The following is a 144,179-nucleotide window of genomic DNA, read 5'->3' as shown; positions in this document are numbered from 1 at the left end:
CTCTGTAGAAACTTCTGTTGGGGTTTTGGGAGTCCAATGAAAGATGTGGGAGGTTTTTTGAGCTAAACCCATACTAGGGATTAAAAGTCTACATTTGCCAGCCTCTGCTGCTTCAATGTTTTTTTTCTCTTGCAAGTTCTTCAACTTTAAGGCCGTGCAATACTAGATAGCTATAGGCCCTTTTTCTTAACATCCATTCTGACTGTCATAGCAGCGGGCAAAACAGGTGTGATTGATATTGGTATTTCTGGTCCCATTCTATTTATCGTGTCGCAGCCATTCCAGTGAGCAGCATCAAAATAACAGCTTTATGGAACAGAGCCAGAATTGATTTTATTAAAGGTGCTAAATTTGATATTCACAGCAATAATTTAACAGCAAACAACTATTATTTGTGTAAATATGTATATATGTATGTAAACATATAGTGGAGTAATGGCTATCTGAGCAGAGAATGAAGTCTCTCTTCCTCTGTGTGTTGTAAACATTGCTTTGTTGACATAGCCCGGCTGGCTGCGCATGATTTTAGTGCATATGAGTGCATCTGTGCACGCCACAGTGGTTACCTCACTGCTGCCGCTCTGTTCTGCTCTCATACGACAGTTACAGCTGATAACACCGTCATGGTCCATTTAGAGTCAAATGGACCATAAAGCAGAGTATGCTTTACGGCGGGGCTACTGTGATTGACAGGTCTCTACCAGAGACTTATACGGTGTCTCTACATCACTCCTCCACATTCCAAATATGGTCGCTTCTACAACATGGCGTCGGTGAAATCGAACTCAACGCTTCAAAACTGAAGTCCACAAACCAATGGATGATGTCACAATGACTACGTCCACTTCTGATATACAATTTCTAGTCTAGAAGGTGTTTCTATAAGCGGTTCTCAAGAACCACAGGCCATGTATTCAGACCATTCTGAACAGGCAGGTTTTGAAATGGGCACTGCACTCGTTATTGTCAACGTGCTGAGTCATGGCAACAAATTCTCACACCGATGCTTCAAATAAGGCAACTTTTTCACTAAACCTCTAACTGAAGCTCTACGTACCCCACTAGCATCATCAGTGACGGCGTGTATGCGTGTTACATACTTTATTTCTTTTCAAAATAAACTTCCATCTCTTAGGAAGTTTAGGATAAGAGTTTTGAGAATTTGATTAACGTCTCACGTGACTAGAGACTCGCATGACTAGCAACTCAATGGATTACTGAGTGACTAGTGACTCACGTGACCACCGAGTCACTATGGAGTGACTAAGGACTGATGTGACTAGTGACCAGGAACTCACGTGACTAACAACTCTGTTAACTAACGATTGACATGAGAAAATGTCCACTTTACTTTAATTGTTGCATGGGACATGGACAGCGTCCTGTGTTTGTTTGTCCAGCCCGCCTGCCCTGTGTGGACTATCACGCGGTTTACCCTATGTCTGTTAATCTGCCAGTAATGCAGGTGTCTGCGTGACCTACACACACTAAACGTGCGTCTGTGGTAGATGCTGAGGAGCACTGACCAAGCTGTTGGGAGACAACGGGTTGGTCATGAACATCTTAACTGTTCTTTGTAACTTAACTGTACGCTGCAACTCAAGCACTAAATTCCTATTAAGCCACGTTGAATTTAACATAGGTGGCTGGTGTTTAGGGGTTAATGGATTGAAAATGTAATGAGAAAACCAAACATTAAAAAGATAGAGACAGAGAACATATGTAGCTAAAAGTTTCCGACAGCACCCTGACGGGATGCACATTTTCTCCAGAACAAACAGAAATGTGTTCAGGTGAGTCTGTCACTTTGAAATATGTTTTTCTTTTTATTCATCCAGACATTCACTTGCAACATCCAGGTTGGGCTCTCCTTCCCCATCTGTTGGTATCCATGGCAACATTGGACCAGGGATCCTCTGACTGACAGCTAGCATCCGTAAACCTTAACTTCACCCTCTGCTCTTCAACATCACTGTTAACCACTGTCACCGAACCTCCCTCAGTCCAGTCTGACGGTACTCAAGACACACGCCAATAACCTCCGCTGACTGGGACGTTAAGTCATATGCTGAATTCATCATTTGTGTTTTCACTCTGTAGTTATTTATATAGATTATTTTGTTCCTGGATTAAATATGAACAATCAAAGATATTTAATTTTTTAAGGATTTTGTAAGTATTTGATTATATTTGGTTTATTTATTCCTGGAGTTCTCTTACAAGCTGTAAAAGAGGTTTGATTGTGTTTTTAAGTTATTGGTAAAGCCGTCCAAAGTCAGTCGAGGAGATGCTGGTCGGTGGAGCTATGACACTCACTGAACAAGGCACCTGATTGGATGTTGTCAACACAACAGAGGTCCGTAGTAAACATACCACGATGCAAAAGTCCAGTCTAAACCACAGCCGGACACCTGCACTAAATGTTGGGCCCAATTGATGTCATTGAGGGGACTGTTTGTTTTAATGTTTTATGCAGAAAGCACTTTGGAGTTCACTCCACTAGGGGGACCAGTGAGGCCCATAAAGCATGTATCCATGGTAACAAATCCACACACGCACACCAAAATGCCCTTATCCTGGAACAGCACGTCTATTTCATTTGTGCCATCCATATGTTGTGTGTATTTTATATATTGGTACGGTGAAATTTAACGTAAGTTGTTTTCAATTACAGGCGGTTGTTCACATTGTACCAAAAACAGGTTTTGGAGTATGTTTTATTCTTATAAAATGTTTGGATTAAAACAAAAAGTGTGTTTAATCTCAGGGCTGGATCTCAGATATTCTAATGATTTGAATAATGTTTTGTGACTTGGCTTTTGGGCTGGTTATGTTAACCCAACGTTGACTGGAGCCATGATACGTGTATCAGGATGTGCTTATCTGCTCAGATGCACACCTCATCACATTCCAACCCCTCAGTGTGTCTGTCAGTGCTCTGGTGACATAAGGGTCTAACATGGGACTTGGACTGCCAACTCATGGCACTTTTTTTATGGTCTTTATTTTATGCTATCTTTTTGTACCGTTTTGCTCACCTCTGGGAGCATCAGAGGTCATGTCACTGTCAAAAATAAATATTTTGTTCAATGTTGTGGTTTTCTGTAACAGATTTGTGTTTTGGGGGACTGGTGGAAATCTCTTATTTTACAAATCATTACAAAATAAATGTTCTGATAATGAACTCCAAACTGACCAATGTTGATTAGAAAGGAATAAATACAAATTAAAGACTAGTTGTACACATTTTAGAACTAATTGTTAAAAATCGCACAGTTTTAAAAACTAATAAGTAATTCATATTTAGAGCTGCACTAGTTCTTATTAAGTATGAACTAGTGCAGCTCTAACACTTCATGTTCACAGCGGACATTGGGATTCAGCTGTTTCTAATATTAACACCAGCTCTGCTCTGTTCAGGTGTTCCAGGACACTGAAACGGAAGCAGCTAAATTAAATAGCAATCATTTGTTATACCCCTTGGCTTGCACTACATGTCAAAATGTTTCACATTTAAATTTCATACCAACACCAAACTGGGCGGTTCCCCTCGGTTCTATAGGGCCCTTTAGCCTTTTAGGCTCATTGTTTGATGCTACTGCCCACAACCTACCAAATAGCAAAGTTGGAGATAGTTGAGCACATAGCAGCTAACTGATCACATGACACTTTAAACATTTGGGAGCAACCAAGAGAAGGTCTTTCCACTGAATTCCTGTCTTTGTCTGAGGAACATCTTGAGAATGAACCAGGTAGCTGCTGCTTCTAACACTGGCTTCTTCAATTAGATGCTCAGTAATAATCCAAGCTCAATAGCCAAGTGGGCTGAAGTTAGCTGTGGTGTCTGTGCATTGGTTCAGTCCTGAGGCATTGTGGTTGCTCTCTCTAACAGGAGCTGGCAGACGTTGAACAGGCTGGGGACAACACCAATTAAAAATGCTGTTAAGAAATAAAGTGCATCAAAAGAACATTTCTAAAAAATTCTAGTATTAAGTAGTCATATGACTCATAATGTCTTATTTGTTTAAATATTCATCTTTTAAACATTACATTTATATTAAATTTAGCTTTCTTTACTTTTTTTCTGAGGAATAAAGAATATACAATATTAGCTATCCAATTTCCGTAGGGGTCTGATGTGGACATGCAATATATTGTAATATATTCCTCATCTCCTGGGATGCGACAAACTTAAACACTGTACTGTACATATAAACTATTAATCAATTGCATCTATGTCCTGATACATCCTAATGCGTCACAGAGGACTTCTGGGGAAAACAACCCAATACCAAAGGTCACTGCAACAAGAATTCTCATTTTATTGACTAAATCTCAGTTTACAGGAAGACAGTTGTATTGCAAAGACAGAACCGGTTACGAGTTCTAGTGCTGTGGTCATCTACTCACTAAAACTCCACCAAAAACAGGATGCTTTGAAATAAGTCACTGTACAGAAAGACACTGAAACTCCATTACAACACATTACGTTATGGATGAGGTGAGGAGGCAGCAGCTACTGATGGAAGAAAAGGGAAAGTGACTGGCAGAAGAAGCATAGTTCTCTTAATGTCTCATCCTCTCTCAGGTCAGCTGCAGCAGACCCTGGAGCAGTAACAGGAGTAAGATGTGTTTCATCCCAACACACCACCGTACCAGAATATTCATTCTCTCATTCTGTTGTCTTATTGTTGCATCATGCAAGAATCCACTTATATACTGAAAATCAACTTGTTTCTTTAGTTTTAAGTATAAAGTGAACTTGTTTGCCTCTTTGTAACCTCTTGGCCATTGTGTCAGAAATATTTCAAGCAAATAAATCAGCATTGCAACAAGTGCAATTATCTCCCCCAGATTTTTGAGTGATGGAACAGTTTTCATTCGTTAACTGTGGCACAGAAACTTTTCTGTGTGGCAGAATCCTCACCATGTTGGATCATTCTCTTTCCCTCACTCAGACATCAGTCACTGCTCAAGAGTCCACATTTAAATACAGTGCCAACGCCAACATCTTATGCCTTGTCTTAAGGCTATTCCACTGAAATTCAGTGGCAGTAGCCTTGTTCCCACAACATGTGTGTTTTTTTTATATAAAAGAACTCCACAGGGCACCCTTTAATATGACTCTTACACAGCATATGAAGAAGTTGGCTAGCTAACTTAGCAATTTGCAGGAAAAGTCCCGCAAAAGAACAAAACCAAAGGATGATTAGAAAAGTGACGGCCAATTGGGAGATCAGGCTTTAGTTTCTATTCTGTTCACTAGGGCTGCTAACTATTAACTGTTACCATTTGACCACGACCAAATAAATCATTTTCAATACGTAATGAATTGACTGAATTCAAAATTCTCTGTGTAATAGTGCAAAAGGAAGAAATACACTCACTGATTTATTGCCTGTCCTGTTTTCTTATCAGTAAACCACACAGCTGTTGTTGTCTATGCTAACGCTAAATTGAGGAAACTAGGGCTGTGCTCAAAGGATAAGCATGACGGCAAACAAATGGCAGAAGTCGTGTGGAAAGAATTTGTATTTGACACCATAAATGGAAAAATCATATATTTAGGTGAAGCTGTTTACTGAAAAAACAGTGAACAGAATGTCAATTTTGCTGTGTACTTTTATCATTCAACCAATTGGATTGTGTTCCATGTCATTTGAATTAACAAATTACGTGTTGATTCTCTTTTTCTTTTCAAAAGGTGGCAGCCCTAGAGGCCATCACTGCCCCCCCTTGGCTCAGTCACAACCAGATTCACAGGATGTTTCACCTCTAAGGAGACTTAATGGTTAAGATGGCCGTTCGATTCACTGAAGCTTCATTTACGGAAGAGCTGAGGAGGAGCAGGAGGCTGGTTTCAGGGTGAAAACAAGAGTGGCATGATGAGGTAATGTTCAAGCCTGAGTCCTCTCTTCATACAGTCATGTGATGTGCTGGAGCTCACACATAAACGCTGCAGAGCCACTGCTGCTCACAGCTAGCTGATGGAGAGCAACCGGCATCGGCAACCGGCATCGGCAACCAGCACGGCTCCAGTGTCCGTATCAGGACTGTCCTTTGTTCTGAGTCAGAGGGCTGCCAATGAGGTCAGAGATTGTCACAAAATGTAGTAATTTGCATACTGGCTCGCTGATCCGGGAGCAGCTTTGATGAACATTATCCAAAGTGATTCTGTAAGGGTTGAATGGAGTTTAGCTGATCCTCAGCCAGGTATGTCCCAGCTGAGGCTGCTGACTCTCACGAGATGAAGGAACATATTATTTGCAGCTATTTCTCTAGGGAGTACTACAGCTTGTGACAGGAGAAACACTGAGCGGGTTTTCACAACAGAGCTTAAGCACATACAAGTTCATGCAGAGTTATGTCTGGAGAGCTACAAACAAGGCGCCCATTCCTATGCATGATCCCAGGCTTTTTTTTTCTTCAAACAGTTTGGATAATATTGAGTCCAAGAAAGAAATGGATTTGGTTTTTTTCTGTTCATTTTGAAAAAAAACCACTGCCACACTACTTCACTAAAGGTGGTAATTAAGAAGCAAAAATGAAATGATGTAATTCCTGTGGTTTAAATTCAAGCCTCTCGCTCTTTGTCCTCATGCTTTGCTTCCTTTCCGTTCCTTGAGGTGGTGAGATGAACACGCCATTAATAGCAATACAAATACAATACACTGTTAGAAACTAATTGTTGTTCCGATTTTTTAGTCCTTGGAAGACTCAGGAGATCATATGACTCAGGAACATAATGCAAGAAATTGTGCTACAGCAAAAATTCCATTTGACTTTTCTTTTTATCCTTTTTTACCGTATATTTTTGTAAAGCCGATTTCAATTCTTTTTTAAGAGAATTTGAGCTACTCATGCAATAAAAAAAAGGGTGACTCTTTAACATTTCTGTGATTTTTTTCTTCTTCAGATTGGACTGAAAATGTTGAGGGATTTTTTTTGTCTTTTCTTTTCACAATACATTTTGCTAAAAGTTTTGAAGAAAACATAAGCTGTACAAACTGAATTTAGAGAGTGAGAAGGAAATCGTCTTCCACAAGTGAAGTAGATAAGTTTGACATAAAGAACAGAGACATCATAAGCCTTCTCTCAGTCTAGTCCGTCGCTCATGGACATACTGGTTTTCTGAGAATAGTGGTCAAACCTCATACATGATATACAACTATTCATACCAACATGTACAGCCGTGGATTTGGCACAGCTACGCAAGAACACCAAAACACAATGTGAAGTCGAAGGATAACCAAGAAAGCTGCTTTTCCAAAAAAACGAGAAAAAATAAAGTGTACTCTTTTTTTGATTCAAATAAATAATACAAATCTTAAAAGCAACATAAATACACCTCTTTAGGATTACACAGAACACACAGTACTACACACAACAAACACAATCACACTGTCACATTTTTGTGACGCAACTAACACAACCACCGCTCGCTCGTTTGTGTCTTACAAGGTATCACCTTGAGCTCTGTTAAGTCTTCTTCAAAAATACAAATCCTTTGTCCTTTGTCTTCACTCAGAAATTACACCTGGTCACGTCCTGAAGAGATCACACAGCACTCTGCCACTTTTGTGTCTCCATTTGCTTTTTTTGCTGGAAGTATTGCTTTAAGAAATATATTTTGGTCTTTTGGTTAGTTTAAATGACAGCATCTCTATTGGAAGCAATTTTCCCTTCTGGTTTTCATGAAGCTGTATTTGCACGTCATTCAAATCAAAGTGTAAATTGGGCTTCTCACTTTGACCAAAAATCCTACCTCATGAGGAATGTATGCATTGTACAAATACTCTATTGTGTGTGCGCTTCCTCTCCGAAGACATTTAGAGCAGGGTACGCCTTAGTACTCATTGTCTGTTTTTGTTTCTTTTTCCGTGCATACACATCTACGTGGTTGAACGAGAGGTATAACGCAGTAACGTTATGACCAACTCAGACGCAGATCTCAATGGGCGTGGTCACCAACATGCGGCCCCCTGGAGAACTGTTCTCTCGCGGTATTCGATCGTAACTGTTGGTGGACGACACGGAGCTGTTGGTGGAGACGGACACGAAATGGTGGCCGCTGCCTGGTTCCATCATCCCGCCCTTAGCACCGCCCCCACTCCCCCTCTCCACGGCCACCAGAGACATGGGAGAGAGAGGCGAAAGCGGGGAGAGAGGAGATAAAGTCTGCTGCTTCATCCTCTCTACAAGGAGCTCCTCGTCTTCCTCCCCGGATGAAGATGATGAGATAGTGCCGTCCACCTCTCCCCGTGCCCCCCCTCCTCCAACACCAACCCTCTCTCCACCACATCCACCATTGCCGTTGCCATTGCCGTTGTTGTTGTTGTTCTCTGTGTCCAGCATCCAGGAGTGTCTGAAGTAACCGGAGACCTCTTTGACAGAGCAGCGGCGGTCCTGTTCCACAGAGAGCAGCCGGCGGAACATGCAAAGGGCTTGGTCTGTGAAGCGTCTCCATTGGGACGGCACCGTGTTCGTCCTCCTCTTCTGCCAGCGAATGAACTCCTGGTAGAAGGAGTCCGAGGGCAGCGCCTTCTCCCAGGGGAAGTTTCCGGTCAGCATGCAGAAAAGCAGCACGCCGAAGGCCCAAACGTCAGTGCTGTAGTCCACGAAGAACCCCTCGTGGCGGGTCACGTCGCAGAGCTCCGGGGCCGTGTAGGGGATGGTGCCACTCACCTGCAGGAAAAACTCCAAAGATCAACTCCGCAGTCCAAACCACACGCAGAGATTAGACGTCATAAACAGACATGGTACTCACTCTTTTCACAGGTGAGCCAGCTCGGCGAGTCATACCGAAATCTGACAGTTTGACCTTGCGGCACTCTCTGTCAAAAATGAGGATGTTTTCAGGCTTGATGTCCCTGTGGACCAGCTTCTTACAGTGCAGGTAGTCCAGAGCAATGGCTACCTGGTGCACACAGCGCTTTGCCAACGCTTCAGGAAGACCGACCTAAAGGGACAGACAGAGGGACATCAGAGTGTAACTTACATACGATATATTTACAAATGCAATATGCATCACTGTGCAGGCTGATCTTGGATTAAAACAAATCCACTGATCTAATTTACACTCAACTGTGTGTTAACCTCTTAAGAACTTGTCAAAACAGTATTTTAAGTCCTATACCCAAAAACCATGATGCAAAGGAGCAACAACCAGAATAGAGTAGGATGGAGCAGCACCTGTGGAGGAATGATATCGAATAGGTCCCCTGCCAGAGCGTACTCCTGTGCAAACACATAGTAGTCGTCTGTCTCGAAGGCAATACCGAACATGTTGATGATGAAAGGACAGGGGGACAGGTAGAGTGAGATGCTGTACTCTCGGAGGAACGATTTCAGCTTGGTTGTCTTCTTCTTCAGGAACTTCAGTGCCATTTTTGTACCTTATGGGTGAAATGCAAGAAAAATCACAGCATAGACGTTTGTGTAGTTTCTTTTCTGCCTATTTAGAGCAGCAGGATATTGTTTGTGAGTACATGTGTGTGTGTAAATGTCCCCTCACCTCTGATCTTGTGGATGACCAGGTCCACCTTGCCGTAGGTGCCCTTGCCTAGCTCCCTGATCACCTCGTAGTACTTGTTGACTTCCAGCCTCTCCAGGTTCTGGGCTGCGATCAGCTGCAGCTCGTCCAGGAGGTCCATGTTGGCTCGAGACACCAGTGGAGAGGAACTCATGTTGGGGACTGTTTAAGGGGACGGACCAGATTAAAGAGCTGGGGAATTGATGCTCAGGTGGGACGAGAACAGCAGCAGCTAACAGCTGGTGTCACTGTACACAAAACGAGAGAGGAAACACATTTTTGAATTGGTTTATAAAGGAAATTGTATTCTAATCCTTATTTGTAATATTATTATCAAATTTGTTTATTATTTTATTATTATTATTAATAGTATTATTGTTGATTTTGTTGTTTTAGAATTTCGGTGGATTAGATTAATTTTTAATAAATTACAGATCAATATATATCTTCATGTCATGTTTATGCAGAAACCTACAATGACATTATACATTAACACATTATAATAACACAATATCATTATAAATAATCATAATTTTCATCATAATTATTAACAATGCTGTAATCATCACACAGGTTGCAATATTAAAAGATGAATACAATGCTACTAACTAAATAAATACAATTACATTTATATATGAAACAGATTTCATGTGATTGTTCAGATTAATCATGTGGAACACCATGTTACAAACGAACATTTTGCCCATGAAATAAAAATATACATAATTAGAAATGTATTATTATCAAAAAAATGAAAACAAGTGATGAGATTACAGGTGTGTTTGTCAAGATGACAGTACCAGGTTTTCCTTATTAGACACATTCACTGGCACTGTGTCCAGTTGTGTGGAGGGCAGGCAGTTCCATTCCAAAAAATATGTTTGTGATGGACAGACACATGGAAGAATCATACAATTTACACAAGAGCTGTTCTGGGAAGGGTGTGTTTGAAATACTGCTGATGGTTCTCAAGGTCAGCGATGGACAGCAAGGCTTCCATGTTACAGCTCACAGTCTGGAAATACTAATTATCTGCAGTGAGGGCGTAAGTTATTCTAAATGCTACTCGCCAAGGGCAATGCCAGATCTGAGCTGTGAGCTGAATCACACGTATACACACACACACACGCACACACACACACAGCCAATAACAGTCCTTTCTAGCGAATCCATTCCTTGCTGCAGTGTGATTATTCTTAGGGATTGCTTTCTTCTTTTCTTCCTGAGCAGCTTTACCTGCCGTCACTCTATAGATCCAAGCACATGAACAAAAATTACGTATGCACACACCCAAACAAACACACAAAGGCATTATATAACGTGAATTGCTTGATGCAGCCCCTCTCCATCCCTAAGCAGACTTGTGAATCTGCCTTCCCGTCACTCTGAGGAAAACCAGCAACACTTGGACTGCTGTCATATTTAAAGCACCTTCTTTATCATCAACATTATACATCTCTATACATCATTAATATTTATTTGATATTCTTCCCAACTCCTTCGTCAAGTTCTCTCTTTCCACCGTCTAGTTTTAGGACACAAAATAATTTGTATATGTGCTGAGCAGCTGTCATAACCTGCTTCATTACGTTAAAGCACCAGCCATGTGACTCAATACACACACACACACACAGACACACACACACTAGTGAAAGCAGCTTGGCCTCCCCTCCACAGGCATCTGTGTTCCTCTGTGTTCCTCTGTGGGAGTGTGACATTTGTTGTGTGAAGCGGATTTGAAGAGCAGTTGACATCAGCAGGTGAGGAGGGATGAGTCAGTTGGGGTGATAAGCAGCTAGTGATAAACAGCTAGTAATAATCGTAACAGCTGAAGAGGTACTGACAGGGACGAACACATTGAAAAATATACTATGACATATTTCACTCAGCCTGTTAGCTGTGTTGTATATTGTATATATATACAGATACAGGAGGGGGGGCCAGGAGCCGTAAATGCATAACGCCATTTGTTTCTGTCCCGGATCAGGAATGCTCCTGTGGCACTGCAGGATTCATGCAGCATATGTGACTGTGTGTGTGTGTGTTTGTGTGAGTATGTATGTGTGTGCGTGTGTGTTGGTCCTGCAGAGAAAACCATAAAATGACCATCTGAGCATCTTGTTGGACTTCATGATCATGTTTGCTGTGAACTGTCTAGTAGCTTCCAGGGCAGTCCTGTCACAAGAATTTTATTACCTAGTTTCATTTTTATGATCATCTGCGCAGACGACAAATATCCTGTGATCACGGCTTTAGTCGGCATGTTTAGATGCACACACATCACAGTACTGTTTCTGTGGACTGTTTATGCTATAGCGACTGCTAGCCACAGAACCTGCACATGTGACTGCTCTAACTATGGAAATAGCACTTGGAGAAGTGTGATTGATCAACTTGAGCTTCTATGAGCTTCTAGTGCTGCTGGGGATTATTAATACAGCAAGTGGAGATGTTCTTGTTTTCAGCAACACAACTCTGCCTGCTGTGATTGTCGCTCCCTATCACGGATCACAGATTACTTTGGCTTGTAAAGGTTTTTCAATCAATAGTCTCCTGTTCAGTAGCAATACATTGGACAAGGCAAACCTTCCCATGGATATCACAAAGTGACGTTAAGAAAATAACTTTAGTTAAATGATTTCCTAAACCAGAGATACACACTATAATAGAGGTCAGATTCTAGAGTAGAGGTTCTATGTGAAACTTTTTACACAACCTTTTTTCATTACAACAATGACACCTTCCCAACTGTCTTAGGTGCCTAATAAAGCCTGTGGACTGATTCATGTGAAGGACTCGGGATGTGTGTGTGTGTGTCTGTGCTTGAGTGTCGTTCTAGAACAGACACTCCCAGCAGACATCACACACTCATTCTATGTGTTATCCAGTCAGAACTTCTATGTGTGTGTGTGTCATCCAGTGTGAGTGTGTTTACCACAAAGAAAGCTGCCTCTCTGTTGATATAGAAGCCGCATTGGACTCATAGCTGAATGAGTCATCGGGTCAGGACAAATGTCTGCATGTGGAGAGGAAGTCTGCCATCCCACTCTGTGAGTGTGTGTGTGTGTGTGTGTGTGTGTGTGTGTGTGTGTGTGTGTGTGTGTGTGTGTTGTGTGTGTGTGTGTGTTTGTGTCACATAGGCTCAGTGTTACCAATAGCAGTCACACACAAGTTATACACAACTAGCTGCATTTTACATCCCCACAGTCAGACGATGTTCCAAAAGAAAGTAGGGGTAAGGAGTGAACCTACTGTATATGATTTTACTCGAAATATGACAGATATTTCTCTTCATCATGATTGTAGGTGGCGTTTCATTATATTTTAAAAACCTAGTTTGCAAAACATTACTTTATGGCATGGCTCCAAAACCAACGATTAATGACTCATTTTACTAAATTTGAAAACTCACAAACTGATGAAGTCACAGTGGAGAGAGAAAGACAGACAGACAGACATACATACAGTCAGACAGACAGACAGACCGACAGAACGACAGACAGATAGACATAAAGACAGACATACAGGAAGATAGACAGACAGAACGACAGACAGACAGACAGACAGACAGACAGACAGACAGACAGACAGACAGACAGACAGACAGACAGACAGACAGACAGACAGACAGACAGACAGACAGAACGACAGACAGATAGACATAAAGACAGACAGACAGACAGACAGACAGACAGACAGACAGAACGAGAGACTGCATAAACTGTATCTGAAAATTGTGTGTGAGTCAAGTGAAACGCTATTAACATACAGATGTGGAACAAGTACTCAGATCTCTACTTAAGTAAAAGTAGCAATATTACAGTGTAATAATACTCTGAATCTGTAACTACAGTTATTAAATAAATGTAGTGGAGTAGAGAGTTCACTATTTCCCTTTGAGATGTAGTGGAGTAAAAGTATAAAGTAGCATAAAATGGAAATCCTAGTACTTGAGTTAATGTACTTAGTTACATTCCACCACTGTCAATATAAATACATTTAATAACTCAAGTCAATAAATCAATTGCATGTGTAAGGTATTCTGTTTGTACTGGTGACTAATAACAACTAATCCTTTTAACATCATAATTCATCCTTAAATTAGAAAGTAAACAACCCAATGAGTCCCCTGTGTGTTAAGATAAGATAAGATAATCCTTTATTAGTCAGCCTCTTCCTGTTTGGTGCCTTAAAGCTGAACTCAACAGTATTTTCATATACAATTAGCAAATGACTGAACAGCTAGCAGCTGAAGAGTTGAAGAAGGTTGGTGGAGTCCAAAACAGAGCTAACTGGAGAGTAACTTTTGTTCTATTTGACTATCAATGACACTGTCGAAGAGCCAACCACATTTTCCATGACAACTTTAAAAGGTGATAATATGTTATTGTTAACTTTCTGCTTAGAGGGCCCCTGCCCCAAGGGGGCAAATAATAAATAAATAATAAATAATTGTGACGCACACAAAATGTATGGTCACATTTTTGTTTATTTGATTAATATTTGATATGATGTAATGTACTTTAATATCATTTGATGATTTTTTTTGTTATTTGGAAATTTCAAGAGCTGTCAAATGTACTGTTAGTTAAAATATTCAATGAAATAGAATAATCTATTATACTAACTTCCTCAGAAGTATATTTCAACCTATGGCCAATAGGTGGCAGTGCAGCGCTGTGGTTTAGTCTCGCGACTCTGGAGTTGTATGTGCGCGCGCAACGTCTTCCCATAGCCCGGGAAAACTTTCAATGAAGACGGCACAGAACTGCCTGCGTCCTCATTTATTCCTGTTTACACAGGTTAGTAATATATGTAAATACAAAATAAACACGATTTAAATAGAGACCAATGTTTATAGAACAATTGTTAAAATTTGTGTTTCATTTATTTGTTTAGAAGCAACGTGAGTTTGGTATTAAGACTGACTGTCGGATGCTAACGTTAGCTTAGCTGAATGATAGAATAGCAGTACATTCCCCTGGGTTTTCTGGCTCCTGCACATCATAATATTTGTAAATAATGAAGTGATATAAATCTGTATGTTCAATGAGTTGTGTCACACTGAGTATGTTGGTTAAATGTGACCGAAATATGTATATTAGTGTTGTGCCTGTTTGTTAGCCTGTGTTAGCGCTCGTTCGTCGTATTGTTAGAGCGGCGCCGCCATTGTTAAAGATCCTTGTCATCACCTACGCCACAGTAGCTGTAGGTCCATTTTTGCTGTTGTGGAACGGTTAGAGAGGGTTTTATGCCCAGTTGTCCCAGTTATATTGATTGGATGGAGTGATTAAGTGGGATAGTGAATATAGAGTGTGAATGTTGCTTATTTAAGTTGTTGTACATTTATGTGATTTTGTGAAAGACAATGCACTTGGAAAAAATATGTAATAAACGATAGCCCGGGAAAACTTTCAATGAAGACGCCACAGAACTGCCTGCTTCCTCATTTATTCCTGTTTTCACAGGCACACATCATCTGTATTCAGGCTCTCTAGCACTGAGACCTGTAACATAATGTAGCTTTAAAGCAATGCAGCGGATTGCCCTCAATACCAAAAGGTAAAGAGCACTGTTGAGGCTTCCAGTTTGTTTGTGATAGACTCATTTGTAATCATTAAATAGACTGTACACTTTTCTAGTCTTCCGACCACTCAAAGCACTTTAACACAACGTGTCATCATTCACCCATTCATACACATTAATACACTGATGATAGGTGCTACCATGCAAGGTGCCACCTGTCCATCAGCACTCTAACTAACCATTCATACCATTCATACATTCCTGCAGGAGCAATTTGGGGTTAAGTGTCTTGCGCAAAGACACATAGACATGGACTAGCCGAGCCGGGTATCGAACCGTCGATACTCTGATTGAAGGACCACCTTGCTCTACCACTGACTATCAGTCACCCCGCATCATTAGTGCTGAAGCAATTATATGATTGAGAGAAAATTGATTTAAAAAAAACTGATAATCAAATAAAAATAATAATAATTATGTTGCTGCTTCAAAGAGGGACGTTTTTCTGACTATTGGGTTGTTTTGAAAAATGCCTATTACATACCACTGAATGAAAATGCTATATGCAGTATGTACTATATACTGCATACTGTATTCATCAGTAATACGCAGTATGAAACTGTCAAATTGACTTATTATATATGTGATAGGCCAGGCTTAGCCTTTACAAAAGCTCTTAAGGCACTGGACAGAAAAGAAAACTTATACCATCCATCCATCCATCCATTTCATCCGCTTATCCGGGGCCGGGTGATTCTGAGGTCCCCAGGCTGTGCCTTGAAATCCTGTCCATGAAAATCACAAACAGGATTGGTGACAATGGGCAGCACACTGGAAACAAGCTCGACTTTGTGCCGAGTATCCGGACACAGCTCTCACTTTGGTCATACAAGGACCGAATGGCTCGTAGTAACGAGCCAGGTACCCCATATTCCCGCAGTACCCCCCACAGGACTCCCCGAGGGACACGGTCGAAGGCCTTCTCCAAGTCCACAAAACACATGTAGACTGGATGAGCAAACTCCCATGCCCCCTCCAACAGACCTGCAAGGGTAAAGAGCTGGTCCAATGTTCCACGGCCAGGACGGAATCCGCATTGCTCCTCCTGAATCCGAAGTTCGACAATCGGCCGGAGCCTCCTTTCTAGCACCCTGGAGTAAACTTTCCCAGGGAGGCTGAACAGTGTGATGCCCCTATAATTGGAGCACACTCTCCGGTCCCCCTTTTTGAAAATGGGAACCACCACCCCGGTCTGCCACTCCACAGCCACTGTACCCGACTTCCACGCCAAGACAGCCCAACAATGTCCAGAGCCTTTAGCATCTCCGGTCGAATCTCATCCACTCCTGGCGCTTTGCCGCTGAAGAGCTTTTTAACTACTTCAACGACCTCCGCCAGGCATATGGACGAGTCTTCCCCTGAGTCTTCAGACTCTGCCTCTTCCACAGAGGACGTGTTGGTCGGGTTCAGGAGTTCCTCAAAGTGTTCTTTCCACCGCTCGACAATATCCCCAGTCCGGGTCTGCAGTTCTCCCCCCCTGCTGAGCACAGCCTGAGAAAAGCCCTGCTTCCCCTTTCTGAGTCGTCTCACGGTTTGCCAGAACTTCCTTGAGGCCATTCGAAAGTCCTTCTCCATGGCCTCCCCGAACTCCTCCCACACCGGGGTTTTTGCCTCAGCAACTGCCGCAGCTGCAGCCCTTCTGGCCAACCGGTACCTGCCTGCTGATTCAGGAGACCCTCGGCCAACCAAGCCCGAAAGGCCTCCTTCTTCAGCTTGACGGCCTCCTTCACCGCTGGTGTCCACCAGCGGGTTCTCGGATTGCCGGCACGACAGGCACCGATCGCCTTCCGGCCACAACTTCTAGCAGCAGCTTCCACAATAGAGGATCTGAACATGCCCACTCGGATTCCATGTCCCCAGCCTCCCCCGGGATGCACGAGAAATTATTCCGGAGGTGGGAGTTGAAGACCTTGCGGACAGGATCCTCAGCCAGACGTTCCCAGTTCACCCTCACTACATGTTTGGGTTTACCGGGTCTGTCTGGCAGCCTCCCCCGCCACCTGATCCAACTCACCACCAGGTGGTGATCAGTTGACAGCTCTGCTCCTCTCTTCACCCGAGTGTCCAAGACATACGGCCGCAGGTCTGATGACACAACTACAAAGTCGATCATAGACCTTTGGCCTAGGGTGTTCTGGTACCAAGTACACTTATGAACCTCCCTATGCTCAAACATGGTGTTTGTTATGGACAGTCCATGACTAGCACAGAAGTCCAACAACAAAGCACCACTCGGGTTCAGATCGGGCAGGCCGTTCCTCCCAATCACACCCCTCCAGGTTTCTCCATCGTTACCCACATGAGCGTTGAAGTCTCCCAGAAGAACTATGGAGTCCCCAGTCGGCGCCCTTTCCAGAACACCACCCAAGGACTCCAAGAAGGCCACGTACTCCAAACTGCCGTTTGGTGCATAGGCACAAATGACAGTCAGAGACTTCCCCCCTGCGATTCGCAGTCGCAGGGAGGCGACCCTCTCGTTCTCCGGGGAGAACTCCAAAACAGCGGCGCTCAGCCGGGGGCTCGTGAGTATCCCCACACCCGGCGCCTCTCACCCTGGGCAACTCCGGAAAAGGAAAAAGTCCAGCCCCTCTCCAGGAGTTTGGTTCCAGAACCAGTGCTATGTGTGGAGGTGAGCCCAACTATATCTAGTTGGTACCGCTCCACCTCCCACACTAACTCCGGTTCCTTCCCCGCCAGAGAGGTGACATTCCACATCCCTAGAGCTAGTCTGTGATGCCGGGGGTCAGCACGCCCAGGTTCCCGCCTCAGCCTGCCGCCCAGCTCACACTGCACCCAACCCCAATGCCTATCCCTGCGGGTGGTGGGCCCACAGGGTGGCGGCACGATGTAGCTTTTTCGGGCTGGGCCCGGCCGGGCCCCATGTGCCAAGGCCCGGCCACCAGACGCTCGCCGGCGAGCTCCCTCCCAGGTCTGGCTCCAGGAGGGTGCCCCGGTTTCCCTTTTCCGGGCGAGGTGCCACAACCTTGCATCGTCCGATTCATTGAGGTTTTGTGATTTTGTGAATCGCTCTTAGTCTGACCCCTCCCCCGAGACCACTTTGCCTTGGGAGACCCTACCAGGAGCTATTGCCCCCGAAAACACAGCTCTCAGGATCACTGGGGCACCCAAACCCCTCCACCACAATAAGGTGGCGATTCATTGGAGGAACTTATACCAATATTGCAATATAATGCAAAACTTATTTATACACTGCAGGAACAGCGTGCAGGAGCAATTTGGTTTTAAGTGTCTTGCCCAAGGACACATCGACATGAAACGCCGGAGCCGGGGATCGAACCACCAATCCTCTGATCGGAGGAATCAAATTTTAAAATATAATATATATAATTGAATTGGATGCAATATTCACTATTAAGGACATTCTATAGACTAAGCAAATATAAAAGATTAATCCAAAAATATATCTATAGATTAATTGATAAAAATAAATGTTAGATAAAAACATATATTTCTCACATACAGTGAGCAAAGGTGATGAACCATGTCCACCCCCAACAATCCCAGCATAAGCCATCTCCATCCTTTATCCATTACCTTTCAGTGTCTCTGATACACGAGCCACAAACAAACACATTCCCGTTTCCTTGGTGAGGAGCAACCACAACACAAGCCAATGCATTTCATAGAATTTGTCTTCTGTTTACAAAAAGCTGGCATGACCAGAGGTGACTGACTGCTGCACACATACATATAAACTGTTTTTTTGTGTCATCATTCATTGACAGGGAGTGTTGTATGGGACAGAAAACACTGAGAGAGATGAGAGAGGCAGAGTGGGACACTATGACAGGGACCAGGTGTGTGTGTGTGTGTGTGTGTGTGTGTGTGTGTGTGTGTGTGTGTGTGTGTGTGTGTGTGTGTGTGTGTGTGTGGTGGCGGCTTATAGCTCTGCATCACTAGCCAACAGCACTGACTGGCAACTCAAGTCCCCAGTTTTGCAAATTACCATTTACAGCTTAGTTTAAAGGTCTATTTTTATTAATTGTAACTGACCCCTCAACTCTGACCTTTGCCGTTATTGTAATTAGAAAATATTTTACAGCCTAAAACCACATTCAAGCCCTTCTCATGAACACCTTGATAATCCCACATTCTGGCTTTAAGGGGCCCTCCAGCAATTTACAGTTGCATAATGTCTTCTGTGGCTCCAGAAAACAAACCTTTAGAAGTCACGATGAGGTCATAAGGGTTATCTCATCTTGGACTTGGAGTCAACAAGTATGTAACTTAAAATCTGCACAACAAGATGAAGGATGGAATCTCAAAAACCTGGATGTTTACCAGCCAGGGAGGGTCCAACAAAAGATCATATTATATAATTCCCAGTATTAGAAATATAGGATCAAGAGTATTTTGTAGGGATCTTATTTTAATATTGGTCGAAACATCTGTATAGGCCAGTATTCCCCCTCGGCAAATGGTAAATGGACTGTACAGGGCGACTGTGGCTGAGTGGAGAGCAGGGTCATCCTCCAATCAAAGGATTGGTGGTTTGACTCCCAACTCTGGCAGTCCATGTTGGTGTGTCCTTCAGTGTATGTGTGTATAACTGTTAGTTAGGATCCTGATGGACAGCTGGCAGCTTGCATGGTTGCATGGTAGCCCCTCCCATCAGTATATGAATGGGTGTGAATCGGTGAATGATGATGTATAGTGTAAAAGCACTTTGAGTGGTCAGAAGACTAGCGCTATTGTAGTCCTACGACCACTCAAAGCACTTTAACACAACATGTCATAATTCACCCATTCATACACTGATGCGTATTTATACACCTGCAGGACTCTAACTGACATTCATACAACATTCACACATCGATGCACAGCCTTGGGGAGCAATTTGGGGTTAAGTGTCTTGCCCACATCGTCACACATAGACATGGACTGCCGGAGGCGGGGATCGCAGCCGACCCTCTGATTGGAGGTATACTCTGCTCTACCACAGTCTCCCAAATAAAATATGGTTATCCACGGTCTGAGACGACAGTAAGCAGCTGCTGATTTAGAGTTTTCATGTCCACTGGCTGGACATGAAAACTGGTTCCGTCATTTACGATCGAAAGTGAAAGAAAAACCCGTCTGTGAGGGAGTATCATCGCATCAACGTTATCATGTGCAACGAAAAACGATGCAGTAAAACAAAGACTTACAAGATTTCTTAAGAACAGTCATTGTCGTCTGGATGGGAATCAACCTCATGTGTCACTAGAAACCTGTCAGTCCAGTGAGGGGATGTAATGACATTACCCTGGGAACATCCTCCAGCCACTAGTCCACTATTTAAGAGAACCCGGAGGGCGTATCGAACAGATAAGAAGACTATAAATAAAAAAACTAAAATGGGTTGCAGAAAATAGGGCGGCTGTTAATATGACTGGGCAGGGCACCCAAGTAAAGTCTATGTCTTGGTGCTCATTTAAAAACGGTGTAATGAAATGTTGAATTACTTTAAAACAGTTATTTTTCATCTCTGACAGGAGGATCATGTGAGTGAGTGAGTGTGCACCTCATTGTCTGTCCATAGCAAATATTACGCTGCAAACTGCGTTATATTTTGCATGTCCAGTTATGGCTGCATGCTCAAGGACCTCTCATGGTTGCAGTGACTCACTTTTTCTCACAACACCTTTTATTGTCTGTTGTACTACCTGCTGACTCCTCACTCACTACTCTTAATTGGCCCCTGGAAGGTATGGGCAGCTAGTGATAACACAGCTCAGTTTATCCCCCCTGTCTGCTTCTCTGCACCGTAGACTGTAATTAAGAAGTGGACATAGTTATCGTGAAGTCTGCTGTTTTGAAGCCTCAAGTTCTGGGATTTCACCGTCGCCATCTTGTATTTGACTCTAAGTGGACCATAATTTACTAAATGAACATCATGCTGTATTGAAGAAGACTTGAAACTAGAGCCATAAACTCATGTTTACAATGTTTACTGAGGTAATAAATCAAGTGAGAAGTAGGATAATTTTCACACAGACTTCTATACAACCAGACTTCTTTTTGCAACCAGAGGAGTCGCCCCCTGATGGTCAGTAGAGAGAATACAAGTTTTAAGATGCTTCCGCTTTGGCTTCACTCGGCAGAGCTGGAGATTGCCACCTGCTCTCCACCCACAACGGTAGATAACAGAATGGGTGGCCTGTTTGGCTAACAGCTAACAGAATGGACGGTGTGTTTGGCTAACAGCTAACAGAATAGAGGTGTGTTTGGCTAACAGCAAACAGAATGGACGTGTGTTTGGCTAACAGCTATCAAAATGGACGTCTGTATGGCTAACGCTAACAGAATGGAAAGTGTGTTTGGCTAACAGCAAACAGAATAGACGTGTGTTTGGCTAACAGCTAACAGAATGGACTGTGTGTTTGGCTAAAAGCATAAACAGAAATACCAGTACACACACTGCTGTACCTCGCCACACTCAGCCGCTGCTACTTGGGCAGACAGCTTGATGAGTGTATTTTGTTAATGGCAAGGTTATATGACCTGTCTTGTATGACGACTTCGAGCAAATTACCTGCATTCATCGCTGCTTTTTTAAAGTTTGAATAAAGTGTGTTTTACGATGCCTTACAGCTCATTGGTGTTGACAGGTGTTAGCCAGTTGTAGATTGTATTCATTCAATCAGACAAAACAGGAGACCTTTCTAGTTTTACAATGAACATTGTTTCCCTGGCACAAAAGGGGAATTGATAAATACAAAAATAAAATAAACAACAACAAAAGGGTTAATGACAAATAAGGCTTCTAAATAGGTCATTTTTAAAAGTATTTTCAAATTGGATGGAATGCATATTTTTGTGAGTGGAATAATGTTTTTAAACAAGTCTCATTTGCTATATTCCTTTTTAACGTGGTTAAATTCCTTTTTAACAGTATTTTTGGTTTGGTGGCACAACCACATATTTGAAAAATATATATAGTATAGTATCCCTGAGAGTGTCTACAGTGCCTAACACATATCTATTTTGTGGATGTGTTTTGTATTTTAAATAAATTAAGATCATTGCATTCTATTGACCAGGTTTTTGGTATCTTAAGCATCGGATAATGATACAAATATACAAATGAATACATGAAATACAATAGTTATTAACATTCTAGTTATCATTTTAACCTATTATTTATTGCTCTAAATTAATGTTTTATCTGGTTGCACCACCTGACGTATACCAGTTGTGCCACCTGACAACATTAATAATGACAGGATTATGGATGAATAATTTCCTTTTTATTTTAAATACGAAAATGTTTTTGGTCAAAAGTCTTGAAGTTAAAGTAGTAAATATTTTATAGTATCATAGTAATAATGTTCAGTAAATAGTGACTAGAATATGCTACAGTACAATGGATGATTAGATGGAGAGACTGTAATGGATTGTGATTGAGGAACAATTAAGTCTCATTTTGATATATTCATAAAGAAACACCAGCTCAAGACAATTGAAAACAAATCATTTAAAAATAGGCATAAAATCAAATGTATTAACATTATATTACATACCATTACATTAAAGGCATAGCAACTGGAATACAACACTAGTACATACTAAATACAGCAATACTTAGTCGATACTGATTTAAAAAAACACATGAATAACTTTGGAACTTGTGACAAAATATTTTAAAACATTTTAACCTTTAAGGTATGTTGACCTCACATGGTTTAAAATGTTTTGAAATATTTCAGTATACAACCTTTCCAGGTGTGTGACCTAAACCTGTCCCAGTCATGAGTGAGCTGTGTGTGTGTTGTGAATTAAGAGGCTCTGAGATCACATGGAACTCCTCCGTGTGTAATAAGAAAATAATTATTCAAAAACCTGGAACATCTGACTGCTGTATAAAAGTAAGAACTGCAAACCATGATAATGATCATTTTGGGGGAGTGTCTTTGGAGGGAGGCCTAAAGGGACGGACTGTCTGCTGCTTTCATTGGAATAGAGATGGCAACACTGGGCTGTTTTTATGGGTTGGATCAAAACATTTTGATCTCTTAATAACACTGTACCATGATAAAGTTACCTTAGGTTGTTAGCATTCTACAAATATCTTACATAATGATTGATTTATTGCAGGTTTTCTATCACATGTACGAAGAGTTTGGCGTCATGTAGTCTACTACATAAAAGTGGAACACAGTGCATCTCTGCTCCTACATAAAAGTAATTTGCTCATATGTATATAAGCAACATCAGCGCATATCCCAATTTCCTACCAGCTGAAGCTACCACCACTGCCAGTGAGACATCTGCTGGCGAGCACAGCCTATGTGACCTACATTGTGATCTGTGAGTCATCATGCTGGAGTGCAACTTGTGCGTTTGTGTGTGTGTGTGTGTGTGTGTGTGTGTGTGTGTCTTCTTTTACGTGCCATCAAGCAACTGTACACACACACACACACACACACACACACACATACACACACACACACACACACACACAACCAGACTTCCACCCACAGTGGCTCAGAAAACATAAAGCAATAGAGGATTACCGTAAATGAAGAATTAAATAAAAGGTGGTTCACTCATACAATAAGTGAGAATTTGATCAGTACATTTTCTGGGTGATTATGATGCAACTTACTGGGTGAAAACACTTTGTCACAACACTTAATTCTCATTAGAGAGGCACAGAAACCACTGTTCTTTGGCCCTTGCGAGCCCTGACACCAGCAGGTGGACAGAGGCAGTGAGGATGTGAACACTATGATTCTTTCTCCAGACATCCTCAGCTTCAGCATTCTGTGGGGCTGCGTCATGTTGGTTCACTTCCCACCTGCAATGTGTCCTCAGACTCTAAGGAAAATCACTGTCACTTAGTATAACAAACGCACGCGCACACACACACACACACACGCTGCTGCAGATAACTGGCTGACACCAAAACACAGGATGCATGATGGGGATGGTGGGTGAGGCTGTGTTGTCCACTTTACAGATATATTATAAACAATCTCAAATGCTGCGTTTTGTTGTTTGCTGGAGATCAATGGGAGAACACAACACACACCATTAATGACCACAGCATTGTGTTCACTGTATGCTGCTGCACATAATAGGCCTGATCGACCATGCACTGAATACAAGAACACACCGTGAAATACATCCCTGTTGTTGCAGTATCTGCTGTAGACTGTAATTTAGGGAAGCAGATGCGGGTTAGTCAGGGTGCAAGTGAAGATAGATGTCAGTCCGGCTTTATTCCGCTACTCACCCTTCAATGGGTTTCCATATGGAGGCTGTGGAGTCCGCCCTGTCGGTCCAGGCTGCTGGGTAATGTACCTGGGCGAGATGATCTGAGATCATACTACGGCCCTGATCTCGGTGTCCTGTGAGAAGCCTCGGTGTAGCCGTACGACGGTGGATGTGGCGCCGAGCATCCTGCAGACTCCTCCAGCTCTGCGTCCTATTGTCTCCGCATCGGTCTGTCCTCTAGGATGGGAGGAGAGGGGAGAAAAGGGGAAGCAACTGAGGAGAGGAGCACCAATATGTGTGTGTGTGTGTGTGTGTGTGTGTGTGTGTGGGGGGGGCAGTCCATGTACGCTCTGGCCAATCGCAGCGCTGCTCCGCCGGGAGCCGCCGCTGCTCGCTGTCTCCGTACAGACTATGCTGCATTCAGGGGTAGTCGGAAATGTCAAAGCAATGCAGTGGTGACAGTGTAGTGACCACTCACTAGCAGGACAATATTGGTTAGAATTCACAGCGAGCTAGCCTTGTTGACGTTATTTTACTTGTTAGGTTTATTCAACTACATTACCCATGACCGTTAGCGGGTTGATGAGGTTAATGATGTGGGACGGGGGAGCGCGTGTTGTGTTTTCAGAGCGAATGCAGAGTGTGAAATAAAGCCGACGTTTATTTACTCCGTCCACAAAAAGCCTTTCTCAGCCCTTTTGTTTCCCACACTCCAACAACAGTTCATTTATGCTTCACATTCATTATATTTTGTTCATAATGCTCTTAATTACAAAATCATTCAAAGATTAACGTCAAACTTGGGAACTGCAATTCCTTTGAACCATTTTTCACTATGGCAAAGTAGGAAATTAATTTCGAATTGCTGAGTTGTGATGCTTACACACCGAATTAGAGTATAGAACAACCTCTTGGTACCTTTTTTGTTTTTTCAAAGAAATCACCCTTAAATTGTCATGCCTCAATAGTTGCTACTTGGCACACTTTTGGCTGGTATTCTCTATAAATAAGTTGGGTGTTTTGTGTGTGTGGAACTAATAGTCAGTTGTGCAGATGATAGGGTATTGTATAGCCACAGACCTTGTGCTATATTCAGATAAACTGATGTTTTCTAATGCTAAGGAGGAGCCAATAGATATAGTGGACATCGTTACAACGTAGAGGAGGATAACAGGACTGGTTGCCTATTCTAAATACTTATATAAGTATTTGGCTTGATGAGTCACTTCATTTTGAGCAACATATCACATTCGTCAAATTAATTTAAAGTGGTGAAAGAGTTATCTGGCAGTTCAAGACAATTACAGAGTCCATTCTTACTTGTCTGTCTCTCAGCCTATAAGCTTCATTTTAGAATTATTATCCATTTTGTCTGTAGTTTTTTATGCTGCTGTCTTGGCCAGGACTCCCTTGCAAAATAAGTTTTCTGCCTCAATGCGACTTGCCTATTGAATAACAGATTAGTTACAAATAAATACTACTTTGTTAAAAATCCAACTCAATCTGGTTCATATACTGTATTACACATAACAGGTTTCATTTTGTTCAAACAGGGACCACCAGGGGCCACAAAAATAAGAATGTATGAAAAGAAAGATGACGCTTTTTCTGCATTGTTAAAAGTGCACAGATTGTCTTTTCACCTTATTTCAGATTTGGGAGGTTTCTGTGGTTCAGTGTGAAACTTGGCAGAACGTCAGATGGCCTTTTTTGCAATCTTTAAAATTGTATCAAGAAGAGCCTCTTAAGTGGTTAAGATGAGTTGCTCTGTGAGCATCACATAGATGTGTGCATGTGTGTGTGTTTGAGTGAACTCTGTTCACTGTGACAGAGTAATTACCAGGAATGATGGGAGCCTGTGAAGGACCTGTCAGTCAGCTCTGCTTCCCTTTGATTAAACTTAACCCTCATTTATAATCACTTCATCCGTCAGTGAAGTTAAGGTGACAGAATCCCTCATTACTAATGATGTACTACAACCGTCTGTAAGCTTATTTAAGAAAAAAAAGTCATTCAACTGACAGAAGGGTTTTATTCAGAAGGAATGCTAGAGTAAAGGTTAAGAAATGATCAGTTTGTCCACTGACCACCTTTAAAATTGTACAAATACTACAAAATACTACAAAACACACAGCTATGTATTATTCCTTGGCAATAAAAATATTCTGAACAGACAAATGAAAAAGGAATGTCATTTTTTTGATTAGCAAGAACATAACTCTAGAAGGGGGGACACACACAACACACTCGGTAGTACATTTAAAACAACTAAAATCAGTGCAGTTACAATACATTTTAAAAGGCAATTGAACCACTATTAGAATACACATGTTGGTCATTGTGGTGTGAGTTGGTATCGTGAAAATATCTCAACAAACTAAAAAAGGATTTATACAAACAGATAAAGTGCAAGGTCTTTGGTGTGGAGATGCTGTGCCAGGTTCTGAATGCGACACAAGCGGACGTTCTGGGAGTCTCCTGCGCTGTACACTCTGAATATGTGATAGCGCTCCTTCTCTTTCAGTGCAAAGTCCAGCTCGTTGGCAGAGAGGTGGATGAATGACTTCTCCTTCTTTATTGTTGACTTTACTTCCACGTACACGACCGCCGTCCCTCCTGCAGGTGCAAAAGTGAGCCTAAAGTCGTAGGGCTGGCCACTCTCTCCACTCTGGTTGCACCACAGGACGTTTACGGGTCGTCCAAGGTCGCTGCTGTCTCTCCAGTGGCACAGGAAGGAGTTGACCAGCTGCTCCCCCCACTCACCGATCACTGCCACGTCCATCGGGTCGTCAGAAAACATCACCTACGCAAGCATAGTAAAACTTAGAACAATATGGCAATATTCAAACCCTGAGAAAACATCCAACGTATTGAATGTACTGACTGTGGTGGGTCTCTGGCAAGTGAGCTCCATGTCCTCCAGTGTGGCCTGTGGAGGCCGCACTTTGTTCCAACGAGGGAAGTCTAAGTTGAGAGGAGGACGCTGGGTCTCTGCACCCCCCTGAAACATACTGGGAAGCACCATGGCCGCAGGGACGATGCTGAGGAAAAGGTAGAGGGATTGGGGATAATTTATTTAGTGACAAGTAAAAGTCAACATTAGTTTTCTACATAAATATTTCAGATTTTTGGGGATGAGGAGAAGGAGACTACAGGCTGTTTGCCGCGGGTTGTTCGTTGGCTGTCCCAGCAGGCTGTGCAGATGGAGGACTCTGTGTTGTTCTGGGAGCTGTGAGACTTTCCTCTCCATTCGGAGCTCTGTCACACTCTGTGCTTTCACTCTGTTGTCTGCGCTCTGTCAGAGACAAGACCAAATGGAAGAATTTAACACCAGATGTTCTGTACAATTAAAAATGAAGCCAAAATCTGCAGTTTTTTTTGTGTGATTATGGCCTATGATCCGTCACTGTGTGGATCGGTCACTCTGTGTATTAGTCACTTTGGGGATCAATCACTCTGTGGATATGTCACTTTGTGTATCCATTACTCTGGGCATCAATCACTCTGGGCATCAATCATTCTGTGGATCGTTCACTCTTTGGATCAATCACTCTGTGGATCAATCAACCACTCTGTACATCAATCACTCTGTGGATCCGTCACAAGGTATTCAATTGGACAAAGTCCAAAAAGCAGGAATACATGGAACGCCCGCATCAATCCACACCACGCCCTGATCATAAACCACCCTCATATACAGTGGGTACGGAAAGTATTCAGACCCCTTTAAATTTTTCACTCTTTGTTTCATTGCAGCCATTTGCTAAAATCGAAAAAGTTCATTTTTTTTTTCGCATTAATGTACACTCAGCAACCCATCTTGACAGAAAAAAACAGAAATGTAGAAATTTTTGCAAATTTATTAAAAAAGAAAAACTGCTCAGTTTGGCTGGACAGCCAGGTCTAGGAAGAGTTCTGGTCATCCCATACTTCTTCCATTTAAGGATTATGGAGGCCACTGTGCTCTTAGGAACCTTGAGTGCTGCAGAAATTCTTTTGTAACCTTGGCCAGATCTGTGCCTTGCCACAATTCTGTCTCTGAGCACCTTGGGCAGTTCCTTCGACCTCATGATTCTCATTTGTTCTGACATGCACTGTGAGCTGTAAGGTCTTATATAGACAGGTGTGTGCCTTTCCTAATCAAGTCCAATCAGTTTAATTAAACACAGCTGGACTCCAATGAAGGAGTAGAACCATCTCAAGGAGGATCAGGAGAAATGGACAGCATGTGAGTTAAATATGAGTGTCACAGCAAAGGGTCTGAATACTTATGACCATGTGATATTTCAATCGTGGGAGAAGAGCCTTGGTGAGAGAGGTAAAGAAGAACCCAAAGATCACTGTGGCTGAGCTCCAGAGATGCAGTAGGGAGATGGGAGAAAGTTCCACAAAGTCAACTATCACTGCAGCCCTCCACCAGTCGGGGCTTTATGGCAGAGTGGCCCGACGGAAGCCTCTCCTCAGTGCAAGACATATGAAAGCCCGCATAGAGTTTGCCAAAAAACACATGGAGGACTCCCAAACTATGAGAAATAAGATTCTCTGGTCTGATGAGACCAAGATTGAACTTTTTGGCGTTAATTCTAAGCGGTATGTGTGGAGAAAACCAGGCACTGCTCATCACCTGCCCAATACAATCCCAACAGTGAAACATGGTGGTGGCAGCATCATGCTATGGGGGTGTTTTTCAGCTGCAGGGACAGGACGACTGGTTGCAATTGAAGGAAAGATGAATGCGGCCAAGTACAGAGATATCCTGGAAGAAAACCTCCTCCAGAGTGCTCAGGACCTCAGACTGGGCCGAAGGTTCACCTTCCAACAAGACAATGACCCGAAGCACACAGCTAAAATAACAAAGGAGTGGCTTCGGAACAAGTCTGTGACCATTCTTGACTGGCCCAGCCAGAGCCCTGACCTAAACCCAATTGAGCATCTCTGGAGAGACCTGAAAATGGCTGTCCACCAACGTTCACCATCCAACCTGACAGAACTGGAGAGGATCTGCAAGGAAGAATGGCAGAGGATCCCCAAATCCAGGTGTGAGAAACTTGTTGCATCATTCCCAAGAAGACTCATGGCTGTACTAGCTCAAAAGGGTGCTTCTACTCAATACTGAGCAAAGGGTCTGAATACTTATGACCATGTGATATTTCAGTTTTTCTTTTTTAATAAATTTGCAAAAATTTCTACATTTCTGGTTTTTTCTGTCAAGATGGGTTGCTGTGTACATTAATGTGAAAAAAAATGAACTTTTTCGATTTTAGCAAATGGCTGCAATGAAACAAAGGGTGAAAAATTTAAAGGGGTCTGAATACTTTCCGTACCCACTGTATGATATTGCTTTTTGTTTGTTGTATTGTTGGAACTTACTTGAAGCAATCATTGTAGCTCTCTAAACACCCCATAGGACTCAATACCAAGCTTTTTCATGTCAGTGGAGGGTAACTTTGACCCCAGTAAAGTGTGATCTGCCATGAGATTTCATGTTATTGATTAGATGCATCAATGCACTCCGGTGTGAAAACGGTTGAATACAATGACCTTGCCTAGAAATAGACAGAGTTGTGTGTGTTTTTGTTTGGTATTGTTTTGGTACACGATGAATATAATCCAAAAGATTCCTTTACCCCTAAAGGCATTAACACATTCAAGTCATTGGCCACAGGTAGCAAAAGTCTATCTGTGGACTCTAACCAAATAACAAGACAAATTAAACAATATGAACTGAAGAAACAATATTTAAATATACCCTTCAACATTTTTTAACAAGATGCTATCTTCTACATAGGAACAACTGCACGTAAGTAAAGTGATTGTCAGCAGTGTTGTGATATCATGCAGTGGTCTCTTTTATGAGTGAGTGCTTAGCTTCCTATCAAAATGATCTGATTTGCTGCAGAGTTTCATAGATCGTGAACAACATGGCATTTGACAGAAGTCCATTACTTTCCCTGGTTTTTCCTTTTACCCCATCACAAACCAGACTGAATAGTAGGAAGGGAGACATAGTTTGTGTATTTAAATGGCAAATATTGTTTTTTAATGGATCTACCTGATTCACGTGTTTCGTGTTTTCAAGTCAGACATTGCGGAAATCTGGATTACTCCAGAAAAATCACACCCCTGATCCCTACAAGTCACCCCTTTAAAATGACATGGTCACTGGATACATTGCAAATACAACTTGAATTGATCAAAAAATATTGATTAGTGCAGGTTTAAAATCAATATTATGCTTCTAACAACTAAAACTACAGGATTTTCCAAGTATCTGGATAGCATTTTAAAGAATGGTAGAATGACAGAGGTTTGCTGAATGTGTAACCTGGAGATGGAGGTGTGTTTGCGGTCAAAGCAGCAGGGTAAGGCTGGTCTGCAGGTCTCCTGCTGCTTCCAAGGGGCTGGTTTCCCTCGTAGCTGCTGCTGCTGCTTCCTCTTGGGGCTGCATCCTTTTCTGGGTCTCTGTCTTTAGGCCCAGCTGGAGGTGGCCACATCTTCATGACGGCTTCTACCACACCGCTCCCTGCCTGACCTGTTGGTCCATAGTGGTTGTGGGGAATGAGAAATGTAGTTTTCCACAGTGAAGATTTACCATGTAGTATCTGCTGAAAAGTCTATTTGTTTGCAGAGTATTGTGCCTGATACTCTGTAGTTGTAATTCACTGCATTCCTATTAAGGACTGATACACCGGTTTTAGTGCACTTAGTTAATGGCCTATTGGGAATCACACTGCTTGACAGACTTTGTGTGCCTTTTTCTATTTTCATTTAACACTCCATGGGAAATAAAATGTTACTGAACTGTACATGCAGTTCCTCATTTTAGATTTTCAAATGTTGGTGCCACAGGGTGCAGGATAAAGCTACATACCATAATTTGTAGAATGCACTTCAGTTTTCAGGGGTAAATATTTGAAACACTGGGGTCACTGTTCATTTAAAGAAATTCATTTATATTCATATTCTTCTCACTGACCTGTGCGACTGGCTCCAGTAGTCAGAATAGATGCTCGAGGAGGCCAGCAAGCCAGCGTCTGCTCCCTATCCTCTTGAGCAGGGCGAGACTGCTCCTCTTGGAAGCTGATGGAGAAGTGACTCCTTGATAGCACTGAAGTACAACATTTTCAAGGAAAAAAAACAAAAGTTACAGATGTAACTACGGCTCTATGAATCCTGGATGACCGCCAGAGGCAGTGCTTAACACTGAATATCTTCTTTCTCGCACACATGCAGGTCAAGTCTTTATATCAACAAAGTCACGTGTGACCTCGGATGATCTGGTGAATGTGCTTGGCGATGCCCATGAGGCCGCAGCACATATATCCTCCACGGGCACACCTTTCAGGGTCGCCCATGATGTGGAGACACTCCTCGTAGAATGGCACTTCACTCCGGATGGAGCACAGCCGTTCGCCCTTTATGCATGGGCAATGGTCTCCACTATCCAATGAGACATGCGCTGTTTGGAGAGAGCACGGCCTTTTTTAGGGCCGCCATAGCAAACAAAGTGCTGTTCCGACTGCCGTATGCAGGCAGTGGCTTCCATATAAGCTCTGATGGCCCGCACCGGGCACAGCAGCCTTGACCTCTCCTCTCCTAATGGGGGTCAAACTGTGCAAGCTGGATAGGCTGATTGACATATGAGCGTGTCAGCACCTTTGGGAGAAACGCTGCATTAGGCCACAAAGTGACACCCGAACCATCTGAGTTCCACCTCAGACATGGTTAACTCACCGACTGGGCATGTAGCTCACCAACACGCTTTGCCGAAATGATGGCGGAGAAAGGCCGTCTTGGCCAACAGCCACCTCAGCTCTGCCTCTGCCAGGGGTTCAAAAGGGAGGCAAGCAAAGAGTGTCCAGTACAAGGGGTAGGTCCCATGCAGGAGCCTTTGGGGCGCTCGGGGGACGCACCGTAGGGCCCCTTTTAGGAAGAGGGACACCAGCCTGTGGCTCCCTACTGTGTTATTGTCGACCCTAGCATGCCCCCATGAAATAGCAGCCATGTACACCTTCAGGGTAAAGGGAGACCGGCCCCTATCTAAGAGGGACTGCAGGAACTCAAGAATGGCAGGCACGGGGCACTGTACTGGGTCCTTGTTCTGAACCGCACACCAGTCAGAAAACAAGCTCCACCTGTTCTCGTACTGGAGACGGGTAGATGGGGCTCTGGCATTAAGAATAGTCTTTCTGACTGGTTCTATACAGCCAATCAGCAGGGGGTCGGGCCCTCCAGCGGCCAGACCCACAGTTGAAGGCGGCTGGGATCGGGATGCCAGATCCGACCCTCTAGCTGAGACAGGAGGTCTCTCCTGTCGGGGAGGCGCCAGGGTGTGCTGCAACAGAGTCTGTGCAGCAGGGAGAACCAAGTCCTGGCTGGCCATAAGGGGGCCACCAGCAGAAGTCTGTGGCCCTGTTGAAGTACTCTGAGAAGCGTTGGTAAGATCAGAGGAAACGGTGGAAAGGCATAAAGAAGACCTTCTGGCCATCTGTGAGCCAGGGCATCTGGGCCCAGAGGACTGGTCTTCTCCATCAGGGAGAACCAGAGTTGGCAGTGGGTCGACATCTCTGAGGAGAAGAGACCCACCTCTACCCTGCCGAAGAGACCCCAGATGCTACGAACCACCTTTGGATGAAGCTGCCACTCCCACTGTGGAGGCTTGTGACAGGAGAGGAAATCTGCAACCTGGTTCCGTTCACCTGGTAGATACATTCCCGTAGGCTGGTCAGACAAGTGGCCGCCAAAGTCAGAAGAGCACGGGACACCCAAGCTGCCACTCCCCCTGTGGAGGCTTGTGACAGGAGAGGAAATCCGCGACCTGGTTCCGTTCCCCTGGTAGATACATTGCCTGTAGGCTGGTCAGACAAGTGGCCGCCAAAGTCAGAAGAGCACGGGACACCCGTAGCAACTTTGCAGATTTGGTGCCCCCCTGATGGTTTATGTGAAACATGTGCTTGTCCAACCGGACAAGCACATGCTTTCCTCTCAAGTAGGGAAGGAAGTGTTTGAGCACTAGGTGCACAGCCTGTAACTTTAGAACATTGATATGCTCCATGCTGTCCTGAGCAGTCCAGTACCCCCGAGCAGTGCTGTTCTGCCACACTGCACCCCACCCTGAGTGGCAGGCATCTGTTGTGACAACCTCCCGGTGGAATGGAACGGAGCCCATGGAGACACCTTTTGACAGATATGCCCTCTCTCACCGCAGGGATAGAGCAAGAAGGCACTGCTGTGATACCCCTATTTTCCTGTGCCTGAGGCAGCTGTCAATTTGCCCAAGAGGCGAAGAAAGAGAATGTAGGGCAACCGCCTGCCCCCTCGGAAGAGGGGAAGGCTGTGGAAGATGTCGTCCACACGCTGGAGCGATGGACGGGCCCTCATAGTGACTGCATCCAGGGCCACACCAATGAAGGTTATGCGCCGAGAGAGGCTCAGAGAGGCTCAGAGAGCACTTCTCCATGTTCACCGTGAGGCCCAGCCGGGCCACATGAGAGAGAAGGCGAGCCGTGTCCTGTGCGGCCAGAAGTTGGGATGGCCCAGAAATCAATCGCGACTGTTACTCCTCATGATGGGAGGTTGCCTTGAGGGCAAGCGGGTAGGGTTGCGTTGGTAGCGGACCGGCCTCTCAGCGGGGGCGCTGGGGCCAATGGCTACTACTGGGGTGAGCTGGGGACTGCACCAGCCAAATCTGGCGGCGAGTCTGAACCAGAGTGGGCATAAGAAGCCCAAGTTCCCTGGACATGAGGGCAAACGCCTGCAATGAGGCATCGCTGAGGCTGGTAGAGGAAGCATCAGAAGTAGCCTGCTGCAGAGAAACTGAGAGGGCAAGCATGAGGTGAGAGAGGGAATTGCCGATACGACCCATGCGCGCCGGGTTTTCATAAGCCCTGGAAAGCAGGTCATCTGTGACCTGACATTGGGGGGTGAGGGCACTTGGCATCAGGTCTTTGAGTCTCCTCAGGGGAAACTATGAGGGAAGCAATAGCCGGCTCAATGGCTGGCATACGGTCAAGGCCAAATTTTGCCGCGTCCTGCATGGCTGCCAGGGTTCGGCCATCCAATGTAGGATGGGAGAGAGCCTTGGTGTCCCTCCAGCATACATGCAACTTCCTCAGATATTCTTCGGAGGGAGGAACACTAAAAGCTGGTGGGAACACACCTGAAGAAGGCACTAGCAGGTGGGGGTTCCGGCTGCTGTATTTTCAGCTGCAGGCGTGCCAGTGCCATGCGAATGACAGACCCCATGGGGCTGTCTTGTACACCATCAGACAAACTATGAGCTGAAGAATGGGAACCAGGCCCAGAAGCATGTGAGGGCCTCTCTTCGCTGTACTCAGAAAAGAGATGCCAGTGAGATGATGTCCTCCTCTGGAGCCGGCTCAGCCACAGGTGGATTTGATGCCTCAGCCTTCCCTCTACCAGAGTGGAGGGTCAGGAGAAGCGACTTCATCTGGGCTAGCTCAGCGGTCAGCAGATCCACTCTAGTAGACAGCCTGCCGGACTTAGCCCTCTTGGAGGGAGCCCCTGCAGCCTCAGAGGGCCGACGTTTAAACTGGGTAGGTTGGGCTGGATTTAACTGCCCTGACAGGGGAAGGTCAACGTCACCCATCAGGTGTTCCACCTCGGCCAGCCTAGCATCCCTTACTGCACGAGGCATAATGCTGCAGTTCATACACGGGTCCTCTGAGAGGCCCTCCCTCAGATGCTCGAAGCCAAGACAAGAGGGGCAAGGTCATGGCCGTCTTTAGGCTGAAGAGGAGCCATACAGGTATAACATTCAAGTTAGCCTGAGCGAGAGCACTCTACCAGTTGTGAGAGCAGTAATGTTAAAAAGTCAATGTACACAATATCAATAACGTCTTAGGAATAGCATCCCACCAGGTTAGCCTGTGCGAGGACACTCTTAACTGTGAAAGCCTGACGCGACGGTGTATAGCTCTACAGTGAGAGGGGAGCGGGACCACTCTCTTCACTAACACGTTACAATGTCAATCTAGCAACGCCGAGCGAACACGCTCTCGTTAGCACGCCACTCAATTAGCTTGAGCGATAGCGCTCTGCCAACCGTGGAGACTAAACAAACAGTAAATCTGATGTTATAGAGAACAATGTAAATCGATCAAATGAAGTTGGTCGTATCACACTGGTGATGACCGAAGATAGGAGCGTCCGTCGGTCCGGGACTCAATGGTCCGAACGGCGAACACCATTACCTCCTAAGAGGGACGGCTTGTCACAGCCTTTGGAGGGCGAGAGATCCGCAACTCCGACCAGTGGTCACAAGGCTACAAGCGACGAGCTCGAGAAATCTTAATTGAATCTTGGCTTAGGCTGATGCTCCCATGGTAGCTTGCCTGCGTAAGCAAGAAGATGAAAAAGGACTGATCTCAGGGATGACACCGGAACTTATACCCGGCTGGGGTCATCCGAGGACACACGTGACTTTGTTGATATAAAGACTTGACTTGCGTGTGCGCGAGAAGGAAGATATTCAGTGTTAAACACTGCCTCTGGCGGTCAGTAAGGATGAAATAGATCCAAAGAAGAAGAAATTATTGGATCAAAGTTGTAAAGCACCAACAATATATAGGCCTGGTTCAGTGCTGCTATGCAATAAAAACAGATTTGTAATGAAAACCTCTTTTGATCATACTTATCCCTGTATGTCTGTGTGTGTGTGTGTGTGTGTGTGTGTGTGTGTGTGTGTGTGTGTGTGTGTGTGTGTGTGTGTGTGTGTGTGTGTCCTCTCTGCTGCAGTAAAGGATCTGCCCCTCTCGCTCTTTAAGCCCTAGCAACAGCTGCTCTTTTATGTTTCCACACACAACGGTGAACAAACCTGAACAAGCACACATAAGAAACACACCATTTATCTACACTGTCTGTGTGTGTGTGTGTGTGTGTGTGTGTGTGTGTGTGTGTGTGTGTGTGTGTGTGTGTGTGTGTGTGTGTGTGTGTGTGTGTGTGTGTGTGTGGATAATGGAAGAGTCACAGGGAGAATTGGAGAAATTGCAAATGTAAGAAGTCACAAAGACGAAGAGAAAGCAGCGCTATAACTGGAGCATGAGAGGAATTCTGAGTTACATTCTGATGTTCTGCATCAAACTGTGATTATGTATTCTCCAGTCTATGTTCCTAACATTGAGTATACTTTAACAATGTTAATGAGGATGGTTCAGGTCCACCAAAACAATAATCTGGGAAATAATCAAAGAAGTATAACTCAGCTGCTGAAAATAGTTCCCACCACATGCACTATTTTCTCCTACTTGAGTTGTGTTTGCTAAAAGCTAGTGCCTAGCTTCTTTAGGAAATTACCGATCCGTTTATGAAAAGTAAACTACATTTTTTAAGACCAGTTTTTAAAGATCTAGATAAGTGGTAGAGAAGTGGGAAAGCATAGAGCAACATTGTTTTTTCATGTTAACAAGGGTAGAAATAAAGAATAACACCTGACTTGGGTGAGGACTTAAAGAGACACTATGGCCGTTTCTCAATACCAAGTATGGTCAAGTATGGACTTGCAAACTTGCAAGTTCATACTTGGATAGTTCGACTCGGGAGTACAAACTCCCGAGGATGGGAGGACGCAGTACGGTCATTTTGCAATTGGAACAGCAGCGAACTTGATGACGTCACCAACGTCACGACGTCACCAACTCAGCTCGTCGGTCCCGCCTACTCCGGTTATCTTCAGTCATATATATTGACAATAAAACGAAATATGATATAAAACACAACCCTGCCTTTTTTCATTTTCATTTAGAAAATATTAAAAATATTAATATGTATATGTTTTGTGTTACATCTGCAACCACAACCACAGAGACACCGGAGCCAGCGGCACATCTGGAGGAGCCTTGCCGAGATCAGGCTGCTGTCAGCGGGCTGCATGAGCACCACCGCCCGGTCTCCTCTCTGGTCCCTCATATCTCCGACAAACGTCGGCGCTTTTTTCAAACAGGCTCTATCTTGATAAATTGGCCGCATATTTTAAGTCTTAACAACTACATTCTCGCTTAAAAAAATGTTAAAACTAAATTCCGTTACACAACAACAGCAGTATTTAGACAGTTATAACTGACAGTTGTGAGCCGTCTCCGCTACTGTCATCTCTTGTTTGCTGGTGAAATGCATTCTGGGATACTTGGCTGTCCAAAGTCCACACAAGTCTACTCCGATGCATCCTCGATATAATGGGCGGAGCGAGGACACATCCGGGTATCTGGACCGTACTTGGCTGAATGCGAACTTGTGTATTGGAACAGTACTTGGGCCGCGCTAGATGACGTTTCACAAGTTCACGAGGACACAAGTACAGAGAAGTTCACATATTGAGAAACGGCCTATGTAATTATTGCAGAACAGTGGCCATTGTGGCCACAAAGGATGATCACTGAATTACAGTACAATAACTGTTTCCTTCATCTTCCTCCATTCTCTGGAGTCAGGTCATTTAAAGATATCGTCATAAAATGAGAGATTGGAATAAGACCAGGAGATGGCAACATGTTTCCTTATGAGGCACAGTGTTAGCTTCTTTAATTACCTAAGTCGTAAAACCAATGCAATTGTGACATTCTTCAAGTGCAGTGCTGGCTAACTTGCTAACTTTGTGTATCTGTACCTCTCTCCAAGTTTATCTCTGGGTTGGGAGGCTCTGGGACCTCCCACAGTGCCTCCTCACTGGGAAGCTCTCTGATGTCCTCCTTGCCTAAGAATCTCTTTAGAGACCCTTGGTCCTGCAGACAACAACATAGTTAATGACTGTGGTAACAATATGCAGCAAAGCAGAAGATCTAATCTTGATGTAGACATCTGTGTTATATTAAAGACTCTCTTAATGCTTTCCAAGGCTTTAATCTATACAACTCCCATTTAGATATTGAATTTAAGGACTAAATAGAGAAACTGAGGATTGACATGCAGGACTGATCCAGTCAGGATTTACAAAAAGAACTACTGAATGCATGAAGACCAGAGCTGAGCAGATTTGTGGGTTTTCCTTTCAGATTCTCTTGCCAACAGAGGAAGTGGCAGATGTTCCCAACCTTGTTTTCTTCAGAGACGTCTCATCTCGTTTAAATGGTGATGACCTAATTAACATTTACTGCCGGAAACTCTTTGATCAATTCCCTGGAATAATATAAAAGTTAAAGTAATAAGCGGGCATAATAAGTTGAGAGGCAGATCACACAATTTATCCTAAGCCTCTCATATCTGCGACTCCAGTGTATTAAACGTTTCAAAATCACATCAGTAAACCCTTTTATCAAACAGGCAAGAATTCCAATTTATTTACTTTGGCAAATCCAGACATAGAACTTAATCAAAATGTCTTATTTATATTTCAATATTGATGATGTATTGCTGCATGTCTCAAAGATAAGTTATTCAGCAGAGAGGGTTTCAAAGTTGAAGCTGGCTGTGAGCTTTGCAGAGTGTAATTTTGATCGGCTGCTGCACTGCTCTACAGAGATGAGAGCAAGTTGTAATGCTATGTAAACGTGACTCCCTCTAGGGAAATAGCCTATTAGTTCTAGCTACGGTCAGCTCTGTGGTGGTAGCAGAGTGCGTATGTGTGACTGAAAAGACTAAGAGAGAGTGACCGGATGAATGACTTGATGTGGATTAGTGATCAATGTTTGAGGGATCATATATCACTTACGTTGAGAGAGGTTATCAGACCGCTCAGGAAATGCATCAGCTCTTTTTTGTGGCTGCTCTCTGTGCAGAAGAGTTTCACCAGCTCCCTGAAACAAACACATACACACAGGATTACAAGGTATAGCAAAGATGAGTTGTGTACATACAGATAATACACACATAATGCACATAGCAGTGAGTATCAAATGGATTTGATCACAGGTCCTATGCCCATGATTTTGAATGTTTGATTTCTTGTTGATAGGACCATATCAGTAATACGAACAGATACCATTTAAAAGGTTCTCTATACAACATTCAGAACATTAATATGGCAGCTATTACTATTACGTAATAAAGGAAAGTGGAGTAATGTCTACCTGAGCAGAGATTAACGTCTCTCTCCCTCTTTGTGTGTTGTTATCGGAGCTTCTCTGTGCTTTGTTGACATAGCCGGGCTGGCCACACATTCAATTCAATTCAGTTTATTTTGTATAGCCCAGAATCACAAATTACAAATTTGCCTCAGAGGGCTTTACAATCTGTACACATGCGACATCCTCTGTCCTTCCCTCACATCGGTACAGGAAAAACCCCTTTAACAGGGAGAAAAAAGGAAGAAACCTATGGGAGAACGATAGAGGAGGGATCCTTCTCCCAGGATGGACAGAATGCTTCTAGTGGATGTTAGAGCATGTGAGCATGTCCCACTGGTTGGCTAACAGCTGTCACTCTGCACTGCTCTCATGCAGCGGTTACAGCTCTCAGCTCTGTCAGCACTGTTTGTGTTGTTAACACTGTTAGTGCTGTAAGCAGTACCGGTTCTTTCAATACGCACACTACGCACGTTGCGTAGGGCCCCGCAAATTTATTATTTATAATAAAGGCCCCGTGAAAAAAAAAAAAAAAAAAAAAAAAAAAAACGTGATAACGTAACTGTCCGTCGCGGACGTCAGATAGCTACCCATGCGCATGCGCACGCGTGTAGAAAGATGAAGCGGAGCTATCCCTCGGGGAATGAAAAAAGGAAGAGGAAGGAACTTGAAAATGAACTGCGGGAGCAGCAGTCAGGTAAAGCCTTTAACTCTCCTCTCCTGGTGGGAGAGAGGGAGGGACAGTCCGTGTTAGACCTACAGGGTAAAGCCTTTAACTCTCCTCTCCTGGTGGGAGAGAGGGAGGGACAGTCCGTGTTAGACCTACAGGGTAAAGCCTTTAACTCTCCTCTCCTGGTGGGAGAGAGGGAGGGACAGTCCGTGTTAGACCTACAGGGTAAAGCCTTTAACTCTCCTCTCCTGGTGGGAGAGAGGGAGGGACAGTCCGTGTTAGACCTACAGGGCGGTGAGCCCTTGGGCTGAAATATTATGACAATGGTGCTAAATAATAAACACTTATTAATAGAGTGAGATCATACCGAGAAATATCAAACTGTTGCTTGAAGTATTGGTTTGATGTTTCGAGGTTAGTACGTTGTTTATTATGGCATTTTACTCTCCTTTCATTTTATAAAGACACGGTCATTGTAAATCGAAAACATGTCGTTTTGTTAAGCTCAAGTCTTCTCACGACTCAATTTGTTTGCCTAGCAACCACTTCAACAGAAAACGGACAATATGGATCTGCTAAATAAAATGGTTTTAATTCCAACACAAGTGATTCAGAGTTTGTAGTCTTTCTATAACAAATAGTTGCTTCTTCTGAGAACCTTGGCATATTTTCACTGGACCATTGAAGATTTGAAAGTTACAACCAATGTGTGTGTTTTCATGTTAGCATGGGAGCTGGTAAATTAACTGTTGATTGTAAATAGGCTGCCTTTTAAAGATTTTTAGGTCTTTGTGTTTTTTCTCTCAGTGTTCACACTTTTCTGCTCCAGAATGTTGGAACTGTCGTTGCCATATAATAATAATTAAATAATTACAGTATATAAACATTCACCTATATTTGAAGTATATGAAAGTAAAACAAGTGCAGCCGATTTGATGGAGCTGAATTAATAGTAGCCTTATCCATATTTTACAGGTGCTATGCTTAAATTTCTTAGAAGCAGCACAGACTCCAGCCAGTCAGCCAGTGGAGGGACAGAGCCAGCTTCCCATAGAACAGACACAGATGAGCCATCCAGTGCAGGCACAAGCACAAGCACAGGCTCAGGCTCAGGCTCAGGCTCAGGCTCAGGCACAGGCACAAGCACAAGCAAAAGCACAGGGGAAGAACAGGCCTCAGCCTCAGTTACAACCACACAGCAAGCATCAGACCCTAAAGCAGCTGCTCCACGGTGTCAGGTGCGACGGTTGAACATTTTGGGGGTTCAGTTAGGAGGGCCCCTTGGCAGAATTTTGCCTAGGGCCCCATGGAGGTCTGAACCGGCTCTGGCTGTAAGTGCCGTTAGCTGCAAGCCACCTGCTCAGCCGTTGCCATGTTGAGAGGCACCAAGAGGCAATAGATGCTTTGCAAAGTAGTAGTAAAGAGTCGTACAAGATTTGGATAAACAATCTTGTAAATTTTCATATAAATAAGGAACTACCTAAAACAATTGTGGATAAAGGTTTTGAATCAGACCTGACACTCAAGATACTTTTCAGTTTATAATACTCGGTGCAACTGTACACACACACACACACACACACACACACACACACACACACACACACACACACACACACACACACACACACACACACACACACACACACACACACACACACACACCAAATTAAATTAATTAAATACCAACTAGTTAGTCCTAAAGATAAAAACTGAAGCATTTGTGAAAAACCTGCTGTTGTTTTCCTACTATTCATCTTACAACACAACATTTGTTTTATTCTGTTAAACAATTAAGATAATTTTAGATATTACCAAAAACTTCCTACTGCCTTTGGTTAGTCAGTGTGTTGTGAATGTGTTAAAGCATTGTGGGAAAAGGCTTGTGTTTATACCGTGGTCATTTCTTGATTTAATGGAGGTAAAACAAATAGGAAAATTAAGATTTTGGAAGAATGGCCTATATGGTGAGTGTTGGCACTCAATCCATCGCACACAAACCTGCAGATGTCCAGCTTGGCTAAGAGGTGATCTTTCTGGATGTAGAGCTCCTTCTCATCCTTCAGCAGACAGATAACATCCTGCACCTCCACCAATGCATCCTCACTATCCGCAACATTCAGCTGGTAGCGAATGTACAGCTTACCCACCTGTAAACAGGTATGTAGGAGGGAAAGTTGAAAAGGGCTCAGTATAAATATTTTCCTTTAGATGGGTAGTCAGAGATTCTCGCTCAACGAGGCCTCAGCTATATCAGTATGTCTTGAGTAAAACAACCACATGAGAGACTTCCTCCAGGTTTTAAACTGCTCTAAACCAGCTAGATGTAATTTTTGACCTGTCCGAAGTGAAGTCGCTTGATTTTCTCTCCAATGTTGTTGTCGATCAGCTCTGAATAGACTTCAGACAGCTCTTCGTGATGGTACAGGAACCTCTGGATGTAGGGTATCACAGAGTGCACCATGGCCTGCATGGGCGGACAGGGTCTCAGGTTCTCGGTCTGCGGCTCAGTCTTGACACACTGGGACAGCTGACGGATCCCGCAGATCTCCAGAAACAAAGATCGGTCCTTCTCATTGAAGGCAAGTACAGTGTCGGATCGTTCTCCCGGCACTGTCTGACCTGGCAGGCAATTACACAATAATCGTCAGTCCACTTTAACTTTGGGTCTATTTGTGTCGTTTGGGGCATAATTCTTATTGGGTATGGTGAAAAGTAATCTATAACAAATCCAACATTGACATCTTTATTTAAATACAGTAGAAGCAGCGTACCAAAGTTCCCAGTCTTTCTCCTTGGAGCAGTCTTCTTCGTTGCTGGTGGCAGGTTGAGCAGACAGATCTGCTTGTAAGGTTTAAAGATCTTTTCCACCTCTTTGCTGTCAGCAATCATGGGTTTGTTTGCCAGAGTCACCCAGCTGTTATCCTTAGTGGGGAAGACCCTCTTATCAGACACCATACCTGAACACCAGGCAAAAAGGAAAGTGAAGGCCCTTAATATCATCCCCATTTACTGCTGCTTGATCAGAGGGTGCCCTGTCTAGTCTTTCCTATTAACAAAGTTATGTTTTCATTTGCTGTTTATTGCCAAACATTATTGTACAACATAGCATTTATTTTGTAATGACATTTTGTTTTCCAAGGTTTGAAATATCTTAAATCTTGCATTGTAATAACATTGTATTGCATTTTTTTCCCATAGCGCTACTAGTGGTCAAAAAACGCTACAGGGTGCCAATAATAGGCAGACCATTAAAAGACAGATTTTTCACCCATTTTAAAGCTGTTCCCCTTAAAACTGCATCACCTTTTTCAGCACCCGAGAATCATTCTAAACAAATCAAATTGATAATTTATCTTTATCAAATTCGCAAAGCCAACCTAAAACTCTGATGTTGTAAAAGAAGAAAGAAGCTGCAGAACAGAAATGCCAAAGATTTGTTAGAGGTGATTTAGGGCTCAATCTAAATCAGTGCTGCCATGACAAAGCTTCTTCACCAGAGTATGCTTTTATGTTGAAAAAAGAATATCAATTGATATCCTTATAGGACTTTTTACTCTAAACTAAATAATTGTTGTTGTGATTGGCGTCACAAAAAGTATAATATCAGTAAGGTTGTGCTGCAAATTTTTACGCTGTAACCTAAAGCTCATGACCCATTTTTTGGTTAAAGGGCACCATTTAAAGTATACGACTTGGATATAAGTTTTGGTTTTGCAATGTACCCCTTGATGTTAAAGTAAAAAAAGAGCTTTTTTTATGATTTCTAAGCAGATATATGGAAATTTAATCGTACATTGCAGACAGTGACAGACTGGAAAAGGTAAAAAAACACATGTTTCTGTGTGTTAAGCTTTGATGCTCTATGACGCAGTGTCAATCAGGTGCTTAGTGTTTTAAGATTCTTATCTTCCTGTCACTGACCATGTTGGTAAGTAGGACATTTCAGCAGCCAAACGACATTAAGTAACTTCCCCTTCGTTTTTAGAAAAACTGCATGCACCTGTCCCTTTCACCTCACGCAGTATCTTTGCCTCACGTCTCCCCCTCTGTGACACCACTTTGAACGCTCCTGTGCCTCCCTGGAGAGGTGTGACTCACAGTTTGACAAAGTCCATTATAAGCCAGGGCAGAGGGCATTACACAGATTGTAAAGCCCTCTGAGGCAAATTTGTAATTTGTGATTCTGGGCTATACAAAATAAACTGAATTGAATTGAATTGAATTACCTAGCATCGTTACCATGATGTACATCTCAATGTTTTCTTTGCAAGGAAGATCTCATTGTTAAACCTACATTTTCCCCCCATTGGTAGAAACTGGTCAGCAATTAGATGTCACTTAAAAACTAATGTTCCTGAAAATAACTGGTACATAGACAGCATAATATAACGCTTTTCTAGTCTTAGCACTCACTAAAAGTGCTTAACAACACAAGCCAGCATTCACAGATTCACACACACATTCATTCAATGGTGCAAGAGGCTGCCATACAAGGTGTCACCTGCTCCTCAGGAGCAATTAACATTTACATTCATTAGCACTGCAGTTCACTGTGCTGCTGCCACACCTACGAGCATTTACACTGCAGACAGTGCAGTGAACTATATGACTGCTTTTGGTCTCTGGTGTAAAATTATTCCAGACTACAGCAACAGATCCCAAAACATGTGCTGCACCGATGAGTGGTGGAATATGCTTGTTTACTGCAAATACTTTGCAGTATATAGTCAGGTCAATAGGAAGGTGAACAGACACACAGATTAAAAAGGTAATGAAGGGTGGATTGGGTTTGCAACATGAATGTATATGCATTACTTACCCTTCAAGGTGGAGCAGTAGCTTGGATTGAGCTTGGACTGAGGGATGTTTTCCTGATCACCAGATACTGGAGTTTTACACTTTTGAGCTGTTGGAAACAGAAATGTATACTGTTATTTATCATAGCATCATAATATAGCATCTAAAGTCAGGGATTGGAGGGAGGATGTAACAAATCAAACTGGTCAAGAAGGAAACTTAACAGTTGTTGAGCAGAGAGATAATGAGGTGCAGAGAGACATACAGAACAAGGACATGAGTGAGTCACTGAATGGGAGACACTCGATGAAACAAAAGACTGGAATTCTAAATTTCCTTACCAAGTCTGGCATAGAGCACCGACACGTCCTGTAGCACTTCAGCAGTTGGTAAGGGAGATGATGAACAGATCAATTCCAACAAGTCGACACACTGCTTCATATTGGGACTGAGATCCACATTCAGCAGCTACACATAAGATATGTAATCACAGACGCATTCATAGTGTTCATTAGTTATGGTGTAGTTTATGGTGTCAGCTTATTAAAAAAAAATCAGCGACAGCAGAAAAGCCTTCATAGTAAAACCATTTGCCACCTAATCCCCCCCCCAAATCTGCTATTACGGTCTTGATATCTGAATAGAAACAAAAGGTGACAGACAAGATACTATGTCCTCAACACTACATAGTTGGAAGCAACCAAGGAGCAAATTCGTAACTAACTACACTAGTTTGTAGGGTTGAAAGTCATGACTAGCACATCCACTGTGTTGAAACTGAATCTCTGCATTTTAATGTACCATGTCCATAATTTGACAAGTAAACATTTCACCGCAAATGATTTACTACATTTTGCCAAACACAGACGTCATGTGAAAATATTAGTCTTGGGGTCGTATTTTTTTAGAAGGTCTTCTTTATATTCCATGCATTGCTTTTTTCCTTGGTCCAGAATTGTGGAGGCTGTGTTGGCAATTATAAATTAAGCTTTTGACAGCATTTTGGGTTCAACATGGGTTACGAAACCATGAGCCAAGAAACATTTGTACATGTAGGGAAATTATTATATATATATATAATATAGCTTACTCTGGTGAAGAAGGCTTTCATGCTGTCCAGCGAGTTGTAGAAGGGAAACAGGACAATAGGCGCCTGGACAGGGCTGTCTGGTGCCTGAGTCAGCTGTCTGTAGCGCTTGAACAACCCTGTTGTGTCACTCCAGCACACCTCCTTTAGGTGGTAGAAACGTCCTGAACACCACTCATCTTGCCTGGGGGCAAAGATAGATTATTTTGGCCTCAATTGACAAAATGTAGACATTAACCTGAAAGGTGTGCTGAAAGAGTTGAGGACTTACCGGTTGTACTCTATGAATACAGCAGGGGTATGATGGAACAGCTCTCTCAGGCTGCTCTGGGGACACCTCATATTCAGATAGGTGTAGACGTTGTGGATGTGCTCTACTGTGGAAGTGAAATTGGCCCCCTCTAACTCATCCTCGGGTAGTTTCTGCTCCTGGCCATCTTCTTGTGGTTTTACACACCACTCCTTCAGGTAGTCTATCAGAGCCTCCGCTGAGATAGTTTGTCTCATTCCTTAAAGAGGGAAAAAGACAGTGACTCACAGATTGTTGTAGGGTTATTATAGGGTAACCAAGACGAGCTATGGACAACAGAGATTTTTACCTAGAGCTCTGCTAAACTCGCTGGGGTCTATGTCCACATAACAGACATGAGTCCCCAAGAGGCTGGTGACCTCAGGTGAGCTCAGGTAGACTGAGTTTGGACGGAGGTACTTTCTCTCTTGCTGTTCTCCTTTCAGTGGGCGATAGGCCGGCACCCATTCAAGACAGCGCAAGAAGTGGCTGAAGGAGGACTTGGTGCTTCTGACTGGTTGTCCATCACTGTCAATCACCTGAGCTGTGAGGTACTGAGAGTAGCGGTGTCTGGAAGAATGGGAAAGGGGATAATAAATAATGTTTGGAATAGGTCAACTCCTTTAAAGCCCACTCAGCAAACAATAGAAACGTTATATTGTTGACAAGATACATGAAATATATTCAATTCAATTCAGTTTATTTTGTATAGCCCAGAATCACAAATTACAAATTTGCCTCAGAGGGCTTTACAATCTGCGCATATGATCATGTAACTTCACTATGACTACAACGCATGGATTACAGCTTCTTCAGTTGTAGTTCAGTGATCTTGGTACCACTTTTAACAACTCAACTAAGTGGCAGAACTATGTGACCTGAATTCTTCTGCAGAATATACAGCAGCCCCTCAGTAGTACTACTTGTGCTTAATGCTCAGAGTTTAATGCACTGAGAAATTCGTGCAGCCTACTTGTCTCAAAATAACTAGTGTAATAGATGACAGTTATACTCCACATGTGCCTAAAGAGCAATTTTTAAAGAAAAACTTTATTTATTATTTGCCCTATGATTGCCAGGCAACCTGTTTCAGTGTTTCTTTCCTTAAGTCCACTGAATTACCCTGTAAGTAAGAGTAGCTACACACATTATGGATACATAGATTTTGTTTGTTACAATGCAAGATCAATGAAATTTCAGAATAGTTTCTAACTAATAATATTTTTGTATGCAGGTTATTTCTACCCTACATTGTCTCATTGTCTAATGACATTTTGTGGGATATTTACTAATGAGTGCTGGCCCTTTTTCAGGCACTAAACAGTCAAAAACAATTTGTGCAAAAGGGTCAAACCAAAGTTTTGCATCTGAAAAAAAGGTGTTAAATTTGCTCACAGAGAGAGACAGCTCCAACAACAGAAAATGGATCAATGACGAATAAGGCTTAATTCATTTTTAACAGTATTTTTTAACTTTACTGGCTAAAAAAGCAAGTATCCCTTACACAATACACAAAACAGAAGGGAAATGAAAAGATTTACAAGAGGTTTGTTTAACACTGCTGATACACTGCCGCTACAGTGCCTAACACATATCTATTTTGTGGATGCGTTTTGTATTTTAAATAAATTAAGATCATTGCATTCTATTGGCCAGGTTTTTGGTATCTTAAGCATCGGATTAATGATATAAATATACAAATGCATACATGCAATACAATAGTTATTAACAATATAGTTATCAACTATTTGGTCACTTAAACCTATTATTTATTGCTCTAAATTAATGTTTTATCTGGTTGCACCACCTGGCGTTTACCAGTTGTGCCACCTGATAACATTAATAATGACAGGATTATGGACAAATAATTACCTTTTTACTTCAAATACAAAAATCTAATGCAAGTCAAAAGTCTCTATAGAAGTTAAAGTAGTAATATATTTTATAGTATCATAGTAATCATGTTCAGTACATAGCAACTAGAATATGCTACAGCGCATGGATTATTAGATGGACAGACTGTAATGGATTGTGACTGAGCAACAATTAAGCCTTATTTTGATATATATAAGACACCAGCTCAAGACAATTGAAAACAACCAATTTAAAAATATTTACATAAAATCAAATGTATAAACATACGGCAATACTTAGTCGAAACTGATTTAAAAAACACTTGAATGACTTTGGAACTAGTGACAAAACATTTTGAACGTTAAAGGTATGTTGACCTCACATGGTTCAATATGTTTTGAAATATTTTAGTATACAGTCCCAGTCATGAGTGAGAGTTAAGAGGCTCTGAGATCACATGGAACTCCTCCGTGTGTAATAAGAAAATAATTATTTAAAAACCTGGAACGTCTGACTGCTGTATAAAAGTAAGAACTGACAGTTATGTTTGTTGTTAACCTTCATAATGATCATTTTGGGGGAGTGTCTTTGGAGGTAGACCTGAAGGGACGGACTGTCAGTGATGGAAAGTTGGACACTTTCTTGCTCGTCTACTCTAGTGCTGCTGTTTTCAATGGAAAAAAAGTTGGAAACACTGGGCTGTTTGTTTGGGTTGGTTAACTTTTAAAAGCTACCATACTTTTGCTAGTTTCTCATCATTACCAACCCTGCCTTTAACTTCAAACTATTAAACGATTAAAAGTAAATAATCTTAGAGCTTGAAATATAATATCATATAGTGACATTCCTTGCGGTTGCGCCACCTGACTTTTGCAACTTTTTTCATATTATTCAGGCATCTACTTTGACTCCTGTTTTAGTTTTTGTTCTTGTTAACAAATCCATACATGTCATTTTTAAATAAGAAAATAAGAGTTTTATAATAATATACATTTTTCTAGTTTTACATTTGTTGTACCACCTGATGTGGAAAGTGTATCAGCCAACCTAAAATTAAAAGTAGCTGTTTTAATCAATATTTCAGAGGGATTTTAAAACATTTTCACTAAGCCATAAAGCTCAGTTAAGTTCCTCTTGATGATGCTATATCCTGGTAACTGTTGTGTACTTTAATATTAAAATAAAAGTCCCATATTTACAGTTGTGCCAACCTGACATTTGAAGCATGCAAATTGTTGGACAAAAGATTCTAAATGGTCTAAATTGCTTTGAATTACAGGTATTTGTAAAATTTGGTTCATTTGAAAGATTTCAACAATAAAATCATGCCATTGTATTAATTCTTAATAATTAAAATACATTTTATAGTTTTTTTAGTCTGTTCATTTGCTAGGACAGTTGCGCCGCCCCCCATTTTCAGGGTTTGAGATGCCAAAACATAAAATAATATTTATATTATTTGAATGTACTGAAAATGTGTTCATACACAATAGCTTTTATTGAATGAAATAATATATATTTCATGAATTAATAAAATGATTCTAAAAGGAAATAATGGGCTCGGACACAGAAATATGGACGTTATGTCATTGACCCATATATGCTTAATAAATGTATTATGCTATATACAGATACAGATAATATTTCAAGTTTAGCAGTAGAACACAAACTGAAACTGTCAACTGATTTTAATCGTTTGCCGGTGTGGTGCATTTGGGACAACACCATACTGTGGCTGATGAGGGTTGCATTCAGAAACTAAAAATAAAATGTGGATATCTGTAGTAGAAAACTTGATGGAATGCTTTGGAAAATGGTTTGCATTCATCTTAAATAGAAATAATAAATTACGCAAAAGCCACAGTGTGATGCATCGAGTATTTATCCAACTGTGAAATAACAGAGTGGCTGGTAGAAAGGGTCACACAACCTTATTCGACCTTTAACTTCTGTACTGCTCTGGCAGTGTGCACTGTTCAAGAGTGTGAGTGTGAGACCTACTTACCTGAACTGATGTCTCTTACTCACACACATCTACAACAGTAGCTCACCAACAGGGCAGAGGCATAGACAACTAAACTCAGATTAATTAATCCCAAGAACAAGTCCGTGGACATCAAACCCCATCAAAAGGCTGATGTTTCACTGCTTTTCTCTCAAGCAGAAAACAACATTTAACTGTCACTCAATGTCCCCACTTGAGCCCAGTAATCACTTATTGGCTACAGTAGAAACTTATTACTAGCTAACCCTGCATAACCCCAAACTTATTAACCCAGTCATTATCCCTGCCATGAGGTTTCCTTAACAGCATAAACACCTAGTGAATCAACCTGCTTCTCAAATGGGACAATCTTCACTCGACAGAACATGACATGGGAGGAGAGATATGCAAGTGAGGGTTTGTTCGTGTGAGTGTGTGTGTGTTACCCTGTATCCCAGTTTGTTGACAGAAGCTCCAGCAGAGACGTTCTCTGCTGCAGGAGGAGGTGTCCAGGGAGCTGGGCTGTGGCCAGGGCATGGAACTCCTCACAGGGGTAGTCATCAAGCACAAAGTCCCCTCCAGGATTTTGGTCCCACTTTGCACCTTCCACTGACCAGGGACTTGAGGCCTGGGGTAGAAGAACAACGACAGTCAATTTGGCTAATTTGCAATTAATATAACGTATAACAGTTAATTCCCAAGTATCTGAACCTGATACCAGAATAATGTCAGTACAATCTATCCCATATAACACAACAGGCAGCGTTAGTGTCACCATGACTAAGGGTAACTTGACATATCCACATACTATCCCTGCTTGCTGTAGCCCAGGCTAAAACAGGCATCAGGAATGTCTGATATTTCACCTGCTTTTCCTGCTCATCCTGAAAGCAGCTATTGTCTCTCTAGTCCTAGTGTGACTCACAATGGTTGCTATCTTCATCCTTTAATAACTCCCATATTCCTCATCATGAGTCACAGTTAGTTTTTAATGCTTCATGCTTCAGGAAGATTGTGTTCTGCCTCTAGTGTCCATGCAACCAGTAAATATTGTGTCCTTACACAACACATCCATAGCCCTTCATCATGCAGGCTCACTAGCGGGGCTGTCATGACCTCGGTCTGGTCTTTTTGTGGAAGTGTAATGCTTTTTTTGCAGCTTGAGTGAAGTGTGACTCCTAAATAGCTGAGGTACCAGTTCGGGTATGTCCTCCTCACCAGTTCTTGAGCAGTGAGTGTCTTTCTCTCTTTGTGGATGATTAGACCGTCTCTGACTCCCAGGCTGCTGAACAGCTCTCTCCATCCCGCTACATCGCCATCTGTCTGCACATAGCAGGGACTTAGCAAGACCCAATCATAGCCTGGGGGAGGAAGACAAGCAGATGATAAGTGTTTACAGGAGAAAGTCCAACGAAGAAATATCGTATCACTTGACACTTTAATATGGCAGAGGAGTTGGAGATAGAACAGAGATGAATACAGTGCAATGCTGACTTTTTGAGATCAGTTTATAATCCACTACTGCGGCTGCTTCGCGTGCACTTAAAGTGGCCCTATTATGCTTTTCCACTTTTTTACCCTCACCCTCAGAAACACTGCTCCTGAGCTGCCTGAAACAGCTCCATTGAATTCTCTCCTTCACTTCCGTAACTTTATGAGGTCATAATGTTACAGAAGTGACATAAAACTCTCCGGCTAGTTTGGCCCTCAAACAACAAAACAGAAAGACAGAGTTAAGGCTCACATCTACCATGGTGTAGTGGTTATGAGAGCAGTCTTTCGTCTTTTGTGACCCATCTTTCATTTGTCATGTTCTGGGGGGAGAGCTTTTTGAAATGTGAAACGTTGACCAATCACAACAGAGCGGGCTAGTTGACCAATCAGGGCAGACTTTGCTTTCTGGAGGGAGGAGCAAGCACTACAACGGAGCATTTCAAAGAGAGGGTGAGAAGAGGTGCTGCAGGACAAACAAGGAGGATTATGAGCATTAACGCATGTAAACATGTTGTAACTGTAACTTGAGAGAAAGATATGCACCCGGAAAATAGCATAATAGGGCCTGTTTAAGTCACACAAGGTCAATTTCATTGATTGAAAATGAGATGCAACATTATGTACATAGCCAGCTGTCTCCTTATTTAGGTTTATGTAGGGAAAGAGGAGATAACATACAGATCACTCCTCATTTCAACTTCACCAATCAGCCCTCCTTGGCCTTGCAGATTTTCAAACATACTTCACAAAAATAGATTTTCAATTGATAATTATAATGCTACTAGAGCACAATGACAAGTCTGCTCAATAATGTAAAAATTATACAGGCTAAAAGTGCTCCAGACTAAATGGGCATACACACAAAAAAAACTTTAGATTACTTGCGCAATAACTCTGAGTAGCATGAGTGAGTGTCTCACATTGGGAACGCCTACGGCAAGACCTCATCAGAAGCTTGTATCGCATTCTGCCAGCCAGGACTGGCTGTAACTAAGCATGTCAGTGTCAAGGAGGGTGGAGGGCCTCCCCCTATAAAAAGGGCATGACACTACACTGCCAGTCAGTAAAAAATGCTTATCTCTTCCTTGCTACAAATGAGGAAGGAGGGTGGTCTGGTGAGACACTCACTCATGCTACTCAGAGAACCGAAGTTACCTAAAGTTCTCTTTCATATCTCTTTTCACGCAACGGACACAACATATGTATCTGCTGATGCTCATCTGAGTAGAATGGCGGGGGATAAAAGGCCACCAGATCAATTGGGGAGTATGACCCTAACACCTTAGGCATAAAGGCAGGGTTAGGATGTAAACTCACCCTTAAATTCCCCAAAGAGAACTTTGTACACGCTTGGTGTACTGAAAGAGCATGAATTTCACCTACTCGTTTAGCTGAAGCAAGAGACAACAACAAAGCAGTCTTTAAAGCCACCATTTTCAAGTCCACCAGTTCCATTGGTTCAAAAGGTGGAGCCGAAAGGGCATTCAACATGGTGGGAAGGTCCCAGGACGGGGCCAGTGGTTTAGAGAATGGAAGCCTACGGTGTGCACCCCTCATGAAGCGGCAGACCAAGGGATGCTGGCACATAGCCCTCCCCTCAAAACCAATAAGACAGGCAGAAATAGATGCCAGGTACACTTTAATGGTGGAGAAAGCCTTCCTTTGGTTCACCAAGTCTAAGAAAGTCAAGATAACAGCCACGAAACACTGAAATGGAACTTCCTGAACTGTTGAGCACCATTTCTCCAAAATTAACCATTTTCTTTCATAAAGGGACCTCGTTGAAGGGGCCCTAGCATTCTGGATTGTCTCAATTATGCTCAGAGGGAGGCCCGCGGTCCTCAGATTAAACCAAAGCGTACAACTCCCCATCCAATATTGTCGTACATTTTCTGCTGCCAAAATCAGAGCTATTGGTGAGAATGCATACAATAGAGAACGAGGCCACTGGTGAGCCAATGCGTCCACCCCCAGAGTTGCACTCTGATCGCGTAGGGAGAAAAACAGGGGGCAGTGTTTTCCCACGTTGCAAAAAGCTCCACGGACGGCCATCCGTAATGCTCCCAAACCTGGCTCCCAGTGCCTGGGTGAAGTCTCCATTCTGCATAAATGGGATTCCCCCTGGACAGAAGATCTGCTCCGCTGTTCAGTATTCCTGGCACATGGGTGGCATTCAGAGACAGAAAAATGTCTGCTGCGCCAGACAATCGGTCTGTGTGCCAGCATGTGTAATCGAAGGGTTCTCAAGCCTCCCTCTCTGTTGATATAAGCCACCACTGTGGTGCTGTCTGTCCGGACTAACACATGGTGTCCCCTCAGGAATGGGAGGAAATGTTTCAGTGACAGATGAACAGTCACCAATTCCAGGTAATGTATGTGAGAAGAGAGCATGTGAGCATCCCAGAGCTGATGGAATCAGCCATAAGAACCTTCGGCAAAGCTTGAGAGACACAAATTTGCCTCTGTGAAAAACAGCTAAAACAGTTCCCAGTAAGCCTCACTCTGGCCTGAGCCGAGTCTATAAATAAACCAATAAAGGAGCTGTCCTGACAAGGAAGAAGAAGCATATTGGTTTATTTTGAAGCCTAGATTATTGATAAATGTTCCCTGAGTAATTTTGTGTGATCTGCTGCCCCGTGGCGGGAGGACGCCGCAATAAGCCAGTCGTCGATGTACGTGGCTACTCTTGGGCTCAGTGAGAGACCAAAGGGGAGGACTAGATACTCTCAACTTGTCCCCTTGAAGGCAAATCTGAGATACTTCCTATGTGGTGGGTATATTGGGATGTAAAAATAAGCATCCTGGAGATCGATTGAAGTGAACCAATCACCCAGCGCAGAAAACGCAGCAGAGACACGTGCATTAAAATCCTGAATTTGTATTTCTTGAGGTGCTTGTTTAGATCTCGAAGGTCATATATTGCATGCATGCCGCGCCCCCCTTTCTTGGGCACTAGGAAATTGCGCCAAGAGACAGCAAATTCCTCCAGTAATTCTGGTAAAGTTGTTTTCCCGTCCTCTTCACTTTGGGTAACTTTTTCCCATCATAACCGGGACCACGTCACCTTGAGAGATTAAGGTTGGAACTTCTACTCGTAGCGAGAAAAGGTTTTTGAATGACTTGCAGCATAGTGTCAAACTCTTTTATAGGGGAGGGCCTCCACCCTCCTTGACACTGACGTGCTTAGTTACACTTAGAAGGGAGAGGGCAGCTGGAGACAGTAAGGAACAAGTCTTCTTACTACTGTGATTATATGAATAATTTATGTCATATACATTGAATGTGTTGTATCTCTGTTATGCTGTTCATCCTTTTAACAAACACAGTGCGTGTGCATTTGTGTCAGCATTAAGGACTGTGGGTTTCTCCATACCAGGCAGTTTTTTGGGCAGGTTGATGTTGCCATACTCTTCAGAGAAGTGCACCCTTTCATCAGCCGGGCACAGCAGACCCCTACTGGTGAGGACGGGTACTGCAGTATCCGAGTAATCCTGGCTGGAGGAGCAATGCAGCTTGATGAAAACCAGGTAACTCACCAGCACTGCCTCAGGCTTCAACTGGGGAGGAATCGGTGAGCGAGACAGGAAAGAAACAGAGAGAGACGAGAGAGAGAGACATATTTATGCCAAATAGGATGAGCATTTATTTTTTAAAGCATCCTGCTATGTGAAATGAGCATTAAAGCATTGTTGTGAAAGTTTGTTACCTTCCATTTGTTGTTCTGTATTGACGGGTAGATGTGCCGCTCCAATAGCTCTTGAGGCTCAAGTTCATGGACTCCCAGTCTTCTCAGCAGCTCCCGAATCTGCTGACTTTCGAGAGGCTCTACACAGCTCAGCAGAGACGGGTGAAGTACATTGACATCCTTGTACAATGCAGACAGAGGGCCTATGAAAGACAATGAATCAGAGGGAAGCTAAATATTATCAATTGTTAAATGTTTTGAACGCTCCAATGGCAATTATTGTTACAGTGAAGTTGTACTGAATAGTATGGAATTGAAGGTTATATCACCTAATTGACATTAATTTATTTGGGTGAATATGTTTCCAAGACCTGTGATGCGAAATAGTGTTTAAATTATTCCAGTTTAGTTCATGACTAACATCCTCTTTATAGATTATTCTACAGCACATGTTCAGAGAAGCAGAAGAAGGCTGTTTTACTATTTTGTTGAAAACATTCTTAGTACTAATGTCTCATTTTGACGCGGATGTGGGAGAATTTCTTGCAACTCTTAAAGGCATACTGTACGGTTTCCAGTGATATGCACTTTTTAATATGTTGTTGAAATTGGTTTTTACATCCTGACAGCAATAAATAACTTATGGGCAATGAAAAAGAAGCGAAACAAAAACGAATTCTGTATCGGCTATAAACCTGTTAAAATGCTTACCAATCGGAGACATTGTACCCGAATCTAAAGAACCAATCACAAGCCTGCGCGTTCTCTCCCCTCTGTGTACGAGCCTGAGCCGGCCTGAGCGCGTTCACGGAGGGCAAAGAAAGCGTTGTTGTCATAGTAGTTGAGAAACGCAGCCGACCGTTAGCTCAGCTCTCGCTCAATGAGGCAGCGGCAGCGTAGCTACCTGGTTGCTAAGTAGCAGCAGCGCTCGTGCACGGCTCTGTGTCGAGGGGTGGGGGCAGGAGTCCTGAAGGGTGGGGGAGGAGTTAAACGGAACTCCGAAGAGAAGCTAATTTCAAATCATGCTAGCTCTCTCAAATCGTACAGTATAGCTTTAACTTCTTCTTAGCAGTTTCTTTGGATATTTAATAATTCTACATAAATATGTGGAACTCTAAACCTCCAGTGAGCTTATTTTCTACTTCCTTAGACTGGCATCTGATGTGGCATTTCCCCACTGATCTTTATATTGTTCAATATTTCAGAAGAACACTGTGTTCCTCTCTAAAGCTATTACACACATCTCTGTCCATCCGACTTTACCTTTAAGCAGAGCCTGAGGTTTGCGCTGCTCGCTGGTTTTATTTGCTCAAGCTACATGAAAACTGGCCCGACTTCAATCCCACTAATATTATTTACAGTCAATTTCATATCATCCATTGTTCTTCTTTTGTTTTCAGTGCCATGTCTAGTTTCAGTTGAGCATTTCTTCATTGCTGTCTCAACAGAGAATTTAATAAACTTAACTATTCTCGATCACACATAACTGTTGGGATGTACTTATTTGAAGGGAAACACCACTAATTTAGTTTTGTGCTTCCATGAAGTTAAAGGGCTCACATAAGTCAGACTAAGTAACAAAGATCATAATCAGTGCAGCAGAGGTTAAGGTATCCTGACTTTTCCTCCCCTAGTGTGGGGCAAGTCTATAAAAAAGCTGTTTCCTACATTTTCCATGATGCAATCAGTAATAATCTTTTCGTCAAATCCTCTCTGCTTGGTAAATGCCTACGTCTTTGAAACTCCAAGCCCAATTTGTAATGACATCACCAGGCGTATTCTCTTATACTTTCAAGTGTTGCTCCACCATGACAGTAAGCCTTATTTGTTATATTAGCAGAGAAAAGTTTAATTTACCGTTGGAAGTCCGACCTTATTTTGGTAATATTACGTATTTCATTTAACTGTAAAAGTTATGCAAGTTGCAGCTTCCTGATTTTAAGAGACAAACGATATATCGTTTTTCAGATAAATATCCATCACTATATATAATAATCTCTCCTTTCATCTCACTGCTCTGCTGTCACAGCAATACTTTCACTGAATGAAGACTTTATCATGCATATGCATGATGTAAAAAAAAAAAAAAAAAAAGTTTTCTGTTTCAGAAGATACTGCAGAAAGCCACCTGTAATCTGGTTACTGTTGCTTTTGTTTAGCTTTTGATACATTTTCATAGTTGATCATTTGTTTTTATCAATCACATATTAAAATATTGTTCCAGCCTGTGGATGTGGGGATTATTGCTCTGGTCTTCAGAGAAAGCAGCAGTGTAATGACCTACCAAGGGCTCTGGTACAGGATGATGTTTTTTTCTCCACCATTTTCTCTAAATTAATAGACTTAATGATTCATTAATTAACAGCAAGATTGATCACTGCTTACCATTGACCATACATGGTGAGATAATTAAAGTAACATAGTGTTTTGTCTGCTCGTCTTATCAGTGACTTGACCTTAGACGCGAGTGCTGCTCTTGTGAATCACTGAAGTTAGATGATAAAAAGTGTGTAGGTAGAATATGTATATGTGTATGAAGGGGAAGCAGAATCTATTTTAAGTCCATAACCACTCTGAGTTACTAATTAAGACACCAAACCATTAACACCACATGACTGTTAAGGTCAGTCAACTGCAGTGGCAGGAAGCTTACATCAGAGTGTGAAAAACAATTATTTAAGATTTGCATTCTAAACCTCTGCTTTGGGTTTTTGAATGTGATGACGTGCGTCATCACATCACAGGTGGTGTGCCTTTGCTTTTGAGTGTGCTATATTTCTGATTCTGGTGAGGTTTGACATAATCCTACTCCACTGTACTCCTAGTCTGTGATTGGTCTGACTTCTAAGAGAGCAGACCTCCTGTCAGAGGGCTGAGTCTTCCATGCCGCCATGTAGTGTTGGGTGTCCCGGTACTTTTAGGGATGAAGTGATTATCCACCCCTCAACGATTCTAACCCTAACCCTCCACACGGAGTGGTAGGAGAAGATTCCTAAAATGCTTTGCAAACTGATGCATGTAACATGCAACATGGCTAACAGGGCAGGGAAAGAAGCCCATAAAGGAGTATAAAAACTCATGGAATATCTTAGTTTGAAGTAGACACAAAAGGAGTTGGTAATTGTCCTTATATTGACTAGAAGCATTTCAGAAAAATTGCTTCTTACTTTGTCAATTGAGCTTTGTGTAAACGATGAATTGTGAGTGTCATTAACGTTACAGTTATTCCATGTCTTGTGTATGAAGCTTGAAAAATAATACAGCAGCAAAGTTAATGCGTTTCCTCATCTGATATCAAGGCTGGGGAGACATTTCTATGGCTTTGTCAATAGATTAATCTGTCTTGTTCTGTCCTGCAAATTTAGTCAGATTTATCACTACAATAGTTGTAATTGGTGGCAAGCAACAGACTTAATTAATGATATGATCTGCTAGCGAGTGGTGTCCCATTTCAAACCCTACACCTTGTGCACGTTCTGAAGGGCCACAGCTCTGTTTATCTTCTCAGACACTGGAAAATAACGTTTTAATCTGTTTTACAAGCTGAATTACTGTTTGAGTTAATCTAAATATCTTGATCCAGAGGTACGAAATAAGTAAACATGCATTTGTTTTTTATAAATCTCATTAATTCCCACTATCATTTTCAGTTTCTGCAAGAACAGGGCTTCACTGCTGAGCTTATGAGTACAGATGGAAAGTGTTACATCTGCAGTGATACATATTTATCTATTTTAGTTTTTCCACATTAGTATGTCACGTTTTTGGAAAATGAAACTGAACACACACACACACACACACACACACACACACACACACACACACACACACACACACACACACACACACACACACACACACACACACACACACACACACACACACACACACACACACACACACACACACACACACACACACACACACCTTAAATGCTCGCAGAAACAAGAAATATCTGTAATTATTTGTGAGGGAAATATTTGCTGTCGTCAGTTGGAGACCCTTAAACAAGGACTCAGTTTGCAATGAAAACACCAAGCCCCAGTCATAAATGACCCCATGTCATTTTGATTGTAGTGGAGTATACACTGAAGTGAAATTACCTTTCTGAGATTGAGTTTTATTTTTTTTGGTCTTGGTTTCCTCCATTGGAAAGAACACTCCTTCCTCACTTATTGACACCACACGTCCGTCAGCCAGGGGGATTATGGGATGATCCCGGAGGGTTTGCAAGATGGAGTCGGCCTCTCCGTAGCCATGCTCCAGAGCTCGGAAGTTGCAAAGCAGCAGCTTGGCCAGCTGACGCAGGCCGCCATCTAGAAGACAGTGGTTTGGTGTCAAAAATGTACTGAATTAAAACATAAAATAGAAATAATCATGGTTTTCAGATAACACACAGAATGGGCACGTGTACCCAATGACACATATAAGAGCATGTTAAGTTGAACTTTATTTAAAGAATGACTGATGAAGATCTATCTTACTTTCATAATTCATTTTAACATTTTATGTAGAACCTAGGTGGGGCTGAACTACAGTAATTCATTATCCCACCATGATGCTTTATATCAACTAGGTAAATAATGAGGCAAACCAAGCAATGCATAAATGAGCAAATACTTTAACCCTGCAATACTTTGTTTTCACATATTACATGGGTGTAATAACATGTGTTTAATGAGTGATGGTTTGCAGCAAAGGATTCAAAATCTCTCCAGATCATAGAACATCTGACGCTATCATAGATATGGCCAATTCCCAAATTATCTATCGGGATGGGCTCTTTTGTTATTGTGCTCACAAATAAAATGTTCTGTCAGCAGTAATGTTTAATACATTGTGCTCCGACATAATTTGAAGTGACATGAATTGACTTTCCATCAGATTTCCCCCTCTCCTTCTTATTCTCATCCACACACACACACCTGAATGGATGCTTTCCATCAGCTCCTTGGCCATGGCTGTTGTCACCGTGGTAACATCAGATCCCCGGAGGTAATGGACTCCTAGGTGGGTGAGCAGGGAGGTGGGTGGGACAGGGCTCAAATCCGGATGGAGATAGGAAAGAGACAGATGCCTTTCCAGCTCGTCGCCGCCAATCACGTCACGGATCACAGCGTCCTGACAGACGGCCACTTCGGAAGGCAGCTTGTACACAACCTTACCATCTGGGCAAGAAAGCATGGAGAGGAACATGTACAGGTTAAGATCCAATGCTCTCTATTGCTGGTATACGAAAGCTGAGCTCACAGCCATGGGAGACTAGACATATTCATGTTTTGTTTGTGCAGTTTTATTTTGTGATTTAAAAATTTCCCAACCTGCATTAGTGAGTCATACCTGAGCTGAGTGTAGGGAGGAACGCCTTGCCCTTGAGCATCTGAAGAATCTGCCCGGCAACAGGCTTGAAGAAGTCGAACACCTCGTCAGGCAGGGGGACATACGGCAGGAAGTGGCAGAGACCCTTCAGCCCCTTGAACTCTGGGTGATTCTGTGAACAAGAGAACAGGACACCGGTCTAAAGAAAGACATTAGCCAAGGACTAATCCGTGATATTGGTGTTATTACTGTACTATGTTTCGGACATCATACAGTAACTTTTTCTTCATATTCCCTGAATTTTGAAATAGTGGCCAAGAACACCCAAACAATCCTGATGATTATTTATTTTCTTATTATAAACTCTTAATAGATAATATCTAAAGATGTTTTTTTCTTCAAAATTGTAACTTGGATCGTTGCTTATTTGCTCATGAATATTCAATGTTACATAGAAAAGCTTTATAGCCACAATGTTTTTTGCTTTTTATTCATATGTTGTACTTTCAGGAATACACTCTACTTCTTTGTTTGGTCGCAGAGGAATGCTTTATACCACCTGTTTGTTAGTCTCCAGTTTACTGCATTCTTTTTGCATCGGTAAATGATCCGTATTTCTGCCAGAGATCACCAGAGTAACATTTCCTTCAATCTTTTAGAAACATTTTTCACACAGTACAGTCTTACAGTGAAGACATCCATGGCTTGGAGGAAGAGTTGTGCTATCTCAGATCGAAGCCACTGGTTCCATGAGCTGTCTCTGTCAACATCTTCACGAGAGGAAGGGATGTCAAAGTCACCTGAAAAAAAAAAAGTATCTTCATTACATGAACTTTGTGTCCATGGTCAGATAGCTTAATTATTCTAAACTCCATTCTCACCTTGGATGATGAAACGGAAGCCAAAACTGCGAAGAGGCAGGTAAGCAAACACAGGTTGTTTCTGTGGTTGGCAGACAATCTCACTTTCTGTGATATTGAGCTGGAATGCCAGGGCAAGCTCGGTGGACTCAACGTCCTCTTTGATCTGGAGGAGAAACAGATCAATGTCAAAATAGATGCAACGGCTTACAACACGCAGAAATGGTTATCGGTGCCTGTTAAATGGCTGCTGGCAAACTGGAGCACAGAAAGTCTATTTCTTATATAACAGAACCTGACTGCAGGTAATGGGTAGCTGCTGGGAAATGGAGGAAGAAAGGTAACTGAAGAAGAAAGAGTAGCGTCCTCTCAGACTGACAGATCATTTAAATCTGTTTGGTGTTGTTGATGTGCTTGTCTGTAAGAGTGTATGGATTTTTCTGTCATAGAATCCTACGTGATGTGGGAATAAAAATAGCCTGCCTAATGAGTGAGTTTTCATGACATCTGGCAAGATACAGAGAGGGAAAGACATACGGAGCAGAACAAGGAACAGTTATAAAGTGCAAAGTCAGGAGCACATCACAGAAATGCAAAGCTATAGAAAAAAATAAATTTCCCCAGGCAGGATGAAACAGACGCCAACTTCTTGTACTGAAATCCAGATATGAGGAATTTGCCTGAAAATGAAGCAACAGAATGACATTTGAATCTTAGTGTGTCTGCATTACCTTCTTGGGCTGCACCATAGTTTTGACCACAAGCCAGCGCTCGATGCCCTCTGTGTGCTCCACCTCTAACACATTGTGACTCAGGTCTTTTCTAGTCATGGTTACGAGACGCTTCTCACTCTGCAGGGAGACAGACGCAGCAGGTGGTGGAGGTATGGAGAACAGGTGAGTTTCGTATAATGATTAAATCAATGAAGTACACTATCAGTGTTTGCATGAATGTGAGCAATGTGTAAGTGCAGAAGCTACCTGATTGTAGATGGAGATAGAGCGCAGGCGGTGCAGAAAGAGCAGCAGGGAGGGGTGCACGTCATGAAACAGGTTTCTGGTCTGATCACTCTTGGAGCGCAGAGGAAGGCAGATCTTAGTGGTCCAGCTGATAAGAGAACAAATTCAGTGAGGTAGTTGGAAAACTAGTGGTTTGAATTAAGCGTTCCGACTGCTGTTTCTGAATTGAGTGGTATTGGTCAATATGGAGCTGTAGCGCTTTCCAAAGGGGAGGAGCTGGTGGAGGTGGCGGGCAGAGTGAGAGGGGCTGCTGTTTTTTTTGAGCTGCCCGGTTGAAGGTGACTCTTGGTGTGACTGTCTGAATTAAGTCAGTATTCTGCATATTGGCAGCATGCAACTCAGGTAGTAATATACTCTACTATTAATATAATTTTAAAGCAGCACTAATTAATACCAAACCAAAAGGAGTGCAGTTCTCCTCAGCTTTATGAGTATTTTTCAGCTCAGTGTTTTCGTTTAACGACCCACAACTTATCACTGTTTTGGTTCACTCTGACTGCTCTCAACAACCTGTTTAGAGCCCAACACTTTGACAAACCCACTGTACTCTACCTGTACACCACAAAGTGACAATGAAACAAAGTTAACTCGTCAACATAGCAGTTAGTTTGCTGTGATGGAAGAGAGAGGCTTTCAAACGTTTATGTAATATAACATCTGCTACATATTGCACAAGTTTATTTCTGAAATGTGATTCTGTTGAATTAAAGTCTTAGCATTAAAGGCCAATCAATATATTTGGAATATGGATTGCATCTTTATGCCTATGAACTGACTTGTATGTTTGAGTTATAAATAGCCTTATTTCAGAGAAGATATTTTGAGATGTCACAGTAGGAAAAGCACAGCAAATAATAAAATAAATGATGACTGAATTCCAAATTACTGGAGCTGCTTCAGTTTTAAGGTCCTGGTGTTGAGCATGCTGGTTCACTGTCACACTGTCACAGCTTACTGGGACACTTGAAGAAACTGAATCACCTAGACATCCGGCTATCAACAATCACTTCTGGGTAGACAACTGGTAGGTATCTGAATTATCTAACTTTAACTAATTATCTAAATATATGGCGGAAGCTGGCGCACCTCTGGCTGCCGCTCTGTACTTGATTATCAGCTTACTGTCTCCATCTGCAAAGTTAGCTCCATGCTAGCCCCAGGACTCCCGGGTTTGGTCCAAAGCACTACTTCTCATCCCTGCCTGCCACATCGCTAGCCAGCACGAGCCCGCATGTATATCCTGCCGGGATCTTTCCGTCCCGGCGTGGTTAGCAGACTTGGGTTGGTCTTCTCCGCTAGCTCGGTGCTTGGTCTTCTTCTGTTCATCCTCTACTTGCTCCCTCTTGGTAATATTATACGTCAACATGGTCTCCACTTCCACTGCTACGCCAATGACGTCCAGCTCTACATCTCCACCAAAACCATTACCACTGCTACTCACTCCACTCTGACCAACTGCCTCATTGACATTAAATCATGGATCCAAACCAACTTCCTTAAACTCAACTGTGATAAATCGGACAAGATCATCATCGGTCCCAAATCCCTAACAAAAACCAGTCACAACTTCTGCCTCACCATATACAACTCCACTCTGTCTCCCTCCCCACACATCCGCAACCTTGGAGTCATGTTTGACAGCAACCTCTCCTTTGAACACCACGTTAACCAAATCACCAGAACTGCCTTTTTCCATCTAAAAAACATAGCCCGTCTCCACCCATCACTCTCAATATCTGCTGCTGAAACTCTGATCCATGCCTTCATCACCTCCAGAATCGACTACTGCAACAGTATTCTTCATGGCACATCATCCAAAGTCCTAAATAAACTTCAGTACATCCAGAACTCTGCTGCTCGTCTGCTCACCCACTCCCGCTCCTGTGATCACATCAACCCTGTTCTCCAGAATCTCCACTGGCTCCCCGTTCCACAACAGATCCAATACAAAGTCCTTCTCCTAACTCACAGTCCTCCATAATCAGGCCCCCTCCTACCTCACCGACCTGCTCCATCACCACACTCCTTCCTGTCTGCTCCGCTCCTCTGATGCCAACCTCCTGTCTCTGCCAGTCAGGATCAAGCACCGGACATGGGGCGACAGAGCCTTCTCCATAACTGCCCCCTCCCTCTGGAACTCTCTCCCCAAACACATCCGAGACTGCAACAATTTTTCCATGTTCAAATCACAAATCAAAATTCAACCCAACCTGTGCTGATGTATGTCCTTCAGCTGTGTGTCCAGAGGTCTCTCATCTTCAGTCCAGTGGGGGAGAATGTATCCCATGGGGCCACAGGTCTTGTCGAAGCGCAAGTGGAAGCCATTGGAGTGAATCTCTGGACAGTCTGTGACTTTAAACACGGATTTGAAGCCAATGCCCTTTTGACCTATGATAAGGAGAGCAATCACGATCATTAATGGGAACCTTTGGCTATTTGTATGTTATGGACAAGGATCTTTACAGAGTAGATTTGACAGAGTTTTGACTGACTCAGATATTTAGCCATATTCAACCAGAGAGAGGCCACCTGAAGCTGCAGCTAAAGTGGGGAAGATATGGGTGGTTGGGACCTTTCAGAACCTGAGCTGGAGAGAGCAAACACCGGCTGGTGGAGTCTTTGCTCCATCAGTTCCCATAAAATTCGGCATATTTTCACTTTAACAGACCATGTTAAAGTGGGAATAGATCTCTCCCCCACGAGTGTTACCAAGTGTTATAATTGTTGCCATGGCTGACGCAAAGATAATAGGATTGCCTTCTATTAGTGACTTATTCAGACCATCTGGGAAAAAGCTAAAATTTAAACGAATATATTATTTTGTAATTCATTCCCAATGCTGATCAGAAAATCACAGACCACGGTTCTTCTGCCAACAGCACCGGGTTTCTCTCTCTCTTTTATTGAGCCGTGCGCGAATGGGAGAAGAAGGCTTTATGCAAATAAATGTACGATGATGTCACCAATATGCAAAAAAACACATGACATCATATTGTGACTTCTAGCAGAATTTGGAGCTAGTGCTAGTTACTTTCAGTGAAAAGGAGTTGGCAAAACTGTTTTCCATGGTTTCTTCAGTAGTTCCATTGTCTGCCATTTACACTACTGGATACATACCCAAAGACTACATTGATACTCTTTGATTGCTGGGAAAAGCTGACGATAGATACCTGGACAAAGACTCTGTCCTCTTCCTGTTTGGGTTGCGCAATAGTTGACACATTACCTTTGTGACATAAATGGAGCCTTCATTTTCCCAGGAGATATTACTCGGTCTCAGACAGAATGGCATAGCGAAAGCGAGGCTTATTAGGAACCTATTTTAATGCTAATCAGGGCTCTCAACAAAGTTTATTTCATCATCCTCCCGGAAACTTTATGAAAACACACCCTAAACCTTTCCCAAATTAGTGTGGACCGTCCCTTATTTAATATCTTTGTTTTTCCTACACTATCATCAGTTAAAATCATTCAAAGGGACCTTGAACATACATAAAACTTCAAAAGCGATTTGTTTATTTTTTTTTTCATACATTTATAATTTATTAAAAATATAGTTTTATTATTTAAAAAAGTCCTTTTATTTGTTTGTTATTGATAATTTGCATGTTTTTTTTATTTGGATGTTAACAATGCATCGAAATTAAAACATTTTTTTATAAGTAAAACTGAGCATTTGGTCAAAAAAAAAGATTTTGCAAAGGATCACCAAAAAGGTAGCTCTGCTAGCTGGAGCGTCTTTAGACTGTTGAGTATGAGCTGCTGGACAAGATGCACATGTCATGGGGAGAGGCACCACATGTTGCCAAGGACAAACTGCGTTACAGAGATCGTATTGCAGCGTACTGGGAGGAGAGAGTTACAAAGTAATTGGTTAACAAAAGTGACATGATTTGAACTGTTGCAGAGTTTTGAATCCTCTTAGTTAACGGAATGTTATTGTCAGCTCACTCACTGTAAAAGAGGTTTTGGTTAGCTAGCCTGACCTGTAACGTTATCATTATCATCAGGCAGTCTAACAAATAATACTAGCAAGCTTACTTCATTGATTTTGGGTTGAATTCCCTGTTGAGGCTGTGGTTGACAGGAGGTCAGAGGCTAGGTGTTTATGTTGTCATGGAGGTTTATTAAGAACTGTGTGCTACACAAAATGTACATTTTCTTTTAAATCTCATCCCATATTTGTCCCAAACTGAATTTTAATCCTTCTCGTTCCTTTTTTTTTTCATATCACTGACGACGTGACCTCCTTCAGCTCGAGACCCCGATGGTGTCAAAACTAAAGTTGTTATTTTGTGCAGTTAACATTTACTAGCAAAATCTTTATCCTCTGGTGACAAAAAAATGCCATTTCCAACCATGAGCCTCGACTTAGACTTTCTAATCTCTTTAAGCAACATGTACTTAGTTACCTATGTATCCATATTTGTGCTTGCCCTTGGTGCTGCGACCCACATCACAGATGGCCTTGATGTTTTCCTCCTGGAAGCCGGTCTCATTGTTGAGAACGGTGATTCTGTCTTTCTCCACCACAAAGGCCAGCGCTGGAACAACATCAACCTCTGATGGGTAACTGTTATCATCAGCATTCTGAAAAATGGAAACAAAGAGGTTAAATGGTCAGAAGTAGACATATTTCAAAGTAAACTATACGACATGAAACACTTGGAAGCCATCTTCAGAGTAAATAAAAATCATTAGTGGCTTTTTACTTTAACAGAATTTGAATCACACCTGATCATAAAATAAAGGGATAAAAACATTCCAAAAACTTCATTCTTTAATCAGTAGTAGGTGAACATATTTTTAGGGCCGTAGCCCACTCAAAATGGCCGCCATTTAAAACATTCCGCAGGTTCCTTCACGTTTTCATACAGAGGTGTGAACGGGAGAGATCCATTTCCTCGAATCTCCACAAGCGATACACAGAAAATACATTTTGACACTGGAACCAAAACCTTTCCGAGCCTGGCTCTTCCACAACCAACCAAATCAGCTGCTTATAAAGGAATCCCTCTTCCTCCATGGACCTAATGTAATGTAACTGGGCTTAGCATAGCACGGCATTAGCTTAGTGTAACACTACACGGCTAAGCACAGGACTGCTTTACTTTTGTCATTGTATATGGGTTGATGTGGTCTAATGTTAATCACTGAGCTTAATTGTTGTGATCTCACATAGACAAAAGGTCTTGCATGTAACCAAATTCTCTTTTCTAACCCGGTGCTATTATCCAGAAATTGATAATTGGCCTTCTAAACAAAGCTATGAACTACAGTGTTATGCCAATAATAATAATAATAATAATTAAGCCTTTATTAGTCCCACAATGGGGAAATTACAATTCTCTGCATTTAACCCATCCCGGAGGAGCAGTGGGCTGCTAAGAAGCGCCCGGGGAGCAACTTGGGGTTAGGTGTCTTGCTCAAGGACACCTCGGCATGTTGACTGTAGAGGGGTTCGAACCACCAACCTTGTGGTTACAGGGCGCTCTACCTTGTGTGCCACAGCCACCCCAATATCGCTAGCCGTATAGAAAAATGCCTCTAATATAGCCTAGAATGCTGAATCTGGCAATTAGTCGAGACTGTATGCAACGATTCCAGTAGCGATACCATATCATTTATCAGCTCATTTATGCTACACAGGAACGCCACAACTTCTGTCACATGCTCCGTAGATCCCGCCTGATCGACACTGCTTATATGCAACTCTAAACATAGAGGAGAAAGAAGCGAAATGGCTCAAAAATGAAGGTAACTGTGTCTGAAGTTGATCAAGACAATGCCTGTATAAAAAAAATATATAATTAAAAAAAAAAGTAGTATCACACTAACATAAACAGTAGCTGTTCCGTTGTCTAACATCCAAGTTACACCAAACAGAGTAAATACTAACGTTTCACACACACAAAATATTTTATACATTTGACAGTAATTTATGACTTTTGGTATTACTTTAATACTACATAGGGAAAGCAAACAACTTAAGACTAATGTAAACAAAGTTAAATACTTTGTATTCAAATATTTAATCGTTTTAAGGCCTTTTTGGGAGAAAGCTCAAGGTTCCCCCTCTCCATCTTTCTTTTGATCTGACCAAACACGCGTGTTCGTGCTTCTGCATACGGAACAAACATACATACACACACAAAAACTCTTTACCACACACAAAAACACACACTCCCTTAGGTTTGTTTAGTGTAGTTATTTTACTTAGATTAATATTCCGTATTTTACTTTTATTAATTTCATTATCGAAAATCCTTGCTTTTGATGTTGTCATTGTGGGTTATAATTATCAATTTAACTATGAATGAGTTTCCTATTGATAGTGTAAGACTCTTTATAGAAATAAAATATTTAAACTAATATATTATTTTGTAATTCATTCCCAATGCTGATCAGAAAATCACAGACCACGGTTCTTCTGCCAACAGCACTGGGTTTCTCCCTCTCTTCTTGAGCCGTGTGCGAATGGGAGAAGAAGGCAGAAATCTCTTCACGTTTATGCGACAAACCTACTTAGTAGGAGCCTTCAGTTATCAGGCTCCTCTTCAGTGGAACCAGGTTCTAGTTTCAGTCCGGGGGCAGACACACTCACCACTTTTAAAGGTAGGCTTAAGACCTTCCTTTTTGATAGCGCTTATAGTTAGGGCTGGTTCAGGTTCGCCTTGGTCCAGCCCCTAGATATGCTGCTATATGCGTGAGTCCTTGTGCTTTCTCGCCTCACAGGTTCCCAGGAATCGGGGTTATATCTGGACTGTCATCGTGCCACCTACTGAGGCCCTGCTGACACCCACTGCTACTACCACTATTATTATTAGTCACATTACTATTATTATTCCCTGTACTATTATGCTTATTGGCTTTGCTTCTACCCTGGAGTCTTTGTAATTTCTCACCTCGCAGGTTTCCATAAATCGTGGCTGTACCTGGACTGTGGTCGTGCCTCCTGCTGTGGCCCTGCTGACACCAACTGCTACTACCATTATTATTATTAGTCACATTACTATTACCTGTACCATTACACATATTAGCTTTACTTCCACCCTGAAGCCCTTTTTGCTTTCTTGCCTTGCAGGTTTCCACAAATCGTTGTGGTCCCTGGACCGTGGTCGTGCCTCCTGTTGTGACCCGGCTGACACCCACTGCTACTTCGATTATTATTATTAGTCACATTACTAATACTATTCCCTATATCATTATTTTAATTCCACTATAGTCATTGCTGCTTTTATAGGTAGTCTTAACTTTTTTTTTTTCCTTCGTTACTCTGCTTACTACTGTGATTATAGGAATCATTTATGTCATATACATTGAATGTGTTGTATCTCTGTTATGATGTTCATTCTGTACACATGGCATCTGTGCACAGATTGTAAAGCCCTCTGAGGCAAATTTGTGATTCTGGGCTATACAAAATAAACTGAATTGAATTGAATCTATTGCATTCTGTCCATCCTGGGAGAAGGATCCCTCCTCTGTCGCTCTCCCATAGGTTTCTCCCTGTTAAAGAGTTTTTCCTGTGCCGATGTGAGGGTTCCGGGACAGAGGATGTTGCATGTGTACAGATTGTAAAAATTTGTAATTTGTGATTTTGGGCTATACAAAATAAACTGAATTCAATTGAATTAGTTAGGTTCAGGAAAAGATTATGTTTGGCTGAAAATAAACCCTATCTGCCATAAAGCCTGAAGTCAAAATTCTCCCTTGGCCATGCCATTCTCCCTCGCTGCAACCAATGCAAACACTATGATTTATGCAAATAAATGTACAATGATGTCACCAATAAGCAATTAGTCACCAATATGCAAATAGTGTAAGATTCTTTATGAGACCATTTTATGAGACTACATTAATAGGCAATCATTTTTGTTAAAACGCGTGTTGCACAGAGGTGATTTAATGTAAATAAAATCATATAATTCAATATAATAATTATTTTTGATAACTACTGATAACTATTACTTCTTATAGCCATTTCAATGGCTTTAAAGCTACTGCTTTAAAGCTACTTGTTGTAGCTCACAAACATTCTTGCCAGAGAATCTTCGGCATGGGTGGTGGGCAAATGATCAATTATTCACCCGAAAAACGTACTATTCAAGTTTGGTTCCATACGAGAAGCACTGCTGCCTGTTTTAGCAAATATGCATGTGTTTGGGAAGAAGTGACTGGCCCCCATTTACCTCAATTCATCAAGACTTTCCTACATTTTTCAAATTTCTTCGTTGGATGCATTCGAGAAAAACAGTTTTCCTCAAGAATTCTAAGTAACACTGGGTGAGTAAAAAAATTTGGAAAAACAAAAACAAATCTTAAACTACATTAGTCATCATTTGAACTTTGCTTTATGTCAATCCTAAGAGTGTAATTATTAGATGATTCACCTGAATAAGTTCCAGGACAAAGTGTGTGTCTTTGCTGTAGAGTTCAGTGGAGAGGCGGTCTAAGCTGCGGCCCAGCCTGTCCTGATGAACATGCATCAACTTCTGGCCTTCAGCGGTCAATTCCACACCAATACCAAACTCACTCTTTCTGTCAGGAAACCAGTGAGAGACAGAAGAAGAAAGAACAGATCAACAATACTTTGAAGGTTCCATAATTAGCAAAACAAAATAAATACTAATGAAACTGCATTGGACATTGCGTAGGTCATTTTAAAGGGGTGGTGTAAGAGCCATGTTGAATGGTTTAAAGTTGTTTGTGTATTATTTTTATTGCAAGGGTAATGTGTGTAGTGCCCTTTGGAATGTTTGAAATTCATTAGAATTAAGGTAATTGGTCATGTTGCAAAATGTACTTTGATGTCTGTCCTGCTATTGGATCCTTTTTGGTGGGCTCCTTTAAGGGGTTTAAGTGGAAGTTAAGTGTCGATGGAGCACAATGTGGATCAACAATTTTTCTGAACGCAGATTGTGGACTGCATTTTAGTAATTACCAGCAGAAGGTCAGTTTTTAAACAAGCCGCCACTACAGGTGGTATGAGAACAAACCTGATGTCCTCGATTATGGCTCTTTGGAGATGTGATGTGATTTGGCAGCTGCAAGAATCAGACATTTCTGACTGCTCATCGTCCTGACCTCCTTCAGCTTCACTGCTGAGGTCTGATGTCTCTCCATTAGGCAGTGCGGTCAACTCATACAGCTCCTCTTCATCCTCTCTCTCCTCAACTACTACGTCTTGCTCGCCATTAACTAAAAGAAAACATTTAGCGAATAAAAGATCAAAATCACAACTGGTACGGTCCTTATTCAGTGTGAAATGAAAATTCACCTTGTTGTAGGCTCTGGTTGAGATGGGAGGAGTCAAAGCTGTTGTCCATTATGTTTTCCTCAAGATACTCATCTTCACTCATATTCAGAGCTGACAGACTGCAGCTCTCAGAATCGATCAAATTAGACTGAAGCACAAAAATAAATGAATAAATAAAAAGCTAAGCCAATAAATGAAAACATCCGTATTTCTTTTTTTCAATAAATATACAGTGTGCACAAGATGCAGAGTCAAGATGATTGAACTATTATTATCCCTGATTACTGACTAAGGACAGGAATGTATAGTGCTAAATTAATCACTTCAAATCTGAATCCAGTATAGAATCTAAATCTGATTTCAGTATTAATCTTCCTATTAAAACTGAATCCATTTAAAACCCCTTTGAATCTATTTGGGTGTAGTGTTAAACTTTTAAACAAACCATCCATCATCTCATCCAGGGCCTGGTCGCAGGGAAGCAGGCTTAACAGGCTAATACAGGCGTACATCTCCCAGCAACATTTTCTAGCACTTCCTGGAGGGATGTATAATCTCTCGAGCATGTTCTGAGTCTACCACGGGGCCTCTTACCAGTTGTATGTGCCCGGAGAAAGGGAGGGGTCTAGGAGGCCTTCTGATCAGATACCCGTACCCCTTGCTCTACTCCATGCTCCATCCACCCAACAAATTAAGCTTGTTTCGTCAGCTTGTATCCGGGATTTCATTCTTTCTGTTACAACCCAAATCTAATGACCATAGTTGAGGGGCAGAACTAAGATGGTCTGTTCAATCAGCTTGGCCTTACACCAGTCCGGTACAACGGCCGTATCCGTGTTGATGCTGAACTCCCTCAGTCTAGGCAGTGATGCCGCAATCCTCCGTTTTTTTAGGTACTGACTCTCACACTGACCGCTTCACACTTAGCTGCAAGCCGCCCAAGTGCGAGCTAAAGGTCACTGCGAGCAAACTAAACTAAATCATCTGCAAAGTGCAGAGACACAATTCTGAGGTCTCCAAACCGGACAGCCGGGTATATGCACTAAGCTCTCGCTTTGGTTATCTTTGGACTGGATAGCAAAAACCTGCTACCCTACAGTCCCGCAGTAAACCTCACACACAGGTTGTATGCCTTCTCTAAGTCTATGTAGGCTGGGTAGGCAAACTCCCATCAACATTACATTACATTACAGTCATTTAGCAGACGCTTTTATCCAAAGCGACTTACAATCAGTAGTATATTACATATCATTCACCCATTCACACACTGATGACAGGCTACCATGCAAGGTGCCACCATCAGACTCTAACTAACATTCATGCAACATCCAGTCCACACCGATGGCAAGCCTTCGGGAGCAACTTGGGGTTAAGTGTCTTGCCCAAGGACACATTGACTGCCGAAGCCGGGTATCGAACCACCGACTCTCTGATTGGAGAACTACCTTGCTCTCCACTATGCCACAGCCGCCACATCAACCCTCAACCAGCCCTGCAAGAGTTAGGAGCTGATCCACTGTTCCAAAACCAGGGCAGAATCCAAATGGCTCCACCTGGATCGGAGCCTCCTTTCCAGCACCTTAGAATAAACCTTCCCCGGGAGATTGAGCAGTGTGATATACTAATAATTGGAGCACACTGCCACCTAGGAGCTTTTTGACAACCTCAGCAAGCTCTGCCAGGGATTTTGAAGAAATTAAAGTTATAAATAACAACAGCTCATAAGATTCAGCTGAAATATGTAGGGCGAAAGACAGAACAGTTTGGGGTGGCGGCCTTATTGTTTGCTTAAAAATGAAGTAAGATGGAACTCAATTTTGGGCAAAATACTTTTTTGTGCCTAAGATGATGGGTATATATGAACATTTGTTTTAATAAAGAGGCAGAAATGTTGATTGAGTATAAGGCACATGTAATGACAATAGCCCATTGACTTTGGCACACATTATTTTAGATAATAAGAGGCACTTTCTCCAAATGCTCTTAGGTCCTGATTCAGAAATATTCAGCTGCTAAGCTTAAGTTATTGTTGTGGTATGAATGAAAGTTTAACTAGGAGAATGCGACTCCTAGATCCTTTTATCGTATCACTCTGTGTTATTGGAAACACAAAACATTCCACTCAATGTTGTACCGCATAGTCTTTGGCTAAATAGACATCTGCTGCAGAGAACCCAAACCAGTAGGGCTGATAGCCCTACAAAACAGACTTTATTGGAGACTTATTGTGACTCATCAAAACCAATGTGAGTTTTTCCAATTTTTTCTCATTTGTATTCTGACCTTGGCCTGTTCCACAGGTGCTGTGTGCGTGTTGCAATTTTGGCTCTGTGGTGGGTTCAGCTTCTTTTGGTAGTCTTTGACCCACTCCATGATGCCCAGGAGGATCCCCAGCCGATGCAGACAGTTCATGTGCCTCGGGTCGGACTGGGCCACAGTGATCAGGACCTGTTTAGTCTTGGCCTGGCCCAAGACAAGAGAGAAAGGCTCCAAAAACACCTGGAAGTCACATTAATGCAAAAACATGCAAATTATTTGGTGATCAGAGTTACAACAGAAATGCACTTCCTTCAACATAGTTTAAGGAATCCTGTTGAAGATCAGGATTACTGAAACTATGTTGTCGTAAATGCAATTGCAACAAATAAGTTGTAAAAAGGAGTTAGCTTTAGCTTTAATCCTAATGTAAAGAGGAGAGTTTTAACACATACTGCAGTAAGTTAAAAAAATCACCAATAAGTCAGGAAGCTGCATCTATCTGACCAGACTGGTTTGCTGGAAAGGTCTTTCGTTGACATGACAACCGTAAGACTGGCAACCACCTCCTCAGCAATTTAGTCGAGCAGATTCAATTCACATGCTAAGGCTGCCTACTCTTTTGGACAAGGACACACTAAAACCTTTTGTGTTTGTTTGTTTAGAGCTGTGCTCCATCTCGCACCGCACCACACTTTCCCACTGAGTCTGCCAGTCTCTACATATATGGAAACATTCTGTCTGGAGGGCTGGCTTGCTCTGTGCCCAGATTGTGGCAATCATCAGTTCCCCCCCCTCACTTCATAATGACTCCTTCTTGGTCTGGCATGAGAAGGGTATTGTCTAATTTTAAGGATCTGCACATAGAAGATAAATGCAGGTTCTGGATAGGGCCCGTAACCACACAGGAACATTTCCTGCAATCTCTGAACAGCAGCCTATAGATATTTCATTCCCAACAGCTCCATCTCTCAAATACACAATGTTCTGTTTTACATGAAACTTTCATGTAAGCAGACGGAATCTCTTGCTGCGCTGAGAGAGGCTGATCTGAGTGTAGGAGTTACAGACGATGAGTGGTCAGATAAACTCTCCTCAACGGTATGTGCCAGACATGGCCTGATCTAGATGGCACACAGACTTCATATGTCTAAAGTCCAAAATCTCAGCATCAATCGCTTGATGATTCTTGAAATAGATGTAGAAATTAAGAAAACTATCAAGGTACTGGTTCTCCATTTCTGATGCCCTATCCAAGATACTTGATAGACCAATACATCTAAATCCTGCTACAGTCATTTTTGGTATCCAACGTGAGGATGATTATCTTCCAAAGGAACAGTCATATTGCTTAATTCACTCTTTTAGCTAGAAGACTAGGGGTGTAACGTTTCACAAAATTCACCGTTTGGTTCAATACGGTACAGCGGTGCCACGGTTCGGTTCGTTTTCAATAAGGAGTGATGTAGCGGTACTCATCAACATCAAGCATGTTCGTAAAGCCTGCGTTTTCCTGCTGAAGAATGTTCATAGAACGTTTTCTAATTATTATACACTCCGGGTATCGACATATCAAAATAAATAACTAATATGGAGCCATGGGATGAACTTAACCGCATCCACTTGACAGTTTTCTCCCACAATCTTTACCCTAACATCATTGAGCATACCCTCTATCCAGAAATAACAGAAGGTATATGATATTATCTGAACTCTCAGGTGTATTGTGACTGACCTGCTTCAAAAGAGCCTGGCAGGTTCTTGTGGGGATTCGTGTCAAACATGCCAAGAGGAATTTGGCCACTCTGCTATAACAGGACACATCTTCTTCAGCCTGTGACAAATCTAAGGAACACAAATCTTACTTATATTAGTAATGATGACACCCACATGCTGCACTCGAAATACAAGGCATTATTCCAGCTTTAAATATAGTGAACTTAAATCAGCCGTGAAGCATCACTACCTTCTTTAGCCACCGCTGCTGCCAGGGAGCTCTGCATGTGATTAGCCAGGAGGGCTGTGGGAGCATTGACGATCCCATCAGCTACTACCATGGACACGAGGTGGCCGGCTGTTCCGATGTGGTCGAGGGTCATAGCGGCATTGGAGAAATGCTTGTCTCCTGTGTGTGTGGTGATCCTGAGGAGCAAACCTGGTGTCACCTCCAACGCTGCCAGGCCTGTATTTGCTGTTTAAGTAAATGAAAACAAAGACAATAAACATTTTGATTTACTACATTATTCTTCTATCAAATGGGCGTGTTTGAGTAACACAGAGCATAATTAACATTTCACAGCACAGGAAGAGGTGAAATACACTAGAAATTATCTAGCCACACACAAACTCCTACCTGCATTTCTTTCAATGAAATCTCTGAGGGAGCCATGAAGTGGTTTGAAGATAAGCTCCCACTGACTCCACTCACTTAAATCCTCCAGCAGAGGGCAGGAGAGCAAGCTGGCCAGGGCCTGGGCCTTGGACATCTCCCCTAGGCGCCCCACTGCCTCATTCCCAACTTCAGCACTGTTCACAGGGGGAATGTGGGAGACAGGGGGACATAGATGAGGACAAAACTTTTCATGTCCAGTTATATGTAGGGGTGGCCAATATATCGAATATACTTGATGTATTGCGGCTTGTCCTAGTAAATGATTATAACGCAAACTTCAACTACAAGTTGTCAAGTATTTTCTTTCAAGCTGGCGGCATGAGTCACTCTTTGGTGTTTCACTTCACTTGCTCTCTCCTATGGCTCTCTACCTATCACAGACACTAACTGAAGTGTGTAACATATGAGACGTGTGTTTTTGTATCTGGAGCAGGGAACAGGGGAAGAGCCTGGAGAGAGCGAAAAAAGTGAAGTGCCAAAGTAAGATTACGTGTTGAGTTTAGAAACAGGAATGGAAGACAGCAGCCCCCACTTTGAAAGTCAGACTACACCCACATTGTTCTGCGGGACATTATGGTTAGGGACTGTAAGAAGAACTGACTACAAAATAAAAGCCACCTTCCAATGTACAAGATGTCACAATGGCAATGTCAGTCAGTCTGGCAACAATAAATAAATAAAAAATCATAAGAAGCCCAGGCCCTGACTAGTCTTCAGTCTGCCTTAGATGCTTTCCAATTATCACTCCTTAATCACAGACTAGTTTGAAATGCAGGAACAGGCAAAGAACATTGTCCAACTCCAGCAGTTGAGGGCTGCATGTTGGTGTGGTGGATATCACTGTCGCCTCACAGCAAGAGGGGCATGTTCTCCCTGTGTCAGTGTGGGTTTTTCTCCGGGTTCTCCGGCTTCCTCCCACAGTCCAAAGACATGCAGCTTAGGTTAATTGATGACTCTAAATTACCCGGAGGTGGATTGTGGATGTGAGTGTGAATGGTTGTCTGTCTCTATGCGTCAGTCCTGTGATAGTCTGGAGACCTGTCCAGGTGAACCCTGCCTTTACCCAATGAGAGCTGGGATCGGCTCCAGCAACCCCGCCACCTTTAACAGGATAAGCACTTAAGGATAATGAATGAATGAACTCCAGCAGTGAGCAAATTTGGCTCGACAGCAGACACTCAACATTCATATTCAACGTTTGACTCATCATTTAAAAATCAAACTAGGCTTCTGGTTAAGAATTAAAGGATGTCTGTCAACCTTCATGTCTATCCTTGACCATGGAGATATTCTGTATCATCATGCTGCTGTTAAACCCTGTGCATCAGAGTGCATTATGCTTTATCACTAAAGACAAATTTCAGACTCGCCATAGTTCTTGTCAGGTATGGGACTATATACAAGTTTATTGCGGGTCACAATAAAATACAGCTTTGTGACCTGATCAATACGTTTTGATTAGACACGATCTCAGCTGAGCTGTTATTGACTGGAATCTTCACACCCAATATAATAAAATTAATTCCCATAATTTAGGCCAGGATAATCCTCCCATGCACCTCCCTATGTTGTCTGTCCGTCTGCTAAAAAACTGCTAACCTTGATTTGCTGTGTTTGGCAAAGAGGGCTGACTCGTAGTAGACTTGGCTCAGTCCTCCTCCAGCAAGCCCTCTCTGCCGCTGGACCAGGCCAGCCAGCATTTGCAGAGTGCCGAAGCCCAGGTCCCGACTGTCCCGGACCCTGTAGTGGGCTCTCAGTGCCGACTCGATGTGGGAGAGCTGGGAAAAGGAATGTGAATGTTAACATTCCTGTAAACTGCTGGAACATTTATTCAACAGGTAAACAGAGAGAAGGAAGAGCTTTGTTGTAGTACATAAAAGTGTAGATGTTTTTGCAACAGCTATGTGTGTGCTTTTAAATGACTCACTTCATCTGGATCAGTGGACATTATGTTCCCACACTGTGTGATGAAATCAAACACGTCTTGTCTGGTGGGTCTGAAACCACTGCCTGCAAGTTCCATGCTGCCACTGCCCAGAAGCAAAGTAGAGCCCAGAGTGTCCTGCAGCAGCTGCACACAACAACATACAGGATGAATTAGTATAATAACCCTGATAACACAATCAGGAGATCTAAAACACCTTAAATCTATATCTCACAGACTCTAAGAGTTAACAGTAAAATAGAGGTTCGAGGGATGAAAAAACTTGTACCTGAACGTGCTTAACCAGGAAGCCCAGAAAGGTGCCCTGCTCTAAAGAGAGGAAATCGTTGACCTGGAAGTGTTTGGTCACCTTCATTTCCATAGAGGCCATGTGGGCCAGAGTTATGGCTGTGTTCTGAGAGGACAGGCTGTCTTTAAGGAACTGCTTCACTTTGGCTGAGAGACACAGGGCAGAAATGTCTGAAAATCATAGACTACCGTGGACCAGACACATCATTAGAGGACAGTATCAGATTAGTTCATTGTGGGGGAGAAACACTATATCCTGCATTAATACCTTCACTGGGGAGGGAGGTGGTGGGTTTTTCCTCATTCTTAGTTTGTTCTGAGGTGTTGGATGACTTGTCTTTGTGCACCAGGTCCTGTGGGACGGCCAGCGAGCCTCCACAGATGGCCAGCTGAAACAGAGCCTTTGCCAGCCGGTTACCTGACACCTGCAGCAGGAAGTTCTGGACGTGCTAGATTGGAAATTAAAGGAAGGTATGTTTCACAAACATGGTGCTCATTGACATGATATATCACGTCTGACCCACTATAAGTGTGTGGTGGTGTCTGTATTTCTGTATTTTCTCATTTCTTATTATTTTGCTGTGTTCAGAAGTCTTCTGTCACCATAGAGAATTAGGATTTCTCATGATGGTCTAACCTCCAGCCAATAAAAAGAGTATGCAGGCCATTCTCATTCCCTGGCTAATTTCCGCAATTTAGAGAGAGTTTATGCTTGTTGAGTTATTTCAAAAATGTTATAACGCCAGTGCCGAAAGCTGAGTTCATCTCAGGCTACGCATCCTTGCTCTCCCTCAACTTTCTTGCTCTAACTGAGACCTGGATCACAGCAGAAAACACCACCACACCCGCAGCTCTGTCAGATGTGTACTCCTTCTCTCACACTCCCAGAGCTGCAAGGCGAGGTGGTGGCACTGGCCTGCTAATTTCCCCAAAATGGAAATACTCTCTTGTCTCTGTTCCACAGTTCTCCCCTTCCTCTTTTGAATTTCATGCTGTTACTGTCACTTATCCAGTCAAGCTCACCATTGCTGTTGTGTATCGCCCACCAGGCCCTCTTGGTGAGTTCCTGGAGGAGCTTGACACACTAGTCTCGCACTTCCATGACGATGGCTCCGCACTCATCATGCTCGGCGACTTCAACATCCAGACTGATAAGTTAGAACCACTGCTTTCCTTCCTCTCCTCCTTTGACCTCTATCGCTCCTCTTCTCCTCCTACCCACAAGGCTGGCAACCAGCTGGATCTTATCTTCACTAGACACTGTTCTACTGCTAACCTCTCTGTCACTCCCCTCCAGCTCTCGGACCACTACTTCATGTCCTACTCCCTCTCCCTCTCCTCTCCCCCTTACTTCCTCCACCTACCCACATGGTTTCTACCCGTAGTCACCTCCGCTCCCTCTCCCCCGCTGATCTTTCCTCTTCCGTTACCTCTGCCCTCCCTGACCCTGAATCCTTCTCTCTCCTATCCCCCGATACTGCTACTGATCTTCTCCTCTCCACCCTTTCCTCCTCTTTGGACAACCTCTGTCCCTTCACCTCCAGGCCTGCACGCCTAACTCCTCCTGCCCCATGGCTGTCGGACTCAGTGCGTACTGATAGACGGAGCCTAAGAGCGGCTGAGCGTAAATGGAGAACAGGCAAACTCCCGGAGGACCTTCTCAACTTCCAATCTCTCCTTTCCACTTTTTCCTCCTCTCTAGCTACTGCTAAAGCGGCTTTTTTCCGCTCTAAAATCCTAACCTCTGCTTCCAATCCTAAAAAACTCTTTGAAACTTTCTCTTCACTACTCCAACCCCCCACCCCCTCCTCCTACTTCCTCCCTTCTCCCTGATGATTTCGCCAACTTCTTTGACAAGAAGGTAAACGACATCAGATCCTCCTTCTCTCAGCCCCCTCTCCCTGTCCACCCTCTCCCTCTCTACCCTCTCCAGCTCTTCCCCCTCAGCTCCCCCTTCCCTCTCCACACCCCATCTTACCCTATTTTGCTCCCCTCTCCCCTAACGAGGTCCTCGACCTTGTTACATCTAACCGCCCCACCACGTGCTCCCTTGACCCGATCCCCTCTTCTTCAGTCTATTGCCACTGAACTCCTTCCTTTCCTCACCCACCTCATCAACACATCTCTCGTCTCGGGATGCTTCCCCCCTTCTGAAAAAACCATCACTTGACCCCTCTGATGTCAAGAACTTCAGACCGGTTTCTCTTCTACCCTTTCTATCCAAAACACTTGAACACGCTGTCTCTAAACAACTGTCTTCCTACCTCCACCAGAACAACCTCTTGGACCCCCACCAGTCCGGGTTCAAGGTGGGTCACTCGTCAGAGACGGCCCTCCTTGCGGTGACAGAGTCGCTTCACGCTGCGAGAGCGAACTCTCTCTCCTCTGTCCTGATTCTCCTGGACCTGTCAGCGGCGTTTGACACGGTGAACCACCAGATCCTCCTCTCCACCCTCGAGGGGATGGGCGTCTCAGGGTCTGCACTCTCCCTGTTTGCATCCTACCCGACAGGCCGATCCTACCAGGTGACATGGAGGGGGGCCGTGTCGGAACCACGCATGCTGACTACGGGGGTTCCACAAGGTTCAGTTCTGGGCCCCCTTCTCTTCTCGCTCTACACAACATCTCTGGGTTCTGTTATTCGCTCGCATGACTTCTCTTACCATTGTTATGCCGATGACACCCAGCTGGTCTTGTCATTTCCTCCCGGTGACACCCAAGTGGAGGCACGCATTGCTGCGTGCTTGGCTGACATCTCGAAGTGGATGGCGACACACCACCTGAAGCTCAACCTGGACAAAACCGAGCTACTGTTCCTCCCGGGGAAGGGTTGCCCGCACCGAGACCTGTCCATCACCATTGATGATGCCGTGGTGTCATCAATAGTGAAAAGGAAAACTCGGACTGTGAGGAATCTGGGTGTGACCCTGGACGACCAACTGTCGTTCTCAGCAAACATTGCATCGGTCACACGCTCCTGCAGATTCCTCCTCTACAACATCAGGAGGATTCGCCCCTTCCTCACTGAGGAGACTGCGCAGGTGCTCATCCAGGCTCTGGTCATCTCCCGCCTGGACTACTGCAACTCACTACTTGCCGGAGCCCCGGCGTCGGCCATCAGACCTCTGGAGCTTGTCCAGAAAGCTGCAGCACGTCTGGTGTTCAATCGCCCCAAGTTCTCCCACACAACTTCCCTTCTCCGTTCTCTACACTGGCTCCCTGTAAGAGCATGCATCCAGTTTAAGACTCTGGTGCTAGCCTACAGGGCAGTGAAAGGAACAGCTCCTTCCTATCTCCAGGCCTTGGTCAAGCCCTACACCCCCGCCCGACCACTTCGCTCTGCTGCCTCGGGGCGATTGGTTGCCCCGTCGCTCAGAGGTCCCTGCGGCCGATCCACCCGGTCACAGCTTTTTCTGTCCTGGCCCCTCAGTGGTGGAATGAACTCCCCACTGACGTCAGGACAGCAGAGTCGCTGCCCATCTTTCGGCGCAGGCTGAAAACTCACCTCTTCAAGAAGCACTACCCTGAGCCTTCCTCGTAGCACTTATTGCATTCATATTAGTTGTTGCACTTACTGTATTCGTATCAGTTCGCTGCACTTATTGAATTCGTATTCGTTTACTGCACTTATCCTATTCGTAGTAGTTTGTAGCACTTACTATATTCGGATTAGTCTGTTGCAATTATTGTTTTCGTAGTAACTTGCCTCTGCACTATACTTTTGCTCTGGCTTATGCTTTGAGATGCTTGTTTAAGAAAGGAGATGCACTTATGACTTCTGGTGACTAGTAGTTCTCTTGAATACCTATGTTGAATACACTTCCTGTAAGTCGCTTTGGATAAAAGTGTCTGCTAAATGACTGTAATGTAATGTAGAACCCACCTTCGCCATCTTGGGACTGAACAGCCCCTCTGCATTTGAGAAGACTGCCAGCGATACCTCGGCTGCAGGCATGGAGGCGTACTTCCTCCTGAGGTCTAGGCTGCCTGAAGAGGAGAAGGAACCTGCTACTTGCACCGGCTCCAACACGCTCTTCTTTATCTTTCTCAGCCGCTCGTAGGTTTCCTCCTCCAGCTCTTTCTGGATGAGCTCCCTGGCTTGCTCCATGATGGAGTGCTCACATCGACTCACCTTATGTATTGTCTGAAGGGGACAGAGAAGCATTGTTAAACAGGCTAATAGTTATATACAAACAAAGCAGGGTTTATTGAAAGCCCGGCAGCGAGCTGCACCTAAGTTGACTGCCTGTCAGGCCTAAGCATTGGGTAAATTTCTTTAAAAATGCATGTTTATTATGTTTTAAACAAAAATGTGTTATATAAGTGGCAAACACCTTTAAGGAATAACGCAGTGCCCAGGTTGAGTGTGAAATGTTAGTGAGTGTGGGATCAAGCGAGAGCTTGTGTGTGGCAGTGAGATTGAAGTTAGCAGTAACATTATAGGTGTGACCACACCAGTGGCCTGGGTGTACAGTTTAGGTTACTTGTTGGTGAATAAAAGCTACAACTCCTTAAGACCCAGGCCAAGTTCCCGTGTCTTGCTTGCCACTTCCTGATTAAAGTAAGTGTGTGAATATTTTACAGAAGTGAATAAGAGTACTGCTGTTGCAGGGGTTTACTCAATCAGATATAGTGAAAAGGAAAATAAGTGCAGAATAAAATATAAAAAAACTAGAGCCCATTTTGCCTTATCCCCTACACCCCTACCTCCAGCGCCCTTACTTGGACCACACACACATCTTCTGGCTCTGCCTTCAGTTTGATCTCAACTACACACCTTTAATTGCACCTTTTCTAGTTAAAGTTGAGCCTGTATTCCTGGACTACCTCACCAACCGTCCACAGTATGTGAGGATAAGGGAGTGTGAGTCAGATCGGGTGTCCTGCAGCACGGGGGCCCCACAAGGAACCGTTCTGGCTCCATTCCTCTTCTCCATCTATACATCGGACTTCAAATACAACTCTGCTACCTGCTACCTGCAAAAGTTCTCTGACGACTCTGCAATCGTCGGGCTCATCTCTGCCGCCGATGAGAGGGAATACAGGGAACTGAACCAGGACCTGGGTGTATAAGTACCTGGGTGTTCACTTGAACAATAAACTGGACTGGACTAATCATACAAATTCACTGTATAAAAAGGGTCAGAGCAGACTATCTGCTGAGGAGACTGAGGTCCTTTGGAGTGCAGGGAGCACTCCTGAGGACCTTTTTCAACTCTGTGGTGGCATCAGCCATTTTTTATGCAGTGGTCTGCTGGAGCAGCAGCATCTCAGCAGCTGACAAGAAGAGACTCAACAAGCTTGTCAGGAAGGCCAGCAGTGTGCTGGGGTGTCCACTGGATACAGTGGAGGTGGTGGGAGACAGGAGGATGTGCAGCTCCTTCAGCCACCGGCTGCTTCACCCCCGGTGTGTGAAAGAGAGGTACCGCAGGTCCTTCCTTCCTGCTGCTGTCAGGTTGCACAACCAACTCTGCTCCCAGCAGACCACATGACACATGACAATAATAACATGACAATAAAAACCTGTGCAATACATTACACTGTGCAATAATAGTTAAAATAGTTTTTCTGTCTGTAAATATAATATTTCAGTTATTGTTGATTTTCTACTGTTTTTTTATTGCTTATTTATAATACTTGTTTTTTTATTTTCATTTTTTACTTTTATCTTGTCTTTCTTCTACTATGTCTCTTGTGTGCACTTTACTCTACGCTGCTGTAAGCCTGCAAATTTCCACGCTGCGGGACTAATAAAGGATTATCTTATCTTATCTTATCTTATCGTATCCACAGACAGACAGATAGATAGACAGACAGACAGACGGAATAACACCTCCAGGATAACATTTTGTCATGATGACTCAGACACAGACTCATAACAGCGACGTTGTTGTAGTAATAGAACATTACTCAGGAGTATATAGTAGGTTGTGTCTCTTACCGCTATGGGCAGCCCGATGCTGTGTATCCTGACACCCAGCTCGTAGGGAGAGTCACAGTTGTAGTGGTCAGCCAGATACTTCATAAACTCAGCCAGGTCTACTTTTGGTTTGTTCTGCTGCCTCCTAAACACACGAAGTTGCTAAAGAATGGAAACAGAGAAGACACATTCAGGCAAAATAATTCAAAGAGTAAAAGTTCAGACGAGGTAGAACTAGGGCTTGATCCAAATTTTCCACCATGCGGAGATTGCTGGCCTGCAAACGTGACTACCAGGTGGCTCCATCCACAATCACTCACACAAAGAGGCATGAGGAGACGCTGAGCACAAAAACACGAGGTGCAGAAACATGTGTGGGGGAAGCCTCTGAGTGTGTGACTGAGAGGTTATCCTGCTTCAATCACATGAGCCTGTTGTGCCTTTTAACCCAAGAGGTTAAAGTGCTCCGCCAGTTTTCCTCTCGTTATTTCACTTTTTGACTCTGTTATGAATTCATGACAGAGAAGGACAACGGCAATTCTTATTGGTGTGTGGCACCTTGAGGTCATTTCAGTTTTTTCAAGGCCATCCTGATTTGGACTGATCTGGACTTTGTCCACAAACTGAGAAAATGTGGTGATATTTTATGTTACTACAGATGCTTTGCCCAGTACATTACAGCTATACCAATAAATACAAATTTGATGAATTATTGAAATGTAAAAAAAAAAAGAATCTATAAAAACATCTGGAAACATACCTGTGAAACATGCCTCATTGCCTTTTACCAGAACCAAATTTTCCAGCAGAGAACATAAATAAACACTTTTGGTTCAACAATTAATAGACCAAACACAAAAAGGGACTCCGATTATGTAATATAAAACTGTAGAGCTTGAATGTAAAGCTATATACAAAATATAATCCACACTTAATTTGTTGGTGAATGTTTAGTACCAGTTTCATCAAATATGATTCCTACCTTTAAGATGTCAATTGTCTCAATCTGGTGGATATCATCATCCTTAGTGTTACTGTCTATCTTAAACATGCGGTGGATGAGGGGGAGTTTGCAGAGGGGCCCCAGGTTTAGCTCCTCATAATGCTTCTTGTCCTTCAGGCCAGCAAGTGACTGGCCCAGCTCGTACAGAGTACAGATGGCTGTCACTGCTTCGCTAGACTGACAGAAAGAGAGAGAACACTTAAATAGTAACCAAACATCCACGTCAAAACAAGTATTAGGAAATGCATTTGTGCCAACCTCTATGAACATGTTGATCTCTTTCATGACGTATTGAAGGTCTTTTAAAGCTGGAATCATCCAGGGTTTTATCTTGCCTGCATCCAAAGAGGGAATCTGCATCAGCCTGCACACCCTGGATATCACCTGGATACAGCGAGGACAATGAGAAAATTTGATACAGTGCATTATTTCGTTGTACTTATTCACAAATGTATATCACATTTATGAAAGAGTTGTTTAGCATTAAAGTTGTACTTCTTTTGTGAACCCCTTTCAACTACTACATTGTACCAAGTGGTTTCCAACACTACTCATAATGTCCTGGTCCCTAACTGGAAGTTCAACGTGTCCTGTTGATCCACGACATCACGGTCTACTGAGGCATATGTTGGTTGAAGCATATATATCTATGCCTCAAGTGGGATGGATAGACTTAATGACTGTTTGTGCCAAAAAGGGATGGCAGTGTTTGAGTAGGATTTTTGTTTAATCAACTTCAGCAGCAAATAAGTAAATAGGATGTGCGAGTGAAAGACCTTTAAGTAGCTGAAAGGGCCAATGTTTGATCCCCAGAACAGTCCCAATCTGTCCTTCAGCAACTATTAGTCATGTTTAACAGCTTAACTTGACCTTAAAGCTAAAATGTTTTTTTGGGGGGGTTTTTTCACTCAACATTTTTGGGAGGGGGTCCCTGTAGTGTTTGTTTTGTGAAAGGTCACACATATATACGCAGGAGCACATTAGTGACACAGTGCCACCTTTTCCTGACGGTTATATGTACTGTAATACAGGTAATCTGCCAAGACACATGGCAATACAACAGCAAAGGCAAGAGAGAAGGTGACTGCTAGTGAACAATCATGGACGTAAACCATGCACGTTTTGATGGATACCACTAGAGGTGACTGTAAAAAGTTGTAGTTTAATAAGGAGTAACATGCTAGAACAATTTATTGGCCAGGTGCAGTGACTTCCTTTCTTGTCATCACAATGAAGTTCCCAGGAAACCAAAAAAGACTTCATTATAAGTTGTTGTACAAGTTGATGAACGACTAAAACTAAATTACTTACATTTTAGAGGTGGTGGTGAGCTGATCTTTTTTACCTTTGGACAGAGCCAGGGTCACTGTTTCCCCTTGCTACTTCCTTATGCTAAGCTAAGCTTATTGCCTGCTGGCTCTAGCTTCATATTAACCATACAGACAGGAGAGTGTTAGCAGTCACTAGATGTCCTCTTTCCCCTCACCTTCTCTTTGGTGACCAGCTCTCCCTCTGCAGCAATGTCTCGTATCACGTCTTCCGTCAGACTGTTGACTGATTTCTGATCCAGGACTCGGTTCATCCTCCTCCCTGTGAGCTCATGATCATGCTCCTCCATAGCCTCTACTGCCCGCATATTAGCTCCATGAACCTCTCTCAGCTGGGCATAAAACGGTTCTCTAAAGATGGTGGCACTGCCACCTTTCTTGGTTGCATCTCTAATTTTGTTCTTCTTCCCTTTGGTCGAGCTCACATCTGCCCCCAGCACTGGGAAGTCAGATCCAGAGAGGAAGTTTGGCACAATAGCCTGTTGCAGGTTTTCTTCTTCTGGCTCTTTAGTAAGATCCTGTGCTACTGTGGGAGGATATTTCAACACATTTATGTTTTAGAAGTATGCAAGTGACAATCTTTGTTTTAATGCATGAAAGTTAATGTTGTCATGAATGGCTACCTGCAGTTGTCTGCAATACAACAGTCTTTGGCTCTGCTGTTTGTTCAGATTGAGTGGGAAGCCTCTTCGGGGAGGACGCTTCCCAGCTGTCATACAGAGACATGTACTGTTCGATAGGAAGCTGTTCACCAAACTTCTCAAAGTAGCAGGTTTGGAGCTGGTCCATTGATGGAGCATGCAACTGGAACACATAAACAAACTTTTACTGGCAAGCTGGTTGACATGCAGTACAAAGGTAGACAGTGGTAATTACTTTGCATGCTGTAAAGGTCAAAGGTAAGTGTTAAGATAAGTGTGTTAAAGACATGCTAGTAGCTTACTATCATTAATGCCTTTTAAGGTTTGTTTAAATATCTTGAATTTCTTTTTCTTAGTTTTACAAATCATATTTGTGAATATACCTCAAAATGACCTACATGACCAACCTACCTACATGAATAACAAATGCAAAATTGAGCTTTTAGGACATGCCCCCGGTTCTAATAATCTGTCTGTAATCAGTCTGATACTGAAAGCAATTTCTAACTGAACTGCTTTCACTTAAGACATTTAAAGCTTTTGTTTGAAAGTGTTCCACAACATTTCAAAGCAGCAGAAAAGTTGTGGTACCTATATAACAATATTAACATTGTGAAAAAACTAGTGAACAGTTCTCCGGCATCTTACTTAAAGCCTTACAGTAGGTGACTCCCCCGTTTATCCCGCTAGAGGGGGCCGAGGGCAAATACGTGCTTCTGGGATCAGATTAGACCACATTCCTCCCACTCTCTCAGTGCAGTTGCACTGACAAAAAGTTTCTATCTGACAAAATGAATTACATGGCCTCTTTAAATGTACTGTGTATTATATATATATATATATATATATATATATATATATATATATATATATATATATATATATATATATATATATATATACACAGTGGATACGTAAAGTATTCAGACCCCTTTAAATTTTCCACTCTTTGTTTCATTGCAGCCATTTGCTAAAATCGAAAAAGTTCATTTTTTTTCGCATTAATGTACACTCAGCAACCCATCTTGACAGAAAAAAACAGAAATGTAGAAATTTTTGCAAATTTATTAAAAAAGAAAAACTGAAATATCACATGGTCATAAGTATTCAGACCCTTTGCTGTGACACTCATATTTAACTCACATGCTGTCCATTTCTTCTGATCCTCCTTGAGATGGTTCTACTCCTTCATTGGAGTCCAGCTGTGTTTAATTAAACTGATTGGACTTGATTAGGAAAGGCACACACCTGTCTATATAAGACCTTACAGCTCACAGTGCATGTCAGAACAAATGAGAATCATGAGGTCGAAGGAACTGCCCAAGGAGCTCAGAGACAGAATTGTGGCAAGGCACAGATCTGGCCAAGGTTACAAAAGAATTTCTGCAGCACTCAAGGTTCCTAAGAGCACAGTGGCCTCCATAATCCTTAAATGGAAGAAGTATGGGATGACCAGAACTCTTCCTAGACCTGGCCGTCCAGCCAAACTGAGCAATCGTGGGAGAAGAGCCTTGGTGAGAGAGGTAAAGAAGAACCCAAAGATCACTGTGGCTGAGCTCCAGAGATGCAGTAGGGAGATGGGAGAAAGTTCCACAAAGTCAACTATCACTGCAGCCCTCCACCAGTCGGGGCTTTATGGCAGAGTGGCCCGACGGAAGCCTCTCCTCAGTGCAAGACATATGAAAGCCCGCATAGAGGACTCCCAAACTATGAGAAATAAGATTCTCTGGTCTGATGAGACCAAGATTGAACTTTTTGGCGTTAATTCTAAGCGGTATGTGTGGAGAAAACCAGGCACTGCTCATCACCTGCCCAATACAATCCCAACAGTGAAACATGGTGGTGGCAGCATCATGCTATGGGGGTGTTTTTCAGCTGCAGGGACAGGACGACTGGTTGCAATTGAAGGAAAGATGAATGCGGCCAAGTACAGAGATATCCTGGAAGAAAACCTCCTCCAGAGTGCTCAGGACCTCAGACTGGGCCGAAGGTTCACCTTCCAACAAGACAATGACCCGAAGCACACAGCTAAAATAACAAAGGAGTGGCTTCGGAACAAGTCTGTGACCATTCTTGACTGGCCCAGCCAGAGCCCTGACCTAAACCCAATTGAGCATCTCTGGAGAGACCTGAAAATGGCTGTCCACCAACGTTCACCATCCAACCTGACAGAACTGGAGAGGATCTGCAAGGAAGAATGGCAGAGGATCCCCAAATCTAGGTGTGAGAAACTTGTTGCATCATTCCCAAGAAGACTCATGGCTGTACTAGCTCAAAAGGGTGCTTCTACTCAATACTGAGCAAAGGGTCTGAATACTTATGACCATGTGATATTTCAGTTTTTCTTTTTTAATAAATTTGCAGAAATTTCTACATTTCTGCTTTTTTTTCTGTCAAGATGGGTTGCTGAGTGTATATTAATGCGAAAAAAAATGAACTTTTTCGAAAAAAAATGAACTTTTTCGATTTTAGCAAATGGCTGCAATGAAACAAAGGGTGAAAGATTTAAAGGGGTCTGAATACTTTCCGTACCCACTGTGTATATATATAGATATAGATATCTATATATATGGGTGGTATTATTTAGAATACTTAAGAGTTTATTTTGATCCAATCCTACGCACTACAAATACTTACTACTTAGAGCACGAAATGTGTATTAATCCTCGTCTGAAAATAGGCCCGAACAAATACACAACTTCCTAGAGAGTAATGTAATCTAAAACTAGTGCCCAGCCGTTTTGAGATATTACTGAGCCTTTTTAACGAATTAAACTATATTATTGACCCTTTTCGATACTAAAAGGTTTTTGGTTGTGGGGTTTCCATTTGAATTGTGACTTTGCCTTGCTAACAAGCTAGCGCCAGCCTCAGTTGCATTGTGGACTCCTAACCCCATGTCTAACCAATGTGAAATGGGTTCTTCTTTTAAGTCTTCTATCCTTCTGTCATGGTGCATTGGTTTATGTCACGTTTTAGAAACACGTTCAGGTGAAACATGAACTGTCCGGGTCATTACTAGCTAAAGTTAAATAAATGCTTATTGTTGCTTTCATGTCAAATGTGCTCAGATATACATTAGAAACCAATACTAACAGAGTAAACACAAACTGACTGAAAAATACTCTGTGGTATCTGTATTAGACTTCAGAACTGACCTCTACGACCCTCTGGTACAGCTGCTGCTCGGTCAACTTCTTCGCTGGCTTGGACACAGGAAGTGTGTTAACTGGGAGACAGTGGGTGGAGAATAAAGAGGCAGTGGGAGGCACATAATGAGAGCTGGCATCAATCTGAGGCACTGTATCACTTCTATCTTCAATAAGTGTTTCGCTTCTCTTGGGTGTTGCAGGCCTGTTGTCCTTTGTGGCTTTTGCTGGCTTCCCAGCTACAGGCTGATTATGAGGCTGGTGGATCTTATGGAACACCACGTCCCCCTCCACAACCAGATCCCTGTCCAGAGAGGCCACCAAGCTAGCCATGGAGTCGAAGCCCAGGGATGATAAAGTCAGGTTCTTGTGGTATGTCTGGCTGTAGAACACAGCCAGTTTTTTAAGGAGGATCCCAGCTGGTTTCTCCTTCACCATCGCCACTATATCCTCCAGAACCTTCCCCATTTTGGAGTGATGCTATCAAAGGAGAAAAGAGACCATCAATTACAGATAAACCCTGTAAAGTAGTATACCAGTAGCTCTCACTAAGAAGCTCCATACAATGCATGTGGTTTAAGTAGTGTGTTTTAAAACACATACATATCCAACAGAGAATGATCCCTTACTGTCAGAAAGAAGAAAAGGAGGCAGATACTTAAACACTGTCAGTATGAGGGCTAAGTATTGTTTGAAATTTACTGGTAACATTTAGAGTCTGTGTCTGTGCCTATATTTCAGCCAATATTAGCTTACCACATATATTTCACATTAGCATATGCTGTATGCCACCTGATCAGTAACAAGAAATACTGGCACAGCAATGGCAAAGATATGTTTGCAGCAACAGTGACACCATTCCTCCAGCGAGCATTGACAATTTAGTTTTTCAGCGGCAAAATGTCTCACTCAGTACATATCTTGGTCTAGGGCCGTCCTCAACCAAAGGAATTAATAGTCGACTTCCACTTTAAATCTTGTGTTTTGAGGTGTGTTTCTAAGCATGAAAAAAGCATTAAGAACATCTGTTCAACTGGAGAGATTTTATTAGACTATGACGAAAGCGACTGATCAGTGGACTAAATGACTAAGAAGGGAGAGAATAACCAAATGCAAGAGATCCTTACCAGACATGTTTCTTTCTCGTATGTCTTTATTGTAGGATTATTTAAACTCTATTAATAGTAGCAGTTTTAAACTGAGATTGCGTATTGTAGTATACCATGGATGAAATGGCCAAGTGTTACAAAATGTCTCTCTAACGCCCCTAGAAGTTTGACATGCGACGCCCCTCACCCAGTATGTCTGATTGACTTAAAATTTTACACACATATGCAACTCAATGGGCTCTACAAAAGAGCCTCTTGGAACCCCTTAACGCTGTTGCCGTGGTAACGCATTATTCACCATGAAAAAGAAAGGCACTACTCTTTTACGAACTCATCTTAGGGAATTCATCAGATCCACTTCAAATGTGGTCCTTAAATCTAAAGACCTTTGTGATATAAAGTTATCAAAAGCTTTACGTTTGTACTTTCTAGCGCTGTAAATTTGATACAGAAAGTGTTGGAATATTTGCAAAACATTACATCCAGCGTCACACACTCCACACAGGTCAAATACATGTAGCTCGTGGTTGCGGTGTCTGATGGTTGCAGACATACAAAGCCTGTCCCGCCAGTACCCCCAACATGCACAGAGTGCAAGGGCCAGAACATCGCTGCTTGCAGCTTTAATAAGACTTGTTATTTTTATCATCATTATTAACAAAAATACAGATATTCTGTCTAAAATTTGCAAAGTCTGCTGATTTAGATGTTGAACAAGTGATGAAAGAATAAGACTTACAATCTATCCAAGCATTTGATTTGATTTGACTTGACAATTCTGACACTGAATGGCAGGGGCACAATTTGGTCAGTACTCAAAGTATTGTTATTCAATACTCAGCCCTAGCAAATATTATTGTCAATATTGACAAACACATGAAATTGCAATAGTGCATTGGAGGGCTTTAAAACACCAAATACTTCAGTTATACCAGATTTTCAGTGTCCCTGTTTAAAACCAGGTAGCCAATACAGTATAAATGATAAAATCGAGAACAACGAGGTGGATTAAATTCTCTTCCAGAGGCACACCCAATGATTCATTTTGTTTGTTTACGACTATACAGCTGACAGACAGAACAACATAATGTTTGCATTGATATCATAAGGTTGAACAGGTTAACACATCTATGAAACAACCTCAGCTTATCGAAAATAAAATCTATTTTTGTATTAAATAAATAGGATAATCATAACTGAAATTGTTGTACCAAAACTTCCAAACGGTCATGCTGCTAATTAGTCTGTAGATAACATTCCCAACACATCCAGAGGTACATGCATAACAGTCAACAGCACGAAGTTGCATGTAAAGTAATAATAATAATAATAATAATACTACTTTAATTTTACATAGTGCTTTTCTAGATACCCAAAGATGCTTTACATAGGGCGAAGACAAACAAAACAAAAAAAGAACACAAAGGAGCAAACAAAACAAACAAACAGAACATTAAAAAAAACAAAAAAACAAAAAACTGGAGAAGCTGTGCGGAATGAGTCATGTAGTGGAGGGTAGGGAGGAAAAGGGAGCAGGGGTTAGCAGGTGAAGGCGAGTTTGAAGAGGTGGGTTTTGAGTAAAGTAAGAGAGAGATCGAGACTATCTTACCTATTCTTTCAAATGACAAGGTTTGTGGCTCATCTCCACCAGAAGACGAACTGCTGTGTTTTAGCCAGCAACCTTCCTGTTTAAGCTTTTAAACTCCCTTCCCTCCCTCCTCCTGTCCTACTGCTTTTCATTCTGAGCCAAGCCACAGAGAAACGAAACTAAAAGTAACCAGTAAGCTCATTCAGGTCTATGGCTTTTTGTGACAGAGAGCCACACTCTCATATTCCTGGAAATGGTTACGCCTCATCTCAGAGGCAAAGCAATAAAAATTGGCAAACATGACACAAACAAAAGCAGCAGAATACTGGATGTCTTTCATGAATTACGGTTAATCTATTTGTCTGAGGCAATAATTATTTTAGTCTGTTTGTCAAAGGATATCTGCATAGACACAAACTCAATAATAGGGTATTTACCAGATGACATGGTAATACAAATAAGTAAAACTGAATTGTAAGGGGACATTAATGACAAAACAGAAGGGAAAACAGAACAAGAGAAGCCTGAGGGGCGATGTGACTGAGAAAGGGAGGTGAAACGAAACTAGCTTTAGTTTCACATTTCTTGCTTGAACCCAGCTGATTCATTTTAACTGCTGTGTAATAAACCATGTGTCCTAATACACTGTTTCGGAGGAAACGAAACAGAGTTTAAGAATGTAACTTTAAATCCGTGATTAACTGTCTGCATAGTTATGACAACAAAGCCACATATAGCACATCCTCCTTCTTGCCAACTAAGCAGAAATTCACAGCACAATAGTTATAGCTATAATAGTTAAGCTCCCTTCTTTTTGGCTCCACACCCATATACTTTCATCTTCAAGCAAAGTGAGTACACTGAAAACAGCTGTGTGCATTTAAGAAAAACCCATCTTGAAGGACTGAAGTTATTGATAACAGCCACTGACAACATACCGTGTGTTGTTCAGTTTGTGATGTGGTCAGTGCATCACATCTCCTCTCTCCTCACAACTAGAGCTGTAGATTTCAGCATGGAAAAAGCACTGCAACTGATGACGAGGACAAGCATATGAGAGAACAGTGATCATAACGAGGCCGACAGCAGTGGCCCCAATAAGTAATGTAACTTTTCAGTCAATACATGATGTCACAGGGTTCAATGCTATGTTGGACCTAAGACACCTACTACAACACAGGATCACGACACCCACTGACCCAGCAAGTAAATGTGGAAAATAAAACTCAGCGTAACGTGGGTAAGAATTTCCCACTTCTGACATTAGCGGTTACACTATTAGCGTTATATTGTAAAACGTGGTGGACATTGAGTATGAGTATGAGCAGTTCTCGTCGCCTGGTAGAAAGCGCTTGCATCCAGAGAGACAAACGTAATGTTCGTTCCTGTTAAGGTTACACCTACTGAGTTAACTCAACGCTATATGCGCAAGCAGTACTTGTAAAACTCAATAGCAACGCTAACTAAAATGGCTAGTTGAGCACGACTGACTGACTATCCATCTACCTGTTATTGTGTCAAACAGTTCCCTTTAGTTGCAGTTGTCGAGTGTGCATCTTCTCTTTCATACAACATCCTCCGTGTTTGTGCTGAAGCTAACTCTAGCTAGCGAACCTGCTGTGCCAGCGTTAGCAAATAAAACCTGAAGTGATCGCCAATTAATGACGAGTGTTAAAAGCTAGTGTCACAGTATTGGCATTTCGCAATGTTAGCACAGCTGCAATTGAGTGCAATATGGTATGAAATGAATGCGTTAAACTAATTAGATGCTCACTATCTTATTGGGTTAGCCGGCTACGTAGCAAGCGTGTGCTTCGTTCAAGGTCTATGACAAAAGTAGTGAATCCGAACTCTCTACTATAATACACTGTTGATGTGATTTTATCTTACCACCCATTTTGTTCACGAATATTTAACATCAATAGTAAAGCTGTCATCACCTGACAAACAACATAACGGTATATTCTTCTATATTCAGTCTGTTAGAGCAGATTGGTCAAAAAAAAATACACAAATATCGCGTTCACAGGTTTCAGAGAGATCTAACTGAAGATTAATTTCAGACTGTTTTGCTTACCGGAAGCGTTTGCCATGATGTTTACAGTTAGAGTTTTAAAAGCCTAAGAAAAGACACATAAGAGAACAAAAAAAAAAAACTGAAAACATTTCGATTCCTCCGCTTTATCAACATATCATAAGACCCTAACATACATATAGGTGCATCTCAATAAATTAGAATATCATGGAAAAGTTTGTTTACTTCGATACTTGATGATTATGGCTTACAGCTAATTAAAACCCAAAATTCAGTATCTCAGAAAATTTGAATATTACATAAAACAAAGGATTTTTAATACAGAAATGTCAGCCTACTGAAAGTATGTTCATATATATATGCACTCAATACTTGGTCGGGGCTTCTTTTGCATGAATTACTGCATCAATGCGGCGTGGCATGGAGGCGATAAGCCTGTGGCACTGCTGAGGTGTTATGGAAGCCCAGGTTGCTTTGATAGCGGCCTTCAGCTCGTCTGCATTGTTTGGTCTGGTGTCTCTCATCTTCCTCTTGACAATACCCCATAGATTCTCTATGGGGATCAGGTCAAGCGAGTTTGCTGGCCAATCAAGCACAGTGATACCATGGTCATTAAACCAGGTATTGGTACTTTTGGCAGTGTGGGCAGGTGCCAAGTCCTGCTGGAAAATGAAATCAGCATCTCCATAAAGCTCGTCAGTGGAAGGAAGCATGAAGTGCTCTAAAATGTCCTGGTAGACGGCTGCGTTGACTTTGGACTTGATAAAACACAGTGGACCAACACCAGCAGATGACATGGCTCCCCAAATCATCACTGACTGTGGAAACTTCACACTGGACTTCAAGCAACTTGGATTCTGTGCCTCTCCACTCTTCCTCCAGACTCTGGGACCTTGATTTCCAAATGAAATGCAAAATTTACTTTCATCTGAAAAGAGGACTTTGGACCACTGAGCAACAGTCCAGTCCTTTTTCTCCTTAGCCCAGGTAAGACACTTCTGACGTTGTCTCTGGTTCAGGAGTGGCTTGACACGAGGAATGTGACAGTTGTAGCCCATGTCCTGGATACGTCTGTGCGTGGTGGCTCTTGATGCACTGACTCCAGCCTCAGTCCACTCCTTGTGAATCTCCCCAAATTCTTGAATGGCCGTTGCTTCACAATCCTCTCAAGGCTGCAGTTATCCCTGTTGCTTGTGCACCTTTTTCTACCACACTTTTTCCTTCCACTCAACTTTCTATGAATATGCTTGGATACAGCACTCTGTGAACAGCCAGCGTCTTTAGCAATGACCTTTTGTGGCTCACCCTCCTTGTGGAGGGTGTCAATGACTGTCCTCTGGACAACTGTCAAGTCAGCAGTCTTCCCCATGAGTGTAGCCTACTGAACCAGCCTTAGAGACCATTTAAGGGCTCAGGAAACCTTTGCAGGTGTTTTGAGTTAATTAGCTGATTAGAGTGGGACATCGTGAGTCTACAATATTGAACTTTTTCACAATATTCAAATTTTCTGAGATACTGAATTTTGGGTTTTCATTAGCTGTAAGCCATAATCATCAACATTAAAATAAATAAACGCTTGAAATATTTCACTCTGTGTGTAATGAATCTATATAATATATGAGTTTCACTTTTTGAATTGAATTATCGAAATAAACTAACTTTTCCATGATATTCTAATTTATTGAGATGCACCTGTATGTAGCGGAGTCATTGATTCCACTTGCCATCACTGGCCATTAGTTTCCCACTGGGATGAGCGTAACAGGTGTGGCACGAGCGCCCTCTGCTGGGCCCCTGCAGACTTGAGCGGTGCGCCACGTATTCATTTACCAGTCTGCTGTACGGTGTCTCTGTGTTCCCGGCTGTGAGAACCTTGATTTTAATATTTTGTTACCAGAATAAACGGCTGGTTGGAGCCAAAGAGGAATGAGTGTGCCTGGATAAATTACACAACGCAAGAGAGAGTACACGACCACTACAATGGTGCCGTGATCCGTTCTTCATCGCGGGATTCCTGCCGTTTCATCGTGGGACTGCACTTAAACACGCTGTTGAGTTTACACATTGACTGTATTTTGTGTATTTAAAAAAAACAAGGTTTAAAATGGATGCAGTTTGTTCCTGCGGATAGTCAAATTGTGATTTCATTTTTGCTTACTCTGTGAATTAAGTTTCTTTTAGCAATTTAAAAATGTTCAAGTGATATTTTTTTATTTTTTACGTGTGCCAAGTTTTATTTTATTTTTTATTCTTTCTCAGCAGATACATTCTTAGATTTTAAGTTTTATGCTTTTCACTGACAATGGACAGGCCTGATTTGTCTGGTATTGGCAGGGGTCGAGGTTTGTGGTTTGGATCACCACTACTGACCGTGGGTGGGCTTAGTGAGAGAAAGCCTGTAACATCTACCCTTCATCATGCTATGGTGATTCAAAGTAAATGTGATGACACATATGCTGCTAATGTCAGATCGAGAGAACAGTCTGCACCTTTTAGGGGTCAGGATGTAGAGCAGGGGTGCCCACACTTTTTCGGCTTGCGAGCTACTTTTAAAATGACCAAGTCAAAATGATCTACCTACATTAAAAATGCTAAATATCTATTTATTTATATACTGAGTATACTTTATATTTACAATATACAGTATGTTGGCATACCTTGCATAACTGCATGAACTCTTATGGCACAATACAATTCCATACATTTTTTGGTCATTACCTTACTCTGATGACTTGCACTGAATGGAATCAGCCAGGGTTGCATAGTCCGGACAGTAGCTGCTGGTAGCCAGCCTCAAGCAGACTTCTAAATGATCATCAGTCATGGTAGAACGGTATTTGGACTTAATATTCTTCATGTGGGAAAAGGCTGACTCACATAAATAAGTAGAGGTGAATAATGCAGTCAAGAAGGTAGCACAGGTGAATTGCTCAAGAAGGTGTTTGGGTACTTTTCCTCTGTGAGTAAGTTCCAAAACTGTCCATGAGCCCTGGACTTCAGTGAATGTCAGCCTGTAGTGTCAAAATCTCATCCTCTACTCCAGACGAGTTCAGGTGAAACAGCGTTGCAATTTTTGATGCGAGTGAATCAACCTCAAAATCTTCCCGAAATGGGTAGCACATAAATGTAGCAACTGGCTCGAGTAAAGCAAAGTCTTGAAAGCGTTTGTCAAACTCTGACAGACACTTGTCAATCTGCTCTGTGTAGCGCACACTGTCAAGTTGAGCACACGCCTTCCGTTGCGTCTCCAGCTCTGACGCAAGGTTTTGGAAGTTCCCCAAATCATGGCGCTGCAGCTTTGAGGACAGATGTTGCATTTTTCGTTTGAAAGCATTAACTGAGCTGATCATATTGACCACGGTTTTGTCTTTTCCTTGCAGCTCTAAATTAAGCTCATTCAACATGTTGGTCAGATCGGTTAAAAATGCCAAGTCTAGCAGCCACTGATTGTTATTTAGTTGGTTGTATTCTGCATGTTTAATGACAAGGAGAAACTCCTTTATCTCCGGACAGAGCTCTCAAAATCTCTGCAGGAATTTCCCCCTACTAAGCCATCTCACATCAGTGTGTAGCAAGAACTCAGAGTGGTCGCAGTCAGCCTTCTCCAGATGCGCACGGAACAGACATCTTTGAAGAGCTCTCGCTCGAATAGAACAGGCGATCTTCGTTGCCAAATCCATTATCTCTTTCATGTTTAGCATTTTTGCGCATAATGCTTGTTGGTGTATTATGCAGTGGTAATTAAGGAAGTCGGGGAAAGCATCGTCCTCCCTACACTTGGCAATGAATCCATTCGAGCGTCCAACCATTGCAGGCGCACCGTCCGTGGTGATTGACATCAGTCTGTACACTGGGAGCTGGGTTTTCTCGATAAAGTTTTTGAAAGACTGAAAAATGTCCTCTCCCCGCTTGTGTTCTTTCATGGGCAGTATTGTTAACAGCTCCTCTTTTGCAGTCATATCTGTAAACACCATCCGAATAAAAATGCACAACTGGGCGGTATCACTTACGTCCGTAGACTTGTCCAATTGCAGTGAGAAACACTCGCAGTCCGCGATGTCCTTCCAAAGCTGCTGTGTCAAATCCTCGGCCATGACTTCACAGCGCCGTGTAACTGTACGTCTTGATAGCTGGAGAGCTTTGATTGAAGATAATATTTCCGGTTTGTTTTTAAAGTCCCGAAACAACGAGTCAGCTGCCTCAACGAATGCCTTTTTTACCATCTCTCCATCTTGGAAGGACTTCTTGTGCTTAATGATGGAGTGACTCACCCGGAACGATGCTTCGGTGGCTGCCTTCGCTTTTGAAGTCAGCTGTGAGAAAAATGACTGCTGTCTGGACAACTGTGATTTTAGTTCCTTCACCTTTCTCTTTCTTAGCTCGCTTTTTGGAGGAAAGTCAGTGTCGTAGTTCTTATGAACAGTCCCAAAGTGCCGCTCCACATTTCCCTTCTTCGGAATAGGATGGTAGATTGGCAGATCAGACAAACGCACTTCGAATATGACATTGTGAAAAAAAGTCCTCCTCCCATTCCACATGGACGTGGTACGTTTTTGGTTTCTTACTTGGTCCAGCTCCCCCACTCATTTTTATACCCTTTCTTTAGTAGAAGTAAATTGGAAGGCTAACTAATTAGCACGCGGGAGTTTTGCATTAGCTCGCGCGGTTGACCGCGCATGCGTGTTGACCCGTGTGAGACGTGATCTCAGACTGGCTGCCCTGTACGTCAATGAAGTGGCAAATGCCATAGGGAGGATGGATGATAGGCTAACATCAATTTTTTTTTGAATGGCATGCGATCTACCAGCACTACCTTTGCGATCGACTGGTCGATCGCAAAGGTAGTGCTGATGTAGAGCATGTCCCAGTGGATGTTCTCAGTGACTTAGTGAAGCAGATAGGGACCAGTATTGGAGAGAATATTGTCTCATGTCTTAAGTCAATTTCAGCTAATGATGTCAGTGTTGCTCGTTCTGCCATTGCTGATCTCTCCAAGGTTAACCTAACTTTGAGCCACCACAGTAATGAGCCACACCCTTTCAGGGGGGACAGCAGTGACAGAATTTAAATTTCTGAGTGGGAGGAATCTGTTAAAGTGTATCTGGTTAGGAGGGGCATAGAGCCATGTGACCAAGCAGAAGAAGTGTTGAGCAAGCTGCTAGGGAGGGCAAGTGATGTTGTGAAAGTTGGGCTACGTAGCAAACCCACTTTAAACTTACAGTCAGGACCTCAACCCATTTTTGACAAACTCAAACAGCACTTTAGTGACAGTGTGACTTCTTTTATGCCTCTAGCTGACTTTTATGACACAAAGCCATCTTCCACTTAGTCTGCTGTTGACACTGCTGTTGAGACTCTTGACACCCCCCCGTGAAGTAACGGTCATGTTCATCACTCACTGTCCTGATCCTGAACTGTCTCTAGTCTTCAGCTGGTCAAGTGCTGGTTCAAGTCCGGCTGGATGAACACCAACGGAAGAAGCGTCTCCAGCAGCGTCAACCCACATGCCCAGCCAGTGGCTTGCAATCCGCACTGGCAGCGGATGTTCTGCACAGCCATGTTCAAACTGCAGTGAGCCCTCCTGCTCCTCAACCAACCGCAGCTGGTAGGCTCTTTCCAAGTGATGGTCAGTTTCTTGAACATGTTATCACTCTTCTGGAGCGCTTGTTAAATCAGGTGTCTTCTTAGCGTTCCAGGCCACCTAGACCCAGGAATGGCAATCACAGGTTTAGGGGTCCGTGTGTCATTTGTGGCTGCGACGACCATGACACTATGTCCCACTGTCCTAGTGAACGTCTATGCTTTCGCTACCATGCTGCTGGACATCAGGCAATGGCTTGTTCTGTCACCCCTGCTCCTGACTCGCCTGTTGTTCAATCCGATGCTCCTACACAGCAGGGAAACTAGCTGGCCCACACGAGGAGGGGACTAGTGGAGGGCCAGACAATATGTCCCTGATTGATGATGTTGACCGTGAATCTGTTTACTCTCAGTTCTGTGCCTCAACAGATTGCGAATCCACAGTGGTATTTCAGAACACACAGAGACTGGCTGCAACAGATAACCTTTTCTACACTGGTGTGACAATCCAAGATGCTCTGGAGCTATGTGCCATGAGCAGTGGCTCAATGGCCTGAAAAGGTGGGCACTGTTAAACTTAAACATGCTGTGACCCTGGAGCCTATGAAAGAACATCTACTGTGGGGTCGTCTGCCTAGTCATAAATGCCTCTCGGCTGGCAGCACAGTCATTGTGGAGCCAAGCGGTTCACGCACAGTGCCAAGAACAGTTATGGTGGGACGGATTGTGACGCCATTGTGGGGTGATGGATGGGTTCCAGTGAGAGTCATTAACCCTTCCAATAGGCCAGTGACTTTAAAACGCAACTGCAAGATTGCTGATGTTTCTCCCTGTGTGGCACTTGAGGACTTCGACACTGACAATTTGTATGTGAACGACCAAACTGACAATGTGAAATGCAATGTGGCTGTGGCAGTGGGCGTGGTCTGCGCTCAGCAGCAGGGGGAGAGAGGTGTGGGAGTGGTTCATGGGAACAGTGCCGTGGTGAGTTCAATCAACACAGCTGTAATGTGGTGCTAATTATGCCGAATCTACTTAAGCAGTAGCAGATGGGAGTTCGAGAGGAGAACAGTCAGACATGCGGAACGAGGACTGAGACGAGAGCGTGAAGCCATCAGAGTGGTGGCGTTCCGGGAACGTTGGACCGAGTGCGCCCGAGAAGCCGGGCAGCGAAGCGGAGCGCACGACGGTCCGCATGTTGTGTTGTATTTTGAAAGAAATAAATATACCTTTGTTAAACTTACCCGCTGAAGCCGTATCTGTGTTGGGGAGAACCTACGGTAGTCGAGAGTCGGCTACACTGGTGCCTGAAGAGGGACCTCAACACGGGGATGACGGAGCAGCAGACACAGCCGGTGGCGGCGTTGGCCCAGATGCTGGGGAGATCGCGGCCATGCACCAGCAACAGGCAGAGGTGAACCGGCGGCAGATGGAGGCACTCCACAGCCAGGCGGAGATGCAGACCCGGGTCCTGGAGAGCCTGCTGTCCCGGTCGGGGGCGGCGGCTCCACCCCCTCCGTCACCGCTCACGGGCATCGCGCTCCACAAAATGTCCGCGGAAGACGACCCACAGACCTTCCTGGAGATGTTCGAGGGGACGGCGGCGGCGTGCGGGTGGCCGGCGGCGGCGTGGTCCGTGCGCCTGCTCCCCTTGCTGTCAGGGGAGGCCCAAACTGCGGCGCTCGGCCGCCAGCGTCCTCGCGGGGAAATTTCCAGGACATAAAAAAGCCGTCCTTAATAGGACGGGTTTCTCCCCGAGGACCACCGTCGCCGGTTCCGGGGCACGAAATGGACACCCACGGACCGTCCTTTCGTGTATGCCCAGAAGCTGAGGGACGCGGCTAACAGGTGGCTACAGCCAGGGGAGTCTGATGGTGAGCAGAAGATGCTGGAGAGGATCGTTATTGAACAGTTTGTGGAGGGCCTCCCGACTGGGACGTCGGAATGGGTGCGGTGCCACCGACCTGGGGACTTGGGGGCAGCCATTATCCTCGCGGAGGATCACCTCGCTGTCCACCCCCGGGGACAGGGAGCAGAGGGGTGGACATCAGCGCCTGTCCGACCGACTCCTGCTCCTCGCGGGAAGTTCCTCACCTCAGCCTCCCTCCATCGCCCCCCACAAGCTCATTCACTTCAACCTCGCAATAACCCTCCCTCTGTTTCCTCCCATCGCCAGGCTCCAGCTGCTACAGGCGCTGTTCCCAACCCACAGGGGGCCCCTCAGGCGTCGGAGCAGGAGTGTTGGAGGTGTGGGCAGCCCCCAAAGAGTGTTGCGCAGGCACTGTTTCAGGTCATCTCCCGAGTTGGAATCCCGAAAGAGATTCTGACCGACCAGGGCACCTCGTTTATGTCACGCACATTAAGGGAACTATATGGTTTATTGGGCATCAAGGCAATTCGGACTAGCGTTTACCACCCACAGACCGATGGCCTTGTTGAGCGCCTGAATAAAACCTTGAAGTCCATGATCCGTAAGTTCATACACGATGATGTCGGAAATTGGGATAAGTGGCTTGACCCTCTGTTGTTTGCAGTGCGGGAGGTGCCCCAGGCCTCCACAGGGTTTTCTCCCTTTGAGCTGCTGTTTGGCAGAAAACCACGTGGGGTTCTGGACCTAGTTAAGGAAAACTGGGAGGAGGGTCCGAGCCCAAGCAAAAACGAGATTCAATACGTCCTGGACCTGAGAGCAAAACTCCACACACTGGGGCAATGTTCACGGGAGAATTTGCTCAGGGCCCAGGACCGTCAACAACGCCTGTACAACAGAGGGGCTAGGCTGAGACAATTTGCACCGGGAGATAAAGTACTTGTATTACTTCCCTCTTCCAGCTCCAAACTGCTCGCTAAGTGGCAAGGGCCCTTTGTGGTCACACAGCGAGTGGGCGATGTAGACTATGAGGTTGTGCGTTCTGACAGGGGAGGGGCAACACAAATTTACCACCTCAACCTCCTCAAAGCATGGAGAGAGGCAGAGCCTGTTTCTCTGGTGACTACCGTGAAAGAGAGGGATGAGTTGGGGCCTGAGGTGCCAAATTCCACCAATCCAGCCTCGCTCCATTGTGAAGACCATCTCACTCAGTCCCAGAGAGCAGATGTGGCTGCGTTGCAGCAGCGCTTTGCTGATGTGTTCTCCCCTCTGCCAGGACGCACCAACCTTATACAACACCATGTTGAAACTCGCCCAGGCGTGACAGTACGATCACGGCCTTATCGGTTGCCTGAACACAAAAGAAAGGTAGTTCAGAAAGAATTGAAAGCTATGCTGGAGATGGGGGTAATAGAAGAGTCCAATAGTGCCTGGTGTAGCCCATTGTTCTGGTTGTCAAGAAGGATGGGTCTATACGGTTCTGTGTGGACTACCGCAAGGTGAATGACGAGTCACGGTTTGATGCCTATCCAATGCCCCGGGTCGACGAGCTCCTGGACCGGCTCGGCACGGCTCATTTTTTCACGACACTGGATCTGACCAAGGGCTACTGGCAGATTCCCTTATCTCCAGAGTCCAGGGAAAAGACGGCTTTCTCCACTCCGTACGGATTGTACCATTCGTCACACTTCCTTTCGGGCTGTTCGGTGCCCCAGCCACATTCCAACGTCTCATGGACCGGGTACTGCGTCCACACGCTGCTTATGCTGCCGCCTACCTGGATGATGTGATCATCCACAGCAACAGCTGGGCGGAGCACATGCAGCGGGTGTCCGCGGTGCTTGAGTCTATGAGACAGGCTGGGCTCACCGCCAACCCGAAGAAGTGTGCGGTTGGACGGAGGGAGGTACGGTATCTGGGGTACCACTTGGGTGGAGGGCAGGTTCGTCCCCAGGTCGACAAGACAGCAGCGATTGCAGCCTGCCCGAGGCCCAAGACCAAAAAAGAGGTGAGGCGGTTCTTGGGGCTGGCCGGGTATTACCGGCGGTTCATCCCCAACTTCGCCGACCTAACCAGCCCCCTGACTGACCTGACTCGAAAGGGTGCCTCAGATCCGGTCCAGTGGACGGAGCAGTGCCAGCTGGCGCTTGAGAGGGTAAAACAGGCCCTCTGTGGGGAACCTCTTCTCCACACACCTAACTTCTCTCTCCCTTTTATCCTGCAGACTGATGCCTCGAATAGGGGGCTGGGGGCCGTTTTGTCCCAGGAGGTGCAGGGGATCGACCGCCCAGTGCTTTACATCAGCCGGAAGCTGTCCGAGAGGGAGTCTCGCTACAGCACAGTGGAGAAGGAAGGCCTGGCGATCCGGTGGGCGGTCTGCTGTTGAGGAATTAGAAGAGACTGATGAGAGACCGGGCTAGATCTGTTTGGCTAGCTGCTGAAAGTATTGCTACTCTCCACAGTTAGCAGCTCAGACTACTGTTTGGTGACAGACTAGTATGAGTGGTAACTCTCCAATAATTGAGCAAAACGTGAACAAAGTGGTGACCGAGTTTTCGCTCGTGTTGACGGACAGTTAAGCTAGGTCCCGATAAGACGGTTAGTTCGAGAGATTAAGGTTGGAACTTCTGCTCGTAGCGAGAAGAGGTTTTTGAATGACTGTCAGTATAGTGTCAGGCTCTTATATCGGGGGAGGGCCTCCACCCTCCCTGACACTGGTGTGCTTAGTTCCAGCCAACCCTGGCTGGCAGAATGCGATAGATGAGGTCACGCCGTAGGCATTCCCAATGTGAGTGTCGTGGACCAAGCAATCAAAGCACAAGGAAACAGGTTTTAAATTCAAAAGTGGGTTTATTTTCCCCAAAAATTATTCAATAACAATCAACTATTAAGAAATTAATTAACAGTTATTTGGCCCCTATAAAAGAAGTCAACAAAACATAACTCTATTAAAGAATAAGGCTAAAGAAACAAGACATCAACGCCATTACCAGACCTCCCCGAATGAAACTGAGGGAAATCTATATACTGGCTGACCAAACCAACAAAAGCATACAGGGGAGGACAACATAGACAAGAACTAAAAGGTAACACAAAACCGCCCAGATCCCCCCCATGCTGTCAGAGCTCTTGGTATGGTCCTTGGCTTGGGCCTCTCCATAATACCAGGCTCCACCCTCAGCCCCATATTTTGTCAGACCAGTAAGGAGAACTCAGCAGCCAGGTAACTCAAGACAAAGAGAAATTCATTAATATAACTTAATCAACCAACTAGCAACATGACAAACCAAAGTAATCTAAACGTGTGTGATTCCTCTAGAAAACAATGTATTGTCAAAGGTGCTAATAAAGTTATTTTAAACCAAACAAACTGATAGTGTTTTTATGTCATTTTAAATGACTGCAAATTAAAATAATTATGACATGAGTGAATGTGTTAAACCTTTCATTGTGGGGCTGTGGCCACCACAGTGAGACACAAAACAAATGCTATGAAAGAGAAACAATCAATGTCAGTAAATTTGAAAAGGAGATAATGGTAAACTGCAGCTTGGGAATCAGAAACTCACTCTCTGTACTCGCAAAGATGTATTTATTGATCGGTATGCATTGATGGTAATACAGTAATCAATGATTTGATAATAAAAGTGATGTCTGAATAAAATAAGGAAGAACAATTCATCTTTGATAATAATAACAATAATAATTTTTGGTGATCCCTTGACTTCCATCTAGTGCCACCAACAGGCCAAAGTTTTCATATATCCATAGACATTCCTCAACATTTATCAATGGCCAGTGTCCAGACCTTTGAATCGACCAACTCCACTAGTTAGAGTTCATTGATTTGTCGGCGTTGCTATTCAGAGCTGCATTTTGTATCAAGAGGGAAATCCAGATGCACATTCCTCAATAGTATCCTGCATAGTAACTGAATCAGCTGCTTGCCAACTTATTTCTTTGAATTTAGCAGAACACCACTTCTTATGACAAGGTCTTTCTTAAATATCTATCTCTATATTTTAGAGCATATTATTGGAAAGTAATCACTTCCTGTATGGATCATCCTTAAAAATTACACTCACATGGACTTGCCAAATTATTAGAGATTGAAGTAGCGGGGAAGTAGTAGGGGCGGCTGTGGTGTAGTGGAGAGCAAGGTAGTTCTCCAATCAGAGGGTCGGTGGTTCGATACCCGGCTTCGGCAGTCGATGTGTCCTTGGGCAAGACACTTAACCCCAAGTTGCTCCCGAAGGCTTGCCATCGGTGTGGACTGGATGTTGCATGAATGTTAGTTAGAGTCTGATGGTGGCACCTTGCATGGTAGCCTGTCATCAGTGTGTGAATGGGTGAATGATGTGTAATGATATGTAATATACTACTGATTGTAAGTCGCTTTGGATAAAAGCGTCTGCTAAATGACTGTAATGTAATGTAAATGTAATGTAAGTAAAATCAGAATAAGACATTGTGTTGGTGTGTATGTCTATTCCTTTGCCGTTTCAATTATTGAGACAAACTGTCCGACATACATCACCATATCTCTGCTTTATAACCTTGTCTATTCATCTCCTCCGAGGTTTCTAGGTTTAGTGACTTGCAAGCTATCATAAGGTTCTCATCTGTTCTACATATTTCACTAACTATGCATTCCATTTCTGTTGAGGTTGCTACTCTTCTAAATGCTACCTCATCTCTAACTTTGCCCACCTTGCACCTAGGTTCTCACCTCTATCACATCTTAGACTCATAACGAGGTAAATACAATCAAGTTGAGGCTCTAGCGGTTTCCTGAACGTAAACAATATCAGGATTTACTTTTTGTTATTCTGCTATGAACTTTTAAAATTATTGGCCATTTGCAATAAGGCCTCTAGCATTCCACTGCAAAAGCAAAAAAACCCATTATAAATTGAAATAGCATTCTGTGACCCTCCATCATTATTTATCATCTTTATTCCATATACTGTATATCTTCAGCTCTCACATCTTAATGCCTATGTCCTCTGCAGCTTTTACCACTTTCTTTATTCTCTTACTTTTCCACCTGTTGTGTAGCAACATTAAGAAGCTCACATTTTGGGGTTGATATCATTTATTACAAAGATTTAGTGCTAAATGTAAAAATATTTAAACCTTTTTTCTTTTCATATATTATCAAAAGTCCTTCCACAATGCCACATTAAATCGCCGAAACATTTGTATTTGGAGATTTCTTTAAGAATTGCATTTTTCGATGATTTAGTAGCAAGCCCCTCTATTCGTGAAACTGTGTCCTCTGAATGCTCCATCTGTAGTTTGTGGTTATAAAGTTTCATGAGGCTGTGATTATCCTAGAGGTCACAGCAGGACATTTTAAACAGCAATGTCAAGTTTCAAAAAATGGTCTCACTATGTAAAATCAATATCATGGTGACTAACATCATCACACATGAATACAATTTACAGAAGCATTCAAATACACTATTTCAGAATAGACTAACAAATTTATAGCTAATGCAGAAATAAAACCCAACTTTTTTTCCCAAAACTGTGCAGAATGATCATAAAGTAGGCAAGTCTGTAAAGGGGAGACTTGTGGGTACCAAACCTTATTTCCTTTCTAGATGCTTCTTATGAGATCGGAATTCTTCTAATACTCAGGAAATTGGCACACTATTTTCTGATTTCCCTCTCTTTGGCTTTAGTCACCTGGGGCCGGTATTTCAAAATGATCCGACAGGATTAATCCACCTGGATTGGATTAAATCCTGATCAGATCCTAAAAACGGGTATTTCAAAGCAAATCTGATCCTGAAGATTCAGATTCAGATTTGGCAATCCAATCCTGCCTTTGATCCGGATTAAAAGCTGCTGTTGAGTATTTCAAAACTTAAGTGGGAAATCTGGATCAGTTTGATCCTAAAAATCAGGATCACCCTGATCCCACCTCAGAGGTGGATTTGAGGGAGATTACATGTTAAGATTTGAACAGTTGAAGTGTAACTGCTCCCAAAGTTCTTTGTTTAATACAACTAAGCTTCACTGCTGTTTGATCAATGTTTATTTCCTTTTCACGTTCCTTTTTTTTTTCTGCAAACATGCACGCTGTTCACTGCAATGCTTTAACAAATCGGCGTCAGAAGTGCAACACAGAATAAACATTACACTACTGCGTGTAAGTGACATTACAAACTCCAATTAACAAGGAATTATGAAGGAAAAACAATGTGATTTATTAAACAAACAGTGTTAAACTATGCAGTATACATTTCAGTCTTTTAACTGCTTTTCCAGCAACTGAATTCTTAACTTCACTTCTTCTTGTTTAAGAAGTGTTAGTTTGATTTGTTCATTTGTTAGAATTATTTGTTGCTGAGCCCGTTCCGTTTCCACCTTCAGTAGTTCATTGTAGCCATCCCCCTTCTCAGCTTGCCTTTTGCGCTTACATGGTGGTGGTGGTGCCGGTGGATTCCACATCTCCTCCAAGACAGGGCTCTGGCTTGTGCTGGGCTCTTCAAATGCCAGCTCCACAGGGGTGAGGGTGACCAATTCAGCAGACAGGTTCAGAGGCTCCGTGGGGTCGATTGACTCCCCTGTACCAGCTGGCAGTATTCCAAACAAGGCTTGGGAACTCTCACCTCCTATGATGTCCAAAACCGTATCAGTGAACTCCCCACGTTTTATGGACTTGTTCCCTGTTTGGGGGTTTTTCGCCTCAGAATGGTCCTTCGTAGCCTTTTGCTTTAAGTTTTTCCACCTAAGCCGAACCTGCTCAACACTCCGCCGTTGGCCACTACCAGTGGCATTAATTTGCCTTGTTATGTCGGCCCATATTTTATTTTTTACTTTTGAGGACAGAGAACTCTGTCCAGGACCACTAAAACCTCCAAAAAGGGCCTGGTAATTGGCACGAACACCCTCCAAAAGGGCCGTTGTCTCTGCTGTTGTGAAATTACTTCCTTTATTCTTCTCCATGTTGTCTGAGAAAGCCCTATCACTAAGGAAGGCCTTAAATACCATAAAGCTAAATTGAAAGCAGGTGAGAAAGAACAGGTCACAGACTTTAAAACTGGGCTCGTTAGGTCAATGACCTTTGCTTCTGCAACATGACATCCATAGTACATGTCCTGCGGCACCGTCAGAGACGATACAAGCCTCGTCAGTATGTCCAACGAGGTAATTTCATTGAGCAGTACTCAAATGATGACCTTTATGCACGGTTTAGATTTCGAAGAGAAGATATTTTGTATATATGTGAAATTCTTCGCCCACATCTTCAACGTCCTACAAGAAGGAGTCATGCCTTAACTGTGGAGGAGCAGGTGCTTATTGCCCTACGTTTCTTTGCCTGTGGATCCTTCTATGAAGTCATTGCAGATGGCCTGGCTGTGACAAAGTCTACAGTGGGACACGTCATGCATTCAGTGGCAGCAGCCCTGGCTGGTCTAATTCACCAGTATGTGAGATTTCCAGATACTGAGGAAGAAATAACACAAACCAAGAGAAAATTCTTCTCAATTGCCAGGATGCCTAACACTATTGGTGCCATTGACTGCACCCACATACACATTCAGGCACCCCATGAAAGAGAATGGGAATTTGTCAACAGAAAGGGACGGCATAGTATCAACGTGCAGCTCATAGGGAATGCTGACCTTAAAATAACCAACTGTGTTGTGAGATGGCCTGGTTCTGTACATGATGCACGGATTCTAAGAGAAAGTCATCTCTACAGAAGACTGCAACAAACTGCGCCGGATGGTATCCTCCTGGGTGACAGTGGCTACCCACTTCTACGGTGGCTTATGACCCCCTTTGCTACTGTCACATGTGACCCACAGCAGAGGTATAACAATGCACACAGCGCAACAAGGGGAACAATTGAGCGTATCAATGGTGTTTTAAAACGCAGATTTGCCTGCCTGAACTATCTTCGTGTGGAGCCGAAGCAGGCCTGCAATAATATCTGCCTGCATTGTTCTTCATAACATTGCCCAATTGAGAAGAGTTCCTCTGAATGAAGACATCCTGGACAGACCACCACTTGAGGCAGAAGTACCACAGCTGCAGCCACCACCACCACCACCACCACCACATCAAGCAGATGAACCAGCAGGAAGAGCAGTTCGAAATGCCATGGTTAATTTGTATTTCTCTTGATCCTCATTGATAAGGTCTGGTGCTTTTGTTTAACAAAACTTCGATTTGTATGTTTAAGTTTGAATATGAATGCCTTATTTAAGTAACAGTTTTTTTTTTGTTAAGTTACCCACTGATAAAGGCCTCCACTGAAACTCTGTCAAATGTTTTTATTCACATGCATTCAGCACACACACTTAATTTTCATAGCCAAAGCTCAAAAAGTAATGCCATTTGGAGCAAGTCTGTGCAAGTCTCTTCCCACAGACATCTGTAAAGAAAATCTAATATTAAGGTTTTAGGGCTGTCCCCTTTGTTAACAACTTTCCTAAAAAGATATGTACAACACATTTTAAAATCTACACACAATGCCTTGCGAGTGAATGCATTCAAATGGACTGTGGACCGCGACATACAGACGCTAGCCTATTTACTAGCTTGTTAGCTCCTTAACACAGGAGTCAATGGAGCAGCGTTAGCTCGCATTAGCGCGAACTCTGCTTAATTAGAGATCGCCGAGCTCTTCTTTCAACTTTGTGCTGATTTACATAATTGGTTAACTCAATATAATGATTGCCTTTCATCTAGTCTGAGGACGCATCAACACTGGCTAAGATTATACTTTAATTCAGAGACAATAGTTGAGCTAGCTTCTCCTTTTTCTGTAAAATGTTGGCTCCATTTCCTGTTTCCTGTCTGTGATCCAGGGGGCGGGACGGATTTGGACATCCCAATCTGCCGGTATCAGGATCACTCTGATCCAATCCAGCAAAGTTTTGAAATACCGGGATAGATCAGGTTGATCCGTGGCTGAGGACAGGGGGATTTGGTTATCCGGATCATTCTGATCTGGATTACAAGTTTTGAAATACCGGCCCCTGGACTGGCTCGAAGTGGCCTTTATCACCTCTGTCACAACTACCACACTTTGCTACTCTAATGGTACAGTTTGATTGGAACCCACCTTTGCTTGTCTTACTCATTGATGTGAACAGAAAAAGAAGTCATGATTCATGTTCAATGTAACCCGAATATTGGGTTAAATTGAACATAATGCTGAAGAAAGCATGAATCGTTTGCATCAAATCGGCATTTAATAGACCTGCCTTTCCTTTCCCCCCTTCCATAATGCTTATAGACAACTCAGTCTGAAACTACTTTCAATTCTAAAGGGTAAACATTCCAAATCTTTCTTGCCAGTCGATAATGAAAATTGCGTGTAAATGTGTGTGTTTGAGTATTTTATCATGTGATTGGGGTCCTTTGTTGTGGGGAAGTGGAACAGATGTGTTTCTTATTTTTGTAATCGTGCCTCCATCCTGTTTGTGTTCTAACATGTAGAAGAAATTAAGAAAATGAAAAAAAGAGAATATTTGGTTTAAACATAACTTTAGAAATGAAAGAAAGATAAATCATTGCAAAAATTACAAACAAATAAGATTATTAATACAAAAATAAAAATAGGTGGAAAATACACATCATTTAATCAGTTTGATCAAGCTGAGCTCCATCACACCTTTGTCTCAAGATACCGTCTCATATGAAAAAGATAAACTGACATCTATGAGTGTAGAGTGTTTTTTTCTCTTATTAATTTATTATGGATATTAATATTGATATTAGTATAATATTGATACTGGTAGTAGCAGCAGTAACAACAATGAAGTTGACCTGCTGCAGTGAAACATCAGTCAAGTGCTGCCACCTGCTGTTTCTTTTGTATTATTGTCATACAGAGACTCTCTCAGCTCTGATCAATACTCGTTAACCATGACCAGTACTGTATGTTTGTAGAGGTATTAAGGTATATAATATAAAAAAATAAAAATTAAAAAAATGATGCGATTTAATTTACATGTTCCATATTATCAACAGTTGAATGCAGTATTGTTAGATACTCAACAATCATGAAGTGCCTTGACCCTTAACATTAGCCTACTGGTTGAAAAGTCAATTAAACAACTACAAAGAGATGCAAAACGAGTACAAAATGACTCTAAACAACTAAAGACAAATGCAAATTGACTAAAAAAAGACTCAAACAATTACAAAGAGAGGCAAAGCAACTTCAAATTGACTCAAAACAACTACAAGGAGATGCAAATAACTGCAAAAAGTCTCAGGAACAACTACAAAGAGATGCAAACTAGAGAGACAAATGAACTAGGAAGAGATACAAAACAACAACAGAATGAATCAATTCGCCTACCATAAGTGTGTCTTGCTCCTATAGGGGTGTTGGGGGTTGCTGAAGCTTTTGGACTTTAAGGCCTGCCTTTGTGTAGTAATTAAAACAACAATCCAAGTCAAGGAGTAGTACAGGTGATGCAGTATGAAGCAGGGCCGACTCCACGCTTTGAGCGGCTTATTCTGGACCTCTGTAGGGGGGCCTGGGATCCTCCTCCCGAGGAAAGGTTTTTGAACCAGATTTTTTTTTTTTTTTTTTTTACAAACAAGCTATTTTGATGCTTTCTTATGCATTCTGCCAACTTTTTTACATTCACAGTTCACATCGTGTGTACCTCAACAACTTTTGTGCCAGCGGTGTATGCATGTTGCATGGTAGCCGCTTTCATCAGTGTATGAACAGGTGTGACATTGTACAACAAGTACAATCCATTTACCATTTACCATTACTTAAGTACAATGATGAAGTACTTGTACTAGGGTATTTCCATTTTAGGCTAGTTTATAGTTCTACTCCGCTACATCTCAGAGGTAAATACTTTTTAATGCACTGCATTGATCTGACAGCTTTAGTTATTCCCCAGAATAATACAAAATATAATCAACTACTGTAATAAATGATTATGCATTATTATAGATTTAACTACCCGGCAGTATATCAAATTAAAATGAGCTCCACCATTTCCAGCTACATAATTTAAGCCATAAACATAATAATGGATCAAGGATTATAATCAATGATATAATGTATATTATTCTGCATAATGAGTACTTTTACATATTGGTTCTTTGAATATATTTTGATAATAATGGTACCTTTGTACTCAAACTTGAGGAACATTTCTATTTCAGGATTTACTTGTAAAAGTATTTTACTGTAGTATTGTTACTTTTACTTTAGTAGAGATCTAAGTATTTCTTCGACCTCTGTGTTATTATTTAAATAGTAAAAGGGTTTCCTTTCACTCATGCACAACACTTCGGTTTATGTAGTGCGGGATAAGTCTGTGATAGGCATCATGGAGGGAGGCTGACTGAACACATGACCCACCCTACTGTGCTTCTGATTGGCTAGTACTCCAGGCCATCATTGGTTGGATTAGTTTGATTTTACATTACATTACATTTTAACATGAGGAATGTGTTTGGTTAGGGAAAAATATCAAGGTAAGCCAATCAGATGCAGAATAGAGTGAATTAGAGGTCAGGGTGGTCATGCCTTCATAAAAACTAGTAAAAAATAGTCTGGGTTGGTGAGTTGTGGTTGTGGGTGTTTCGCTAACGACTGAGATTTAATACAATCTCTTCTGAGACTGTTTGAACTTATTTTTAAAAATATCTGTCTAGTCCCTCGCTGCAAAAGTCAAATGTGACACTAGATGGCAGGAACTCCACTCTTTTACAGTCAATTCATTTTAGTGTCATCATTTCTAATACCCAGATTTATATTTTTTTGTCATCAAGACCCGTGACACGGCTGTTTGTGTCCTGTGTGAAACCAAATTATTGTGTGTAAGACTTACCTATTTCAACAAAGTCAACTTACCTAACGAGCAATTTGTTCTTTCACAGAACTAATGCTTTTGGCTGTGGCTCTGAGGTAGAGTGGGTCGTCCTCCTACTGGAAGTTCTGCGATTTGATCCCCTGCTCCCCTAGTACATGTCCAAGACCCTTAACCTCAAATTGCTCTTGAAGGCTGTGCCATCAATGGGTGAATGGATGAATGATCACATGTAAAACGCATGTGAATACATGAGATAAAAGAAAGCATTCTGTAGACTGAGGAAGAGTTAGGCAAAAGTACTGATGACACAAAGTCATGAGAAAAACAGAACATAAAGAGTGATCCAATTTACAAGAGACATGTTGGAGACAATAACATACTGGACACACATGCTACTAGCATGAAGAAGTCAGGACTCAACCTGGAGCTGCAGGAGTTTGGTGCCCTACAGTGGGGAGACCACTGAGCTGGAGGGACCTAGCATGCTCTAAGAAGGGTAATCAAATTTGAGAATATATTCCATTAAAACCCAAATGGAGAGTTTTTTAATTTCACAAAGGATATGGCACTCTTTATCCAAAGAATATGAGAGGGGGGATGAGGACACGCTAGCAATGTGATAAAAGCTACTAGTATGACAAAATAAGAGGCAGCAAACTACTTTGCTTTTAGACCTAGGTATATTAGAAATGGCGTCAACCCAGGTACAAGGAGTTATAGCAGGGAAACCACCAAAGCAAATAATGCTTAATAAAGTCTTGGATTTGTAAGTATCTGTAGACGTAAGACCCATCAAATACACAAGTTAACTGAATAAAATATGCAGATGTTCCATCGATGTAAAGAAGCTGTACAGAGAAACGAAAGGGATTTGACAGAGAGAACGAACCACATGAGGCATCCTCATTCTTTGGCTGTGCTGGGGGTTGATTGTTCATACAACACTAGTGCAATATAGTTTGAATGTTTGCAGCCCAGAAGTAAAATAAAAAGGGAAGTAATGCTAAACAACCCATTTCCTTTTTGTAGAATGTCTTACTGGGGATTTTTTTCATTCCAAATAAACTGAGAAATAGAGCTATCAAGTGAATGGAAAATATTTTGGATCGAAAACAGGTATGCAATGAAAGAAAAATAGACATTTTGGGAGCACATTAATTAAATACAAGACAGGATTTCCTTTCTAACTTACTATGTCCCTTCTTGATGAATGTGAATTTAAATGTATTCAAACCCTGGTATCAATCATTGTTAGGTGTATTCTGTTGCTCAGTGTTTGTTACCAGGGTCAAAAGTATTTCAAACATCTTGATTCACAGCAATTCTCCACTGAAACCAGACTAATGAAATACTGTAAGGAGAGTTAACACCTCATAAGGTACTGCCACATTCAGGGGAACAGAAACTGGGTTAAATTAGATCATTAAACAAGTTAATTTACATGAAACATGTTTGAATGCAGACAGAAAATGGACTTTCACATCAGGCTTTACAGACTGGATTCATGTGGCTGTGATCAGGGTAAAACATAAACCTGATATTTAATAACAGAGGAGGAAATCAGTCAAATGAGAGGCAACCCAACTTTGATAATGTGAGTTCCTGTGATAGCTGCCCCATGTGGCTGCAAAGAACCAGGAAGATTTAGACTAAAACCTCTGGTGGAATCTAACTAAGTAGTTATTGTACTTACGTACAAAGAAGGTACTTTTAGGTAATTATCAAAATTCAAAGTACTGGTTGTCATTTTATATGACATTATAATATTTTAATACTGATGCATCAATATTTAACCAGTATTTAACTGTTGTTACTGGTCCCAATGGTTACCAACAGGGGTCTGGCCCCTCCAGTGCTTGAAGTGGAAAAAAAGTGCTAGTACTCCCCTTAATCACTTGCTGTCATATGTTTAGCAGCAGTATCAGCAAATCATGATTAGCCTTCAGTCTGTATTTCTATGATAAAATAGTGCACAATTGGTAGTGGTAACGCACCTTAACTATTTCCAGCAGTTCAATGCCATTTGGCTGTCTTTTTATTCCTTCTTGGCAAACCAGCTAGAGATGCATACGCTACCAACTGGACTGGAGAGTGGCACAGTGTTGGCATGATCACAAATGTTGGGATCCATGCGGACATCCACAGTGTCTAAATATATTATATAAATATATTCAAATATTGAGTCTGCGCATACTCTTGCAGACATGGATAGATGATGAAATTTACATCATGGTGTCCAAATGGATCATCTCGGACATGCGGATGTGGAAAGTATGAATTGGCCTTAAGGGTTGGTTTAGGTTTTGGTCAGGAGAAAAACAAATAGACAGGAATTAGTACTCGACACTTCCATAACATTTTCTGTACTTGGCCGAAGCAGCATAATCATTTATTATAATAATATTAATAAGAAGCATATAGAAATTCCTCCAATGAATCGCCACTTTAACGTGATGGAGGGGTTTGTGTGCCCCAGTGATCCTGAGAGCTGTGTGTCGGGGGCAATTGCTCCTGGTAGGGTCTCCCAAAGCAAAGCGGTCTCAGGGGAGGGGTCAGACTAAGAGCGATTCACAGACCCCAAATGATCGGACAATAAAGTGTTGTGGCACCTCGCCCGGAATAAGGAAACCAGGGCACCCTTCTGGAGCCAGACCTAGGAGGGGAGCTCGCCGGCGAGCGTCTGGTGGCCTGGCCTTGGCCCATTTGGCCCGGCCGGGCCCAGCCCGAAAAATCTACATCGAGCCGCCGCCCTGTGGGCTCACCACCTGCAGGGATAGGAGCTCGACTCTACCCTTTTCCGGAGTTGCCCAGGGTGATCACTAGCCCCCGGCTGAGCGCCGCTGTTTTGGAGTTTTCCCCGGAGAACGAGAGGGTCGCCTCCCTGCGACTGCGAGTTGCAAGGGGGAAGTCTCTGACCATTGTTTGTGCCTATGCACCAAACGGCAGTTCAGAGTACGCGGCCTTCTTGGAGTCATTAGGTGGCGTTCTTGGAAAGGGCGCCAACTGGGGACTCCATAGTTCTCTTGGGAGACTTCAACGCTCATGTGGGTAATGATGGAGAAACCTGGAGGGGTGTGATTGGAAGGAACGGCCTGCCTGATCTGTGCTTTGTGCTAACATGGTGTTAGTCATGGACTGTCCATAACAAACACCATGTTTGAGCATAGGGTGGTTCATAAGTGTACCTGGTACCAGAACACCCTAGGCCAAAGGTGTCAGTTTTTTTTTTTACATCCATACACTCCTGTCATTAGCTCTCTCACTCCCCTGTCACTCTGTCTCTCAGTTCACTCCGGCTACTCCCAGCTCACAGTCAGCCACAGCCCAGCCCCTGACCCATCGGCGTTCCGGCCGACTCCTGACCTTTCGGCGTTCCAGCCGACTCCTGACTCCTTTCGGCGTTCCGTCCGATGTTCCGGCCAACGCCTGCACCTCCTGACAGATCCAAGTCAGCTTTCTCCTGGGCTCAGCCGAGCTCAGACATTCGGAGGGACTAGAGCCGCTGCTCCTTTACATCAAATTGGGCCAGCTGAGGTGGTTCTGGCATCTGATCAGGAGGCCGACTCCCTGACCCGATCACGCTGGAGGGATTATATATCTCGTCAGGCCTGGGAACTCCCAGGAGGAGCTGCACCTACTGACCACGGATAAGCGGAAGAAGATGGTTGGATGGATGGATGAATATAGAAAAGCATTACCCGGATACAGTTCTGGCGCTTTATTTAAAGCAGAGAACTCAGCATACAGACAGGCAGGATAAGACTCACAGAGGGAAACAGGCAGGGGATCAGGCAGACAGAAATCAGAGGAAGCGGAGGTTAAACTCAGGGTCGGGGACAGAAGACCAGAAGGCTGAGTCGTTGACCGGGTCACAGGCAAGGCAGGTAAGTCCAGACAGGCAGGCAGGGTCGGCAACGGGAAATCAGTCCGGGGGATAACGCTGGAAGGTCTGGCATAATGCGAAGTACGATCTGGCAGTGAGTGTGTGTGAGACTGGTGTTTAAATACTGCAGAGTTGATGAGTGGATTGAAGGCAGGTTTGTGTGGCTTGGAGCAGGTGAGTATGCTTGTGCTGATGAGGTGAGTGAGGGAAGAGTGTGGTGAGAGAGTGGGAGGGGTGACACACCCACCTCACAGACATACACACAGATAACCAAACAAGGGAGCACAGGAGACGCAAGGGAAAACACATGAAACACAAGGAATAACCAGAGACATGGCCATGGTCATGACAGTACCCCCCCTCAAGGGGACGGCTCCTGAAGTCCCCAAAAAGTCCAAAGGAACATATATCGGGTGGGAGGTGGGGGCCCGGAGGAGGGCTAGAACTCCTCCGAGGCTCAGAGTCAGAGTCCTTGAAGGCTGAGGCAAGGCGGACGGGCAGAACCCCTCTGGGGGGGACGAACAGGAGGACGACCAAGGCGGATGGGCAGAACCCCTCTGGGGGCGAACTGGAGGACGACCAAGGCGGATGGGCAGAACCCCTCTGGGGGCGAACTGGAGGACGACCAGACCGACGGGGCCTCTCTGGGGGTCGGCCACGGCGAGGGTCTCTCGAGGCGGGCGGATCCCCTCTGGAGGTCGGGCGAGGGTCTCTCGCGGCAGGCGGATCTTCTCTGGAGGTAAGGCGAGGGTCTCTCTCGAGGCGGGCGGATCCTCCCTGGAGGTCGGGCAAGGATCTCTCGTGGCGGGCGGATCCTCTCTGGAGGTCTGGCGAGGGTCTCTCGAGGCGGGCGGATCCTCTCTGGAGGTCGGGCGAGGGTCTCTCGAGGCGGGCGTATCCTCTCTGGAGGTCGGGCGAGAGGCTCTGGAGACCGGGGCTCTGGAGACCGGGGCTCTGGTGGCAAGGTCTCTCGGACCTGGGGCTCTTGCGGCAAGGCGGGAACAGGAGCAGGGGGACGCTGCGACCCAGCGGGAACAGGAGCAGGGGGACGCTGCGACCCAGCAGAAGCAGGGGAAGGCTGCGGCCCAGCCGGGACTGGAGTCGGCCGGAATGGCAACGGGTCAGGAGGTGCAAGAGTCGGCCGGAATGGCAACAGGTCAGGAGGTGCAAGAGTCGGTAGGGGCGCCGACGGGTCAGGAGTCGGCCGGAACGCCGACGGGACAGGAGTCGGCCGGAACGCCGACTGGACAGGAGTCGGCCGAGACGCCGACTGGACAGGAGTCGGCCGAGACGCCGACGGGACAGGAGTCGGCCGAGACGCCGACGGGACAGGAGTCGGCCGAGACGCCGACGGGACAGGAGTCGGCCGGAACGCCGACGGGTCAGGAGTCGGCCGGGACGCCGACGGAACAGGAGTCGGCCGGGACGCCGACGGGTCAGGAGTCGGCCGGGACGCCGACGGAACAGGAGTCGGCCGGGACGCCGACTGGACAGGAGTCGGCCGGGGCGCCGACGGGTCAGGAGTCGGCAGGAACGCCGACGGGTCAGGAGTCGGCCGGAGCGCCGATGGATCAGGAGTCGGCAGGAACGCCGACGGGTCAGCAGTCGGCCGGAACGCCGACGGGTCAGGAGTCGGCAGGAAGGCCGGCGGGACTGGCGCAGTCTGGAAAGCCGGCGAGAGCTTAGGGACAGGCTGAGCGAAGGTCTGTGAAATGGCTGCCGTGAGCTGCTGAACCTCGTTAGCCAAGGCAGTCCAGTCAAAGTTGCTGTTCGTCAGGGTGTGGCGAACGTCAGCAGTGTTGGTGACAACCTGGGTCTTAGTTGGCCGGGACGCCGCTTCGATGAACCTGAACCGGGCCTGTGAGGAGGTGTCGACCGCTGGGTCCATGTCGTGGCCAGATCGTTCTGTTAAGGAATGTGGTGTGGACCCAAAATGCAGGACGACCAGGAGACGGATACAGTTCTGGCGCTTTATTTAAAGCAGAGAACTCAGCATACAGACAGGCAGGATAAGACTCACAGAGGGAAACAGGCAGGGGATCAGGCAGACAGAAATCAGAGGAAGCGGAGGTTAAACTCAGGGTCGGGGACAGAAGGCTGAGTCGTTGACCGGGTCACAGGCAAGGCAGGTAAGTCCAGACAGGCAGGGCAGGGCAACGGGAAATCAGTCCGGGGGATAACGCTGGAAGGTCTGGCATAATGCGAAGTACGATCTGGCAGTGAGTGTGTGTGAGACTGGTGTTTAAATACTGCAGAGTTGATGAGTGGATTGAAGGCAGGTTTGTGTGGCTTGGAGCAGGTGAGTATGCTTGTGCTGATGAGGTGAGTGAGGGAAGAGTGTGGTGAGAGAGTGGGAGGGGTGACACACCCACCTCACAGACACACACACACAGATAACCAAACAAGGGAGCACAGGAGACGCAAGGGAAAACACATGAAACACAAGGAATAACCAGAGACATGGCCATGGTCATGACACTTAAACACGTACCTGGCTGCCAAACTTGCACTCCACCTAATGAAAGGTACTTTGTACAAAATCAAAAAATATCTGAAAAGGACCTCAACACTTGATGGATTTCATTGTCATGTATCTCAACTTGTAAACATGAACTCCTATGTAAATTGAACATTTCTATACATTTTTAAGGTATTGCTGCTTGGACTTGAAACGTAAATTAATTATGCAATTTCTGTTTCTATCTTTTTTTTAATCCTTTTTCACAACTATTACTATCTAATAGGGGAGGTATCTTCATCAGCAATTTCTGACTTCCAACCTCTCCTGAACAATGATCAAACTTTTTCTTAAAGTTTTAGGTGCAAATAAATAAATACATTTCTGCAAGAAGGGTACTACTTAATGGGATATTTCTGTTAAATAAAGGATAAATAAAAACCATTTAATGCTTTTAATTTGAACGTTGACTTTATATTCAAGATTTAAATGTAGTTATTTCCATACTGGTATTTCATGTAATCATAAAAATCGTTATACTTCTTCCACCTCTTTACTTGACTCTGAAACTCCATCACATCAAATGCAGACAAGTGCTGCTGCAGTGTGAAGTGCTGGCAGGAGCCACAAGGACCAGACGCTACACTGAACTTAATCCTTGTCCCCTTTGTAACCCTGCTGCTGAGGCAAACAGTGTCATGTTCCTGTGACCCAGAGAAGGTGTAGGAGTGTTTGTGTGTGTGCACACACATGCACTGTACAGCAGGCTGGCAACAGGTAAAGGAAAGACACAATAGGTGTGAGGTGAAACCTGAAGCCCCGGAGACAGAGAGGGAGACAGAGGAATTGTGACAGCTTCAATCACATGTGGACCATCTCCAAGTAATTCTCCTGGAGCCGTTTGAGACATTATGGTGCAGTTATAAATTAGCAACGCACAGCTGACACATTTCCAAATACTCCCCTTGTGCAAGGCTAAATTGCTGTGTGGGCCTACTCCTGAAAACCCAGCAGCTTTAAAAAAGAGAATGAAAAACATAGTAATGAGAGAGCGTCATAGAGGTTATGATGCCCAAAATACATTTTCTTTTTATGATTCAAACCAGCCATAACATTGTAGGTTTTAGCAAATCAAAAGCAATTAAAAGTCACAATTGCTTTTGTTTTCTCCTTTTCTTTTGTTTGTCTTGTTGTTGAAGCTCTTTCCTTGTGGTCCGTGTTGTAAAACCTGAGGATTATTCTGGTGTTAAGATTAAATATCAGCCACACTGTAAATAGGTGTGTCTACTTTAGTAACAGAGAAAAAAGTTGTGCCACATACTTGATGTAAAGATAATACAACAGCACATTTTCACAACTAAACACACAACCTCCAACAGTTTGATTTTTTTATGATGTTTGATAGACTGGAAAATGTTTTTCCCTACCTCCACACACAGACTAACTCTTGTAAAACGAGAGCACTCCCTGTAGCTAATGGACCCAGTTAGACTGGTTTCTGTTGTATAAGTTCAGTGACCAATACTCAGATTTCACAAGGGGAAGATCATCACAGAGACTGATTGGGAACAAAGGACTTAAAAGGAAATCAATAAAATAGAGAAGGTGTAAATACATGATGAAAGGTGTCATCACGATGGAAATGTAGTGGAAATGACCTAATAGAGGATAGATCTTTTGGTCCTGATTCTGAGGTCTGAGTGAGACATCAGTTGAAAACATCGAAAATCCAAATATTCGGAGAGATGTAAAATGACTAGAACGGTGTTTCTGCAACTACAGTTATTTGAAATAAATCCACCTCTATGAATTTGAATTATATCGGTCATAGTTAGTAATACATATAAACAGGTACACAGAATTAAGAAAGTAAGTAAGGAAAATGTATTTATATAGCGCTTTTCACAGACATAAGTCACAAAGTGCAGGAATGGAAATTCAGACAACAAGAAAACATAATTAACACAAGGTGGCCGATCAATTTACAAGGTCAATTTTTAGAACATAGAATTACACTTAGAATTGCACTTTAAAATTGGAAGATATAAAAAGTTACAAACATCTGTAATCTATCTACCTATATATATATATATATATATATATATATATATATATATATATAATATGGTTAGCAATTGTTCTTACTCAGTACATTTCAACAACCTTCATTTTCCTCTTTAAATTACTTTAATATTTGTTAAATTATCTATTTTGTTTATCTTCATTTTAAAATAAATTTTAATCAAGCTTTGTGGATCATTGTAAATATTGATATAGAAATAAATAAAACTAGATAGGGGATTTCATTGGTTTCTCTATGTCATGGAAAATGTAGACAGTAACCTAAGATGTCAGACTACGTAATCTTCAAAATATTAAATATGTTGCTATTGTAATTATAATGTTTAATGTGTTTACTGCAACACCTAAAGCTGCTGCGGCGATGACATGTTGAGGAAAAAACATTTTTTGTTATAATGTAGAAAATATTGACTTTTATAACATCTAATATACATGAATTCAACAGTAATATTCACTCACTTTCATTCAAAAGACAATTACTCAGCTGTATGGTAAAGGACACACTCTTAAATCATTTTCAATCTTTACCTTGTTTTTTTTATCTTGAGGGTCACCTCGTGTGAGTAGCCCAACCTGTCATTCATGTGCTCACTTGATAACTTATGTTTCCATAGAAACTAGATTTGTTTGGCTTTGAAAAAAACTATTAATTTGCATTTGTCAGTGCGTGGTAAGGAATCAGTGTGGTACAGGTGCATTTTCTGTTAACACAAAAAAATTATTTAATATGGTGTAAAGTAATATTTATATGAAACAATTTCATTTGAAGTGCCGTAATGGAATGGAATTAGCTCCTTTTATGTTTCTCAACATGGAGATCATATTTGTGGGACATGAACAAAAGTGGTGTCCTGACCCATAGAATACTTTATACATTTTATTTAATCATAAGATATCACCGCTTAACTTAAAATCCCCAATAAACAAATGATCACAAAACATACAAAAAGACCACAGAGGGACACTAAATGGCTCTCAAGAGTAACAAACAATTAAAAAGATGTGCAATGGACCACGAAAGAGACACAAAGTGACCACAAAGACACGCAGAACAACCACAAAGAGATGTAAAATGAGAAGCATTCGGCGAAGAAGAGATACACAACTACTAAAATTAGGTAAAAAGCGACTAATTGAAATGGAAAACAATCAAGACCACAGCTGTACACTATTTGGAGTTTCAAATATCAACTATTTATTGATATTATTTAACATTCATTTATTGCACTGAATAATAAATAAATCATGTAACTATTAAGCATTAGAACTATTAGAAGCAGAATTTAGACAGGAGTCTTTACTCATCTTTCCTTTCATATCATTTTACAAATGTGCCTCCTCCTTTTAAACCGTGTCCCAGTCTGTTTGTCCATGTCTGTCCTTTCCACATTTGAAGCAAATACACAAACATCCACCAGCAGGATCAAGTAGAAGTTAAGAATTTCCACCCTACAGAAAAAGTGACAAAGTAATGGTAAATGGTAAGTACTTGTATAGCGCTTTTCTAGTCTTCTGACCACTCAAAGCACTTTTACATTACTAATCATTCACCCTTTCATACCCATTCATACACTGATGACAGGGGCTACCATGCAAGGTGCCACCTGCCCATCAGGGTCTCTCTAATCATTCACACCCATTCATACACCGATGGCACAGCCTTCGGGAGCAAATCAGGGTTAAGTGCCCAAGGACACATCGACATGGACTGCCGGAGCCAGGGATCGAACCGCCGATCCTCTGATTGGAGGACGACCCTGCTCTCCACTGAGCCACAGCCGCCCCTAAATGAAATTCCTTGACTCAACAACACTGCTTGATTAAGTAATGCTTTAAATGAGGAGATCTGCATCTGTAGCTGTACCCTTGGTACTGATTTTCTAGCAACAGTTGCCATTCACAGAGTAACTCCTCCATTGGCACCTCCAGGTTTCCGAGGTACCACAAGATCCAGAACACCAGGCTGAGGAAGATAATGAGAGGTCCTGAGAAGACGAGGAAATCCCAGAAGCTGAGAGTTGCAAAGACCCCAATGAAGAAGAGGACGAGGCCTACTGCATCCAGGAGAAGGGCGATGAAGAAAAGCAGCAGGCAGCGGCCCAGACAGCCGGTAAAATCCATGATAGAGGTAGCTGACTGCGCTTACAGTTTCAGCAATTATTTAGCAGTTTATCTGCATGACATGCAGCATGTCAGGAGTGCAATGAATTCAGGAGAAATGCTTCTTAACTTTTTTGTGCTGCCTGTGAGTCTGAGATGAGGCTGATGAGGAGGAAGAGTTTGAATACTCAGGTCACATTCCTTTCTCTATCTACATCTCACATTGTTTTCATGACACTGTCTGACAGGAGGAATATGTTTCCTTAATAATGTCAAAAGAATTCTACACTCCATCGTTGGTTATGGCTTCAACTCATAAACATGCTACATTCCAGCACCCACTAATCCAGGTCTCATCTCAAGCCCAAGTGGATTTGTAAAAGCTAAAAATATTGGCCTTGTATTTTTGGCCTTGATGCTTTGGAATAAAACAGAGGGAAAACACGTAATGCGCCTGGTGCTGTTAATACTTTTTAAAAAGTCATGATGATAGAAAAACAGCTTCCTGTGTGGTGTATGAAAGTTTTTAACAATAAAGAAGTAGAACCAAGACAAGGAAGAAAAATGGTCTCTTGCACAACGTGCATGTGCGTCACTGTGCTGTTATCTGGCACTAAACATTCTTAGTCACCTGTATCCAGAAACACCCTCGGACAACAACAACTTAATCTGATTTCAAGTAAACTTTATTCCCATCACAAAATGAGCACATCAAATAGAATTTTGCTACGTACATGTTAGAGACCCTTTCTTCCTCTGTGCACAGCCCTTCTGCCTACTGTGGATGCAGGAGGCTTTTCCCTGATTAAGAAATTGTCTTCTCATTTAAAAAAAAAGGTCCCTTTAGTTCATAAACTCAGTGTTTTCAGTCTGTTGGGAGTCTTTGGAAAGCAGCACCAGGTCAGCCGGATGTCACCTGTAAGAAAGACAGCAAGGGTTTTGTGCATTTGTAAAGGTTGCAATAAACAAATTACATTATAAATATCAGTGGGATTGAATGAGAACGGGGGTCTCTTGCATGCTCTACTCCCAGAGAAGCAGCTTCCCAGCAGCATTTTGGATTTAATCCAATCAATAAACTACAATGTTGACCCATGTGTCTGAAATTAAGTAGAATTGTATCGTTACGCACACAGACATGGATGTGTTACTGACAAGCCCTCGGGGCAGCTCTCCTTCTTCATCCGCTCATGTCCGACTAAGGACAGACTGGACGCTACGCTACGCTACTGGGACTTCTTCACATTCTGTTGATAATGTTGCAATCTTGCACATTGCACCTTTACAGGCACTGGTGATATGTTTCCCACTGCTTCCCGTCTTCTGCCTCCATAAATAAATATTTAATGAACAGACATAAGAGCAGTATTAATCTTCTCATCTAACTCTGCGTAAAAGGCTAATAAGTCTAAATTTAATTTTATTGACATGTTCCTGCTTCAGGTTTGAGCAGAATACTTCTGTGAAACATTAATATAATCCCTCCATAATTTCCAGTTTACAGCCTCATGTTGACATTACACAACAACATGAATGAATGTGAAGATAAGGTAATCATTACTTAAACCTAATCTCTCTCCATGCTACTTGTCCATGAAAGCCGCTATCAAATCTGATTGATTAACATGTCTCTTTGTGACTCATAATGTAGAGAGGCAGGTAAAATAGCAATGTTGTCCTTGGGTGGAGGCCTGTGTTGATTGAAGGAATGTGCAGCAATAAAACCCTATAACATCATGTGCTCTTAGCTGGAGTTGAAGCCAGGATTTAAGAAACATAGGATATCCAGTTTCCTCGGATCAGCCCCACCTGCCTACAGACTATTTTGGTATTTCCGCCACCCACCCAAAACATCCTGTGTCCAAACTTTCTACATACCAATTCTAAGCAGGTTTTAAGTATGGTGTGTGTCTATTATAGTTAATGATATAAAACTTGAAGTATACTCCAAAAATTCTGCATGCATACAAACACACCAACACGTTTTGGAGTTTGATATTGGGCGCATTACTCTCCCTCCATGCAAAATGAAAATAAATTGCAGAGTGTAGTGAGACAGCTCCAGAAAAACCTTTTAAAACAAACAAAAAATATATATTAAATGTTTGGAAAAGTTTGGTCCTCCACATTTCTTTTCCAATGGCATTCTAAAGTCACCATCTGATTAACATCCTAAGGTGCACATGCTGTATCATTTCATCACTGGTGTAAAATGACAAAAGTGTGTTAATTTCTACTTTCAAAAACCGTATTGCCTATAAAGATTAGTTTATGTGTAGAACGTATGGAATTTGGACACATCCATGATTCTCTTTTATTTTCATATAGTAATTCATTTCACGGTTAACATTTTTCAAGATTCTTTTTTCTTTATTAACACCTGGATATTTTTTGTATGTTGGATAAATACTGGAATCTCTTTGTTGTTGTTTGATTTATGGGAATATTTTTGACTTAAAAGCAGTAAAATGTAAAAACATGTCATTTAGAGTCAGCGTCTGAAATGTGTGACTACAGAATGTCAACTCCCTCTCAGGACGTTAAAAATACAACTTAGGACTTGACCTGAGTGGCCTCCATTGAAGCTACAGCCTTGCTCTCAATGTGTCTTTGTCTCACTGTTAAATCACAGTTAAGTGACAGTGAAGAACCAGCCTCATTGCTCACTATGCAATGTTTGTTCTTGACCAACGTTTTTCACACAATCCCATATCTCAAGATCACTAGCCAGATAAGATGATATGGGAATCAGGCCTTGGCACATTAAAGTTAACTATGTGGAACTAGTGGATGGGAGGAGTGTGATGAAACAGACTTATATGATCCCTGCATTAGGTGGTTGAGCGAGGAGGCCTAGCCAAACCTACCTGCTGCACTCTATTCCACAGGATCAATACGCACCACTAAGTTCCATTAAAATGCAATGGTGCCTTGTGGCCCAAAGGGGGTCTGGCTTGCCACCCGGTTACAAGCAAACTGACGGCTATAATAATGCAGAACTGTGAAGGTGAGCAGAAAAGGTCAGGCTCATTAATTAAAAGCTGCCACGGGCCACTGAAGATATTTTCACAGCAGTCAGGGAAAGAAAAAATATATTAGAGATATATTCATGAGCAGAGTGAGCAGGCAGGGTCCGGTAGGGGGGCTGCCCACTCCTCAGGACTGCCTACATTGTCATCTGATAATAATGTGAGACATGTCACAATTTTGTCTGGGGTGAGAGCAGAGGGAGGTCTGCTATGCCAGCCTGCAAGGATGCCAACAGCAATGATGAAAGAGTTACAGCTGTGACATAGAGCAGCTAATGCTGAGCAGAACAGCAGCAGACTGACAGAAAGGGTGACGGCGGGGTAATGTAGTGAATATTTATGGGTTCCTATGAATGTTTGCTGGCTTCACGGGCCCAGAACTTTCAGAGCATCATCCATTCTCCAGAGGCTTGCTTTAACTTTAAGAGACTGTACCAGCTTCAAGTGTCAGGAGATCTAGTGGGTTAACAGCAGTGAGCAAGGTACAATGACAGACTGTGGACAGAGAGGATGCTGAGGGAGCCCCGGGTTAATACGCACCATGTCCTGTCAGAGAAGCCTCTCTGCTTTGCCGTCCGCCGCCTGCAGAGCCACGTCGGAGCTCTTCAACACCCCCAACTCCACGTTCCTGTCGGCTGGAGAGCCGCCTACAATCCATCCATCAAACCCTCTGTTGTCCTGACCCGACACGGCTCCACTGCTGCTGCCGTCTTCCCACGTAATCCGACACGGCGCGACAGCACGCGCAGTCCCGTTCAACTCCTTCCCGTTCCCCACGCTCTCCTTTTTCTTCTCCTCCCTGGCTTCCAGAGGCTTCATGCCGCCCTTGGAGAGCCTCTCGGACAGCTTCCTGGCCCACTGCGTAAAGCTGATGTCCAGGGAGCCTATCCTGCCCTCCGCGTACAGCTGGACGTTCCCCGTGTACCACAGAACCCACCATATCAAACTGAGGGAAATAATGAGCGAGCCCGTATAGATGAGGAAATCCCCGTAGAAGCGGCCGTCCACGTTCAGGTTGCCGAAAATCCCAACCAGAAGCACAACCAGACCGGCTATATCAAAAACAACGGCGAGGAAGAATAACGGAGCGCATTTCCCCACGCAGCTGTGGGCCATACCGGAGGAGAGACGAGAGCCTGTTTTTCAGGACGCACATTTCCCCGAATTACACCTGTGCGGCGTTTACCTGCGAACAAGCCCCGCCCTACAGCACGTCACTGTATCCAGTGGGAACTCAGGGATTTCATATCAACATGCTGCCTTCAATTGCACGGCGTACATTTCACCAGTCCACGATCTAGTCTCATTAACGCAGGGACATCATAATACCATCTCACAGGTTTAGAGGGACACAAATGTATCTGGCTGCACTCAGCCTCGATCCATACAATAAGTAGAAAGCATAACAATATGTGAAGGGCTCACTTTGTCCAAAATCACTGTTTTTCTATTGAAGCTTAAAAAGAGAGACATCACACACAGTTCCATCTCGTCAGGCTTCAAGTAATAGTTTGTGTCCGGACTCAGTTTTCGTGTTGCTTTCGATAGCCCATCACCCATTAACTGGACATTTTGTCCAGACATTCATGGTCCCCAGGGATGAGTTCTCAAATGACTACCACCACAAGGTCCACATTTATGGTTATGAATTAAATTTCTCAATAACTATTGGATGGATTGCCATGAATTTGATACAAACATTTATGTTCCCCTCAGGATGAATTGTTATAACTTTGATGATTCCTTACCTTTTCATTTAGCGACAACATCAGGCCAAGATCTTAATTTGTCCAATACTTAAGTTTACGACCAAATACCTGCAAAACTAATGACATCCCCCTCAGCCTCAGCTGTACTTTGGTGTTTGTGCTAATTATCACATGTTATTATTAGTATTCTCAGTGATAGCAAGCGCCCAGTGTGTATAGCCAGAGGAGTTTGACTAGGATTAGCCAGAAAATGTGAACTGGCCCTTTACCTGTTTGATCGTAAAATGTCACAGCAGTTGTGATTTCCTTGCTACAAAATATGACTTAGAATGCATCACAGAGGCAAAAAGTTCAATAGAAAAGAATCAAACACAACAGTTACAATCATGATGTTTCAAGTGTCAAGTTTGAATGTTAAGAAATCAGAAGGTATAACAGCTTTGATGTAATAAGGGACTGATATATGTTTACCTTATATATTCAAAGGTTTGGGTCCTCACTGCAGTGAACTGACCTGCAGTTTTAAATAATGCACAACAATATTAATAAAACTGAGCATTACTACATGAGGAGAGGATGTAGTGCACCACACCATTTGATCAATTAAATTAAACTAACTGTGGGCTAACTGAAAGTGAAACACACACAGTAGAATCTATACAATTTGAGAATTTTTCACTGTGCTCAGTTGAAGAGGCTGTGAGAGCATCGTTAGCTACTGAAATTATAATTAAGTTTAATGAAGGAAAATATGTGTCAGGACATGTTAATATTTATCTTAACAGTACGCTTAACACAAGCCAGCAGATCACATTGCTTTCCTTCAGTGAAGTCCTTCATGGCTTAAAGTGATTTCTCTGCCATATGCCAGGCATCTGCTGCAGAAAATGAAAAGGAAACAGGATATAATGGGTTATGATTGTGTGTCTCCCCCACAGCCAGCAGAGAGAGACCAAATATTTCTAGGATTACTGCAACTACAGTCATAAACTAAAACCAAACCTCACCTGCCTCTGCAAAGAGTTGAACACAACAAAGAGTGGAACATATCAAATACCTGGGCCTATGGCTCGACTCTGAACTTTCATTTAAATGCCATTTTAACTATATCGTCAAGAAAATGAATCTTGGTTTTGGTGTTCTTTTAAAATCCAGAAACTGCTTTTGATTTACTGTTAGAAATAAGCTTTTGTTACAACTAATCTCACCAATTTTAGACTATGCTGATGTTGTATATCAGGCTGCATCCAAAACTAATCTTCTTCCTCTCAATGTAGTTTCTAATAGATTATGTAGATTTGTTCTTGGCTGTCCTTTCATAACTCATCATTGTACAATGTATGAAACTCTTGATTTGCCCCATTGGCTACAGGTTATTTCTAAATGTATACATTTCCCTCACCTTCCCAATTACCCTCACTACTTAAAATTGTTGATGGTACCCTTCTCTTCTAATTATCAATTGAGACACTCTGTACAGCTCTTCTTTTCTGTTCCTACAATCTCTAAGTCAATAGGTAAGAACGCCTTTATGTTTAAAGCTCACTCTGATTGAAATAATCTACCTGTAAATATTCAATCCATATAATCTTTCCACCTGTTCAAAAATACGCTGTCTTCTTACAATAGGTCCATAATAACATCTCTATAATTATGTCTAATGACTTTATTACTTAATGCTATCACTGACATTAAGGCTTTTCTATAACCTATGAAAGAATGACTCATTTTCATGCTCTGTCTGAGTATGACTTCCTGATTTTGTATGGCTTATTATTTATTTATTTTTGTCATATTTTATTTTGTTTTTATGTTTGAATTTGTTAAATGTTTTGTCTAACTGTGCTTGTATTGTTTAATTGTTGTTGAGGGCCCCCTCGAAAAGGAGATGATACATATCAAGTGGTATTCCTATTAAAACATTTCCATATAACCTGTTAATTGACTTTCTGTGTGTTGTTTCAGTGACTAATTCTAACAACATGGCGGCCCACACAGTATCTGTTCACATTCATTTGACTGCTAGAGGGCGCCAATCATCTTTCAAACACATCTGATCCTGTCTGGAACACTGCATTGCTGCATTGCCACCAGCAGTGCCAAAGTCAAGATCTCGAAAAGCAACATCTAAAACCCTTTATCTCCCTACATACAGGGCTTGAACATGTTACTTATGCATATTATACACACATATTTATGGACATACATTTAGGATATTAACAACTACGTCATCAATTGTGATCTGGCCCGGAGAATTTCCCTGCTGCGTGAAAATGTGTTAAGGTCACACACATACCTATCAAAGTTCATTGACAAAGCAATGGTCTTATACAGCAGGAATGCAGCATTTGTGTCCATAAGGTTGAAGTTCTAACTCTGCATTGTTACACTGCAATGCAGCAATGCTGTTGCCTTTGGTTTAAAGATAGCAGGTTATTTTCTGCTCAACCTCTTCCAGACAGCTCCAGTATATTGATAAAGATATAATATATTATTTGACTTAATTACTGTCACTACATAAGAAGCTATGAAATATTTCTAAATGAGTAAGCAAGTGTATCAGGGATGTGTGATATTTGTGGACATTCTGTTGTTGACTTATTTGTTTGTGGCTCGTCAATTGCAAAAATGTATCTGTGTCTGTCCTTTGGGAGGTTTTTGATTTGGAATAATTATTCAGCTTTGCCAAATCAGTTACTGTGAGGATGCAGATCAGGAAACAGGACACATCTGCAAGAGGTTGATTTAAACTACATGTGGATGTGAGTGAGATCAATACACATAAAGACTTTATACATTAAAGGAAAAGCACAACAAACACTTTATTATATGATAAATCAAACCCCAGGGTAGTTAAAAGAGATGAAAACAAGACAAATAAAGTTCTTAAGAAATTATGCCTAAGAGACATTTGCAGCACAAACTTGTTTTTCTCCACTCCTCCTATAAAAACTGAGTGGAGAGGAGCTCTACCTCCACTGGGCTGTAGCATTTTGATCGACTGCTTAGGAGGAGATGCTGGTGCTGCAGGCTCGTTACCGAGTGTACAAGGTTCAGTTAGTCTTCAATAAAGTCAAGTATGCTGATAAACCCTGGTTGATTACGTTACTGTTTCATTACTGCTCCCTCTTTCTGCTCTGGGACATTTGGCAGGTACTCAACATCACTCCTGCCCATATTTTCTGTTTATTATAACCACACATGATGTGAGGCCTGTCTGTCACATAGTGTAGGTAAAACTGATCCACAGGCAATACAGTAAACTTGCTTCTTCTTTTAATAATTACAAATTCTGCTTCCCTTTTTGCATTTTAAACACAGAAAAAATAATACACAACACATAAACCGTTTGGCATGAAGTTCAGAGTTATACAGATGTGAATAAACAGGTAACATCAACTACAACTGCATATAAACATGTATGAATTCATCCCATGTGCACATACATTTCGGATGCATGCATGTTGCTATGTGCATTAACATGACTATGTTTCATATGCAATGGCATATAGTTACAAGCAAATTAGTTTTTAAAGACTTTGTAAGACGAGCTGCAGAGACATTATGAACTGCAGAGTACCGGTCACTTTAGGAAATGCTTGCTTCACTAATGAAGACCCTAGAGATTGCCAATCTCTAGTGTAGAATCAATCAGAAAAGACAAGTAGCACAGAAACACTGTGCAGGAACACTGTGCACTGTGCAGGAAGATGCAGCAGTTAAACCTTCTTCTCTCCCATTTGAACAAATTCTGGAAGTAAAGGGGATGGAACTGTATTTAATAATTGAGAGTTGGGAGGTAATTGAGGACATAGATCAATAATATCTAGGGAGTTGCTCTCATTACAGACACATCCCAGACACCTCTGAAAGTTGTAGCTCAATGATGATGAATCTGGAGAGAAAGGCAGAGTGAAAGAGAGAGGAAAGATGAGGAGAAATGGAGCAACGAGATCTAAAAATTTAACAAATGAGACCCATTTCCTATCCCTGTCTGTTTCATCAGAGCCTCATATCAAACCTTGGGATGTGGCAGGTGGTTTGGCCATCTCACATTTCAAAATGTCAGATCTCTGTGCTTAGAAATGGGGATCTTTCCAGGGAGCCTGGCGGCTTCCCATGCCCTGATTTCCCAGAGGATTGGCAGTCTCGACACGCATGGGCATCTGTGAGCGTTTAAACAGTCAACCCCCCACCCCTCCCACCCATCAGTCTCCCAAACGAAACCCAGCTCCCTATTACAGCCCCTTCTATCCTCTCACCCACTCCCTCTTTCCTGTTTCTGCTCCTCCAATGCTTCGTTTCTGCTTCTATCACTCGCTTTAAGGAACCAAACAGAGTCATTTCATTAAATGTTTACACTGCCTTAGCCACAAGTGAGGGATGTGGAGTCGATGAAGCTGTGGTTTCGAATCAGGGATGGTATCTTTCTCCCACCTGGGGTGGAAATTAGAGGGCTGCATTTATACTGATAGAGTGGATTTATACCTGTTTATCCCCGAGGAGCTCAGTATGGAGAGGTAGACACACACACATTTTTGTTTTACTACACGCGCAAGGACATTCAAGTAAATTACACTCATTCACTGGTCTCAAAACCTAACCTCTGCATTCATCGCCGCATACTTAACCATAAACTCAAACTCATGTCCTTACCAGAAACTACATTGAACTAATCAATCTCTTAATCTTAGCCTATCTTAAATCTAAACCCCCGTCCTGAATTCTTGTTAATCTTTAATTTGGCTTTTTTTTTTTTTTCTTAAAATTCAACTGGCAACAAATAATTGGATGTATTAACCTGCTAAAGGGTCCTGGGATATATATATTTTGATTGCAGATATCATTTATTTAATTATAAATCGGTCAAAGAACATGCATGATGGCATGTCGGACTAGCATATTTAACTCAGAAAATAACATACAGCCGAACCAGAGCATTTCTCTTTCAGGTCAAAGGTCATCTCCCATCAGCTGTTGTCCTGAGAGATCTGCCCTCCAAGGACATCGGTGGCTGTTTATAGTTGCAGGACATGGCGTCTCTTGTATCCTTTCCACTTTATCACAGCGGGAAGCTGACTGGGAAAGTGGTGACGCCAATTAAATCTATCCCCCTCAACTCCCATGCGCCACTCTGAGTGGCTATTGTCTTCACTCGGTCATATAAATCAGATGGTGTGTGAGAGTGGAGGAGGATAAAAGAAGAAGAGGGAGAGAACACAGGAGTGAGTGGAGGAGAAAAAAGAGAAACCGGACTTATGGCCAAACTGTCCTCTTCAATGTCATCAAAGTGATTGGGTTGGTGTGAGGAAATGAGAAAGAACAATGTCCAGTCTGGAGACCTCCTGCCTTATTCCTTACACTATTTGAACATAACAAACATTACAACACAATCTCATGCAGAAATATAGAAGTTTCATGGCAAGTATAATTTTGGGTGGATCACCTTACATTGCAGAAGTGCAAACACATCACTAAGAATTTCATTTCTGATGCTAAGTGAACTGTGTTTCAGGATTTGTTTATAACCATATGTGTTCCAAAGCACCGGATGTAATCTGCTGCTTGTGACAGCAGACCAATGACTGTTATTCCTCCTCTTGGTTCTCTTTAACGGGTAAGGTGTACCAACTGACCTTTCCAAGAAGCTAAGCAATGCTAGCTTAGGGTGCAATGCTTGTGGGTAGTTATTTACTGAGTGCACCTAAATTACAAAAGTTTTTTTTTGGACGTGAATGGAACACACTGTTCACAGTAATAGGAAATAATTCTTCATTGGAAAGTATTTCCAATCAAAAATGTTTCTGAAAAAGTAATTAGTAAGTGATTTGAATACTGTTTCTTAAAAGAAATTCATGTTGTTTTTTTAAAGAGTAATAATTAAAAGTAAACGATATGATGTAATTATTAGCTCTCCAGCCTGCTTGACACTGGCTCTCTCCTAAACTACGTTGCTATATACATTCCCCCAATTCAGCCATACTTCACACAGTTATTACCAAACATGTCTAAAACATATAACTGACTTTAGCTCACACAGAACCGGACAGTATTTTAGCTTAGTCAGCAGAATTATTTTAATCGTCGCCACCATTTTAACCACGTAAGATCGGCAAAACTCAAATTCAATATCCCTGCATGTGGCAGTTACTATGGCTTTACTGAAGTGTATTCTTAATTTATATAAGAACAATTCTGTTTATAGTCCGGTTTACCTGTTGAAATATGAAAATACAGGTTAGGTCAGGAGCGCTCTCTGTCCTGTTTAAACTTGAACTCACTCATCACTCTACTGCAGTAGCTACTGATGCTCAGTATAATGCATGGAGCGCCAACTGCTGGCAATGCTGGGCTTAGCAGAAATAAAAACCACACATGCCAGTAAAAGACCTAATAACAGAATGGTAGAGTTAAGCGACAAAGTAATAGTCTTATGTTTCTAAGACTTTAATATTTCCCTGTCTTCTCAAACACCCTGTGCCACAAAACCAATGCGGAAGTGTCTTTAAACTTGCATTATCTCTACTGACCAGCAGGGGGCGACTCCTCTGGTTGCAAAAAGAAGTCAGATTGTATAGAAGTCTATGAGAAAATGACCCTACTTCTCTCTTGATATATTCCCTCAGTAAACATTGTAAACATGAGTTTATGGTCTCAATCTCTAGTTTCAAGTCTTCTTCAATATAGCATGATGTTTATTTAGTAAATTATAGTCCACAGGTCACTGTCTCTACCAGAGCCGTAAATGGCATCTCTACGTCACTCCATTTCAAATATGGTTGCTTCTGTTTATTGGCTGCAAAAAAAAACAGTTCGCTGGCTGTAATCCGAAATGGCAAAAAAAAATAAAGAAAATCCCAGAACACACGGTTCAAAACGGCAGACCACAAACCAATCAGTGACGTCACGATAACTACGTCAACTTCTTATAAACAGTCTATGATCCCAGCATTGGCAGAACGACATCTGAGATTGCGATGGAGTTGAAGAATCCACAGTTCAGACTTTACAGCATACAGCCCATGGATGTATTGTAAGATAATAAAAGTGTCCATTATTACAGCCGCATACCACTAGCAGCCCCCGTTCTGTGGGTATGATGAATGTTCATTATGCCTAGTATAATAACTCGACTTTTCCAATGTCCTTGGGGGAAAAAGCCTTTTGGGGGCTTCGTGGGAAAGACACGGAAGTAGTAATGGCATGGTTTGGCCACTACTTCAATTTTGCTTCAAAGCCCAGCACTGGTCAATCTGCTGATCCGAATTCCATTGTTTTCTACCCAGTTCGTTTTTTTTAAATGCCGATGTTTCTGGGCCTGTATAACCTGCTTTTATACTTTAAAAAAATTAAAAATAAATAAAATTAATGTTCAAAGTTCAGGGTCATCAGGGTCTTCAGCAGGGCAGGGGACAGTGTCTTTAATCAGTTGTCATATTAACATAATATTTCAGATATAACTCTGTTAGACATGATTTTAGGTTTCCATATTTCTGGTAAATGCAGGGTGGGCTGAGTGAGAGCTGTTCCCTTGAAGGAAGAGAATGAGATGGAGAGAGCAATGGAGAGAGTGAAAGGGAGAGAAAGATGGATGCCAGTGGCGGGTTTGTGAGAGAGAAGATGGGGAGGAGATGAGTCCCCCCTTATCTTTCACAGCAGTTACACTTTGTGGATTCTTATCTCTGCTGGCAAAAAGGCACGTGAGGCTCTCTTCATTTAGTCTTTAACTGATTATCTATTTGTCAACATTTCTCACCATTTCCCCATTTCAAAGCCCCGGTGAGGTCTGCAAGTATTGACTTCCACTCCTATAGAATGTAAAGTTGGATTCCAAACTGAGTGTAGAGCCTCCCATCTAGCCAGGTGTGATTCTGTACCTTCAAGTGTACACCAGGGCTCTAAATCAGCCGACTATTTAAAGATCAACCCCACACACAAGAGCACTGTGTCAATTATGGGACAGTTCATGTATAACATGCCTGGAACAGCCTGTTATTGAGGCGAAACGGTGGCAGCAGAAGCACCCCCAGCTTTCTGTTGGTTTTCCATGGGTTGGTTATTAGCCAAAGTGTCATTCCTCTGTCCTCCCAGAGACCACGTTTCTGGACGATTTGAAACAAACAATTGAACCAGTTGAAAGGCTTAATATGATTAAAAAATGATCAGCGATGTCTTTTGCAGGAGCCAGTATGCTTAATTGGATTTACTAATGGGGAACACAAATGAATAGCGGCTGGGACCAGAGCTCTCGACAGACCTGGATGAAGTGGGATTTCTATTCTGATGCAGAGGGCATATTGTGGTGAGAAAATAAGCTCTATAAATCATGTCATTGTTCCAGATTAAAGGAGTCATTACATTTTTCAAATGAGTGAATTTCACATAGCCTCATGTGCATGTCCCTTACAAATGAATTCCAGGACAATGAGGCGATGTCTCATTAGTTTGATGAAATTAATTATTGTCCAGTGGAGACGGTCCATTGCTGTGACCATGGCAAAAATGTTAGGGTCAGTTCACATCAATTACGAAAAGCATATTTTACCTCTAGTTGCATCTAGCGATGCAGATAGTTTCGGGTTGATCTGCCCAGGTTTGATATATCTGTCTCTGTGATTTCTGTCTCCTCTCCAACACCGGTGAATGGAATTGATTTTGTAGTGCTCATAGTGCGGAAAAATTAGGTTTAAAAAATTCAACAGCGTCATGTCTTTTCAGAATCAGTACCTGGAATTGAAATACAAAAACTGCCAGTATCCTGAGCAAGCGCCCTGCATAGCATGCAAAATACACAAATTGTCTGTAAGAATAATTTATTTGACAGTACAAATTACTAATTCACTATACAAAACACTAACAGTAATTAATGTCAGCAAATATTCAGTAAGTCTCTGAACCTTCATGGACAGCTGATTTTGGAGGCACCAGCAAAAACACAGCAGAATCTTCTTCTCCAGCAGCTCTCTGACTGGCTGGCACTGAAAAAGAAGCGAGGCCTGCAAGTTAGTGCAGCCAGTCAACTTGAGTCCGCTGTTACCTTCATATAGTCACAAATCATGTCCTAGTTATTATCCTGACTATTGGGGCAACGTTTCTGGAGAGACACGTTGCTCTTTAAAATGTTGAAAGGTTATTTGTCAGTGCTGTGAGAATCAAAATTTCCTTCACCCATTTTATTAGGGAAGTAGCAGGGGAAAAAAATCTGTCATATCTCGGATAAAGATTTTAGATCCAAATATCAATGGATTGCAGAGCTATAAAATAATCCCTTGAATTTAAAAGTGCAATTTCCGACTATATCACGACTGAATGGAAGCTCTTTTCTAGTTACTTTTCAGTACAAAACTAGCTATATTAGATGGTGGGTTATGTGTTTTGGGACCGAGATGCTATCCTCATATCAACTGGGCTTTGTCTGCTCTGTCTCCCCTCCCTCTTATTCGCTGTGCCCGCGGGCAGTAATAAACTACAGACATGTTTCCTCGGCTCAAACTCCACCTCCACTGCCCCCTCTCTGCGACACAGGCCACATCATTATCCTCGCAAGCAACAGAAATGCCTCTGCAATCTTGGTGTTAGAGGAATTTTCTCTCCTGGCCTCTGTTAGCCAGCTCTATCAGGCATCTCTGCGGTCCAGACTTACACTGAATGCCCAAAATCACAAACAAAATCCACACTTGAGCTGCTGGGATTTTTTTTCTTGTTCCCTGTGAGGAAGAAGAGAGGATGAGAACATGTGAGGATTTAGTGGGAGCTGCCTGATACCATAAAGCTGGTTGAAAGTGTTTGTATTGAGAATGATCCTGTTGTCCAATAAGAAAATACAACCAGTATAGACTCCTGTTAACATGAGTATAGTGACACAGGTAGTGAGTGCAGACTATAGTGAGGATTCAAGTGTCTCTGGCTGTGTTCCCAGAAAGCTATTGATCCTGATGTTCTGTGCTAGGAGTCTGACTGCTGCTGGATTTCTGCAGTTCTTGTGTGCATATGTTTGTCCTGCTGTGGACCAGATCAGGAAACTGACATGGTGACGATGACAGTGTGGTGTACAGTGAGCAGTCTGAAGGCGGTTCTATCTCTGGGTCTTTCATCCTTTGTGACAGCTCCTGATTGTTCATCTGAAGGTATCAGCATCAACATCACTAGATGGCAGTGTTTGTTTTGAGTAGGGAGCTTCACTTCCCATGCAAAAAATAACACACACCATTAAGTAATAAATGTTCTTGTTTGAAATTCTGGTTACCTCTAGTGTTTAGCAGCACAGATTTCTCATGTATTGGTTTTGGAACGAGTCTATATTGGGATAAGCCTGCCAGCTTGTTTCAGTTCATACTCATACAAAGCAGTCTTTCAGCACAACTTTCAGTTTCATTTATTTGCTCCCTGTGGACACCATTGTTGTTGACGCTCCAAACAATACACACAGTAGAATCTTTGGAGAGGGTGTGACGGAGTGTCTTCGGCTGCCATTAGACAGACAGAGGAATGCAGACAGAGCTCATCCTGCCGAGTTAAGAGAACCATCGATATGCCATTGCCTGGCAACAATGACCCGCTCGCCATAATGTGAAAATTGGATTGCAGGACTCGTGATGAGTCTCTCTGTTCCTGCCATCACCAAGGTGTTACCGAGCGTGTTTATGCTCTCAGCATCGCCCTGCTTGTGGGGAATATCAGAACAAATACACACTCTGCTAAGTGTTAACAAGCTAATTTATGGCCAAGGGGTGTGGATGGGTGGGGGTAGGAATAGGGTAGGATGGGAGAAGCGCATAGAAAGGGTCAAAGAGGTATGCGTGGGTTTGATGATCGGCCAAAGAGACACAAAGAGTCCTGCTCCTACCCAATAAGCACCGCAGCACAACAAAATGCAATGCATGGTTCTCTATTGACAGCCACTCCAGCTCATGTTTGTCTGCATTGAAGCAGTACTAGATCACTTCCCATGTATCGATCAAAGCAATGGAACGACTTGAGTGGAACACAGTTGCCAGGCTTAATGTGATTCTGATATGTGTGTGTGCATATGTATATGACAAGCATGTTGACGTGGAGCCTGGGAGACCTGACCACACCTGACCTCTGACCTTGTGTGAGACAGGGACCCTTGCCTCTTAGCCATGTCCTTGATAAATATGTCACTTCCACAGCACACACACACAAAAAAAATTCACAATTGAGAGATTGGAGAACAAAGTCTTCAGTGCAGAAACACTGTTCCACCTCTAAATGTTATCCTGAGCTTGTAATTTTGTCAATGATAACACTGTACTGACCAAGTAATTGCTAAGATTTATAAACAATAAGAATCCAAATGTTTAAACCATCCAACATGTTAGCAAGATGATCACCATGTTATTTGGAGTTCAGACAAAACTAAGGTTAGTAGGGTGCTAATTTGATGGTTTGTTTATTACCATGTTTCTGATCAGCAGACTGCTCACGTTTCTATACCCATCGGACTTCTTTTTAGTGATATTAAAAAAAAGCTTGTCTGATTTCTCAGGGAGATTACCTACAGGATCGATTTGGTGTTTTAATAAGTCTGGTGCGCACATACTAATGCTGTCCGGCCTGCTACTCTACTGTTCTGAATCACTGTCACTGCCCTCAGAGATACTTTTTTGCAACAAGTGGCTGTTTTCAGAGAAAACGCTCTGAAAAAGCCGCTGTACACTATCTGCTATCTAGCAAACAGCAAACAGGCACACTTACAGACTAGCTGGTGAACATAGTGAAGCATTAAGCTGCTGAAAAGACAGATGTTTCTGTCAGGGGTTGGTGAAGACCAAAAACAGGGCAAAAAGAGAAAGAATATTGGACTTACATTAATCTGATGGTCAAAAGTTCCAAATAAATGCAACTGCTGTGTGAATGAGCAACTGTTTGTCGACATTTGGCCATATAAAGTAAAAAGGTGATGATATGTCAGTGTTGTGTCGACAAAGTGTTATGTCTCTGCTGTGCCCAAGTCGCAGTCAGTTGATGTAGGTTTCATTGAAGCAGAGTGCAAAATCTGACAACAAGTGTTAAGATAGATAGTTAGTCAACAAGTGGTTTATTCATATATGTACACCTCCAGCAGGATCAGGGCTGATTGCAGAGCATTCAACAAGTGGAGCAATAGGTGGAGAACACTGTTCTAATAATACATATATAATATGTATGTATATAATATATACATAGGTATATATGTAGATAAATGATATATACAATGGCTCAAACCACTGAAATGATAGGCCAATGCCAAGATGCTTGCTCACAATAGATATTCCTTCCCTGCAACTGCAATCGGTAATAGCTTCAGGCCCTTCATTGACAGAATAGATGGTCATATGCTCACATATACATTTACATTACATTACAGTCATTTAGCAGACGCTTTTATCCAAAGCGACTTACAGGAAGTGTATTCAACATAGGTATTCAAGAGAACTACTAGTCACCAGAAGTCATAAGTGCATCTCCTTTCTTAAACAAGCATCTCAAAGCATAAGCCAGAGCAAAAGTATAGTGCAGAGGCAAATTACTACGAAAACAATAATTGCAACAGACTAATCCGAATATAGTAAGTGCTACAAACTACTACGAATAGGATAAGTGCAGTAAACAAATACAAATTAAATAAGTGCAGCGAACTGATACGAATACAGTAAGTGCAACAACTAATACGAGTGCAATAAGTGCTACGAGGAAGGCTCAGGGTAGTACTTCTTGAAGAGGTGAGTTTTCAGCCTGTGCCTAAAGATGGGCAGCGACTCTGCTGTCCTGACGTCGGTGGGGAGTTCATTCCACCACTGAGGGGCCAGGACAGAAAAAAGCTGTGACCGGGTGGATCGGCCGGAGGGACCTCTGAGCGACGGGGAAACCAATCGCCCCTTATATAACAATCTTTGGGAAAAGAAAATCCTGGGAAGTGATCCTTTTAAAATCCCAGTAGAAGTGTCAACATTCTTACCATCAGGACACAAATAAGAGCCCTGTTGTCATAAACTGGGACTATCTTTTAACGTCAGCATCCCCCCCTTATTATGAAGACAGTGATGCTGCCACACATTTTACCTCTGCCATGTGTTACAGGCCGATCAACGTGGGCGCGGTATCTCATTCTACTGTGTCTGACCTCACGTCAGCTCCGCCAAGGTGGGTATCACCTCAAGTAGAAATGAGGTGGATCGCTGCCTGTGCTCGGCGACAGGGCCCCGGAGCTCACCAGAGGTAAGCGAGTGATAAATCTAAAGAGTGTCAGGGCAGTAAGGAGGAGGGGGTAGAGGAGAAGGAGCGCATCAACACCCTCTTTCTCATCTCAGCATGACTACAACCTTGTTCAACCTAAGACAGCAGAAAATAGGCAGAGCCATTTATTTGTGTGCAGAACTGCAGAGACCAGATGGGCAATCCCGTAAACCCTGATCCGGGGTCAGTTTTATGCTGTGAATGGCTAAATTCAGAGGTAGCCAATTGGAAAAGCTGGTGCTCGATCCAGACTGACACAACGCTGCTGCTTCAACAAACAATCAGGGTGATGCGTTGAGTCGCCGTGGTTTCCGAATGATGGCTCATCAAATCATAAAAATGATGTTCTAACAAAAAGAGAAGAATTTAAAATTATTAAAATGTCACTATCAGAAGCATCTGTTTAACATAACTGTAAACACACAAGAGGAATGGTTCTCCTTTCTTCCTTTTTTGTGAGAAAGACCTCCCATCAACGTTACCTGACACTTTTTGGTTTTGCCCACAAACTACTGGATGTAAATCTGAGCACACAAGTGAAAAACTGAAACTGATGCTGGTTTTATGATCATACAAGGTGTCAAGTCAGCTTTCAGCTCCTCAGCGTTTTAAAGGCAGACTATTTTCAGCTTTTAAAGGAAGATGTTTTTACGTTTTCTCTCTCATGAGAGATAAATGCATCTCTTTATGTTTATACATTTTGCCAAAGGCTTTTCTAGTTATGAATAAGTTGTGTGCAGTTTACTGATCACATTCACGTCATGTAGGAGTTATCATCCAAGTGCTAATTATGACGGGAAAACCAATTTTTCTATTGAACTATATCCGACTGACCATGAAATCAAAAGCATACAACATGAACATGATTTGTAGGTCTAAAAAATTTGGGGTCAATCATTTAGAAGTAGTAGTAGGAGGTAATGAACAGTGTCTTCACACTTAAACACAATTTATCATTTACAAACATTTAAGAGCATGCCTTGAAAGATAAAGTAACGAAGGTGCAATGGGGCCAGCAGTTAATTAAGTAATTTATTGAATTTATAGTGTATTTTAGTCTTTTCCTCTGAGCATTGGATTCAAGCAACTCA

The 144,179-nt window shown here is 42.9% G+C and overlaps 3 protein-coding genes across 6 annotated transcripts in view; 1 reads left to right on the top strand and 2 right to left on the bottom strand.

Annotated features, from left to right (window-relative positions):
• si:dkey-94l16.4 (transcription factor 20) overlaps positions 1–3,089 on the top strand; it is a 12,451-nt gene extending 9,362 nt beyond the window's left edge. For 2 of the 3 annotated variants that reach the window (XM_054601609.1, XM_054601611.1), the window contains exon 6: positions 1,839–3,086. The gene's annotated coding sequence lies outside the window, so the exon portion shown is untranslated. Of the gene's footprint in view, positions 1–1,838 lie in introns of all 3 variants that reach the window. The other variant, XM_054601610.1, reaches the window with a different exon arrangement.
• Positions 3,090–7,938: 4,849 nt separating this feature from the next.
• bsk146 (brain specific kinase 146) lies at positions 7,939–9,686 on the bottom strand. The gene is made up of 5 exons (XM_054601847.1): positions 9,515–9,686; positions 9,193–9,395; positions 8,768–8,959; positions 8,319–8,685; positions 7,939–8,255 (listed from the first exon to the last, which is right to left on the bottom strand). The coding sequence occupies exons 1-5, from the start codon at positions 9,684–9,686 to the stop codon at positions 7,939–7,941; spliced, it is 1,251 nt and encodes a 416-aa protein (XP_054457822.1).
• Positions 9,687–26,349: 16,663 nt separating this feature from the next.
• wu:fj29h11 (uncharacterized) lies at positions 26,350–95,047 on the bottom strand. 2 transcript variants are annotated; one of them, XM_054601371.1, is made up of 48 exons: positions 94,800–95,047; positions 94,232–94,326; positions 90,606–91,076; positions 87,430–87,610; positions 86,965–87,332; positions 85,737–85,862; positions 85,458–85,655; positions 84,497–84,637; positions 82,439–82,699; positions 78,824–79,004; positions 78,536–78,702; positions 78,250–78,393; positions 77,922–78,100; positions 76,284–76,456; positions 75,897–76,121; positions 75,666–75,775; positions 73,958–74,173; positions 71,696–71,822; positions 71,415–71,616; positions 70,809–70,956; positions 66,828–67,005; positions 64,626–64,803; positions 62,377–62,503; positions 62,128–62,247; positions 61,418–61,562; positions 61,224–61,336; positions 60,558–60,708; positions 60,143–60,385; positions 59,321–59,533; positions 55,239–55,420; positions 54,906–55,089; positions 51,257–51,399; positions 50,485–50,666; positions 46,511–46,770; positions 46,183–46,420; positions 45,915–46,095; positions 45,166–45,292; positions 44,847–44,933; positions 42,799–42,984; positions 42,363–42,646; positions 42,026–42,174; positions 39,003–39,087; positions 37,962–38,076; positions 31,314–31,445; positions 30,663–30,869; positions 27,491–27,632; positions 27,222–27,378; positions 26,350–27,140 (listed from the first exon to the last, which is right to left on the bottom strand). In XM_054601371.1, exons 3-48 carry the CDS (start codon positions 91,062–91,064, stop codon positions 26,727–26,729), a joined length of 8,529 nt encoding a protein of 2,842 aa, XP_054457346.1. In that variant the 5' UTR covers positions 91,065–91,076; positions 94,232–94,326; positions 94,800–95,047; the 3' UTR covers positions 26,350–26,726. The 2 variants fall into 2 exon arrangements, with proteins under 2 accessions (XP_054457346.1, XP_054457347.1); XM_054601372.1 differs by lacking the exons at positions 94,232–94,326; positions 94,800–95,047 and adding an exon at positions 93,315–93,406.
• Between the last annotated feature and the right edge of the window lie 49,132 nt (positions 95,048–144,179).

This window comes from Anoplopoma fimbria, chromosome 7 (assembly GCF_027596085.1).
Source record: "Anoplopoma fimbria isolate UVic2021 breed Golden Eagle Sablefish chromosome 7, Afim_UVic_2022, whole genome shotgun sequence".
Classification (NCBI taxonomy): Eukaryota; Metazoa; Chordata; class Actinopteri; order Perciformes; family Anoplopomatidae; genus Anoplopoma; species Anoplopoma fimbria.
Note: the sequence above shows the minus strand (reverse complement) of the source record. Positions and strands in the feature narration are given on the sequence as shown.

Coding starts and splice junctions, on each gene's coding strand:
- bsk146 (XM_054601847.1), bottom strand. CDS start 9,686: ATGAGTTCCTCTCCACTGGTGTCTCGAGCCAACATGGACCTCCTGGAC. Junction 8,960..9,192: donor TCGATATCATTCCTCCACAG/GTGCTGCTCCAT, acceptor CTGTCCCTTTAG/GTCGGTCTTCCTGAAGCGTT. Junction 8,256..8,318: donor CAACAACAACAACGGCAATG/GCAACGGCAATG, acceptor GGGCACGGGGAG/AGGTGGACGGCACTATCTCA.
- wu:fj29h11 (XM_054601371.1), bottom strand. CDS start 91,064: ATGGGGAAGGTTCTGGAGGATATAGTGGCGATGGTGAAGGAGAAACCA. Junction 85,863..86,964: donor AGCTGGTCACCAAAGAGAAG/GTGAGGGGAAAG, acceptor CGCTGTATCCAG/GTGATATCCAGGGTGTGCAG. Junction 42,985..44,846: donor CTACTGCTCCACCTTGAAGG/GTAAGTAATGCA, acceptor CCTGGTGTTCAG/GTATGGTGTCTGATAAGAGG.